This window comes from Geotrypetes seraphini, chromosome 3 (genome assembly GCF_902459505.1).
Source record: "Geotrypetes seraphini chromosome 3, aGeoSer1.1, whole genome shotgun sequence".
NCBI lineage: Eukaryota > Metazoa > Chordata > Amphibia > Gymnophiona > Dermophiidae > Geotrypetes > Geotrypetes seraphini.
Window position 1 is genome coordinate 304523543 of NC_047086.1, and position 144179 is coordinate 304667721.

The 144179-nt window shown below is 42.1% G+C and overlaps 1 protein-coding gene across 1 annotated transcript; it reads left to right on the forward strand.

The window, feature by feature from the left end:
- Positions 1-40580: 40580 nt before the first annotated feature.
- On the forward strand, positions 40581-41432 carry LOC117356510 (40S ribosomal protein S11-like). The gene is made up of 2 exons (XM_033935795.1): positions 40581-40699; positions 41171-41432. The coding sequence occupies exons 1-2, from the start codon at positions 40581-40583 to the stop codon at positions 41430-41432; spliced, it is 381 nt and encodes a 126-aa protein (XP_033791686.1).
- Positions 41433-144179: the final 102747 nt, after the last annotated feature.

Below are 144179 nucleotides of genomic sequence, written 5' to 3' on the forward strand. Positions count from 1 at the left end.
AGCAGTCCCAACTTTCTCTCTTTGACCTTTTATAAAGGCTAACTCAAGAACAGTAATCTTCTTCTCTCTGCTGAAAACACAAAGTATGTGTATTTCACTGACACAGACAGAATTGCATACCACATCAGTACAACCCTTTATTTCAAAAGTATGTCCATCAGAGTCCGAGCTTTTTCCTAATTCTGTTTTTCTCCAACAGTTTTGCTTTGCCTACAGAAACATTGTTGACTTGTTCCCACATGGATTTCAACTTTGCTTTAATCTTTTAAAAAATATATATGAATAAATCAATACAATGAAGTAACAAAAAAATACCAACACAATCTTTTTTTAAAAAAATCTTTATTGATTTTTAAACTAAAAACAGTGCCAAACAAATAAAGAACAGTAGGTATTACATACAATGCACTGTTATCTGTACAGGCAACTTATAAATCATTCAAGATTTTCATTTACATATTTTAAATAATAATACAATTTAACATAATAAATGATTTAAATAATTCTTAAAGTTACCTAAATGTCACCATCAGTATTTATTTATTTCCCTCCCCCCCCCCCATGGATGTGTATAGGTAATGAATAAAAGAAATATTATCATACCTCCATAAATTTAGTCAATGGGCTCCAAACTTTATTAAATACACCACTAAATCCCCTACATTCTGCGTTAATTCTTTCATATTTGTATGTAGTGCATACATTCACCCACCAAAAAGTGTAACTTAATCTGTCATGGTTTTACCAATTACTCGTGATCAATTGCATGGCTATACCCGTCATGATCATAAAAAGACGGCTCTTATATTTATCTAAAGTGGGTTTCATATGTAATATTGTTCCACATATTATAGCTTCATATGAGTCCAGAACAAGATTTATTTGTCTCCATATTGATTTCCAAAATATAAATATAAAAGGACAAAAATATAGCAGATGATCCAAAGTCCCTACATCTATTAGACTTAGAACTATCTATTTTATTTAATTGAACTGGGGTCCAAAAAATTCTTTGCAACAGAAATAACCATGTTTGTTTCATAGATGCTGACATTGGATATTTCAATCTCCAAGTCCAAATTCGTGGCCAATGAGACACAGAAATATACAATTTTATCTTGGTGCTCCAAATACCTCTAAGACTATTTTTTGGCTTCTTATTCAAAAATCCAGAAATCAATTTGTACCACTGGGCAGCCTGATGTCCTACTAGATCAGTTTGGTAGCAAAGGATCTGCAAGCTAAAATAATTTTTTAAAATTTTTCCATTCAGGGAACCCACTCTGAATAGCCTGCTTCAACTGCAACCATCTATATTGTTGAGATTTTAAAATTCCAAATGATTGTTGCAGTTGTGAAAAATCAAGCAGATTTCCTTTAGATGTAATATCATCTAATGTCCGAATACCTGCCTGCATCCAATTCTTCCAAGCAATCCCAGCACCGCCTTTTTGAATCTTGGAGTTTAACCATAAGGACTGCAAAGTAGATTTCATTATGGGAACATCTGTTAATTTATCAATAAATTTAATTGTTTTTCACGTGTCCAATAAAATCACATTGTCCTTAGCATAACTAGGCATTCTGATATTTAATATATGAGAAAGTCGTACCGGGGACATGATTTTCCAATCAAGATATAACCAATCTGGCTGATGTTCCAAGAGCTCAGAGAGGATCCAATACATACCTTGACGCATAATATAGGCTTGATGATACCTATAAAAATTGGGAAAATTTACCCCACCCTCCTCAATTGGCCTTTGTAGAGATACTAAAGCAATTCTTGTTTTTTCCCCAAGCCAAACAAATTTTGTCAGAATACCATTTAGCTTTTTATAGAAGGACCTTTGAAAATAAACTGGTAACATATCCATTTGGTAACAAATTACTGGCAAAATCATCATTTTGACTGTTTGAACTCTCCCCCACCAAGACAAATGTAAAGGGTTCCATTGCTCACACATTTCCATAACCTTTAATATTAAAGATTTTTCATTTATTTTCATCATTTCTTCCAATGTATTTTTAATCCAAATACCTAAATATTTAATACCATCTTCCTTCCAAATAAAAGGAAACTCATCAAATAATCCTTTTACACAATGTACATTTAATGGAAGAACTTCTGATTTACTCCAGTTTATTTTGTAACCCGAGAATTTCTCAAATCTATTAATCAGATCTAATAGATATTGGACGGTAGTTTCAGGATCTCTCAAATGAAGCAAAATATCATCTGCATAAGCAGAAACTTTATATTCCCGACCTGTATAGGGAATACCACGAATCTCCTCCGCTTGTTTAATAGCTAACAACAAAGGTTCCAAAACAATATCAAACAACAAAGGAAATAACGGACATCCCTGTCTAACTCCCCTTTCTAAGGAAACCCATTCTGAAAATGTATTATTGATATATAATCTAGCAGAAGGGGAGCTATACAAGGTTTGAATCATTTGTATAAATCCAGAACCAAAACCAAACCACTCCTTAGCCTGATACATAAAGGACTATTCCACTCAATCAAAAGCCTTCTCTGCGTCTAAGGATACAGAAAAGGCCGGATCATCTAAGCCTTTTGTAAAATTTAACATATGAAAGGCCAATCTAGTATTATTTGAAGAATGTCTATGAGCAACAAACCCTGTTTGGTGGATACCAATAATATAAGGGAGAGTCTTAGCCAAAAGTAAAGCTAATAATTTAGCTAATAATTTTCCATCTACATTAATCAAAGAAATTGACCTGTAATTAGAAACCAACAAGGGATCCTTATTTGGCTTGGGTAAAACAATAGTTAAAGATTCAGCCATAGTATCTTGTATACAACCATTATTCAGTTGATACTGATATAAATTTAGTAGATAAGGTAACAAAATATTTTGAAACCCTGTGTAAAATTATATCGTATATCCATCACTACCTGGAGCGGATCCAACTCTAAGAGACTTCAATGCAGAATGTATTTCTTTTTGTGAAATAGGTGCTTCAAGATTTCCCTTCACATGATCAGGAATTTTAGGCCCCTCAATCAACTTAAAAAATTCTAACCCTTCCTTCTCTTTAGCTGAATAATGCTCAGAAGAATGCAAGCTTGTATAAAATCTCAAAAATTGTTTTAATATATTATCAATTTGAGAATGAACTATCTTGTTTTCATCTATAATATTTACTTTACTTGTTTTTTTAGATAATTGGCCAGTAATCTTCCCGCTTTATTCGAAGTTCCATAATACAAAGCCTTATGAGATACCAACTGTTTTCTAGCCATCTGAGATGAAATTTTATTATACCTATTTTTTGCTTTGAAAAGGGCCTGATAAGTGTTGTACTCCCATCTTAACTTTAATTGAGTCTCCAATTCTTTAATATTTTGTTCTAAAATAAAAAAATTCATTATTTGTTTTCTAATATATGTCAAATATGAGATTATGTATCCTCTCATGGTAGCCTTAAAGGCATCCCATAATATTTCCATAGAGATTTCTTCCGATGTATTGAGCTGAAAAAATTCATTTGCTTTTGATTGAAATTCTTCCTTAAAGCTGGCATCTGCTAGCAATGCATTATTGAATCTCCATACAGGTCTATTATTCCTCTGTCCATCTATATCACAATCAATCCAGACACCCCCATGATCAGACAAAATAATTGGATCTATGGATGCCTTTTTTATCTGTTGAACTAAATTATCTGATACAAATATATAATCAATTCTGGAAAATGATTTATATACATGAGAACAAAAAGAAAATTTCCAATCATTGAAATGGAGAATCCTCCAAATATCTTTTAAACCACAAGAACTTATCAAATTATCTAATCCTAAAGACTTTAATATTTTACTAGGTTTTTTTTATCCAAAATCAGATCTATTACCGCATTAAAGTCCCCTGCTAATATTGTACTAGAGGGGAATGATGATAAAAGCAATTTTTGAAGTTTTTTGAAATATTCAGCCTGGTTCGAATTAGGTGCATATATATTAAACAGTAACAAGGTATCTTTCCCTGAGCTTATTTCCACTTGAATCCACCTTCCCAGAGGATCCATAGATAGCATGTTGAATGTTGCTAAACACTTTTTATGTACCAAAATTGTAACTCCAGCTTTTTTCCCTACAGCAGGGGCATAAAAACAGTATTTAACCCAATTACTTTCTAATTTTCTGGATTCTAACGCAGATAAATGGGTCTCTTGAATAAAATATATATCTGTCTCCTGCCATTTCAGGAAAGATAATGTTTTCTTTCTCTTTATAGGGTGATTGAGCCAATTGACATTTAATGAATATATTTTGAAAGACATTACAATATATTAGTTATAAGGTACCAACACAAGAAACTTAAATTAAACCATATCCACCCCAAATTAATATACCTAATATGCATCCATATTACCCCATTTTTAATCCCCAACCCCCCACCCATTCCCCACCCCCTATGCAATGCAATTTCTTGAAAATGCACATTATGACCAACGATCAGAAGCTCTCCCAGGAATTTAATCATATTATCTTTTAATTAATTTCCCTTAATAGTGTTAAAATAATTATAATACTAATATCAACACAATCATCATTTGTTTATAATATTATCATTAAACATATGAAATCTTTAATATGTTTATAAATAAACAATAAATCACCTTGAATCAATAAGTGATATTATATCACATCTATTCAAGCTCTCCAAATAATTTATCTTATTAACACCCTATTAATTTCTTCTAATAAACATTATCAATACCATTGGGCAACCTGATGTCTTATTTTTTAATAAATAAAATCTATCATTAAGCATACTAATTCCAATTAATTTACTTAAATTTATAAAATATAATAAATACATATTAGCATACAATTCATCATTCATAAGGAAGAGATTCTATTTGTATATCAACTTGTATCATTAATCAACTGCAATATATCAATACAATTAATCTATTATATACTAAACAATATACATTCTAATAATAATACTAATACTTTTATACTAGCTCAATTTTGGAAGATATACCTTAATCTAAATACACTCTCAAGTCATATTGACTGAGATAAAGTTATACCCTAATCTTAATACAATCTCATAACAACTATACTTACATAAGTTAATTAATCAATCAATCAAATATCTTATAGGAGGACCTTAATAGTTGATGAAACACACAAACCAAAAACTTCCATAATAACTTAAATTATACCCATGCTAGATTAACCCATTAAAATAAATTTTCATTTTAAAGATCATTCACTATACGTTTCATGTAAAATAACATTTACTTTCAAAAAAAATCCTGAATAAAACTATTAATCTGCTTGTCTATAATAAAACTGAATTAAGTAGGCATAACTATAATATATACCCCATATAATAACTTTAAAACATTTTAGAACATCACTTTAATCAAAAATTTTGCTTAATTAAATAGTTTAATCAAAATATAATCAATCATTTATTTACCCCAAAAATCTCATTTGTTATCTTAAAGACTAAAAATATTTCAATTATATTTCATTGTTGTTATCTTATAAATCCAAAATTAAGCTAATGAAATAACTTAAATAAATTAATATAATACATATCCTTATAATAAAACCATACATTTCTTAAAAGCCCAAAATCAAATGATTATATTGAACTAATTAGACCTTTAAATTTGTAAAGAACCATTCTTTTTACTTACAAATATTATAATGAATTAATCTACTAAGATTCTTATTAACTAATAATCCTTTTCATTATATCAATCTATATTAAGTCTTATCCAAACAATTAATGATCAATATATAAGACTTCTATAATAGAATGTAAAATATAATAAGAAATGTTTTAACTAGTATTATTCAATCTACCATAGAATAAATAAATATCAAATTAATATTTCTCAGCAAATTAACTATCATGTAATATTTAATGAACCATTTCTATAATAAAGATTGCCAAAACCATCTTTTGAATTAAACAAGCTCTATATAAGCCATATAATTCAATCCTTCTTCTTTGCAGATATATTTTCCCATATATGATGTCTGTTTTCATACAAATCTTCTTCAAAATACAATATATCAAACCAACGACTCCGCAGCACTTTCACATTCCATATTCTTTTTGATTCATACTTTGCTTCAATTCAAACAACTTTTCAAGTCAGATTTGTTTTCAAACTTTAGTATTTCGAACCATCTGCACTGAGCCTTTTCCTTTCTAATTTCCTTTTCAAACATCACTCCAAGCTATGGCTCACATCTATCAGGATCATATGCCTGACCTTTGCCAATCTTGTTAATTCAAGTTCCAATATTCCATTTATAACAAGTCTTTATCATTTCACAATCCAATTCATTTTCCATGTAATTTATCTAAACTTAGGAAAATCTTCTTAAAACCTATTACAATCTTTTTAAGCCATTGGCTCGCCTTGTTGAAAAATATAGTTTTTTAAATTTAATTGGGTCATCATATTGTATAGTCCAGTTTTCATGAGCCACCCTCATAATTGCCGGATAAAAAAGTCCATATTTTGCCCCCAAATTGTTGCAGTCGTGAAAAATCAAGCATTTTCCCATTACATATCACATCATCTAGTCTGCAACCAATGCTTCCAGAGGATCTTAGACTCGCCAATTTGAATCTTGGAGTTCAACCATAAGGACTAACACGTCGATTTTTCTACTGGAATCTCTGTTAAGTTATTAATAAATTTTAAGGTGATCCATGTGACAAATAAGGTACTATTTTCCTTGTAACTTCTGGGCAATTTGATACTCACTGTATGACATAATCTTAATGGACAACAAGTTGCCATTCTAAGTAAAGCTAATCAGGGAGATGTTCCCCCCCTCCCCCCACCACCACCACAATTGTTTTTTGTAAAGATACTAAAGCTATTCTGGCAGTTTTACCCAGCCAAATAAATTTAATAAGAATACTATTTAATTTCTTATAAAAGGAGCCTTGAAAATAAACTTGCAACATACTCATTTGGTAGCAAATTACAGACAAAATCATCATCTTGACAGTTTGAACTTTCCCCCACCAAGAAAGATGTAATAGGTTCCATTGTTCACACAATTCTGTGACCTTCAGCAATAAAGATTTTTCATTTACTCTCATTGTATCTTCCAGTGTTTTTTTTTATCCAAGTCCCTTAATATTTTATACCCTCTTCCTTCCAAAGGAAAGGGAATGAATCAAACTATCCTTTTACACAATGTACATTTAGCAGAAGAACCTCTGATTTACTCCAATTTATTTTATATCTAAAAAATTTTCCAAATCGGTCAATCAAATCTAGTAAATACAGAATGGTATATTCAGGTTTCTTCAAATGAAGCAAAATATCATCTGCATAAGCAGAGACCTTATATTCCCGACCTGCATAAGGAATACTTTGTATCTCCTTTGCCTGTTGAATAGCCAATAACAAGGGTTCCAGAACAATGTCAAAAAGCAAAGGGGATACTGGACACCTTTGTCTAACTCCCCTTTTCAGACGAAAACACTATGAAAAAGTATTATTAATATATAATTTGGTAGAAGGGGAACTATACAAGGTTTGAATCATTTGAATAAATCTGGATCTTACACCAAACCAATCCATTCCACACGATCAAAGGCATTCTCTGCATCTAAGGATACAGAGAAGGCTGGATCTTCCATGGCTTTTGTTAAGTTTAGCATGTGTAAAGCCAGTCTGGTGTTATTTGAAGAATGTCTTTGAGCAACGAAACACGTTTGGTGCATACTGATAATATAAGGGAGAGCCTTGGCTATGCGTAAAGCCAATAACTTAGCCAGAAGTTTTCCATCTATATTAATCAAAGAAATAGGCCTGTAATTTGAAACCAACATGGGATCTTTATTTGGCTTTGGAAAAACAATAGCTAAAGATTCTGCCATAGTACCTGAAATATAACCTTTATTTAGTTGTGACTGATATAAATTTAAAAGATGTAGTAATAATGTAATTTGGAATGATTTATAAAACTCCACAGTGAATCCATCACCACCTGTAGTCAATTTGGTTGCAATGCTGCCCATTTGGGGTTGTTCAGTTGTAGAGGTGCTGCTTCGGATGAGTGAAGAAGGTGTTGGTGATTCTAAACTTGTTCTCTTGGCAGAACTGCACAAGGCGGTCCCCAGCTTCATTCCTCTCCCCTAGGCCATGCCTTCTGACCACTCCAACTTCCTCTCCTTCTCCAACTTTGGCATTGAAGTTGCCCATAATGTAGGTGATGTCCTTTCTTGGGGATCTATTGAGTGTACTTTGAACCTGGGCATAGAAGTCCTCAATGTCCTGCTCTGATGCCTCTGCTGTTGGTGAATAGACTTGGATGATGGTCACATTCAGAGGTTTCCCTCTGATGCGGATGGACATGACCCTAACATTGATTTACTGGGGGCTCTGTACGTGCCTTGTGATCCTTTTGTTAGCCACAATGGCAACTCCTTTTCTCCTTTCTGTGTCATTGCCTGAGTAATAAATAGTGTAGTCATTTGAGCTGAAGTCCCCCAGATCCAGTCCTGTGCAGTTCACTGACTTCCACTAAGTCCACGCTCATTCTCACATTTATATGCCCATTACAAGCATAAATATTTAGAATAGTGGTATTTAGGCATGCTTGTATGCACATAAATGTGCAACTGTCAAAAATTTTGCAAATTTTTATATGTACCATCAAGCCTATATAATGCATCAGGGTATGTATTGGATCCTCCCTGAGCTCGTGGAAAATCTTCCAGACTAGTTATGGTTGGAATGGCAATTCCTGTCTCCATTGAGATTGTGTCACGTTTTGAGTATCAAGATGCCTAGGTTGTATAAGGACAATAGAATTTTAATGGACACTTGGAAGACATTAAAATTTATTACTAATTTAACAATATTCCAATTCATAAATCCACTTGTCAATCCCTTTGGTTGAACCCCAAGATTCAAATTGGTGGGTTTAAGGTTATCTGGAAGTTCTGGATGAAAGGGGGGCATACGTACTTTAGACGATGTAGTATCAGACGGAAAGCTGCTTGAATTTTCATGACTGCAACAAAAATTTGGTATTGCTAAAACTCAAAGTTATAGGTGGTTGTAGTTGAAGCAGGCCATTCAGGAAGGGTTCCCTTACTGGAAAAATCTTAAAAATCAGTATAGTTTGCCGTTCCTGTGCTTCCAGGTGGATTTCCTGGGTCATCAGGCCGCTCAATGGTATAAATTAATATCTGGATTTTTAAATAAGAAACCAAAAACTAGTCTTCATGACATTTGGAGCATTGAAATAAAGCTCCATATTACTGCATCTCAATGGCCACGAAACTCGACTTGGAGGATGAGATTTACGGTATCTGCATCTTTGAGACAAAAGAGTTTTTTTGTTACATAGAGCAGTTTGGACCCCAGTTCAGTTACAGAAATTAGATAGTTCTAAGTCTAATAGGTGTTGGCACTGTCATCTCGAACCTGGGACATTAGATCATTTATTATTTTATTGTCCCTTGATACTTCAATTTTGGAGATCCATTTAGGATCAGGTAAATAAAGTAATGGAAAATCCCTAGCCAAAGACCACATGATCTAAGCTAAGTATATGCTTAAAATTTTAAATTAAAAGTTAATATAAACAAAAGCAAAGAAAAATGAAATAGTCTCTTAAGATTTTGAAAAAGGGACCCGATGACGAGCTGATACGTAAAACTTAGAGCAATGAGATGTTATTGAGCTCTAAGTGGTGCCGCTGAGGATCCTATACAGAAATTATATATATAAGGGTTGCACAAAAAATAGTGGATAAGTTTTACCACTATTTTGATAACCAACTGTGTGAGTTCTGTACCCTTGTTAAAAATTATTATATATATAGTGCTTATTACGTGATTAACATGATATTTGTATAGCATTCTGTAAAAATTTGGCTTATTCTGTTTTCTTGATAGTAGAGGGGATATATGTGAAGGGGAGGTTTTGTTGATCCTTGCCTGTATTATTTGTATTTATAAAATGACAATTGTACAGAATATTGTTTCTTTTTATACTTTAATAAAATATGTTCAATATAAAATCATAACTATTTGAGGCTTGTGCAGATGGGATCAGATGGTTTGCGAGACTGAGCTCGTGGGGCGGGGCGGCAATGGTTTTTAAAAAAAATTTCAGTCTTAGTAGTTTTCCGGTCCACGAAATAATTATTTTATTTCTGCCGGTCCATAGGTGTAAAAAGGTTGAAGAACACTGCTATAGAACTCAGGCATTATGTTTATAAAATGGCAGTAAACAAAATAAAAACCCAACTATTTCCCAGCTGGTTGGCTTTCCTTCTGCTATTTGTGAATGGAGAAATTATCTGGTGACTGACTTTAATATTACCAATGATGAGTTGATATTCAAAGGGGAAGCAACAAACAAATCCCGGTATTCAAGGAAACCGGAGAGGTGGAGCAGCCGAACCAGCAAGTCCCAGGTTTATTAACATAAAAATAATAAATGATCAATGCAATGCACAGTCCGTATTTTTGGCAAATGTGTTTGCCTTCATCAGGGGTCCATTACTGAAAGCAACCACCCTTGGAAAAATGTGGACAAATGCATGAAGGTAGCCATCTTTTTTTCTCCAGCGGAGTTTTATTATACTCATTCTAGCTTCATATAATTGGACGTAATTGAAAGTTAAACGCCTAACTCGAAAAACATGATTCTATAAAAAATAGCTGCATAGTCCAAAGTGTCTACCTAAAAGCGGGCATGGTTAGGGGTGGATCGTGGGTGTGTTTTCGAGTTAGGCTCCTCTTTCTGAATTAGGCACCATTAAGTTTCAAGTTTTATTTTAGTTTGATGAATCGCTTATTTCATTTTACTAAGCGAGATACAACATTAATAAAAATATAAGCATAAGTTTAGACATACCATTTAAAATTTAAAATAGTAGGTTAGACAAATAGACTTACAGACCAATCAATACACAAGGTAAAAAGGAGCAGAACTACAATTCAGTGCTTTAAAGTACAGAGGAGAACCATATATGGAAAGAACAGGTGCAGGTATTTAGGCAAAAAAGACCCTGGCATGAACAGGGTAGGCCTAAAGCACACTTAGGCATTGCTAAGCATAATTCTATAAAGTGCACCCAACTTTTATAAAATCATGCTTAGCACCACACTAGCTGGCACCTAAATTTTAGGTGTACTATATAGAATTGGGCCCAGAGAAATAAAGAGAGAGAAAAATAATTTTATTTTTCTTTTTGCAAAAGCATTATGCCAAACTGTAATAATAATAAAAAAAAGTCAATGGATATAAAAATGGAATCCTATATCACCATTGTATTCTGGAATTCAATTATAAACCCTGCAGGACTCAAGGGAAAAATTGCAAGTGAAAACGTAGATATTGTATGTCAGAAACCTACTAAATGAACCAAATCAACTTGAGCCGTTATAAATATATTTCTTCAGCTTGCAATGCAGCTTGTTACAAATAAATAGTAAACCTTGTTTGTATTTATTGTCAATGCTGGCTTCATTCCTGCACTAAGCCTAAATTCTCCTTAAAAAAAAAAAAAAGTGTGAGGATTTTCTCAACCAGTGGATAATGCAACTTCAGGCACCTCATGAACAACCACAATAAAATATTAAGTGCATCAGCTTAGTGACATATTTATTCCCTTATAGTAGTCACCATTAGTAACATTAAAGCTTTATTTGAGAATGCCCTTTTGTTTTCCCTTCCTTTGGCTCTGATACCTTTAAAGACTTTCACTTAGAGCTAATATATGCCTCGTCACTTGATGATTAATTTGCATGTCGATAGGCAGTCAGTGTAGCATCTTGCAGATTAGGGACATTCCGCTGCACTCTAAAAGACACAAAGAACAAAAAGTGAATTTCAGTCTTGCCCTTCCTTTCCAGTCAGTGCATTCCCAGCCCATGTCTATTGATAAGCACTTGGAACAATACCAAAACACAGTGCAAGATCAATCCTGCTGTTTATTTCACTGAGCCGGAGGAACAAAGGGCAGAAGAAAAGACTTAAACCCAGCCGTATTAAAAGAGTGGGGATGAAGGATGAAAAATGTGCCTGATGGGCAGTTGCACAGAGTAAGCTCATTTAGAAAATAGGCAGCTCCAGCTGAGATAAAACCAACGATGATTTGTACTGTATCTTCAGGGGATAAAAGCACTTCTATCGGATACGATTGGAGGCAAACTTGAAACACTGCAGTAAAATGCTATGTTCCCTAGCAGGGAGAGAACAAAAATTCCCATAATTACTAAGGAGTGTTAAATATCTGATTGTGAGTGCCTTTTTTCTTTCCTCCCATGGTGAGATAATTCAACCTGGTCCTCTTTTTAACTTCACGGGGCACATCTAATAGAATATTCTGTTAGGCACTTTTGTATCAAATGTTGCTTGAATGTGTTTTACTATTGTAAATACTGATTATTGTAATCTGAGGGCTTATTAGTCTTTAAGTCTTTCTAAAACTATTTCAAATCATAGGACGCGTCAACCTCGTTGACTGAACAGGCAGGAGGTTGAGAGTCTGAGAGATGAAGTTCTTGTTCAAATGCAAATAACTTGGCAAACTCAGAATAATAGAAAAGAGCTAAAGGCCCTTCCTTACAAATGAAATATGTACAGATCATTTTGAAAAAAAGCATCTATTTATTTTTAATGCAAAGATCAATAGCAGGGAACAAAAAAGGCCATTGAGCCTCATAAACAAAACAGAGAAAGAAGATATCTATAATATTCTGCAAAGTATAGAAATGAAAATTACATATATAAAGGTTGAAATATTGCTGCGAGTAAGATGGTTCATATTTTCCTTTTAGAGCAGACTTGTCCAACCTATGGCCCTTTGGCCAGAACTTGAGCTTTTACCTGGCCCTCAGAAGCTCAGTGGGATTTCTTGAAACTGTGAAACCAACCTGATTCTGGCACCATTTGGCTCAAGCTTCCAGATAGCCGAGTCACACGGAGAAGCAGCATGGCACCAGAAGACTGGAGAGTGGCCAACGTAATGCCAATTTTTTAAAAGGGTTCAAGAGGTGATCCGGGAAGTTGTAGACCAATGAGTCTGACATCAGTGCCAGGTAAAATGGTACAGTCTACTATTTTAAAAAATAACATGAGATGTACAGCATCAGTGTCTATGAGACAAACACGATTTTCTTCTGTTGCATAGAAGTTTTTGGCCCCCTGTTAGATTACAAAAATTAGATAGTTCTAAGACAAATAGATGCTGGCACTGTCATTTTGATATAGGGACACTGGATCATCTGCTCTTCTTTTGTCCCTTGATACTTAAATTTTGGCGATCTATTTGGAATCAAATAAATAGAATACTGGAAGTTCCATTGGCATTGACATATGACATAGTGCTGTTTGGTACGTTATTGAGGGCCAAGAGGCCAATAATGCCATTTGACAATAGACTACTTCTCATCATGATGGGAGGTGTCATACAGCTTATTTTGAAAAATTGGAAAAATTGGGACAGGTTAAAGTAAACTATAGTTTTTGGTAGGAATCCTTGTGCCAAACTTATAAATTTGAACATATGAGTGCAATACAATTGAGACATTATAAGAAATTCTAGGAGGTTTGGGACCCATTGACAAAATTTTGTAAAGATTGATTATTAGTTTTAGCCTTTTGATATACAGGATGGGTGGGTGGGAGGGGGAATATGCCTTTAATTTATTATTTGATTGTAATTTGGTTTGTCTTGATCACTTATATTGTCTTTATACTGTATGAAAGGGGAGGAAGGGATATGTATTTATTATATCATTTGATGGTATTAAGTGCTGTTTATTTTGTACATGTTTTGATAATATGTTGCACTTGAAGTTAGTTTTTAAAATGAATAAAGATATGGAAAAAAACAACAACATGACAGAACATATACATAAGCATGTATTAATGAGACAAAATCAACATGGATTTAGTCAAAGGAAATCTCGCCTCACCAATCTACTACGTGTGTTTGAAGGGGTAAATAAACATGTGGAGAAAGGTGAGCAGGTCGATATTGTGTATCTGAATTTTCAAGAGGCATTTGACATCTAATAGATGCTGGCACTGTCATCTTGATATAGGGACAATGGATCATTTGATACTCAGTTTTTGGAGATCTATATGGGGACATATTACTATGATTCTAGAGACTGTGGTTCCGCTGTCATATGAAGCGTCAATATGTGGGACGTTGTTATCTCCTACATCTCCAGTAGACAGACATGATTAGAAGAATTGTGACCGATTAAATTTCACTTTTTGGTGGAATTCGTTATGCTTGTGTTATGGATACGAGAAAATGGTTTCTGAGCAAGGGAACAACAAATGGTTTAAACTGACTTGAGGTCCATTGACCAATTTTATTGATTCTAATTGAATGGTTTTTCCCTTTACTTCTGGTTATAATGTGCACATCCAGGGAAGGGGGGTGGGTGGGAGGGAGAAGGATAGTGTACAGGACTGGTTTATTAATGATTTGTAAGTACTATTGTATGGTTATCTTGAAAACATTGAAATCAGGGGGGGGGGGAGAGGGGTAAAAATTATTCTTATGTATTTTATTGACGGATGTAAGTGCTGATTTTCAAATAACTTGTATGAATTCTTGAATGCACTGTTTTTAGATTGAAAATGAATAAAATATTTATTTTATTATTTAAAAAGGCATTTGATAAAGTACCTCAAGAAAGACATCTGAGGAAATTTAAAAGCCATGGGATAGGAGGCAACAAACATAAGTTTAAAAAAAAAGAACTGGTCAAAAGACAGAAAACAGAGAGCAGGGTTAAATGGTCAATATTCTCAATGGAGAAAGGACCGCTTCTTTTTATCATTTTTATCAATGATCTAGAAACAGGAATAACTAGGGAGATAATTAAATTTGCTAATAACACAAAGGGGTCCTTTTATCAAGGCGCAGTAGGGGTTTAATGCGCAGAATACCACACGTTAAACTGCCTGCTGCGCTAGTCGCTAATGCCTCCATTGACGAGGTATTCGTTTTTTGGCTTGCCGCGGGGGTTAGCGCGTGATTAAGAAACATAGAAACATAGAAATAGATGGCAGATAAGGGCCACGGCCCATCTAGTCTACCCACCCCAATGACCCTCAATGAGGGCTAACCCCCGCGGCAAGCCAAAAAACGAATACCTCGTCAATGGAGGCGTTAGTGACTAAATGTCCGATGTGCTAACCCCGCTAGTGCGGCTTGATTAAAGGACCCCAAAGTTGTTCCAAGTTGTTATATTGCAAGAGGGCCTTGTGAGTCTAGGAGACTGGACATCAGAATGGCAGATGACATTTACCCAATCTTCTACGAAACTGCGTTAGCAGTTTCTAGTGCGGGGAGCCACACTGAATGGCCCACGCTGCTCCTGACGCTCATAGAGTTCCTATGAGCATTGGGAACTGCATGGCTCCCCATGCTAGAAATTGCTAGCACAGTTTTGAAGAAGAGGGGTTTAATGTAAGCAAGTGCAAAGTGATGCATGTAGGAAAGAGGAACCTGAACTATAGCGACGTGATGCAGGGTTCCACGTTAAGTGGCACTTCCCAGGAAAAAGGTCTAGGTGTCTTTGTTGAGGTTATTTTGTAACCCTCAGCTCAGCAAATATAATGCTAGGAATCATCAGGAAAGGAATGGGAAACAAAGATGAAAATGTTATAATGACTTTGTATCACGTTATAGTGCAACTGCACCTTGAATATTGTGTGCAATTCTGGTTGCCACATTTCAAAAAAGATATAGCAGAATTAGAAAAGGTACAGAGAAGAGCAATAAAAATGATAAAATGGATGGGAAAACTTCCCTATTAGTAAGGGCTAAAGTGGCTAGGAGAAGAGATGGCTCAAGGGAGATAAGATAGAGGTCTATAAAATAATGAGTGGAGTGGAACAGGTAGAAGTGAATTGCTTGTTTACTCTTTCCAAAAATACTAGGGCTAGGGGCAAGCAATGACGCTACTAAGTAGATTTAAAACAAACTAAAGAAAATGTGGTGACATCAGCTCAGCAGTGTTTAAAAAATGTTTGAATAATTTCCTAAAACAAAAATCCATAAGCCATTATTAAGATGGCTTAGGGAAATCCACTGCTTATTCCTAAGATAAGCAGCATAAAATGTGTTTTACTTTTTGGGATCTTGCCAGGTGCTTATGGCCTGGGTTGGCCACTGTTGGGAACAGGATACAGGGCTTGATGGATCTTCAGTCTTTCCCAGTATGGCAACTCATGTTCTAATCTCATTGAGCTTGTGCAGCTGGAGCCAGATGAGGGGAAAGAGACTGGGTGAAGGTTCTGTGGGTACATGAGAGAGAGAGACTGAGGGCTCCTTTTACTAGGCTGTGCTAGCGGTTTTAGCATGCGCTTAGCGTGCGCTGCATTGCCGCGCACGCTAGATGCTAGCACCAGCATTGAGCTGGCGTTAGTTCCTGGCACATGGGGGTTCATCACGCAGCAATGCAGCGCCCGCTAAAAACACTAGCGCACCTTAGTAAAAGGAGCCCTGGGTGTTCTCTGAGAATACATGAGTTTGTGATTCTCAAAAAGAGAGACTGAGTGCACATGCATGCACATGGTTTGGCCCTCCGAATGTTTCAAATATAAATGTGGTCCCCAATAGAAAAAGTTTGGACAAGCCTGTTTTAGAGCATCTTCATGGAAAACACACCCAAGATCTATCCATGATCCACTCTTGACCATGCTCTAGAGAAGTGGTATTCAAACCTGTCCTTCCCACTACTTGGGCATGGGGAATCAGTTACTTACCTTAAATTTGAGGTGAGCGATTTTCAGAAGCCATTAGCAGGTCCCTATTTGTCAGGGTATTGTGAGTGCCAGAAATTGACCAGCTCTTATCCAGATAAAGAGGGATCTACAATATTATCCCTTTATAGCAGTCTTTTTTTAATTATTTATTTTAACACATTCCAAATGTCACTGTACAATTCTACTTTTACAACATGGTTTCACCTGCATTAAACATCATTCAAATAGCCAATTTTGTTTTTTGTTTTTTTAATCTTAAACCGTCCATCCCCTTCCTCCAACTGAACACTAGACAAGTGCGCTTAGGCTCTGGTATTTAGGCTAAGAAAACCCTGGCATAGAGGGAACCATTGTAGGCACCTTCATGGAAAACAGCCCAAGATCTATCCATGATCCACTCTTGACCATGCTCACTTTCTGGTAGGCGCATACCCAAAATTGGTAAGCGCCTACCATCCAATTCATTTAACCTAATTATAAAGTGCTGATCACCAAATAATGGCACCCATTAAGCTTATTACATAATTAAGTTAAGCACCTAGATCAGCTAGGCGTGCCAGTCTAGGGGCTTAACTAGGCCTAACTGGAACTAAGTAGTTAGATGTGTAACTGCTTTTAGTCAGGATTCGGCAAACTATGTGCACAAAAGCAAAGTGTGCAACAGCAAAGGGATATAGGGTGTGGACAGATCACAGACATGGGCAGGTCCAGTTTGCTATTTGCTATTAAGCTTGATTTAGTATCGGTCACATGATGGTTTGTTCCCTGATTCCCCCAATGCTTTAAAGCTCTGCTGTGGTGCATCACCCGAGAGCGCTTGTTGGCATCAATTGCTGAGCCCATACAGTGTAGTGCACATGGGTGAGTTCTTGAATGCCGCCACAGTTTGGTTTTAGTTTAGGTTTATCTATGGAGTGTTCTTAGGGTAACCAGACGTCCAGATTTCCCAGGACATGCCCTCCTTTTGAGGACATGTCCGGGGATCCGGACGGCTTTTCAAAACCCGACACTTTGTCCGGGTTTTGAAAAGCTTTCCTCCGTGTAGGAGGGCATCCGCGCATGCATGGATAAGACATGATGACATCACATACACGTGCACATGTGTGTGATGTCATTGCATCGATGCATGTGCGAATGTCCTGCCCGACAAGAGAAGGCAGTGGGGGGCGGGATTGGAGGCGGAGCTTGGGGGCGTGACAGGGTGGTAACCTTAGGTGTTCTGCTGTCTGAGGTCTATGGGGAATTAGCAATTGTAAGTGTATGTTAGCAAAGTAATATTGGCTTTATTTAGTGAGCAATAATTCAAGGTGGTGTGAGGTGGATATTAGGTTAAACACAATGCTGTTTTTGTTATTTATGGCTTGTTTTTGTTTTTAACAGAGCATGTTACCCCTCTTAAAGACATCATTTAGACGAAACTCAGGTCTGGGTAGAGGGGATAATTTGAATGAATGAAAGAGTCTGATTTGAGCACATGATATGTTTCACTATGGAAGATGTTCTCCTGCTGTGCCGCTGTGATCAGTGATTATCATTTCAAGTTGGGGCCGTGGAGTGCCTTCAGCTTTTCAGATAAGTGCCGGTTCCAACTTTCTACCATTACAGAATTCATGCTTTGTGCACTTCATCCCAGCATTTAACTTTAGGCGAACTTTGAGAATTATCCCCTTCAATTATTATGCTGCAAACTTTGAAGCCTCATGGATAACAAATTAAGGAACAGGTGGGTAACAAAGTAAGCATGGCCAAGGGTGTGTTTAGGTAAACGAGGGGAACTTGTGCTCATTTTGTATATATATAAAAAAAATGACCCACAGAAAATGCATGGGCAGTTTGCAAAAGGAATATTTTCCATTTGAAATTGGTCAAAGTTGACAGGTAAAGGTGCTCACAGATATAGCATCAGTGGGGAAGGTTTGAGAATTCCCCCCAAGGAGAACAATTTTTAGTTTGGCCCTGTGGCTTGGTGGCAAGATGGTTGCAATTTTAAAAAATTAAAAATTGGAAGTTTTATACAATACAAAAACCTAGGTAGCAATGCTAAAAATAATGAAACGGTATACCAAATCATTGTTTTAATTCATGCGTTTATTTTTACACATCCTTCAAATATATAGATAATACATTGATCACATCAAAATAATAATAACAATAACAGTTTATATACCGCAGGAACGTGAAGTTCTATGCGGTTTACTTTGATTAAAAAGATGCTACAGATTGAGTGGAATTAACAAAGTTAAGAGTTAGTGATTAACAGTTCTAAAGATCAGTTGTTGTGGACCAAGATTGTATAAGTCAGTTACCTAAGTACTTCAGGAACAGATGTGTTTTTAGGTGTTTCCTGAATTCCCCATAAGTACCGTAGTAGGCATGAGCAGTTGTTCCAGATCTTTACCTCATAATGCTGTCTGATGTGAGAAAAGATGTTGATGATGTCTTTTAAATTTACAACCTCTAACCTGGAGAATCAAAGTTCGGATGTGAGCTTCTCTTATGCCTTTTGGGTGTGAAAGAGAAAAGATCTGTTATTTATTTAGGAGCTAAATCGTCTAGTACCTTAAAGCAAAAACAACAAAATTTGAATTTCACACGTGCCTCCATCGGCAGCCACTGTAGAAGTCGATAGAAAGGTGTTACATGATCGAACTTCTTCAATCCTGAGAATAATTTCATAATTTATGCTTAACTAACTTCATGCATGTATAATTTATCAATGACATGAGGACAAGAAGACAACTACTGTACATGTCTATCTGAAATATACAGAATACTGGACTTTACGCCCAAGTACCACACCAGGATTTACATCATATTTCAGCTGGTGTAAGTACTCGTGTCCAACCAGGAGTGCAACTTTTACGTGTTATTCTTTGAAAGGTACTCAGCTCAGAGCTTATCGCAGATTTTTCCCAGTGCCTACAATTGAGCGCTAATAACGAGTGGTGTAGTAAGGGGGATGATGGGGGGGTCCGCCCAGGGCACCATGTTGGTGGAGGCACTGACACCCCTCCGCCTCTCTGCCCCCGCCCCTTACCATTCCTCCCCTCCAAGAGCATGCCCCCTTCCCTTCCCTCTAGTTGAAGATGTTTGCGGCAGTCAAAAATGTGCTTTTCACGACTCCGTAGGCTCTCCCACTGATTCTACTTCTGGGAGCTGCGCATAGGAAGTGACATCACAGAAAGACCTTAGGCATTTTTAGATGCGATTCTCAAAGGAACTCAGGCATCTGCAGTGGAGGTCAGTAAAACCCTTGCCTATATTGCAGATGCCTACATTTTGTGGTAGGCGCCATTAGCCACAATTCTTTAAATGGTACCTACGCACGATTGACGCTCTGCTGGCACTGTTTTTGATGGCACAGGGTGGGGATGGTGCAGTGAGGCTGAAGCAGAATTAGGTGTGCCAGAAGAATGTATGGAAACCTGATTTAGAAATTATAAGCTGCTCTAGGACTGTGGTGGCAATTGGGAGGGCCTGAAGACCTTGGTGAAAAGGGAGGCTTGCTTCACACTAGAGAGTTGCGCGGGGACAGAAATCCCACCCTCCCCACCCATCCCCGCCAAAATCCCACCCGTCCCCACCCGTCCCCGTGAGGAATCCCACCCATCCCCACCCGTCCCCGCGAGGAATCCCTCCGTCCCCACCCATCCCCGTGAGGAATCCCCTCCGTCCCCACCCGTCCCCACGAGGAATCCCCTCCGTCCCCACCTGTCCCCGTGAGGAATCCCCTCCGTCCCCACCCTTCCTTATAAACTTCAGAAATAGTTATTTTATTTAATTATGCTACTGAATTAAAGGCTCTGATAGAGACCCATTTACAAATAAGCAAAGAGACTTTATTAATTTGGAAATATTAATTGGGAAGAATACATACTTTGTAAATGGGTTTCTACCAGAATCTCTAATGTAAATATAAAATATAAATACTCAGCTGATGAGAACCCCCAAGCTGTCAGCTGAGGACTTCCTTTGCCAAGCTTGGCAGGCAGCAGTAGCATCCCTGAGTCACAGATGCTGGCACCTCAGTGGCTCATGGATGCTGCCAGCGACTGCTGCGCTTGGTGGAGGGGAGTTCTGGCCATCTCTAGAGGAGGTCCTCTGCTGGCGGTACTTGGGGATCCCCACCAGTCACAGCAAGGGTCAGCAAGTACTTCAACACTGTAGAAATAAAACCAGAAATGCATTTCCTTTTCTTTTGAACACAAAACAAAGACATCTGCCATATATATTTCCCAAAGCTAACATATTTTAGTCAATAAATTCCGTTTTTTACCTTTGTTGTCTGGAGACTTATTTTTCCATAAAGTTGGTCCCAGTTTCTTTTTTCCACTTTCCCATCTTCTGTAAATTCTTATGTTGCTGTCCATTGGTTCCCCCTACCATGGTCCAGCATTTATCTCTTTCTCATCTTTCGTGCCTGCCCACCAGCCCCATGCCCAACATTTCTCCTTCTATCACCCCTCTCCAGCACCATGCCACATCTCTCCCTCCATTCCCTTCACCATTGTCCAACATTCCTCTCTCTTGCATCCCTTTCAATCTGTCCCATTGTTCCCTTGCCACATTTCTCACTCTCATTTTTTTCTTCCCTATCATATTCTGTACCTCCCTCCCTACGACCAAAAATTCTCCTCTTTTTCCATTTGACGTGTGTACACAACCATCTCTCTTTCCCACTCATTGACACACCCACACCCTATTCTCCCTTTCTATTCCCTCCCCCACCTCAGCATCTCTTTCCCTCCCTTCCTCTCTCCCCAGTTCATGACTTCTGTGTTCAAAAATGCACTCCCTTCCACCACTTCATTCGAGTCCAGATAACAGCAGGGGTTGGAGGCAGCCAGCAGCACGCCATATGTAGTCAACCCAGAAGTCTTCCCCCGAAGTCAGAGCTGACATCAGAGGAAAGGCTTTGCATCAGTCTGGCGGCGGCTGAGGTGTCAGGTGGGAGGGGGTAGATACTGGATGTAGGAGGTAAGAGGAGACAGACTGTAGATAGAAAGGGGTAAGGGATCAGACACACTGGATGAAAGGGGAAAGATAAGACAAGCTGGAATGCCTGGGGAGAGAGAAAAAGACAGATGATGGATGTAAAGAAAAGGAGAGGGAAGGAAGACATTGAATGGAAAGGAGGAGATGGGGAGGATATGGATGGAAGGGAGGAAAGAGAAAGATGAAGTAGACACTGAATAGAAAGGGGAGAAAGAGAAATGAAGCAGATGCTGGGCTGAAAGGGGGAAAATATGGGCAGATGCTGGATGGAAGGGGGAGAAAGAATGGTGGATGATGGATGTGATGACAGAGGGGGCAGAAAGGAGGAAGAGCGGAGATAGATCAGATGCTGGGTAGAAGCAGGAGACAGAGGGGCAGATGCTGGATGGAATGAGAGGGGAGGGGCAGATGCTGGATGAAAAGGGACCTCAGGTCATCATCAGAATGGCCGTGCAAGTCTATATGGGTCCAAATGGTGCCACACACTGCTAGACCCCCCCCCCAGTCCATTGTGCTTTCTAGTAGCCAGTATTGTGGTGCAGCCTGGTCCCTGCTAAGTTTTCTCCCCCTAGAATGGGACAGACTGTGCTTTTGTCGGCAGAGGCAGAGTGGTGAGCCTGCATGATGGCGCAAACAAGCCCGCCTCACCTCCCCTCCCCACCCCACAAGTGTCCTCCACCCAGAACAGGACCGAACCTGAGCCTTGACGCAATCCAGCCTACCAAGGCATCCCCTGCCGAGAACGGAACCAATTCTGCATTCCCGGCCTTTGTATGAGGGAGGTCTGGTGCCCCAGAGTAAGGAGACTTGCAGCCATAGAGCACGGGACTCCCACGGGGATGAAAGCAGGCCTACCTAAATTCTGGCGATGCAGGCACGCAGCTTACAAGTCCGGCGTCACGGCGGGAAACAGCCATGCTGAGCAGTGAGCTCAGCACGTACAAAGCTGAAAGCCTTGCTTGCTGATTGGTCCGGCGGCCCCGCCCCGCCGTGATGCCGGACCAATCAGCAAGCAAGACTTTCAGCTGTGTACGTGCTGAGCTCACTGCTCAGCATGGCTGTTTCCGCCGCAACACCGGACTTGTAAGCTGCATACCTGCATCACCAGAATTTAGGTAGGCCTGTTTTCATCCCCATGGGAGTCCCGTGGGTCAGGGGGGCGTCCCCGTGGGAGTCCCGTGGGCCAGGGGGGAAACCCACGGGATCCCTGCGGGACCTGCGGGATTCCCTCGATCCCCGTTCCCGTGCAGACCTCTACTTCACACAGCCTGCAAAGCCTGTGAAAGTCCTTAGAGGGAACTCATTGCTGGAGAGGAAAAGCAGTGGCAGAGAAAACATTTTTGTCTTTTTGTTGGGAAAAGTGTTGGGAAGAAGGACTGGCACCTGTAGTTCTCAGCTAGTGCTGGCAAGAATTGGTGCTAATAGAAGCCAGCTGCCCTAAGGAGGGAGTATTGGGCATTTGAGCTGAAAAGCGGGTTTGATTTTGGTTTATCTTTTCTTTGCTGACAAGGACTGTCCAGTCCTTGAACTTCAGCACAGACAGAGTGTACTGGACTTAAGGGGAAGGAACTGCATAATTGGTGCCTGTGAGAAACAACTGTCTGTTTTGGGGATTTTTTTTCTTTTGTCTTAATAAACCCGATGAAGTTTTGTTTGTAAGAAATCCAGTGTCCGGGTTTTCCTTACACCAGCCATATAAAAGGCGCACTGAAAATCTTACCTGCGGTCCGAGCCGGGGTTTCCCACTCACCTGGGGCCTGGTCTGGCCACAATAGTCAACCACTTACTTTTAGGAAGAGGATTTCAAAAAGTTCTATTATGCTTCACTCAGTAAGCTTCATATTGGGGGAACATGGAATTTTCAAATAATAGAGCCTTTTCAATCCAAAATTGGACTCATCTTATAAGTCATATAGTTTCAACACTAAAACAAAGAACAGGTAACAATGGGCAGACGAGTCTGATTCTCGTCTTCCACAACCTAGGTCAATTGGAGCTTGGAGTGGTATGGCAGCAGATTTTATAAATTTTTCCTGGGAGTCATGGACATCAACAAGAGTGATAACTGCAGGTTAGATTTAGCTCACATGATACGAGGTTCCAGATATATACGAAGTGAAACAATCCTGAGATAGTTGCAAATGTATGGATGATATTTAGAAATCTGTATGCTAAGGGAAATGAAAGAGGACTGGTATACTGCCTTTTTATGACTTTGGCAGTCAAAGCTGATGATGCTGGAGGATTAAGTGAGTTGCCTAGGGTCACAAGGAACAGCAATGGGATTTGATCTCACAACCTGTGTGCAGAGACAACAGCTCTACCAGTGAGCCACTCCTTCTCCTAACAGGCTGAACTTCAAAAAAGTATTGAAGACTCAGCTCTCTATGACTGTATTGTGCAATGTCTAGTAGGGAGTTGGTACACTGTATACTTTTTATTGCTTTGAAGAGATAATTATTCTGTGTTTTTTTAATGTCTAGTTTTGTAATCTGTTATTGTGCATGGTTGTTTGGAAACCACCTAGGTTTAGGAGGTCTGTATATATTTTTAAATAAATAAATAAATGTGTCTGGTGAGGCAAATTCATGCTTTGCTTTCGCATGCTGATTTCGGGCAGGTCATTGCAAGCAATGGTTCTCTCCTATCTTGACTACAAAATATTGTATACATACAGTAAAGTTCCCATAAAGGACCATGTCACTTAATATGTATTTTATTTATTTATTATTATGTAGAATTTGTTCACATCTTTTCTAGAAATATCTAACAAAAAGAGCAATTTAAATTAAATCGTTAAATTATAGAGTGTATGTTTGAGCAGATTAGATGGGCCATTTAGGACTTTATCTGCCGTCATTTACTATGTTACTATGTTAATAGATATTTCCCTGTCCCTGGAGGACTCACACTCTATTTTTTTACATGAAACAATGGAGGATTTGCCCAAGATCACAAGAAGCAGCAGTGGGATTTTTTGAACTGCAGATTCTTGATGCAGGTCATTTTGGCCAAAACACATATGTGTTGAGTCTCTATTTGAATGAATAAAGCACTTTAGCATCCAGAGGTCGCCTTCACTGTCTTTTTGGTTTCTCTGGTGTGAGAAGGTGATTTCTCCTGTTTTTGATATATTAGTTCCCTGAAGAAGCCTGGTTGGCAAAACAATATGGCCCTCTGGGATCCAACTCAGTTGTAACAATTTCTTCTTGCTAGAGAAATGAAATAATTACTGTTTACCTACAACAGATATTTGAGAAATAAATGTAATTTTGCCCTAGATATGTTTGATTGAATCTGGGTCTATTTTTTGGACTCATATTTCACTCAATTGTTTACCTATTATTTTCTTTTTTAAGTTTTAGTGTGGCACTTCATTGATGTGGGCTTGAAAGGAAATATTGAAATGATGTGTTTTTCCTTTATCTTATTGTAACAACTTCCTTTTTTCTTTATTCATTATGTTTGCAATGTAATGAATGAAAAATTTATTAAAAAAACAAAAAACAATATGGCCTTGTCGGGACTTAAGACGTCGAGACAGCTAGAATGGATGTATTAGAGTGGGCTTCATGAACTGAAACAATTGCCTGTTATCAATTACTGTTGCAGTGCAGGAGGGTCACATTGTTGAATATTGACCTAAACTTGCAGATATGTATTTCACAGTTACATAGTATGAACAAGAGTTGCCCTACTGAATCAAACCAACAGTGGCCAATCCAGAACACAAGTATCTGGCAATGTCCTGAAAGTAGCAAGATTCCATAATACCAATTCCAGGGATAAGAAGTGACTTCCCCAACCCATGTCTATGGCACCTGGGCCAATCAGGCCTTAGGATTAGTGGAGATGGGCAGACCCGCTATGCCTAAGGCCTGATTGGTCCAGGCTTCTAGAGCCTGGACCAATCAGGCCTTAGATTTAGTGGGGATGAGCCGGGGAAGGGGCGGGCCCGTCTCATTTCAACGAGGCGGTCCTGTCGGCTGGACGGCAGCAAGACCTGTCCAGCCGACCAACATTTAAAGGTTAGTTGGAGAAGGAGGTTAGTTGGGGGGGTCATCGTTAGCATGGGGGGTCCAGAGGGGGTCCGGCTTTCTGGCAGGAGGAGTTGGGGATCCTCCTGCCGGCGATTACCAGTTTGGGGGGGAGGAGGGTCCGGGGGGTTCCGGGGAGTTCCGGCAGGAGGAGTTGGGCATCCTCCTGCCGGCGATTATCAGTTTGGGGGGAGGGGTTCCGGCAGGAGGAGTTGGGCATCCTCCTGCCGGTGATGGGAGAGGCGGCTGCGGCCGCTATACTTATTGCAGCAGGGAGATCTCTTGCCGCGATAAGTATAGCGGCTGCGTCTACTTACAATGTAGACCAGCATTTTTCTGGCCTACATTTTAAGCGTCTCTTCCTCTACTAGGCTGCCTAGGTTCGCCTAAGGCCCGCCTAAGGCCCTTAGGCGAGCTTAGGCGTCTTGCGGGCCTCCCTAGGCTCCCGGAGGCGCCTTCAATATAGGCGGCCTGCCTGTGGAGCATTTTTTAAAAAAACGTGCATCCCGATTGGCTGATTAGACAGCTGTAGGATGCCTACAGCTGCCTAAAATCGGGACGCACTTTGTAGAATCAGGGCCATACTGTATATATAGACACCCCTGGATTCTATAAAGTTGGATGCCCAAATTTCTGACTAGCACTCAAATTTGAGTAAGCAAAATATAAACAAATGAAAGATCTCCAAAAGAAGAGGGTAGTCAGAACAAAAATATAGCTTTATATATAGTATACTTAAACCAAGATTTTTTTTTAAATGAATACATATATTAGAAATGAACAAAATGAACAGGAAGCAATTGATGTACAGTACCTGAAAATGTGTCGCTATGTATAAACACAGATGTTAAGGACCACCAAAAGTAGAACCATAACTTAATCAGGGATATACAGCAAAAGCAACAGATAACATTACAAAAAAGATGACAATGAGCCTGTGAATAGCAAAGGAAGGAAGAAAAAAGAGAGGAAAAGAAAAAGAGGAAAGGGAAAGAAAAGAAGAATAGGGAGAGAAGGAGGGAGGAGAGAGGGGAAGAAGGGGAGGATGACAGACAGGTAGAGAGAGGGTGGTGGAAGAGAAGTATGGAAAGACAGAAAAAATGCAGGAATAAAAACATAAAGTTAGCATGGGGAAAGGAAAAAACAAAAAAGAAGAAAAAGTGGACTAATGTGGATATCAACAAACAAAACTTGATTCAATTTGATTTGATTCTTATATTCCACGTAATGCCTACACACCTCAACACAGATTACAAATTCAAGAAGATAGAACAACCAGGAACAATTTAGAAATTAACTCAGCAATCATAATTCATTATCTAGTTGTACCCCCCCCCTCACGCCCCCTCCCTTTTATCAAGTTATGTCTAGAGGTTTTTAGTGCAGGCCGGCCAGGTAAGTGTTCCAACACTCATAGGAATTCTTTGAACCTCAGAACATTTACTGCGCTGGCCCACGCTAAAAGCCTCTAGTGCGGCTTGATAAAAGGGGCAGATAGTCTTATATCAAGATCCCTGGCACAGATATTCTTCAAAAAGAACAGAACAGATTTTACCATCTTTCGAAAAATTAGATACGTTAGCTTATATGTCTTATTTCTAATGCCAGAGTGTGCTGACTATAGCTTTACTGGACAGTTTATAGCTTCCCTGAACAATTTTTATCATAGATTCTCTCTGGCTTTGTACTGAAAGCAGGACTCCTCTGAATGGCCAAATACTATTGAACTCACTCTGAGTTATATTGGAAGTTGTATGAAGCTCCTATTCAGTTAACCCTTACTTCTGTAATCTTAGTGTTATCAGCCAGACTCTGTAGTTCTTGAACAACTTTCTTTAATAACAAGAAACAAAGAATAAACACTTACAGTTGATTACTTCAAGGCAGTTCAACTTTGTCACAGAATCTTCTTACTCTACTAGCCCCTCCTGTTCAAAAAGGGAGCTGGGAATGTGACTGGTGCCATTATTCATAGGTGCAGAATCCGGGCATAAGTGCAGCGATTTTCCACTTTTTTGTTCTGTATTTTTCCGATGGTGTCAATCACACAACAGTGCTGATCAGAGAATTGCACCTCAAGCACCTACATATAAGCAATTCATCCAAAGATAGGCACCAGAAATGTAGGCCTGAAAAACCCTAGCCTACATTTACGGTGCCTTTCTTTGTCCACAGCTTGCCATTAGCTGATTGCAGCAGGGAAATCCCCGTTCAGCTGAGTGGCATGACACCCCAAAACAGCAGCTTTAGGGAGTCCTACCCGCTCAGCTGAATGGGGATTCCCCTGCCATGATTAGCTGAACCAGCAGGGAGATCCCCAATTCCTTTCTCCATCCTTCCCACCCATCGATCTCCCCCAGCACCCCTCCAAAAGGTGCCACTTCCTGCCAAGCCCAATATCCTCCACACAACCCCAACATCCACACACATACCCCATATACCTTTGAATGGAAAATCGACAGGAAGGATGCCTGCTCCCTCCTGCCAGCAGGCCTTCCTCTTCAAAATGGCAGGCCTTCCCCTTCCAAGTGTACCCTGGGATGCACTGGTAGGAGGGCCTAAGACTCTGGTTGGTTCAGGCACCTAGGAAGGGCCTTAGGTCCCAATATGGCATATGTTTTTATATTCTTATGGTGGACACATGGGAACTGGGAGATAGAGAGGACATTTTGGACATACATTATATAAGAAGATGGAAGGAAGATAAGGGATACAGTGTGTAGGGGCATATGAAGATGAAAGGTACATGAATTGTTGAATACAGGGGCAAAGGAGATGGGGCACATAGATGGAGAGGAGATGAAGAACTGGTATGCTGCTCTGGAAGTGGAGGAGATGAGAGCATCCCAGGGAGAAGAAGGACCAAAGCTTGAAATCCCCAAAATCGCTAGATCCATGACTACTAGGAGACATAAGGTAGTGGTGGTTTGTGATTCTCTTTGGAGGGGTACAGAAGCATCCATTTGCAGACCAGACATGATGTCCTGGGAGATATGCTATCTGCCTGGTACCAAAATCCAAGATGTTATGGAGAAATTGCTAAGACTCATCAAACCTGATGACTATTAAGAACATAAGAACATAAGAACTGCCATCTCCGGATCAGACACATGATCCATCAAGTCCGGCGATCCGCACACGCGGAGGCCCAGTCAGGTATGCACCTGATGTAGTTTTAGTCACCCATATCCCTCTATGCCTCTCATAAGGAGATGTGCATCTAATTTGCCTTTGAATCCCAGTACAGTGGATTCCTTAATAACCTCCTTTGGGAGAGCATTCCAGGCGTCTATCACTCGCTGCGTAAAACAGTACTTCCTGACATTTGTCCTGGACTTGTCCCCCCTTAGCTTCAAACCATGTCCTCTTGTCCGTGTCGCGTTGGACAATGTAAATAATTTATTTTCCTGCTCTATTTTATCGATGCCTTTCAGCATTTTGAACGTCTCGATCATGTCCCCTCGCAGCCTCCTCTTCTCAAGGGAGAACAGTCCCAGTTTCTTGAGTCGTTCCTCATATTCCAAGTTCTCCATACCTCTTATTAACTTCGTTGCTCGTCTCTGCACCCTCTCCAACAGTTTTATGTCCTTCTTTAGGTTGGGAGACCAATGTTGGACGCAGTATTCCAAGTGTGGTCTGACCATTGCTCTATAAAGCGGCATTATGACTTTCTCCGATCTACTCGTGATTCCTTTCTTTATCATGCCTAACATTCTGTTTGCTTTCTTTGCCGCTGCCGCGCATTGTGCCGACGGCTTCAGGGTCCTATCTATCAGTACACCCAGGTCCTTTTCTTGTTCGCTCTTACCCAGAGTTGCGCCTGACATTCTATACTCGTATTCCTTATTCTTACTACCTAAATGCATTACTTTGCATTTCTCCACGTTGAACTTCATCTGCCATTGCTCTGCCCATTTCTCTAACTGATACAAGTCGCTCTGGAGTTCCTCGCTATCCTCCTGCGATCTGATTGCCCGGCATAGCTTTGTGTCGTCTGCAAACTTAATGATCTCACTGGATATTCCGTCTTCCAGGTCATTGATATAAATATTAAATAGGATTGGCCCAAGCACTGAGCCCTGGGGCACACCACTAGTCACTTTCTCCCAGTCTGAGAACTTCCCATTTATGCCCACTCTCTGCTTTCTGTTTTCCAACCATTTGCCTATCCACCTTTGTATATCTCCCTCTATTCCATGGCTTTGTAGTTTCCTGAGAAGCCTTTCATGTGGAACTTTGTCGAATGCTTTCTGGAAGTCCAAATATATTATGTCCACCGGCATTCCACTATCAATTTGCTTGTTCACGGTCTCGAAAAATTGAAGTAAATTCGTTTAAACATGATTTCCCTTTCCTGAACCCATGTTGACTGGGTTTCATCAAGTCGTGTGTATCTAGGTGCCGGACTATGCTATCCTTGATCAGTGCTTCAATCATCTTTCCAGGGACAGACGTAAGACTCACAGGTCTGTAGTTGCCCGGTTCCCCTCTCGATCCTTTTTTGAAAATTGGCGTGACATTCGCTATCTTCCAGTCCTCTGGTATCTGTCCAGTTCTGATTGTCAGATTGGCAAGTTTTTGCAATAGCTCTCCGATTTCAACCTTCAATTCCTTTAAAACTCTTGGGTGAATTCCATCCGGTCCAGGGGATTTGTCACTTTTAAGTTTGTCGATCTGGTAGTATATCTGGTCCAACTCCACTTCAACTGTGGTGAGGCTGTCTTCTATTACTCCACTAAACACTTTCACTGCTTCTGGTATTTTAGCGGTATCCTCCTCCGTATTATCCGATGTTGCTCATCCAAGTTGGCACTGATACTGCTAGATACCCCTGCAAATGTAACAAAAGTGAATTTGTGGCTCTGGGAGAGAAAGTAAAGCAGTCAGGTGTGCAGGTGGTATTCTCATCCATCCTCCCTGTCAAGGGCCTTTATCTGCCATCATGTTGGTTGATCATGTTGGCTGAACATGATAGCTAAACATGAAGGGAAACACAGAGATGGAGGAGAAATGTTGGACACGGTGGTATAGGAAAATGGAAAGGATATGATGAAAATTGGAAAGGCTAGCGAAAGTGTAGATTCTGGATACGGGAGGTAGCAATTGAGAGAGAGATGAGATGATGGACTCAGGGGCATATGGAAATGGAGGGCATATTCTGGATACAGGGAAGGGATAGTAAGAGAGCAATAAAAGGGAAGACATAAGTGGGGAAGTTTCAACATGGGCTAAGCTGAGACAAATTATTTTACCACAAATCTTGTTTTAGCCCAGGGTCTTATTGCATAAAATGGAGCCCTGTGATAAAATAGCATGACCTTTACAGCTGCTCAACAGAAGGTACAGTATAATATTTTTTTAAATGCTTTTTTTGACCAGGAAGGCTTAAGGGTGTGATTTTCCTTAATCCCATGTAGTTTATGTCCACCTCCATAATTAAACCACATTAAAACTGTAGCCTCCTTACTTAACTGGTGGCACTCACACGTAGATTTGTAAATTTATTTAAAATTTTATATACCGCATAAATACTACATGCGGTTTACAAAATTACATGCATACATATTAAAAATACTAAAACATGTTTCGACAGAACAAACACAATAAAACATTAACAGTCGCATTATTAAAACCTTTTTTCAAATTCATCCAACAAGATGGAAAGACAAAATCCCATATAAACATTTACAGGACAGTAAGGGGCTCATAGTAACATAGTAGATGATGGCAGATAAAGACCGCATGGTCCATCCAGTCTGCCCAACCTGATTCAATTTAAAAAAAATTTTATTTTATTTTATTTTTTTTAATTTTTCTTCTTAGCTATTTCTGGGCAAGAATCCAAAGCTTTACCCGGTACTGTGCTTGGGTTCAAACTGCCAAAATCTCTGTTAAGACTTACTCCAGCCCATCTACACCCTCCCAGCCATTGAAGCCCTCCCCTGCCCATCCTTCACTAAACGGCCATACACCGACACAGACCGTGCAAGTCTGCCCAGTAACTGGCCTAGTTCAATATTTAATATTATTTTCTGATTCTAAATCTTCTGTGTTCATCCCATGCTTCTTTGAACTCAGTCACAGTTTTACTCTCCACCACCTCTCTCGGGAGCGCATTCCAGGCATCCACTACCCTCTCCGTAAAGTAGAATTTCCTAACATTGCCCCTGAATCTACCACCCCTCAACCTCAAATTATGTCCTCTGGTTTTACCATTTTCCTTTCTCTGGAAAAGTTTTTGTTCTACGTTAATACCCTTCAAGTATTTGAACGTCTGAATCATATCTCCCCTGTCTCTCCTTTCCTCTAGGGTATACATATTCAGGGCTTCCAGTCTCTCCTCATACGTCTTCTAGTGCAAGCCTCCTATCATTTTCGTCGCCCTCCTCTGGACCGCCTCAAGTCTTCTTACGTCTTTCGCCAGATACGGTCTCCAAAACTGAACACAATACTCCAAGTGGGGCCTCACCAATGACCTGTACAGGGGCATCAACACCTTCTTCCTTCTACTGACTACGCCTCTCTTTATACAGCACAGCATCCTTCTGGCAGCAGCCACTGCCTTGTCACACTGTTTTTTCGCCTTTAGATCTTTGGACACTATCACCCCAAGGTCCCTCTCCCCGTCCGTGCATATCAGCTTCTCTCCTCCCAGCATATACAGTTCCTTCCTATTATTAATCCCCAAATGCATTACTCTGCATTTCTTTGCATTGAATTTTAGTTGCCAGGCATTAGACCATTCCTCTAACTTTTGCAGATCCTTTTTCATATTTTCCACTCCCTCTTCGGTGTCTACTCTGTTACAAATCTTGGTATCATCTGCAAAAAGGCACACTTTTCCTTCTAACTCTACAGCAATGTCACTCACATACATATTGAACAGGATTGGCCCCAGCACCGAACCCTGAGGGACTCCACTACTCACCTTTCCTTCCTTCGAGCGACTTCCATTAACCACCACCCTCTGGCGTCTGTCCGACAGCCAGTTTCTGACCCAGTTCACCACTTTGGGTCCTAACTTCAGCCCTTCAAGTTTGTTCAACAGCCTCCTATGAGGAACTGTATCAAAGGCTTTGCTGAAATCCAAGTAAATTACATCTAGCATATGTCCTCGATCCAGCTCTCTGGTCACCCAATCAAAAAATTCAATCAGGTTCGTTTGGCATGATTTACCTTTTGTAAAGCCATGTTGCCTCGGATCCTGTAACCCATTAGATTCAAGGAAGTACACTATCCTTTCTTTCAGCAACACTTCCATTATTTTTCCAACAACTGAAGTGAGGCTCACCGGCCTGTAGTTTCCTGCTTCATCCCTGTGACCACTTTTATGAATAGGGACCATATCCGCTCTCCTCCAATCCCCAGGAATCACTCCCGTCTCCAGAGATTTGTTGAACAAATCTTTAATAGGACTCGCCAGAACCTCTCTGAGCTCCCTTAGTATCCTGTGATGGATCCCGTCTGGTCCCATCGCTTTGTCCACCTTCAGTTTTTCAAGTTGCTCATAAACACCCTCCTCCGTGAACGGCGCAGAATCAACTCCATTTTCTCGTGTAACTTTGCCAGACAATCTCGGTCCTTCTCCAGGATTTTCTTCTGTGAACACAGAACAGAAGTATTTGTTTAGCACATTTGCTTTCTCCTCATCACTCTCCACATATTTGTTCCCAGCATCTTTTAGCCTAGCAATTCCATTTTTTATCTTCCTCCTTTCACTATTATATTTGAAAAAATTTTTATCTCCCTTTTTTACATTTTTAGCCCATAATTTTTAGCTCATAATCGGAAAAAAAAAAAAATGTCTAAAAAGTGCCCTAAATGGGTACTTGGATGATCAAAAAGCCTGATCGTCTAAGAACCCATAATCAAAGCTGGTTTTAGACGTATCTAAAACCAGCTTAGGCCTTTCCCCTGCCTTTAAATGCATAAAGCGAAAAGAGTTTTTAGAGGAGTGGAAAGGGCGGGAGGTGGGCCAACCTAGACATAGGCGTACAGCAGGTATAACCAAAAGTTTAGGCAGGTTGCCTAGTCGGCACTTATACGTTTTGAGTTAGAACAAGTCAAAACAGATATAAGTGCCGAAAAAAGGGCCGCTGAGCTGATGGCAGCTGGCGCGATCAGCTCAGCGGCCCAGCAACCTACCCACCCCCCACCGCAACCATCATGGCAGGAGAGATGCCACATCTCCCCTGCCACAATAGCAATACCACCAAGTGCCGCCAAACGTGGCACTTCAAATCGCCAAAGCGACAGGAGAGATGACCCATCTCTCCTGCTGCGATCCATCCCTCCCCCAATCCGATCGGGCCAGGAGAGATCTCAAGCCCTCCTGGCCCTGCCGATCTGTGACCCCCCCCCCCCCCTCCCCACTGATTATGATCGGGGCAAGAGGGAGCTCAAGCCCTCCTGGCCATGTGACCCCCCCCTACAAGATCGAGCAGGAGGGAGCCCAACCCATCCTGCCCAGGCGACCACCCTATCCCCCATGCCCTCTAAGATCCAGGCAGGAGGGATCCCAGGCCCTCCTGCCCCAACATAACCCCCCATAACCACCCCCCGAACCCCCGATCGGCCTGCTAAAAACCTCCCCCCACTGGCCGACCCGTGAGACCCTCCCGTCAACCCTATGACCCCTACCTCTGTCACCCCCGTACCTGAAAAATGTTGGACGGATGGACAGGTCCCAAGCCCGTCCATACGGCAAGCCAGCCATCCCTCAAATGGCTGGCCATAGGGCCTGATTGGCCCAGGCGGCTCAAACCCCGCCCACAGGTGGGGCCTGAGACACCTAGGCCAACTGGAATCAGCTCAGTAACCTTAGGCCCCTTCTGTGGATGGAAGAGAAAGTAAAACTGCTTCCAATCATCTTCCACTATCTGGCAAAATTGTAAGGATCCCCTTCAAACCTCGTCATTGCCCAGCGATGCATTTCCCAAGTGTATGACAACGAGCTACAGTTCTGACTTGCCTCTGTTTTCTTTGCTACTACCAAATGATCAATTTGCAGGATTTGTGTAGAAAAGTGTTCAGTTCTAAGCATGTAATTGATGTGGTTATTAAAATTGACAGCTTAATCCTGGCCAAAGTACGGGACCAAAGGCTGATGAAGGCGCTCTTGTCTGGACTAGTCCTTAGTTTGCAGTCTGAGGTTTCGTGGCTCAGCAAGGGGAAAGTATTGGAACATGTCCATGAATTCCTTCTAGAATTAAAAATATAGTTTAAAGAAAAAGCCAACACTCCCAGGAGTACACTGAACAGCAATGGCTCACTGATATGTCATTTCTTACTTGCCTCGTTTCTAAGGGAATCCTGAAAGTCAAAGGGAAGACAAAATTCTGGCACAGCTAACTGAATCAGTGAATGCATTCAAAACCATGATGAAATTCTAGAATGCTTGCATCAGGAAGGAGTTTTCATTTATTCTCCAGGCCTATGGAAGAAGCTAAAAGAAAATGCACTGTTCAACAGGGAAATGTAGGGTGAACAAGATAAAACAATTGCAAAAGACTGAGAAACGATGTACTGGGGCATTTTCAATATGCCATCTAAATCTCCAAAAACCTCCTGCAATTCAGGAAGGTGCTTAAAACCTACCTATTTGTTCAAGTTTTTTTTAAAGTGAATGCATAACAGGGGTTTGAATTAGGTTTGAACATGTAAATGGTTGGTTAAAGTGAAGAACGATGGTACTCAAGAACAGTTTGAATGCATTCATATTGTGACTATGCAGATAGACTATTGTAACTCTGTATTTCCTCTACTTACCCCCTCTTCTATTTAACTGCACTAGCAGTTTGTAGTGTAGAGAGCCGCGCTGAATGGCCCGTGCTGCTCCTGACACTCAAAGGAACTCTATGAGCGGCGGGAGCAGCAAGGGCCATTCAACGTGGCTCACTGCGCTAAAAACTGCTATCACAGTTTAATAAAAGAAGGGGTTAATGTATGTCTTTTTATTTTTGATTTTCTGTATGGAAACTTTTTACTTTGCAATTTTATTGTGTATGGAACCTTATAAGCCACCTTGGATAAAGGTAGAGTCTCTATGGGCCAAAATTCTGGGAACAAATGGAACAGAAACGAAGAAAGGCATCTACTACCGACCCCCAGGGCAGTCCGAAGAAACTGATGGAGAAATGACGGATGAGATTAAACGCAACTGCAAGGGAGGCAATGTACTTATCATGGGTGACTTCAATTATCTGGGGATAGACTGGAGCCTAGGCACATCCAGCTGCAGTAGGAAGACCAAGTTCCTGGATGCTGTAGGCGATTGCTTCCTGGGCACCGTTATAGGGGAAAATCCCTCCAGGGATTCAAGACAAAGTTAGACCTGCTGAACCAGAACGTACGCAGATAAGGCTAGACTCAGTAAGAGCAACGGGCTTTGACCTAAGGGCCGCCGCTAATGGGCACAATGGACCACTGGACTGACCCAGCAGCAGCAATTCTTATGTGCTTATGTTTTAATTAAATAAATAAATAAATCCAATATTTGACATCTAAGGAAAAATGTCCAAAAATCCAGTAAATGGCCATTTTCAAAAATGATAAAAATAGTAATTATATAAATACAATATCAATTGAACCAAAAAATGAAATACAAGACCAAATATTGTTCAGTTGATTATAGAAAAATCTTTTGTCTGAAAACTTTTTCTGTTATAGCAGATATTGCTTATCTTGGGGTGAAAGGACCTCAGACTGGTTCCAATTGTATCTAAATCAGCTGAAACAGCTGTTCAGCTGAAGGAAACCTCAGTATAATCATTGGTCCATTTTCAAAAATGTCCAACTTTTTATTTTGAAAATGGACATGATTGGATAGACATTTTTGAGCTCAGTGCATTTATCTTAGAGCATTAAAAAAAAAAAAAGGGTCTAAGGAAAAGCGCACCAAAACAAGCCATTAAGCCATGCACGGGAAATGGGCCAGCATTCTTAATAAACTGGCCACACAGATATCCCAGCAAAGCAATGGGACTTCACATAAAAGGTATCAGGTGCACATCTCACCATTACCCCCTTACATTTTATGAGGAACCCTCCAAAACCCACTGTACCCAACCGTATACCACAGCAATAGTCCTTATGCCTGTAGGTGTCACCTATATGTAGGTACAGTATGTTTTTGTTAGATTTTAGAGTGCTCCACCACAAGTGTTCTAGTTAGAGCAAAATATGGGCCTCTGCACTGACTAAATGGACACAGCAGAGACGACCAACAAGCTGGAATCGCTATGGGTTAAAATATCGGGATGGAAAAGGCCTGAAATAAAGATGGGCCTATACTATCGTCCACCCGGGCAAACCGGAGATATCGATGAAGAAATGGAAGCCGAGATGAAGCGAGAATGCAAAAATGGTAACACGGTTATTATGGGAGACTTCAACTACCCCGGGATAGGCTGGAGTCTTGGAAGCTCAAAATGTGCTAGGGAGACAGAATTCCTGGAGGCTATACAAGATTGTTTCATGGAGCAGCTTGTTAAAGAACCAACGAGAGGAAATGCCACTCTGGATCTAATCCTAAATGGGTTAAGGGGACCTGCAAAGGAAGTAGAGGTAGTGGGACCAATGGGAAACAGCGATCATAACATGATCAAGTTCAAGGTTGAGGTAGGAATACCGAAAGGAAAGAGAACCATAGCGACAACTTTCAACTTCAGGAAAGGAAACTACGAAGCAATGAGGGAAATGGTAAGGAAGAAACTTAGGAACACTTCCAAAAAATGGCAAACGGTAGAACATGCCTGGTCTTTTCTCAAAAACACAGTGAGCGAGGCACAAAATCTGTATATCCCCAGATTCAGAAAGGGGTGCAAAAAGAGTCGAACAAAAGACCCAACGTGGATAACTAAAATAGTGAAGGAAGTGATAGGCAATAAGAAAAATTAATTCAGGAAATGGAAAAAGGACAAAACTGAGGGGAACTGGAAAGAGCACAGGAAGTATCAAAAAGAATGTCACCGAGTGGTTCGAAAAGCCAAAAGAGAGTATGAAGAGAGGCTAGCCAGGGAAGCACAAAATTTCAAACCGTTCTTTAGATATGTTAAAGGGAAGCAACCGGCTAGGGAGGAGGTGGGACCGCTGGATGATGGAGACAGGAAGGGAGTGGTGAAGGAGGAGAAAGAAGTGGCAGAAAGACTTAACATGTTCTTTTTGTCTATATTCACAAACGAAGACACATCCAACATATCGGAACCTGAACAATTCTTCAATGGAAATCAAGCAGAAAAATTAACATCCATGGAAGTGAGCCTTGAAGATGTACGCAGGCAGATAGAAAAACAAAAAATTGACAAATCCCCGGGTCCGGACGGAATCCATCCAAGGGTTCTGAAGGAATTAAAGGAGGAGATAGCGGAACTACTGCAGCAAATTTGCAATCTATCCCTGAAAACAGGCATGCTCCTGGAGGACTGGAAGATAGCCAATGTTACGCCCATCTTTAAAAAGGGATCAAGAGGTGACCCGGGAAACTACAGACCGGTGAGTCTGACCTCAGTTCTGGGGAAAATGGTGGAAGCACTGATAAAAGAAAACATCGATGAACATTTTGAAAGAAACAAACTTCTGATAACCAGCCAACATGATTTCTGCAAAGGGAGATCGTGCCTAACGAACTTATTGCACTTCTTCAAAAATTGGTGCTGAAAATAATCAGTGCTGGACAGTATTCTATAAAGGGCATTCTAGAATAGGTTCCCTTTATAGAATAGGGCCTAGCCATGCTCAAATTTGGGTATGAGAATTTACACCGACTGAAATAGGAATAAATCCCGATACGCAAGTTGGTCATGGATCTGCACTATTGAATAACACTGTGTGCATCTTCAAGGAATACCTCTGACCTGCCCATGTCTCTCCATCATTATGCTCCATTTGCAGATCCATGTAGAAACAGACACTATTCTATAAATGGATACATACGTGTATTTTCACACAGATCTACCATTTCTGCCCCTTTTTGGAACCTTGCATCCATTCGAACATTTTTCAGTGATGGAAATTTGACACAAGCCCTTGTATCACTCTATGGTACGTCCACACCTTGAATACTGTGTGCAGTTCTGGTCACCATATCTCACAAAAACATATGGCGGAATTAGAAAAGGTACAGAGAAGGGCGACAAAAATGATAAAAATAATGAGTGGACTGTAAAGGATAGATGGGAATAGCTTTTTCACTCTTTCCAAAAATACTAGGACTAGGGAACATACAATGAAGCTACTACATAAGTAATAGATTTAAAACAAACTGGAGAAAATATTTATTCACACAACATGTAATTAAACTGTGGAATTCGTTGCCAGATAATGTGGTAAAATCAGTTAGCTTAGCAGGGTTTAAAAAAGGGTTGGATAATTTCCTGAAAGAGAAGTCCATAGGCCATTATTGAAATGGCATGGGGAAATCCACTGCTTATTACTAGGATGAGCAGCATAAAATCTGTTTTTCTACTTGGGATCTAGCAAGGTATTTGGAACCTGGGTTGGCCATTGTTGGAAACCGGATACTGGGCTTGTTGGACCTTTGGTCTGTCCCTGTATGGCAATTCTTATGTTCTTATTCAGCACCATATGATATAGAATTCCCCCATATGTCCTCAGGTTGTGCAAGGATATTTTATAAAGGCACATAAGTGTCTATGCTGTCTTTCTAAAACAGCCCTATCAGCCTTTCACTACCCTCCACAAGAACAGGATTGCAAAATTTGTAAACAAGTGTGGTGGATCGACCCAACTAGCCTCCTGTTTTTCCATGTTAATGCAATATTCTTATATCAGTATCTGATGGCTGTAATATTGTGTTCTGCTCAGGTTCATAAAATAAACCTTGTCTAAAATCATTTATTTTTTTCTTATACCTCAGGCAACATTATGGGCTGTAAGAACACTTCTCTAACCCCTGACAATTACTTGCTCAGACAGAGCAAGACTTCAAAACTCAGCTTGGAGACATTTTAGTTGAATTGGAATTAAAAAAGGCCCTCAGCTCAATTGAACGTTGATGCTTCTTTAATATATTTATATGCCCTAGACTCCAACAAGAGGGAAAGAAAGCAAAACCCCGGGGCATCAGTAGCCTTCTTAGAGAGCGAGAAGCCTGGCAAAAGGAAAAGTTTAACCGAGTCAATTCGACCCAGGAGATGTGTGCCTCCAGTAGATGAATAGCTGTAAAATATCAATTTGCCTGAATATCTCTTATCATTTAAAGGGATATTTTGGCTGCTAATGGGTATTTTGTAAAATTCGGCGTTTGCAGTTGATACAGAACACGGCTATTAGGCTCATACATAACATTGGAAAATTTGACCATATGACTCCATACCTTAAGGTTGCTCACTGGTTTTCACTCTCATATCGTATTACCTACAAGATTCTCCTGCTTATATTTAAATCCCTTAGTTCGAGGGAGCCAGCATACCTCTTTATTTACCTTGTGCCATATAAGCTCTCCAGAATTCAGAGAAAATGGTAGATGTTAAAGACCACATAATGTGGGTCTACCCCGACTGGTCAGTATCTCATGCTCTCAATCACTGCACATTTGAAACATTTAGAAACTGAAAAAAGATCAAAACTGTATACCAGCATTCAATAATCTGTGATATGCTATGTATTACATGTTATAAGTACGAGATTGAGAGCATGTGTTTGGCTGACAGTATCTTTGTGATAGCATAGGAATATGAGTAGGTCAGGGGTATTTATTTTAGATGCACGCAGTATTATAGATTATAGGAGATCTTTCTTAGCAAGATGGCGGATATCCACACAGAACACTCAGACCTGAAGCAGCTGACCACCTTCCAGAATAAGAAGCACATTTTATTGAGCGAGGGCAGAAAAAAACTGCCGCCCTACTATAAGAACATCGGCTAGGGTTTCTCAGAACTTGCTTGCCATTCCTTCCCTAAGGCACATTAACACTCTGTGCTCTAACATTTTCTCGGTTACTGCCCCTTCACTCTGGAATTCCACTCCAAATTATTTAAAAGAGACATCCCAAAATTATTTCAAATTAAAAGCCAAATTAAAAGCCTTCTTATCAATGACACCTTCAGACTATAACCGTCCTTTTAAGTACGTTTTAATGACTTTTTTCTTTTTTTTCTGTACTAATGCTCATTCTTCTCCCTCATTTCGTATTTTCCCTTTTTCATTCTTTCCTTTCAAGAATGTAGTTCCACCCCTTTCCCTATTGTTCCAGTTTGTCCAAGTCGTTTTATTTACCTCTGTACTAACTTGCTTGTAGCAATGTTATTGAACTTGTATTTTTTGTCATGCCCTTTTAATTGATGTACACTGCCTAGAAGCCTAATTAGGCAGTATAACAAAATTTTTAATAAACTTGATTTCAAGACGCCATACGAGGATATCGAGAGCACCTACATTGTCATTTACAGGGACTATTTGCATTACATTCGCAAGTACAACTGGTTTGAGAAACGCTACATGTCTGTGCATCTCCCCCTCCCCCGCCTCAGAGATGTCCAGATTGGTGACATCATTACAGTTGGCGAGTGCCATCCACTATGCAAAACAGTTTGTTTCAGTGTCCCGAAGGTGATGAAGGTTGCTGGCACCAAGAAACAGTTCCAGGAATTTTAATGGTGAGGAGGAGGAAGATGTAGTTTTCAAGCTAAATAAATGTAGAGAAACCTAAGAAAAAAAAGATTGTAGGAGATCTGCACCTCATTTAGGCATGAGAATTTATACCAGGTTTCAGTTGGTATAAATCCTTGTGCCCAATTTTGGGTACAGATCCTGGTGCTAAGTGCTATTCTATAAATAGCCCCAATTCAGAGTGCCATTTCTAAAATAGCACTTAATGCTCATTTCTTTCAGCACTCTAATTTGGATGCCATTTATTGAGTATCGAGGTTGATTTTAACTCCTAACCACTCGCTTGTAAAGCACCCATGCTTGAAAAACTCCCTAACTCCCTATCTGTCCTGTTTGTAAACTCTACAGAGCAGAGACTATCTCTTGAATGTTTTAATGTACAGCACTGTGTACACCTAACAGCGCTATAGAAATGATTAGTAGTAGTAGAATCTGGCCCTATGGGCCAGATTCTATATATGGCACCCAAAAATTCAGTGCCGGCTAGAACAGTGTTCAGTACAATTCTGTAATAGATACATGCCCCATATAGAATCAAGCTAAGCACCAGTGCACATCACAACTTTTAGGAGCACCCATTTAGGCCAAGGAAAACCAGGTCTAAATCCTTGCATGTAACTTGTCCCTGCCTCAGGCATATTCTGTAACAGTGGACACCGCTGTGCTTATCCACGTGGGAACAAATGATGTGAGCGGGCGGAAGTATGACAGGGAAGAGATGAAGGGTCAGTTCCGCTCACTCGGAAGAAAACTGAAGATCAGGGAGGTGAAGGTGGCCTTCTCTGAAATCCTCCCTGTACCAAGAGCAGATGGAAAGAGACAAGGGGAATTGCAAGCAATCAACGCCTGGATGAGACGATGGTGCGAAGACGAAGGCTTCGACTTCGTGCGAAACTGGACGGCGTTCTGGGGAAAAAGCAAGTACTACAGAAGGGATGGACTACACCTCAACAAGGAAGGAGCAAGAGTTTTGGCAGGCAACATGAAGAAAGCAATAGAGAAGGCTTTAAACTGAAGGACAGGGGAAAGCCGACAGTCGACCACCGGTCGATGGTATGGACAACAGGATGCCCCGACGTAGGAACAAAGGACTACTACTCATACATAAGAGAGGTCGACCTCACAGCCAACAAAGGAGAACAAGCAGGAAGGGACAACTCAGACACAGGAGGGGAAGACCACACAGCAAACATGGAAGATAACACAGGAGCAGTAAAGGATACCGTAAATAAAACTGTAAGGACAGCCAAGAGTAGAAGGTCCAAAAAGGTAACACGAAGGGAACTTAGATGCATATATACAAATGCTAGAAGTATAGGAAACAAAATGGGAGAACTAGAGATGATAGCAAGACATGAGAACATGGATATCATTGGCATAACAGAAACATGGTGGAATGAAGAAAACAAATGGGACACAGTACTACAGGGATACAAACTATATAGAAGGGATCGAGAAGGGCAGAAAGGTGGAGGTATTGCCCTATATGTTAAGGAAGAAATAGATTCTGTTGAAATGATTACAACAGACAGGAAAGAGAAGCTGGAGTCCCTCTGGATCAAAATTCCTGGTCAAAATGGCGCAGATACAAAAATTGGCCTTTACTATCGTCCCCCAGGACAGGCGGTAGACACTGACTCAGAAATGATGGAGGAAATCAAACAAGTATGCAGGACAGGCAATGTAGTTATATTGGGAGACTTCAATCTCCCAGGAATAGACTGGAAACTAGGAGCCTCCAACTGCGGCAAGGAGGCCAAGTTCCTGGAGGTGCTAGGGGATTGCTTCCTGGAGCAAATGGTAAAAGAGCCGACAAGAGGCGACGCCATCTTGGACTTAGTCTTAAATGGTCTCAAGGGACCGATAACAGAAGTAGAAGTCAGGGCTCCATTGGGAACGAGTGATCACAATGTAATCAACTTTAAACTGGACATCGGGAAAAGGAAACATGCCAAAACCTTAACCACCACCTTAAACTTTAAAAAGGGTAAATACGATTGCTTGAGAGCCATGGTAACAAAACGACTCGAGAAGATGGTGGACAAACTTGAAACAGTAGATCAGGCATGGTGCCTATTGAAAAATACTATTGCAGAAGCACAAGATCTCTACATTCCGAGGATTTCTAAAGATCGGAGAACTAAAGGCAAAGGAGAACCGGCATGGCTTACCATACAGGTGAAGGAAGCCATAAAAGAAAAGAAGGACTCTTTCAAAATATGGAAATGCACGAAGACAACCGAAGCCTGGAACAAACATAAAGATGAGCAGAAGAAATGTCACAAAGCGGTGAGGGATGCAAAACAGGACTATGAGGAAAAAATAGCCCGGGAGGCCAAAAACTTCAAGCCCTTTTTTAGATACGTGAAGGGGAAAAAACCTGCAAAAGAGGCAGTGGGACCCCTGGACGACAAGGGAATAAAAGGGTACATCAAGGAAGATAAACAAATCGCAGACAAACTAAATTCCTTCTTTGCCTCCGTCTTTACGAAGGAGGACACCTCAACAATACCTGAAGCGGAGAAACTGTTTACAAGGAGAAATAGAGGACAGCCTCACCACAGTTGAAGTGAACTTGGATCAGATATACTACCAGATCGACAAACTTAAAAGTGACAAATCCCCTGGACCGGATGAAATTCACCCGAGAGTCTTGAAGGAATTGAAGGTTGAAATCGGAGAGTTATTGCAAAAACTTGTAAACCTGTCAATCAGAACTGGACAGATACCAGACGACTGGAAGAAAGCAAACGTCACACCAATTTTCAAAAAAGGATCGAGAGGAGAACCGGGCAACTATAGACCTGTGAGTCTTACGTCTGTCCCCGGCAAGATGATTGAATCACTGATCAAGGATAGCATAGTTCAGCACTTGGACACACACGACTTGATGAAACCCAGTCAACATGGATTCAGGAAAGGGAAATCGTGTTTGACGAATTTACTCCAATTCTTTGAGACCGTGAACGAGCAAATTGATAGTGGAAAGCCGGTGGACATAATTTCCAAATTTGGATTTCCAGAAAGCGTTCGACAAAGTTCCAGGAAACTACTTCTCAGGAAACTACAAAGCCATGGCATAGAGGGAGATATACAAAGATGGATAGGCAAATGGCTGGAAAACCGAAAGCAGAGAGTGGGCATAAATGGGAAGTTCTCTGACTGGGAGAAAGTGACTAGTGGTGTACCCCAGGGCTCGGTACTTGGGCCGATCCTTTTTAATATTTATATCAATGACTTGGAAAACGGAACATCCAGTGAGATCATCAAGTTTGCAGACGACACAAAACTCTGCCGGGCAATCAGATCGCAGGAGGATAGTGAGGAACTCCAGAGCGATTTGTGTCGGTTAGAAAAATGGGCGGAGAAATGGCAAATGAGGTTCAACGTGGAGAAATGCAAGGTAATGCATTAGGCAGTAAAAATAAGGAATACGAGTACAAAATGACAGGTGCAACTCTGGGAAAAAGTGAACAAGAAAGAGACCTGGGTGTACTGATAGATAGGACCCTGAAGCCGTCGGCACAATGCGCGGCAGCGGCAAAGAAGGCAAATAGAATGTTGGGCATGATAAAGAAAGGAATCTCGAGTAGATCGGAGAAAGTAATAATGCCGCTTTATAGGGCAATGGTCAGACCTCACTTGGAATACTGCGTCCAACATTGGTCTCCCTACCTAAAGAAGGATATAAAACTGCTGGAGAGGGTGCAGAGACGAGCAACTAAACTAGTGAAGGGTATGGAGAAACTGGTATATGAGGATCGACTTAAAACACTGGGATTGTTCTCCCTTGAGAAAAGGAGACTGCGGGGGGATATGATCGAGACCTTCAAAATACTGAAAGGAATCGACAAAATAGAGCAGAGAAGATTATTTACATTGTCCAATTTGACACGGACAAGAGGACATGAAATGAAGCTAAGGGGGGACAAGTTCAGGACTAATGTCAGGAAGTTCTGCTTCACACAGAGAGTGGTGGACATCTGGAATACTCTCCCAGGGGAGATTATTGCGGAATCGACAGTCCCAGGCTTCAAAAGCAAACTAGATGCATATCTCCTTGAGAAAGGCATATAAAGATATGGTGGCTATAAAATAAACCAGGTGTATACCTGGCGGGGCCTCCGCGTGTGCGGATCGCCGGACTTGATGGACCGAAGGTCTGATCTGAAGATGGCGCTTCTTATGTTCTTATGTTCTTATGTACATAAATTCTTGGACAACATGTTGGCATTAAATGCAACAAAATCATCTGTGATGTTCTTCCCATGGAAAAGGGAATTAAAAGGAAAATTTTCACCTCAGATACTTCTAAACAATATTCCTCTCCAACAAGTGAATACAATAAAAATATCGGGAGTAACACTGGACCAAGAATTCATTTATCATAACCAAATTAGTTCTGTAGTCAAAAATTGCTTCAATAAATTACGTCTCATCAGATCACTAACTAAAGTTCTTAAACACTCTTATTCATTCACTAATCATTTCTAGGTTAGATTACTGCAACACTTTATACCACGGTATAACCAATAAAGAAATAAGATTACAGATAATACAAAATACAGCAATAAAAATTATTACGAATTCAAAAAAATATGATCATGTTACACCACTCTTACAAGCTGCACACTGGTTACCTATTACACATAGAATAACGTAAAATAATATTACTAACATTTAAAATTCAACAATCGCATATGCCGATATTCTTGGACCGACTCTTAATACCTTACTCTTCATTTAGGACACTCAGATCAACACAACAAAATTTACTAACTATTCCTTCTTTGGAAATAATTGGGACCAGAAGAGCAACCATCTTTTCAGTATTAGCTCCCCAGCAGTTGAACAATTTGCCAATTTACTTACGTGGCGAACCATCCTTAGATAAATTTAAGCGCGCCTTAAAAGGTTTCCTTTATAAAGATGCATTCAACATATAGATAGAATAATTAATTAAACGAATAGGTCATCTCATTTAAACATTTAAACATTTCCTAAAATCTTTTTTCTATAAAGAGGCTAATATCACATAGTCTGTTCAATAAAACTAAATCTATACAAACTATTAAAATATCTTCATCTTATTCATTTTATACCTTCCTCAAGTGATCCCATCCTTTGTGTTCTTACCTCAAATGTTCCCCTTTTTTATAAATTGTAGTCCCTTCCATCATCCATTTGTACCAGTTTGTATCAGTTTGTAATAGAACAAAAATGATATGTATGTATTGTCTTATTTTATTTTGTCCACCCTGTTTTCTTTTATATAATGGATACATGTTATACGCATTGAAATATATGACATTGCATAAAAATCAAACACTATTAAACTTGAAACTTGAACTTGATCTGCCCATGCTCCTTTCCTGGCCATTCCCTCTTTTCAGATTCAGACACTAGGGGCTAGATTCACTAAGCAAACTGTTCCTGTACCGATGGGTTTGCGACCCGATTTCCCTCCAACCCGTGTACTGATACGATTCTGATCCGTACATGCAAATGAGGGGAAATAGCATGCAAAGTAGGCAGGGCCGCGATTCACAAAAAAAAAAAAAAAAAAAAAAGAGGGATACGACTGGGCTGACCAATCCAAAATAAGTGACAGCTTAGAACCAGTCGCTCAGGTCCTTTCCAACTGCCCTGCCTTCAGCCCTGATCTGCTGCCTGCCCCGATCTCCTGCTCTCAGCCCCGATCTCCTGCCTGCGCCAATCTCCTGCTCTCGCCCCGAATCTCTCCTGCTGCCCCGACTCTTCTGCCCTTCCCCACAGTGCAAGCCAATGGTTTTAACCAGCAAGCTTAAAGCAAACGGACACGGATCGAATGGTAAGTGAATCTAGCCCTAGAACTGGTGCATAACACTTTATAGAATACGCCTAACAAGTATGAGGTGTTAATTGTCAATTATCAGCTCCAATTAAGCTTATTAAATAATTAAGTTGTGGGTGCAAATCATCAGTACACACCCATTTGTGCATACAGCATAAGGCACCATATACAAAATTTGGGGGTATGTGTGTATCTCACACAGCACACATTTTACAATTAAGTGTACATATAGTTGGAGTATGAGTGGAACTCACACCTTCATGCGTAACAATAGAATAATTTACATATGCATCAACAAATTTTAGGCACACACATTTAAGCCAGATCTATGGTTGGTATAAGTACTTAAGCCCAACTTATAGGCACCAAGAAGAGAATGATGTGGAGCCATGAAACTTACATGTTACTCCACACTTCTTTGACACTTTTCGTTTCAATGAGGCAAATGCATCTAGTAAATGGACACAAGTATAGGGAAACCAAATCATTGTGACATCACCAATGAGGTTGGCTCATAGTCATTGGTGGAATGAGGCATTATGACATCACAATACATTGGGCCGCTGAAAAGTTGTCAGCTCAACCAAGAAGAGAATGATGTGGAGCCATGAAACTTACAAGTTATTTCACACTTTTCTTAACACTTTTGGTTTCATTTTCTCTTGTTGAAATGAAAAGTGTCAAGAAAGTGTGGAATAACTTGTAGGTTTCATGGCTCCACATCATTTTCTTCTTGAGCTGAGAACTTTTCAGCAGCCCCTCGAATAAGAACATAAGAATTGCCGCTGCTGGGTCAGACCAGTGGTCCATCGTGCCCAGCAGTCCACTCACACGGCAGCCCTTAGGTCAAAGACCAGTGCCCTAACTGAGACTAGCCTTACTTGCATACGTTCCGGTTCATTAGGAACTTGTCTAACTTTGTCTTGAATCCCTGGAGGGTGTTTTCCCCTATAACAGCCTCTGGAAGAGCGTTCCAGTTTTCCACCACTCTCTGGGTGAAGAAGAACTTCCTTACATTTGTACGGAATCTATCCCCTTTTAACTTTAGAGCGTGCCTTCTCGTTCTCCCTACCTTGGAGAGGGTGAACAACCTGTCTTTATCTACTAAGTCTATTCCCTTCATTATGTTGAATGTTTCGATCATGTCCCCTCTCGGTCTCCTCTTTTCAAGGGAAAAGAGGCCCAGTTACTCTAATCTCTCACTGTATGACAATTCCTCCAGCCCCTTAACCATTTTAGTCGCTCTTCTCTGGACCCTTCTGAATAGTACCATGTCCTTCTTCATGTACGGCGACCAGTGCTGGACACAGTGGCATGATAACCTTGTCTGATCTGTTCGTGATCCCCTTCTTATTCATTCCAAGAATTCTGTTCGCCCTTTTCGCTGCCTCCGCACATTGCGCGGACATCTTCATCGACTTGTCGACCAGTACTCCCAAGTCTCTTTCCTGGTTACACTAGTATTCTATAAAGAAAAGCAGGTGAATATGTTCCTTTATAGAATAGGCTCCTATCAAGCTCTCAGCTATAGAATTACCCTCATCCTGTGCCCACCTCCCAAATTGGAAAGAGATATGAGATTTGCATAAGAGCGGGGCTAGAGTCAGAGTGGGGTGGGGCTAGGGCAGTATGGGGCAGAACAGGGCAGGGCCAAGTGTCCTCTTTTTTTAAAGAGGAAATCTGGTAACCTTACCGACACCACCCCTCAACTGATCAGTTTCACTATGGCCAGATAGAACCAATATTCAGTGGCACTGTCAGGTTAGGTGCCACTACAGGTTGATGGCAGCCAGCTGAGGCAGGGTTTAATGAGGCAGGAGCCTCTTTCTGTGAATATATGTGATGACGTTTGAAACGAACAGGATCCATTTCTTGGTCCCGAAATCGTCCTGCAAACATTCTATCATCTATTACAAACGTCTGGAGGCAATTCCCCTTAGAAAGAAAGATACACATACAGAGTTCTAAAGGGATAGCCTGTTTTATTATTAGTCTGCATTCATTTATATATCCTTGAACATGGGTCAGTGGTAATCATCACAGGAAAAGGGGGATGGACAAGAGAGGGGAGGGGGTGTGTGAGCAGGATATGTACATGGCAGGGGGGTTTGAGCCTGTATTGTCTTAAAGATGAAACTTCATTAACATGATTAAATGACCTCTTCCCAAACCATCGAGAGAGTAAACACAAACATTCTGCATCTGATTACCTCCAGCACAGGCAGGAACAAAAGACATAAAATATGTGTGTCCTTTTTAAATGTGTCCTTTCATAGACAGAGACAGAAAACCTATCCTTTCCTTTCAATCCCCTCTTACGTCATGAAAATGACATCATAAATGCACAGCATGAGCGTGGAGGGAGAGATATTCTAGATATGTCTCTTGAGGAGGGGTTTTAGGGGCTGTAATATGAGTCAAACAGCGCAGGAACAGTCTAAAATTACATAAGCAACAAGAGTGCAGATAATAATAAAGATTATAACAATAAGAAGGTCTTTCACCCACCCCTGCATCCAAATAAAATACAGATCCCAAGGATTAGATAAACCAGAATTACGTTTAATGGCCATAGTAACCTTACCCGTGGGACCTGCATTGTCAGGAATAAAGGTGCAACAGGATAATTAATCCAATCAACATTCTTATTGATAATAATAAGGGACTCAAACCTAGCCTTAACCTGGTCTCGGGCCTTGAATTCATCTGGGACCCCTCTTGGGACCCCTATCTCATCTATGTATAGCTAAAGCGCACTGGCCTATCTACTGGCTGAGTAGTTTAACACGGAGCCGGAGGTCTCCACAGAGCCAGTAAATATCACCTAAAGCAAAATCTAATGCGGCATCAGTGAAGCATACCTATAATTTCCAAAAAGGAATACTAGGCTGTAGTTAAATTTCCAGTATGCCTCGGACAATAGTTTCTGATTAATACATTAACACATTTTAGCTAATCATGATTTAATCAGGACTACTTGAAACCGTCTTCCTGCCCTCAGGGTCTATCTGCATCCCCATGCCAGAGTCAGATTGATACAATTTCCCATAGGCCTTGAGTGACACCAGCTATGCCAACCAAAATGTTGAACGCCTGCAACAGCTATGCTGACATCTTCCATATTCTTTGAAATGAAAGCAAACTTGTGGTACCCTTAGCCAGCTTGCCTCGCTTATGCCTTGCCAATCTCTAACAGTATATCATAGCTGTCCTCCAAGCTATGAAGATGAACAGTTCCCATTATGAGTTCAAACCTCTGTCTTAGGTTGCATAGGTCGTATCTATATCTTACCCGTCGTTGAGCGAATGAACGGTGCATAAGGGATGCAGGAAACTTTCTCAGGAGGCTCAGGCAAAAAGGTACAAAGATGTCATAAGAGAGTATGTAAGTATGGGATATGGGATAATATTATCTCTGACCCTGGTAATGGTAATGCAATAGGCCATGCCAAATTGAAACCAAATTAGAACCAAATTAGCAAGTGTCAGAGAAGATACTGGAAATTCATGTATAACTGCCTTACAAGCTAAAAGGAACCTTGTGAGAAAAGAAATGTACACGTGTTTCATTCTACAGCAAAGGAGAATCATAGCAAAATTTGTAGAATAGTTAAGATAGGGTGAATTAAAACATTAAATACATGGTCTGCAGTGGGCGAATACTCAAAGAAAAGTTCCCAAACTTGAGACATGAGCATCTCGGAGCAAATTTTGTGCAATCTGTTCATTTTCAAAAGTGATAGTATGATTCACTTCTTTGGAGGTTTTCTTAAGTTGTTCAATAAAGTTCAGCAGCTTATGAAATGTCTCATTGCCCATACCAAGAGGTAGTAGATGTACAGCATATGAAATAAAGTCTGGAATGTCCGTAGAATAGGTTAAATAGGTGGAATTGTACAGCAAAGCGTTCTTAGGAAGGTGGCTATATCCGATGAACAGGAAACATTGTGTAAAAGTCTTTGCAGTCAGGGTACAGGAAGATGAATTACAGTCTCTTTAAACTGGTGAGATGCACGCTTGGGATGAAATGTGCACAGGATCTGTGTTCACCCTTGAGATGAAATGATGTCTGTGCATACAGGGAGGGATTTGAAAAGAGTCCCGATATCATTCAGCAGCTGTACTTCAGTGTGATCCAAATAAGAGATAGAAAACGGGAGAGAAACCATGTTGCCTGTACTGAATGTAGAGAGAGAGACCAGGTTGCCTGTACTGAATGTGGCAACATGTGACAATATTAATGCATTTACTTGTTATAGTTATGGCAAAAGAGAGACAATATTCAAGTACTTAAGGTTCTTAATCAGACATTTCAAAAAGATATGTTTTTGTGTGCTGCATATAACTATTATGGCAATTCAGAGAGACCATAATTCTGTACTGAATGTATTAAAAAAATTATGTCAGAAATGTGTACTGAATGGTTCATATCTAGTGAGCACCATAGAATAAACACTGTATAGATATAGAATAAAACCTTTTCTTAAAATATATAACCCCTAACTAAGCTACATTTAGCTTATGCAAGTTATAGGGAAAAAAGAACATTGCGCATTTGGGCTAGTAAAAAGTGGGAAAAGAGCTAGCTCTAGAAATGGCCAATATTATGTATCCTGGGGTACCCCTCAAACCAAAACAAGTAGACAAAACACAGACCACATGGCACAGACAAAACACAAAACACATAGCTCTAGGCTTCAAACTATTCTTCCATCGGTCAAGTGTTCAGAGCTGAACTTATCTCTGGAAATAAACACATTGTTATAGAAAAACAAAACAGAGATGAACACATGAGTAAAGTATATGGACAAATAATGCATAGCATAACCATCTCATATTTAGAAAAGCTAATGTCTCTTTGGATCGTCTTTATCTCTGCAGTGACAAAGAGGATCCCTGGAAAACACCAGAAATATCCTAGTGCCAAAACTGGGATGGGCATGCATATATCCGAACCGCTGCTAAGAAAAAGAAAAGAAAAACACATTTTAATTTTGCAACATCCTAATTTCAGCTAAAACAATAGGAAGGAATATTTTTCCATTCACAAATGTGCCAGCTGTGGCTTTCCAGATTTTATCTTTAATGGTCCTGTTCATGCGTTCGACAATACCGGAACTCTGTGGGTGATATGGGAGATGAAATTTCCACTCAGTGTGGAGTGCGATAGCTAAATCTTTGCATACTCTGGCAGTGAAAGCAGGACCATTATCTGAGTTGATGTGTGTGGGACATCCCCACCTAGGGATGATTTTCGCAAAGTAAAATGTTCACCATAGTCTGAGCAGTTTCATTTGTAGTGGGAAAAAACTTCAGGTTATCGGAAGAACATGTCAACAATATCAAGGGCAGCTGGTATACAGGGTTTCCCCTCTTTGCACCAAAGTCCGTCCGAAGGGCGCTTTGGGCACCAGCCAGATGGGCATTGATTAAGCCAGTGACCAGGGTCTCCGCAATTAAAACATCCAGTACTTCTAGATGGATTATTACCATCTCAATCGGAGACAGGGGCCCCCCGCTACGAAACCCGTGACCCCCTCTTCCGCGAGGAGTGGACAGACGCGGTCCCCAGGTAGGTAGCTGGCCCTGATAATGCAGGATTTCCCAAGGCTTAGAGATCTAAAAGCGTAGGAGAGTGTTGCGTAGTGGTTAGCGCTACAGCCTAAGGAACCTGAGGCTTGGGGGTTCAAATCCCGCACTGCTCCTTTTTCCAATCTGAAATTCTGCACAAGAACTAGTGGGCCATTCTGAAATCATTTGTTTGACCAGAATCTGCAAAGGAGAACGGAGGTTAGAAAGGAAAGTCTGAATAAGTAGGGAATCCATATTTGTATGGGCACTAAGACCTGCCTCTTGGGTCCAGGTTTCATTAAACCTCTTCCACACCTATCAAGCTCTGTCTGCAATCCTGATCGAATCACATTGGATTCCTGTTACTCATCGCATTACCTTTAAAATCCTGCTTTTAGTTTTTTTAAAACACTGTCTTTGAACGAACCCCAATTCATTAATAACTACTTATTCCCCATAATATATCACGTTCTTTAAGATCCATTAATCAAAAACTCTTAACAATTCCATTACTGAAAGTTATCGGAACTCGTCATCATGATATCTTCTCTGTAATGGCCCCACAATTATGGAACACCTTACCTCAGCATTTAAGAGAAGAAAATGACCTAAACCATTTTAAAAGCAATCTGAAGAGCTTCCTTTTTAAAGACGCCTTTAATTTATTTATTCTCCATTCCTATTGTTTTCACCATTCATGTCTTCTTTTGTGCTTTATTAATACAATTGTAGTTCTGCCCTTTTTTCCTTATGTATCTGTTAGTTTGTATGTCAATATGTCAAACTCATGTAATTTACTATAAATAAGCTTATGTGTACACCTTGTTTTTATTTGTAAATTGCTTAGCAAATTAAATTAAGCTATTCAATAAGTTAAAAATAAACTTGAACTTGAATCTCACAAATTTCCATTTTTTTTTTTTTTGCTCTATCTGTAAAACTGATTCTGGCCTCTGTATTAATTAAAGTTAATTTATCCTGACCTTCTTTGGTAGTATTAACATTGGGGCAGCCGCAAGTGCCCAAAATCAAAGGTGCCACATACCTCAAGCTGAATTCAGAGTCTGACTTCTTTCCCTTATCCTGTGTCTCCAAAAATGAGTCCACAGGAAAGTGATAGGAGTCCAGCAGGGCTGTGAAGGTTTGAGTGACCTTGGTATTTAGATACAGAAAGTCAGGACATCCCTATGCACTAACACTGTTTTTTTTTTCTGGCTGTCAAATCACTTTTTACTCTTTCCAATTCTATCTGCATTGTATCTTGATCCTGTTGCAATGCATTATATAAAGGCATCATTAAGAAATAAAGATAACATCTCCAAATTACTCAAAATACTGCCATTAAAATCATTTCAACTTAAAAGCTCGAAAATTTGATCATGTCACACCACTTTTGATTAACTCCCATTGGCTTCCCATAGATCATCGATTTACTTATAAAATAATGTTACTGATACATAAAACCATAGCTTCCGGTCTACCTGATTTCATCAACAGGTTATTAATCCCCCACAACCTCCATCGCACATTACGTTCTTCTTATCAAAAACCTGTTATCCATTCCCTCTTTAAGACACATTGGCACCATGCATACTAATATCTTTTCTGTGATACCGTCTGGAACTCAGCACCAAACTATATAAGAGAAAGTTCATCACTTGATAAATTTAAAACTAGCTTGAAGGCCTTTCTTTTTAAAGACGCATTTGAAGTATAATAGTCCTTTTAAGGACTGTAATGGGACTTTGCTCCTTGCTTTTCTTATTCATTTTAATCTTTTCTACAAAGTGCTAGATTATTTTTTGTTTGTTTGTTTCCTCCCTTTTGTTTTGATCCTTCTCTCTTTTTTTTCATTATAATTAGTTTTGTTTTTAAATATATGCCTTTCTGACTGTCTGTTTTAATAATTACACAAATGTATTTCTACCCTTTTTCATTTTGTTTCGGTAAGTTCCCCAAACAAACCTGAAACCTACTTACAGGGAGCTCTTCTACGTTTAAAAGTTTTAGAAACCATATTCGTTCTGTCCACTGAATATACATTAACATTTTATAACATTTCCAATATTCTTTTATCATTCTTAAAAACTTATTTCAGACAATTTATCTATGTATCAAACAAGCTGCTGAAAAGTTCTCAGCCAGCCTACAAACAGTGCTGAAAACTAGTCAGCCTGCTTGTCACTACAACAAAGGAGAAGGAGGGGCTGCCCTCCCCCTCTTCCCGCCAAAGACTGCCACAGAATCAGAATCAGATCTCCGACTCCAACTCAACCACTTCACCCATACCACACATCCACAACCTGGTTCACTCACATTCAATTCATATTAAGCCCTACAGGGTTCACCACTTTCACCTACCCTATTCAACATTTACATATCCTCTCTAGGACACCCACTGCAAAACCAAACCTGATCTAGTACTTATATGCAGACGACATCTCCATCCTAATCCCAGTGAATAGCATAACAAATGAAACCTCAAAATACATTACTCATATAATGACCGAAATAGAACATTGGACAAGCAACTTCAAACTGAAACTTAACACAGAAAAAAAACAAAAATCTTCCTTGCAAGCCCAACGGATAAAATTGCCAATTCAACGCTACATATAAAAGACCATGATTACCCAATTACCAACACAATAAAAATATTGGGAGTCACATTGGACACACACACCTCATTATGATTGAACACACAAATATTGTGGCAACAAAATGTTTCACGATGTTATGGAGATTAAAGACCATCAAAAAATACTTCGACCCACTATCGTTTAGATTACTAGTGCAATCACTAGTGCTTTCTACCCTGGACTATTGTAATATCGTTTATTTGGGTATCATTCAGAACTCAGCTGTCCGCTTGATATATGGATTAAAAAAGAATGACCATGTCATCTCCCACCACAAACCACTGCGCTGGCTGTCAGTCGAGGCAAGAATATTATTCAAGTTCTCCTGCATATGTTTCAAGCTAGTTTGGGGACTAGCACCTATGTATCTACAAACCCACTTTGCACTCCACAACCCAACAAGACAAACCAGAAACAGCTATCTTTTTTGCATACCCAAGCATAACTAATTGTAAATACAAAACCTTTCTGGACAGAACCTTCATGCTCCAAGCAAATAAACAACAACATTGGCTAGACAGTCACATTAATAAAGCCGAACTGACCTACAATGCCTTTAGAAAACTCATAAAAACTACCCTATTCAACAGATACATCACCTAAACAGAACCTCACCAAGTACTCTTTCTTTTCACAATGCTCTCTGAAATCCTAATTCTTGCTGTTTCTGAATCTCTAAACAAACTGTACATTGTAATTTTTTCCCTTTTTTCAGGAAAGCTGCGATTTTTCTTTACAGGTCCGCTCCGAAATTCTTAGCAAACATATATTTTGTAATTTTGATTCCTAATAGTCTCTGTTCTCTGTCCTAATAGTCTCTGTACTCTGTACTCCCTCCACATATTGTAAATCGCTGAATGTTCAGCTCTCTTAAATGTAAACCGCCTAGAAGTCGCAAGATTGTGGCGGTATAGAAGAATAAAGTTATTACCATTATTATTATTATTACTGAAGCGAACAAAGTCTCATCTGTCTAGGAGGTGGAGAATCCTAAGTGCCTTTATGACCCATTAGAAAAACAATATCACAATGCAGGAATTTTTTCAATAAAAAAAAAACAATATAACAATGCAGAAATTTTCGCTTACCTTACCTTATAAGCGAGGTACATTAATAATATACAATATAATCTTATACTCTATAAAATCTTATCTAAGCGATAGAAGAGAAAAGCGCATGCAAAGAATGGCACAGATGACAGAATGCGCAGACGTTTCTCCACAATAGAGACTTTCCAAAAGTCTTCACTTAATTTCATTCTTCCTGAAAGAATGGCAGCTGCTTATTTTCGCGGCGGGAATTTACCGAAAACTCCACATTAATATTTGTCCTTGCCAAAAGAACAGTAACCGCGGCGGGTTTACCAAAAACCCTACAATAAATATAGGGTTGGAACATGACTCCAATACCTGTGAGTATTAAAGAACAGAATTCAAAATTCAGAAATACTCACAAAATATTGGTAATGTCAAGTCCATCCCGGACGTAGCCCCCAAATTGAAACGAACAGGATCCATTTCTTGGTCCCGAAATCGTCCTGCAAACATTCTATCATCTATTACAGACGTCTGGAGGCAATTCCCCTTAGAAAGAAAGATACACATACAGAGTTCTAAAGGGATAGCCTGTTTTATTATTAGTCTGCATTCATTTATATATCCTTGAACATGGGTCAGTGGTAACCATCACAGGAAAAGGGGGATGGACAAGAGAGGGGAGGGGGTGTGTGAGCAGGATATGTACATGGCAGGGGGGTTTGAGCCTGTATTGTCTTAAAGATGAAACTTCATTAACATGATTAAATGACCTCTTCCCAAACCATCGAGAGAGTAAACACAAACATTCTGCATCTGATTACCTCCAGCACAGGCAGGAACAAAAGACATAAAATATGTGTGTCCTTTTTAAATGTGTCCTTTCATAGACAGAGACAGAAAACCTATCCTTTCCTTTCAACGTTAACCCTCTGCTGGCCTAGCTGCTAACTTCATTTATTGGTGCCCCCTTCTCTTCCTCTGAAGAGCAATACAGCTGCACTCATTGTAGTCTCCGATCAAGCAAAGGTTTGAACTTCTGAAAGCCAGTTTTGCTTACTAGATCACAGCAAAGTCTTCCTTGACCTTGCTTCAGCAAACGTTCACAAAGTGCTGTGTGCTACATGATACTCATCCTTTGTGTCTCTCATTTTCTTTCCTAAGTAATGGGTAGCTGTGGAAGAAGGAAAGAAGAACACAGAGCAGGAAGCTAAAGAGGGAAAAGGATTTGCAGCATTCAAGAACCTAAGACAATACCAGGTGGACTTTACATACTTCCTAGGCACAATGACATCAGAGAGAACGTCGATGCGGGCATCAAACTCATGCCAGGGAAGTAAAAAAGGTACAGGGAAAGCAAGGGGCATGTGCATGCGGCAAGGAGATGAGCGGGGGAGCAGAGAGAAGGAGAGGTGCTATGCCCGTAGTGGACCGCCCCCTTGTCCCTCCTCCCCCCTCCTTTCTATGCCACTAATGTTAGTTATGTCTGCATTGTTGTCCTACTGTGGCAATGCTTTCTCCTTCTCTTTTCCAAGACCTTTTCCATGAATATTGCTCCTCGGTACATTAGAAAGAAGCAAAAAGGGCTTCATTTCATATCATTCCTACTTTCAAGGATATTTTAATAAGGGATAGGCCTCAGCTGGTGGAACACCCTAGAAAAGTGAAGTGACATATAAGAGAATAATACAAAGTTGTAGTTAGCCATTATGAGAGTAAGTCTGTAAAGAGGTTGCCAACATTTAGGCACCATGAATATGCAGAAAGAACCAGAATGTTGATATATACACCATCCCTGGATTCTATATTGAAGGTGCCAACATTTATAGGGTTACCATATTTCTTCCTGCAAAAAGAGGACACGTATTTCTCACCATGCTCTATTCCAGCCCTACCCCCACATGAACATCTTCTCCTCTCCTTCCTGAGCTCAAGACTGCGTCTGGAGGGTCTTCAAGCATGCACAAACACGAACCGATGATATCAAATACATGGACGAATGTGACTTGATGATGTCATATGCATGCTCAGACAAGGCTCAGAGCCTCTAAACCTGAACAAACTATCAACTTTTTGAAAAACCACCTAGGCATCCAGATAGTCCTCTAAAAAGAGAACATGTCCAGGTAAATCCGAACATATGGTAACCCTAAACATTTCGGCACAAGGAGAATGCATAAAGAACTAGAATGTTGATATACAATGGTGCTTCAAAAAGTTTCCGCACTTTCATATCTTTGCAGGAAATGGTTGGGGCAGGAGAAGTGGTAAGAGGCATGCTGCAGAATGTCATGTGACTAGTCTGTCAGGCAACAGGGTGATTATGTGAAAAAATGATGTAATTTGCTTTTGAGTTACTTCATAAGCAGTGTTTAAAAAAAAAAATAAAAGTGTGGAAACCTTTTGAAGATCCCTCATATAGACCATCCCTGGATTCTATAATGAGGGTGCCAACATTTAAGCCCCAGGAATATGCAGAAAGGACCAGAATGCGCTTCCAGAGGGAGTAATAGGGCAGAGTACAGTACAGGGGTTTAAGAAAGGATTGGACAATTTCCTGCTGGAAAAGGGGATAGAGGGGTATAAATAGAGGATTACTGCACAGGTCCTGGACCTGTTGGGCCGCCGCGTGAGCGGACTGCTGGGCATGATGGACCTCAGGTCTGACCCAGCAGAGGCATTGCTTATGTTCTTATGTTCTTATGTTGGTACATATGTCATATATGTGCACATATGTACATAAGCACAAATATTCTGTCTTCAGACTATTCTATAAACTAGTAACTAAATGTGATGCCATTAATTTTAAGAATAAGTACCCTTCTATCACCAATCTTCTTCACAGTTCTAAGGCTTCAACAGTACCTACCCCTCATTCAACCCTCCTCATCTTGTCTGACCACATCTTTCCTTCATTGTTGACATCATGCCTCTCCTACTCTTCTTTGTACTCTCCTCCTTTTGCTCACTGCTGGGTACATCAATCCCAATCTTGGCCCTCTTAATCAAGTCTCACCCTACCCATGTAGATTACACCACAACATCTCCAATCTTATTTCCATTCCTTTCATCTCTCCCTCTTCTCTTTTTCATGTGCCCTGTGGAATGCCACTCTGTCTCCAAGTTTGTATATGTCCATGACCTTTTTATCTCCCATTCTTTCTATCCGCTTGCACTGAGACCTGGCTATGTGCTGAAGATTTTGTTTTAGCTGCTGCCCTAAATAATGGAGGTTATCTTTCTCCAATACTCCTCACACAGTTGGTCATGGAGGAGGGGTTGAGCTGTTACTCTCACCTTCCTGTAGATTTAAACTTCTCCTATCTCAGTCTTACTGATTTTCCTCCTTCAAAGTCCATGTTGTCCATCTATTTCCTACCCTACCTCTCTGAATAGCAGTCATTTATTGACCCCCTGACAAATCCCTATCTTACTTTCTCACTGACCTTGACTCTTGGTTCTCCATCTTTCTTGAATTTTTCTCTCCTTCCCTCATCTTTGAGGATTTTAACATTTATGCTGATGATACCTCTGACTCCTACACCTCAAAGTTTCTTGAAAGGAGGAATATGTAGAAGCTGATACAGATAAGGATAAGAACATAAGAAATGGCTTCGCCGGATCAGACCCTAGGTCCATCCAGTCCGGCGATCCGCACTCGCGGAGGCCAAGCCAGGTGTTCCCTGTTGAGAAACCTTGTTTACTCGTATCTCTTGATGTGATTTGCGAGAAGGTGTGCATCCAACTTGCCCTTGAATCCCAGAATGGTGGTCTCCATCACGACCTCCTCCGGGAGTGCATTCCAAGCGTCCACCACTCGTTGTATGAAACAGAATTTCCTGATATTTGTCCTGGGCCTGGTGCCCTTCAGCTTCAGTCCATGACCTCTTGTCCGAGTCACATTGGACAATGTGAATAACGATGTTTCTTGCTCTATTTTGTCGAATCCTTTTAGTATTTTAAAAGTCTCTATCATGTCCCCTCGCAGTCGTCTCTTCTCGAGGGTGAACAATCCCAGTTTTCCGAGGCGTTCTTTGTAGCTCAAGTTCTTGATACCTTTAACTAGCTTCGTGGCTCGTCTTTGCACTTTCTCCAGCAGGGTTATATCCATCTTTAGGTAGGGAGACCAGTGTTGGACACAGTATTCCAAGTGTGGTCTGACCATTGCTCTGTAAAGCGGCTTTATGATGTCCTCCGATCTACTCGTGATTCCCTTCTTTATCATGCCCAACATCCTGTTTGCTTTCTTTGCTGCCACTGCGCATTGTGCTGATGGCTTCAGGGTCCTGTCTATCAGTACCCCCAGGTCCCTTTCTTGATCGCTCTTGCCCAATGTTACACCTAACATTTTATATTCATGTTCCTTGTTTTTCTTACCCAGGTGCATCACTTTGCATTTTTCTATGTTAAACTTCATCTGCCATTTTTCTGCCCATTTCTCTAGCTGGTTCAAATCTCTCTGGAGTTCTTCTCAGTCCTTTTGTGACCCAACTGCCCTACATAGTTTTGTGTCGTCTGCAAACTTGATTAAATTACTTGTTGTTTCTTCTTCCAGGTCGTTTATGAAGATATTGAACAAGATGGGCCCAAGCACCAAACCCTGGGGTACACCGCTCGTCACCTTTTCCCAGTCCGAGAACTTCCCATTTATGCCCACCCTCTGCAATCTGTTTTCCAGCCATTTGACTATCCATCTTAGTATATCTCCTTCTATTCCATGGCTTTGTAGTTTCTTCAGAAGCCTTGCGTGTGGAACCTTGTCGAACGCTTTCTGGAAGTCCAAGTATATTATATCCACTGGTTCACCGTTATCGATTTATGTGTTCACCTCCTCAAAAAATTGAAGTAAGTTTGTCAAACATGACTTCCCCTTCCTGAAGCCATGCTGACTAGCTCTCATCAGGTTGTGGTTTTCCAGGTGTTGCACTATGCTATCCTTTATTAGTGCTTCAACCATCTTCCCAGGTACCGACGTAAGACTCACAGGTCTATAGTTGCCCGGTTCTCCTCTCGATCCTTTTTTGAAGATTGGAATGACATTCGCTATCTTCCAGTCGTCTGGTATTTGCCCGGTTCTAATTGACAAGTTAGCTAGGGATTGTAAAAGTTCTCCGATTTCTACCTTAAGTTCCTTTAGCACTCTCGGGTGAATTCCATCTGGTCCAGGGGATTTGTCACTTTTTAGTTTGTCGATCTGATAGTATATCATGTCCAAATCTACATTCACTGTGGTGAGGCTATCCTCAATTTCTCCTTTGAATGTTCTCCCTGTTTCTGGCATTGATGCAGTGTCCTCCTTGGTAAAGACAGACGCAAAGAATGAGTTTAGCCTATCCGCAATCTGTTTGTCTTCCTTGATGCACCCTTTTCTTCCTTGGTCGTCGAGAGGGCCCACTGCCTCCTTAGCTGTTTTTTTCCCTTTTATGTATCTAAAAAAGGGCTTGAAGTTTGGCTTCTTGCGCTATCTTTTCCTCATATGCTTTTTTAGCGTCTCTTACTGCCTTATGACACTTCTTCTGGTTGACTTTGTGACTGTTCCAGGCCTCCGTTGTGTGTTCACATTTCCATTTTTTAAACGAGTTCCTCTTATCCCTTACTGCATCCTTCACCTCTTTAGTTAGCCAAGCTGGTTCTCCTTTGTTTTTATTTTTCCTTCCTTTGGATATCTGCGGAATGTAGAGATTCTGTGCTTCGGTGATGGTATTTTTTAGTAGGGACCATGCTTGATCGACCGTTCTGATTTTGGCTGTCTTTTCCTTGAGCCGTTTTTTAATCATGACGCTCATGCTGTCGTATTTGCCTTTTCTGAAGTTAAAGGTTGTGGTTTGAGTCTTGGTTCGTTTCTCCTTCCCGATGCCAATTTTAAAATTGATCATGCTGTGATCACTCGTCCCCAACGGGACTGTGACCTCTACATTTGTTGTCCTTCCAGTTATGCCATTTAGGACCAAGTCCCTCTTGTTCTGTGTTCACAGCTGAAGTGCCAGGAGTAGGACTGCAGAAGAGAAATGCAAATAGAGATGGAGGTGTGGTAGACCCTGACTGATTTTCAGAGTATTGTATTCATGAGGAGCTAGCTACACTAAAAGTGGACAAAACAATAGGGCTGGATGGTGTACATCCGAGGATGCTGAAGGAAGTTCTGGTGGCTCCACGGACTGACCTTTCCAATTCTTCTCTAGAGTTAGGAGTGGTCCCAAAGGATTGGAGAAGGGCGGATGTTCTTCTTCACAACAATGGAAGTAAGGAAGAAGTAGGGAATTAAAGGCTGGTAAGTTTAACTTCTTGGTAAGTAAATTAATAGAAATACTTTTAAAACAGAAAATAATTGAGTTTCTAGAATCCAGTGGATTCCAGGACCCGAGGCATCAATTTCTTTGACTGGTTAACCAAAGAATTGGATTGAGGGAGTGTACTAGATATGGTGTATTTAGATTTTAACAAAGCCTTCGACAGTGTTCCACACAGGTATCTAATAAATAAGCTGAATGCCCTCAGTATGGGCCCAAAAGTGACGGACTGGGTCTGGAACTGGTTGAGTGGAAGGCGATAGAGAGCATAGCAAAACTTGAAGAATGGTCTGAAATTTGGCAGCTAAGATTTAATGCTAAGAAATGCAAGGTCATGCAATTGGGTTGCAAAACCCGAGGGAATGGTACAGTATAAGGGGTGAAGATTTAAGGTGGCCAAACATGTTGAAAAGGCAATGGTGAAAGCTAGAAGGATGTTAGGGTGCAGAGGGAGAGGTATGGCCAGTAGGAAAAAGGAGGTATTGATGCCACTATATAAGACTCTGGTGAGACCTCATTTAGAATATTTTGTGCAATTCTGGAGACCGCACCTTCAAAAAGATATAAACAGGATGCAGTTGATTCACAGGAAGGCTACTAAAATGGTTGTGTTCTTCATCCTAAGACATATGGGACAGACAAAGATCTCAATCTGTATACTTTGGAGGAAAGGCAAGAGAGGAGAGATATGATAAAGATGTTTAAGTACCTATGTGGCATAAATGTGCATGAAGCAAGTCTCTCATTTGAAAGGAGGCAAAGGATGAAGTTAAGAGGAGTAATCTAAGGAAATACATAAGAACATAAGAACATAAGAAGCGCCATCTCCGGATCAGACCTTCGGTCCATCAAGTCCGGCGATCCGCACACGCGGAGGCCCTGCTAGGTATTCACCTGGCTTATTTTATAGCCAACCATATCTTTATATGCCTCTCTCAAGGAGATATGCATCTAGTTTGCTTTTGAAGCCTAGGACTGTCGATTCCGCAATAATCTCCCCTGGGAGAGTATTCCAGATGTCAACCACTCTCTGTGTGAAGCAGAACTTCCTGACATTAGTCCTGAACTTGCCCCCCCTTAGCTTCATTTCATGTCCTCTTGTCCGTGTCAAATTGGACATTGTAAATAATCTTCTCTGCTCTATTTTGTCAATTCCTTTCAGTATTTTGAAGGTCTCGATCATATCCCCACGCAGTCTCCTTTTCTCAAGGGAGAACAATCCCAGTGTTTTAAGTCGATCCTCATATTCCAGTTTCTCCATACCCTTCACTAGTTTAGTTGCTCGTCTCTGCACCCTCTCCAGCAGTTTTATATCCTTATTTAGGTAGGGAGACCAATGTTGGACGCAGTATTCCAAGTGGGGTCTGACCATTGCCCTATAAAGCGGCATTATAACTTTCTCCGATCTACTCGAGATTCCTTTCTTTATCATGCCCAACATTCTATTTGCCTTATTTGCCGCTGCCGCGCATTGTGCCGACGGCTTCAGGGTCCTATCTATTAGTACACCCAGATCCCTTTCTTGTTCACTTTTCCCCAGAGTTGCACCTGACATTCTGTACTCGTATTCCTTATTTTTACTGCCTAAATGCATTACCTTGCATTTCTCCACGTTGAACTTCATCTGCCATTTCTCCGCCCATTTTTCTAACCGACACAAATCGCTCTGGAGTTCCTCACTGTCCTCCTGCGATCTGATTGCCCGGCAGAGTTTTGTGTCGTCTGCAAACTTGATGATCTCACTGGATGTTCCATTTTCCAGGTCATTGATATAAATATTAAAAAGGATCGGCCCAAGTACCGAGCCCTGGGGCACACCACTAGTCACTCTCTCCCAGTCGGAGAACTTCCCATTTATGCCCACTCTCTGCTTTCGGTTTTCCAGCCATTTGCCTATCCATCTTTGTATATCTCCCTCTATGCCATGGCTTTGTAGCTTCCTGAGAAGTCTTTCGTGTGGAACTTTGTCAAATGCTTTCTGGAAGTCCAAGTATATTATGTCCACCGGCTTTCCACTATCAATTTGCTTGTTCACGGTCTCAAAGAATTGGAGTAAATTCGTCAGACACGATTTCCCTTTCCTGAATCCATGTTGACTGGGTTTCATCAAGTCGTGTGTGTCCAAGTGCTGAACTATGCTATCCTTGATCAGTGATTCAATCATCTTGCCAGGGACAGACGTAAGACTCACAGGTCTATAGTTGCCCGGTTCTCCTCTCGATCCTTTTTTGAAAATTGGCGTGACGTTCGCTTTCCTCCAGTCGTCTGGTATCTGACCAGTTCTGATTGACAGGTTTGCAAGTTTTTGCAATAACTCTCCAATTTCAATCTTCAATTCCTTCAAGACTCTCGGGTGAATTTCATCCGGTCCAGGGGATTTGTCACTTTTAAGTTTGTCGATCTGGTAGTATATCTGATCTAAGTTCACTTCGACTGTGGTGAGGCTGTCCTCTATTTCTCCTGTAAACAGTTTCTCCTCTTCAGGTATTGTTGAGGTGTCCTCCTTCGTAAAGACGGACGCAAAGAAGGAATTTAGTTTGTCTGCGATTTGTTTATCTTCCTTGATGTACCCTTTTCTTCCCTTGTCGTCCAGGGGTCCCACTGCCTCTTTTGCAGGTTTTTTCCCTTTCACGTATCTAAAGAAGGGCTTGAAGTTTTTGGCCTCCCGGGCTATTTTTTCCTCATAGTCCTGTTTTGCTTCCCTCACCGCCTTGTGACATTTCTTCTGTTCATCTTTATGTTTGTTCCAGGCTTCGGTTGTCTTCGTGCATTTCCATTTTTTGAAAGAGTCCTTTTTTACCTTTATGGCTTCCTTCACCTGTATGGTGAGCCATGCCGGTTCTCCTTTGCCTTTAGTTCTCCGATCTTTGGAAATCCTCGGAATGTAGAGATCTTGTGGTTCTGCAATAGTATTTTTCAATAGGCACCATGCCTGATCTACTGTTTCAAGTTTGTCCACCATCTTCTCGAGTCGTTTTGTTACCATGGCTCTCATGCAATCGTATTTACCCTTTTTAAAGTTTAAGGTGGTGGTTAAGGTTTTGACATGTTTCCCTTTCCCGATGTCAAGTTTAAAGTTGATTACATTGTGATCACTCGTTCCCAGTGGAACCATGACTTCTACTTCTGTTATCGGTCCAGTGAGACCATTTAGGACCAAGTCCAAGGTGGCGTCGCCTCTTGTTGGCTCTTTTACCATTTGCTCCAGGAAGCAATCCCCTAGCACCTCCAGGAACTTGGCCTCCTTGCCGCAGTTGGAGGCTCCTAGTTTCCAGTCTATTCCTGGGAAATTGAAGTCTCCCAATATAACTACATTGCCTGTCTTGCATACTTGTTTGATTTCCTCCATCATTTCTGAGTCAGTGACTTCCGCCTGTCCTGGGGGACGATAGTAAAGGCCAATTTTTATATCTGCGCCATTGCGACCAGGAATTTTGATCCAGAGGGACTCCAGCTTCTCTTTCCTGTCTGTTGTAATCATTCCAACAGAATCTTTTTTATCTTTTTTACAAAAAGGGTGGTGGATGCATGGAATAGTCTCCCTGCAGGGGTAGTGGATACAAAGACTTTGTCTGAATTCAAGAAAGTATGGCACATTAATGAGGGCTGATAGTCCAATATCTTCCCATAATAATAAACTTTTCTTTATTATGACCGGAGTTGCCATACAACTTATTTTGAAGAACTGGAAAAACTGGGACCATTTAAATTATAATTTCTGGTGGGAATCTTTATGCCACATTTTTAAAATGGAATGTAAGATTGCTATACAGCAGAGACATTATAGGAAATTTAAGGATGTTTGGAAGCCATTGACAAAATTCTGTAAGGAGTGATTATGGATTTTGCCCTTTGAACATACATGTCCAGGGTGGGTGGGGAAATACTTTTAATTTAATTATGGTTGCGTGCAATTGTTGGGTATATAGAATTTTCACATCCAGGGAAAGGGTGGGAGGGAGTAGGATATTATATTGGGATTGTTTTCTTGATTATATTGGAATAAGAGGGGGGGGAGTGAAAATATTAGATTATATAATTTATTGAAAGTTGTTAGTGCTATTTTTTTTAAATATATTCTGTAATGTATTCATGTATGCACTATTTTAAGTTTCAAAATGAATAAAGAATTATAAAAACAAAAGAAAGAAAGTATGGGATAGGCATATGAGTTCTCATAGGGAGAAGAGGAGTTAGTGAATGTTGTGAATGGGCAGACTGGATGGGCCATTTAGCCTTTATTTGCAGTCATGTTTCTATGATAAAATGTTTGCTTTGTAATCATTGTTTCTTTAAGTAAGTATGACTACAGGGGCTTTCCCCATTGGTTTCTGTGGTACCAGAAGGAACAAATGTTGGAGAGAATATGACCATGAATGCTGCATGTTTTTTTCAGTGTGAGTGGTCATTTGTTATTTATTGCTCTTAATTTGCACTGGCATCAAAACCTGCGCTTACTCTATGGTTTCTTTATATGAAAGTAAAAGTTATAGATTTTAACAGAGCAACTTTGCATTTCTGAAAAGGCACAAGGAAGTTTATCTATACTATAATCATCATGTTAATGCATTCAATAGCTTGGAGCCAGCCCATCCTCAAATGCTTCATTTTATACTCATTAGCAGACAAATTGCCACTGTTTGGCCTCCCTCACAGTCTCTGCTCGAGCTCCGAATCACAATATTTGATATGCTTGGCCTTTCTGAATAAATACTAGGCATGGTTTCCTTTCCAGCTTTACACTGGTGAACTGACTCCAATATTACCACACTGATCCTCTGGCTTGACTTTATAAAATCCACCGTTTTTGAATGGTAGTTTATAAACCATATTTTAAAAATCTCTCAATAAGACCATGCATAGGATATATATTGTACAGAGATATTGAAAGTACAGTATATGAATGGCTGAAAACCATGGAACTATGACCCAGTGCTTTATGAAACTCTGTAGGCAAGCTGTTATTCCACTAGAATAAAACTCAGTCAGAACCTTTAGCTTAATTACCCGACTTTGGGGTATATTTAATAAGTCTTGCTAATGGTTTTCTATTAATATATGTTAATGATGAAAAATGTATGCTATCATGAGGGACCATATGATGGCATAGTTGGAACAGGATATCACTGTAATGCATGTTAATGCATGCCAGAGCACCAACTTTTAATGCAGAAGCAGTGAACAACACCTTTGGAGCAACAGTTAAAATTCCATGGTAAAAATCATGCATTCGTATTAATGCATATTATGATAACATGACATGACATAAGAATAGCTATACTAGGTCATCTAGCCTAGTTTCTTGTTTCTAATAGTGGCCAAGCCAAGTTACAAGTACCTAACAGAAACCCAAATAGTAGCAATATTCTGTGCTACTCATACAGGGCAAACAAAGAAACAATAAAGGGGAAAGACAAGTCCACAGCACAAGAAGAGAAAAAGAAAACAGTGGATAAAGGCTGTATGAATATAAAGTTCCCATTAAAAACAAAGCTCACTGTGTTGTTTCATGTAAGATCATAAATGGACCCTACACAGTTTGTGTTTCAGCCCTGGGCCTTCCTTAGGAGTCCTCATAGAATAGAGAAAAAAATCATACGGTTGACGTGTAAAGTGATAGAGAGATATGGAATAACAGAAGTATAATATTTTGTGGTGGTCACTTAAAAGAGTGGTTGCAATTTAATGTGATAAACATTGTAAGGTTGTGGTATTATATGACAGAGACACTAAAAATTGATGAACAGTGATAGACAAGCATAAGCGTCTAAAGAAGACTGAATGGTGATTATCATCATGCTTAGATCCACATTAAGATCCATATGATATTAACTATGAGCATACCTTTTGACTAAGATTTTAAGGCAAATATGGGCTCCTTTTACTAAGCTGCAGTAGCATTTTTAGCGTGCGCTGCAGATTAGTGCACGCTAACCCCGCGCTACGTGGACAAACTAACGCCAGCTCAATGGAGGCATTAGCATCAAGTGTGCTTGGCATTGCAGCGCGCGCTAAGCATGCGCTAAAACCGCTACCGCAGCTTAGTTAAAGGAGCCCTATATGTGCTATTTGTATAGTTACCAGAAAAAGAAATATACAATATTATAGAGATGAAAAATGCTACGTTCCATACAGAGACAGAGGGAGAATGAATTCCAGAGAATTTCTACCCCACAAACCATGGTAGAAGAGATACTAGTAATCAACCTTTCATCAGCCGCATTGACATCCATGCAGTCTGAGGTACTAGAAAAAGGCCTTCCATTTGTTCCCTCGTATCTCTAAGATCCTAAGAATTCATTTATATAATTGTAAAAGAAACCTCCAGATTTGCCATTTCTTCTCTAAATCTAATTCATCTAATTTGGATCAATCCATCAGGAAGAGGAACTCCAAATAGATTCCATCCAGTCCTGATGGCCCTCTTATCTCCTCATTTTGTGAACGTGTCTTCTGAGAAATCGCTATGCTAAAACAGAAGAAAAGAAAACCATCATATTATAATCCCACCATGGAGGAATTCATAGCTGTCAAATTACTGTCAGATAATCAAGAAATAGTCATAAAACCAGTTGATAAAGGAGGTGGAATTGTCATAATGGATTACAAAAAAAATACATATCTGAAATAGAATGACAACTTATGAATAAGAATTTTTATGTAGCTCTAAATGAGGACCTACGGAATCTTTGAAAAAAAAGACATCATCGAAACCATTGAAGCTGCCTATACTCTTGGATTCTTAACTTCAAATGAGAAGAGAGATCTTATTGTAGAACATCCAGTGATTCCAACAATCTACCAAAGATATATAAATCACGTACAGACCTTCTGGTCAGACTTATCATCTCAGGCAATGGTTCTGTCCTTGGGCCATTCTCCAATTTTTTTGACTATTTCTTACATCCTTTAATTTCCAAGATTCCATTATATGTACGAGATTTGGAAGACATGATTACCACTCTGGACAAATTCAACAGGGACCTTAGGGATATATATTTAGTCATGTTGGATATAGAAACCTATTCAGTATACAAACATCCCCCAACTTGAAGCCCTTTCCATTATTGCTAAAACATTAGAGAACAGAAATGCCATATTCCCAATGGTTTATACAGAATCATCCATCTCTTATAGAACTTAGGCCCCCTTTTATCAAGCCGAGTTAGGGTTTTTTAAAATCACCAGCTAATGTGGTAAAATCTCCGACACTCATAGAATTCCAACACTCATGGTGTCGGAGCTTTTACCGCAGCAGCCGGCAATAACAAAACCCTAATGTGGCTTGATAAAAAGGGGCCCTAGACTTTATAAAACATAGATAGATGTTATCTTTATCCATTGCAAGGGAGATATTGCACGCTTAGAAGCATTTTATAATTAGCTAAACACTAGGGCTGTTAATTTAAAATTTAAGATGCAATACAATGCAGAAGTCATTCCTTTCCTCGATATTCTTATAAGGAAGGGTGACTACAGTTTCATCACGTCTATTTATATAAAGCCTACAGATAAGAACAGCTACAAGCTTCCATAATAAGCATTTGAAGGATAACTTGCCATATAGCCAGCTCCTGAGACTATGCCATCTATGCTCAGAGTCTGTTGATTTTGAGCAACAATTATGACCTTCAAGGTGCATTGATGAGAGATTTTGTAAATCAAAGCTTCATTGCCATGAAGACATATTACTGACCGGACATAACCTGAAAATCTCTCCAGACTTCATCTGTACACTTAATGTTTCACATATCTCTCATGACATTCAAAGGATCATCAAGAAGCATTAGCACATCCTAGAAATCCACAACTTGTTTTTAAGAACAAGAAACGATAGCTCATGAAATGTGGGAAAAATCTAAGAAATAAACTGGCTCCTTCTGCCCTTCCATTAAGATCTGCTAAAAATATCCAACATCTTGGACACTCTCTGTGGCAAGTGTTCAGTTTGCCGGCGTTCACTAATAATAATAATAATAGCTTTATTTATATCCCGTCATACCTATTCAGTTCAAGAAGATATACAGTAGTGGATAAGTACAAAGTGGATACTGTGAGAGCAGGTATCGATACAGTTGAGGGACAGGGGAGGAGAGGGGAATGGGCAGGAGAAGTGGAATGTGAAGAGAGACGGGGGAGGAGGAGTGCTAAGTGAGAGATAGGGGTTTAGAAGATCAGACAAACTTAATGCTGTCGGTGTTCAATCATCCTGGCACTGGTAAGACATAATTTACAATTTTCTAGTGATTGCATTACAAGTCATGTAATCTATCAGGCTCAAAATAAAAAAACAGACGTCCAAAAAGCATCCTAAATCAGCACTTGGACATCCTAATCACCAGGATGTCCAAGTGCCAATAATCAAAACCATCTTTCTGTATATCTAGTGATGTGTTCCAGTCTCTATACATCCGGAGCACGAGATGGACATGGTGGAGGTGTGTTATGGGCAGGCTTTAGGCATTTTCAAGGGTGGATTAGACATGGAAATCTTACAGCAATATAATCAAACATTTTGCAAGCCATCATGGATGGAACATATACGTTTAGAACTAGACATGTTTTAGAAGGGTCTAAGTGCCACAAAGGTGCCCAAATTGACCAGATGACTACTGCATGCATCAAGGTAAGCCACCCCCACACTCCTCCAGTGCTCACAGTCTCCCTTCTACCACATAAAAATGAGAACAAAAATGTACATACCTGGTTCTAAAACAGCAGCATCTAGTATGGGGAAGCCTAGTAGAGCTGCACATAGGTGTCTTAAGTAGCTTGGTGGGTGGGCTAATGAACGATTGAGAGGAAAACCCTGGCCCATAAGACATTCTAACCAATACATCTATGGTAGAACATGTGAGCCCACCCAAACCCTACTCTACTGCCATATAGGTGCCACCTGCAGCCATAGGTGCTACTGGGGTGGTACACAAGAGGGTATAGTAGGTTTTGTGGGCATTGGGGGGGGCTCACCATAAATTATAAGGGGGTTATTGTAAGATATACATGTGAAGTTCACAGCAGTTCCCTGTAAGGTGTCTCATTGCTCTATCGGGCTGTCTTATATGGCCAGTCCAATACTATGCTGGTTCTGCCCACACCCAAATGGTCAGGATTAGGACGTTTTCAACTTGGATGTTTTTCTGATCAAAAATGGGATATAAAGTTAGATGTTCTGGTGGCCTAGACGTCCCGGTGGCCAAGATGTTTAAGTAGACAATTTAAAAAAAAAAAAAAAATTGTATTTGGACATCCAGCAGTTTGCCATTTAAAAATGGCCATTTTTATACCTTCAACTTTGGATGTTCAGTTGGACTTCAGTTGAACGTTCAAGTTGGACTTAGACATTTTTTTTTTTTTTCAAAAATGCCCCTCCACATCATTATGTGCTCATGCAATTTACTATATGTTGGCAAAACAAAGAGGATGGTATGCACACGTATAATAGAATATCAAAGCTGTGTCTCCAGACAAGTTAAATCAGTATCTCTAGTAAACACTGGATTGAGAAACAACATACAGTAGAAGACATCTGCTTTTTCATATATAAAACCATTCAACAATGATGGAGAGGAGGTGATCTTGCTCAACTGCTTTTCCATCCAGAACAGAGAACTATCTGTGAGATGAACACTTTACATCCCTGTAGTTTAAATTGGGATTCAGATTTTTCACCCTGTCTATAGCTTTTCAACCTGTCATGATATGGTTTGCAAAGTGCACCAATATAATATAGATTTTTCTTATGCAGAATAGTCTTGAACGATCTGTAATAGCTGCATACTTTCATATTCACAGCTGAACAGAGGTTTCCCATGCTCATATAATTACATTATGAATAATTATTATATGGCTTATAGGCAAGAGAGAAATCCTGATGGATCGAAAAGGGAAGGAAATGCAAGAAAGTAACAAGCTGAAAACTCAAGTGTATGTACACGAATGCAAGGAGTCTAAGGAATAAGATCGGGGAATTGGAAGTTATGGCACAAAAAGATAACCTTGACATTATCGGCATCAGGAAACATGGTGGAACTATGAAAATGTCTAGGACACTCTGCTACCAGGATTCAAAGCTATACCGCAGATACAGAGTAGGTCAAAAAGGTTGGGGTATTGCCCTATACATCAAACAGAGAATTGAATCTACCGGAGAGAACATGTCGGAAACAAAAAATAAAGTAAAGTCTCTATGGGTCAAAATTCCGGGAACAAATGGAACGGAACAAAGATCGGCATCTACTAACAACCCTCAGGGCAGTCCGAAGAAATTGATGGAGATATGACGGATGATATTAAACGCAACTGCAAGGGAGGCAACATAGTTATTATGGGTGACTTCAATTATCCGGGGATAGACTGGAACTAGGCACCTCAGACTGCAGTAGGGAGACCAAGTTCCTGGATGCTGTAGGCGATTGCTTCCTGGAACAACTTGTCAAGGAAAATACGAGAGGAAATACAATTCTGGACTTAATTCTAAATGGACTATGAGGACCAACACAAGGTGTAGAAGTAGAAGGGATGCTGGAAAGCAGTGATCACAATATGATCCGCTTCAACCTAGACACAGGATCAAAACATTGATCCAGAACAACAGCCACGGCACTGAACTTCCAAAAAGGGATGAGACTCACGGTGAGGAAGAAGATTAAGAAGAGGATAAGCAGTGTAAAAATGCTAGAGCAAGCATGGTCCCTTTTTAAGGACACAGTCACCAAGGCACAAACTCTGCAATGAGAGGGCATAGGATGAAGTTAAGAGGTGATAGGCTCCGAAGTAATCTAAAGAAATACTTTTTAACAGAAGGGTGGTAGATGCGTGGAACAGTCTCCTGGAAGTGGTGGTGGAGACAGAGACTGTGTCTGAATTCAAGAGGGCCTGGGATAGGCACATGGGATCTCTCGGAGAGAGAAAGAGATAATGGTTACTGCGGATGGGCAGACTAGATGGGCCATTTGGCCTTTATCTGCCAAAGTTTCTATGTTTCATGTTTCTATGTTTCTAACCAGGTAATCAGGATGCATTTTTCGGGAAAAAAATAAGGTAGGCCCCCTCACCTTAGGCACTGCAGGGAGGCACCTAGAAGTTCACCCAAGGATGGGCATGGTTTCGCCCAGAAGTGGCCTTAAATGAACTTAAGCAGCCCTAGGCGTCTCCCTAGGGCCACAAGAGGCACCTGAAATGTAAGCTAGCAAAATTCTGGCCTACATTTCAAATAGATACGGCCACTAAACTGATTGCAGCAAGGAAATATCCCTGCCACAATCAGTTGAGCGGCTGTGGCAGGAAACCCCTAAACCCCACTGTAAGTCAGCTGACAGGAGGGATGCCCAATCCCTCCCACCATCATCCCCAAACCCCCCTCTTCAGATGGTGGGCCTTCCCCTTCCCAATATATCCTGGGATGCACCTTGGAGAGACCTAAGGCCCTGATTGGTCCATGCGCCTAGGAGGGGCATTAGGTACCTGGGCCAACAGGAGTCTTAGGCCTCCTTCCCAGTGCATTCTGTGCGTGTGTAGTTGTACTTTTATCAATATTTGTGGAAGTGTGTGGTGCAGTAGTTAGAGCTACAGCCTTGCCACTCTGAGGTTGTGGGTTCGAATCCTGCACTGCTCCTTGTGATCTTGGGCAAGTCACTTAATCCCCATTGCCCCAGGTATATTAAATAGAGTGGGATCACACTGGGAAAGTTAGGGAATAATGCTTGAGCACCTGAATAATTTGTAATCTGCATAGAATTGTAGGATATGCAGAATATAATTTAAAAAAAATAGAAGTTACAAAAAAAAAAAAAACCAAAACAACACTTTAGTCTTAAAATGTTTATTTGTAATGCCTTAGGCCAATTAAAATTGCATAAAATCATCCTTCTGCTTTGAGTGGGGAGTTGCAGGGAAGAAAATTAAGACTGCGGGGAAAAGTGAGGGTACAGGGGATGAAAAATGTCCGGTTTTGAAAAGCTACCAGCTAGGAGTGACGTTGAAACGGCATCTGTGCATGCGCGGATGCAACACGGTGATGTCACGCACATGCGTGCATGCGTGTGACATCATCGCGTCACACCAGCGCATGTGCAGATGCCCTCCCGACAAGTGAACAGGTCGAGGAGTCGGGCCTGGGGGCATAACTGTGTGGGCCTCGGGGCATACCCATGGATCCAGATTTTAGTTCTGGAAAATTTGGTAACCCTACCTGGAGGCACCCCAACCAGTCAGGTTTTCAGGATATCCATAATGAATATTCATGAGAGAGATTTCCAGGCAATGCATGCAAATCTCTCTCATGAATATTTATTGTGGATATTCTGAAAACCTGACTGGCTGGGGTACCCACAAGATTTGATTTGGGGACCACTGCAGTATGCCATTTAAGTGACTAATTATAGAATAGTGCTTAGGCACACTACTTACCCACATGAATGGCAAGATTCTATATATTTAAGTTTGCAGAATGTGCTTAAATTTAGACAATTTGTTACAGAATGAGAGGGTTAAATTGTGCATAGCAACCCCCTCCCCCCCCCTTTATGAAACCATGTTAGCATTTTTTATTGCCGGCCATGGCGGTATAAGCTCCAACGCTCATAGAAATCCCCCCCAGCTGCTATTTACTGGGGTGGTTTTTTGGGTTTTTTCCTGTTCTTACAATTGTTTCTTATCACTGTAACTAGTATATGACAGAATAGTTTTCCTTATTGACTTACCCAGTTTCCTTTTGTAAATGATGCTGCAAAGAAACTCTGCATTGCAGTACTTTCCTGTACAAGAAGAATACGTTATATTTATCCCACATGGCCACTTTCAATGGAAAAAAGTCAGGGATTTTTCTTTAAAAATAATGTTGTCTCTAAACCTGTCTAATTCTGATGCACTTAAAGGTAAAATCACATTAAACAGAAGACTTTATAACTATAATATATGTCTGGCTGTCTTTCTTTCTTACTTTCTGTGTCTCTCCCTGCCCCTGTCTCTCTTCCTTTCTTTCTGTCTTTCTCCCTCCCGCTGTCTGTCCTTCTTTCTTTCTGGTTCTCTCTCTGGCACCATGTCTGTCTTTCTTTCTTTTTGTCTCTCTCCCTGCCTGCTGTCTTTCTGTGTGTCTGTCTTTCATTCTAATGCGCTGCCTGCCTGCCTGTCTTTATGTCTCTCCATGGCCTCCTTCTGTCTCCCCTCCCCCAAAGCAAACCAAGATTGCTCCCAGGCCCCCTTTCCCTCTCCGTCCCCTCCACTTCCCTGTGCAGCAGCAGCAGCATTTCCCTCCCACACACACACACACACTACCCTGTACAGCAGCAGCATTTCCTGCCCTTCCTTGTTCAGCAGCAGCATTTCCCCCCCCCTACACACACACACACACTACCCTGTGCAGCAGCAGCATTTCCAGGCCTTCCCTGTGCAGAAGCAGCATTTTCCCCACACACACACACACTTCCCTGTGTAGTAGCAGCATTTCCCGGCCTTCCCTGTGCAGCAGCAGCATTTCCCGGTCCTCCCTGTACAGAGGCAGCATTTCACACACACACACACACACACACACACACACACACACACACACACACACACACACACACACACACACTTCCCTGTGCAGCAGCAGCATATCCCCCCCCACACACACACACACACTACCCTGTGCAGCAGCAGCAGCATTTCCCGGCCTTCCCTGTGCAGAAGCAGCATTTCCCCCCCCCACACACACACACACACTTCCCTGTGTAGTAGCAGCATTTCCCACCCTTCCCTGTGCAGCAGCAGCATTTCCCGGCCTTCCCTGTGCAGCAGCAGCATTTCCCGGTCCTCCCTGTACAGAGGCAGCATTTCACACACACACACACACACACTTCCCTGTGCAGCAGCAGCATTTCCCCCCCCCCACACACACACACACACTACCCTGTGCAGCAGCAGCAGCATTTCCCGGCCTTCCCTGTGCAGAAGCAGCACTTCCCCCAAACACACACACACTTCCCTGTGTGGCAGCATCATTTCCCACCCTTCCCTGTGCAGCAGAAGCATTTCCCAGCTTTCCCTGTGCAGCAGCAGCATTTCCCGGTCTTCCCTGTACAGAGGCAGCATTTCCCCCACAAACACACACACTTCCCTATGCAGCAGCAGCATTTCCCGGCCTTTCCTGTGCAGCAGCAGCATTTCCCAGCCTTCCCTGTGCAGCAGCAGCATTTCCGCTGTCCCCTTCCCAGCCACCGTGTTTAAATTCAGTGAAAAGCGCTGCACCGCGCTACCGCTGGTTTCGGCGTCTTCTATCCACTGCGGCCAACCCTAGTGGAAACAGGAAGTAGTCAGAGAGGGTGGGCCGCAGTGGACAGAAGACGGCGAGGCCAGCGTTAGCACGGAGCAGTGCTTTTCTCTGATTTTAAACACGGGTGAGCCGGCGAGAAGGAGGAGGCTTTGGAGGTGGTGGTTTTGGCGGTGAGTGAGGGCGGGAGGGGGGAGTCGCCGGCTGTTCTGTGTTTCTCCGCTTTGTCTGGCCACCGCATACGCACTCCTGCTGGCCATGGACCTACTGATCACAGATCAGAGATCACGGAAGCACGCAGGTAAGTGCACATGCACGGCTAGGGTTATATTATATAGGATTTAGGAACAGTGAAAGGGGGTCTGAGTTAGATTCTTATTAAAATACTTAAAATGTTAAGACCTTTTCTTCCACCTAGTTAAGGGGCTCTGGCACTAGTGTGGGGCTTTCCTGTGTGCTGAGGCCACTTTTAGAATGGCTATAAAATATCCACATTTCCCATTTTCTCTATTAATGGCTACATACGAATTTCACCCTTGGCATGTGGCCAGTGGTACAGTAAGGGTGGGAGGCATTTGGGGTGGTGGCACCCCTCTGCACCCCCCTGCATCTTCCTCTCCACGCCCCTGCTCCTTCCATGCCCTCCACTCCTTCCCACCCACCCCCACCCCCACTCCACAGTCGTGCTTTCCGTCCCCCCCGTAGCTCTAAATCTTCACCAGTGTGAGTGGCTTCTGCAGCGTTGTTCCTTGCGCAAGTGTTGGATTTCCCTCTGATGTCACTTCCAGGCCCCGTGATCCAGAAGTGATTCAGAGGGGAACCAGGCTGGCGCAGGGATGATGTGAGCATGGCGCGGTGTGGTAGAGCAGAGAGGTGCCAGAGCCCCCAAAGATACGGTGTCCAGGGTGGTCTGCACCCCCACTTACTATGCCACTGCACATAGCCATTAGTGTGGGAGCACTTACCAACACCTATTTTCTAGGTGGTAAGGGCTTCTGGGCTAATCACATACTAATTGGGTTGGCACACACCAAGGTACCTGCACTGATTAGCGCAGAGCATGCCTACTCTCTGAGTCTAATCCCACAACATCTCTGCTGCTAAAAATTAAAAAGTATTTTTTAGCAAGTGGGAAGCATGTGCTGAGCCCAAAACTACTGTGGGATGCCTGAGTGCGCTCCACAGCACTGCTTTATAGCTTGTAGTAATAGTCTGTAGTAAGCACACATGCGTGTCGACGTCCACAGATGGACAAATGCCCTCCAGATGCAGCTCCGAGCTCAAGGAAGAAGAGACATGGTTCGCATGCAGGCGGTGTTGGGGGTGGAGAGGGTAGGGTTGGGGCAGAAGGGTCCAGAAAAGAATGGAAAGTGCACACTGACTGCCAAGGATTCTGCTTATTGAGCACCTCAATATTAGGAGTTATTTGTTGGGCTAATCTTTGTGTGGATCGCATTGAACAACCCCTGGCGCAAGTGGGCACATCAAAACATGGACCTTGTCGGTCCTTCAATAACCCCCCTTTTACAAACCCGCATTAGGCTTTTTTTATCGCCAGCCACGGCAGTATTAGCTCCAACGTTCATAGAATTTTTATGAGCGTTGGAGCTAATACAGCCATAGCTGGCAGTAAAAAAAAGCCTAACGTGGCTTCGTAAAGGGGGGGGGGGATTTCCTTTTTGTTTGCTCAAAACGCAAAAGAACCTTGTGCTTCTTTCCACTCACATCATTCTTGGCAACAGTCATTATAGTCAGATTCCTCAGTCTAGAAAAGTGATATAGACTTTAACCAGGCTAACTATGGTAGCTAAGTTTGACAGATAGTGTTCTGCCCTATGTTCTACTATCAAAACTACGTTCTGTTCACCGTTGCTGACTTGTATATCCCACCTGTTAAGTGTCTGAGATTGAAGGTATCAAGAACGAGCGTGTTTTCATGCATAGGCCCTCAAGAATGGTATGAGGTTCCCATGTATATACGCCAGCATGGAAATTTATGTATTTTTAAGCAATTATTGAAGAGACACTTGTTCTGTAAAATGAAATATGGGAACTAAGGGATCCTTTTATTAAGTCACGCTAGCGGGGTTAGCGCGCGTGACTTTTAATCACGTGCTAACCCCCGCGCTGGTCTAAAAACTACCGCCTGCTCAAGGGAGGTGGTAGCGGCTAGAACGGTCGGTGGTTTAACGTACGCTATTACATGCGTTAAACCACCTGCGCGGCTTGATAAAAGAACCCTAAGTCTATTATACTTGTCTGAGCGCTGGTCGCTGGTTAGTGTCTGTTTTAAGGATGCATTGTGCATGTATGTATGTCTTTTTAATACTGTGTATGTATTTACAGTGACCCACTGTGAATAAAGTGGGACACAAACAAATAAACTCATAAAAACTCATACTGGCAGATGTTAGCGAAGATTGGGACCATCAACATAAGACAGACTGGTGCTTTGAGTAAATAAGAGCAGTGTTGGCATCATGCAATTCCTTCCTCTACCTCCACTGCTAATGTCCCAACCTCCTTTTCCAATCCCCCCCCCCCCCCAAAAAAAAAAAGTAAGCAAACCCTATTTCCCTCTCCTCTCAATTCTCACTCCATCTTCTCAGGTCCCCTCAAATGTCTACTTGAAGCCAAGCAGGAGAAAGATATAAACTTACATCCTCGTACTTTGGCATATTGCATTGCTACTTAGAATTATTTATCATAGAGTTAAATGGATGATATCACTGCACCTCCCCCCCAAAAAAAAAAAAAATCACAGCAATGTTATTCTATCCCTTTTTTGTTCATACTTCCATATACACCTTATTTTAAGAAAGCCTTGGCCATCTGTTCCTCTAATTGCAAGAAAAACATTTTACAGAGAATTAAAATGCGAAGGATCTCAATGCATGTAGCTTTGAATTTAAAACATTCTGGTTTATATTTTGCTTAAGAAAATATTTCAATGACATTGTTTCCAAGAGGCCCCAGGAATATCAATATAGATATTTGTGTGTGTGTCATATAATATGTATTAAACTAAATTAGAATCAATTTTATTTCTCTACAAAAATTATAAAAAAATTAAGTTTAATTTACAAGAAAATAGAAACAGTTAAAACTTTACATCTAGAAATAAAAAAAATACATGGCTTATTGATTTTTCTTTGTTTATGTTTGATAATCTTAGAGATGAGATACTGTTAGCTTGTCTCTCTTGAGACTGTTCTTGCACATATTTTTAACATACAACAATAGCTTTGCTGTTCTGTTTAACTCTTTCTGAAGTGCTTTTCAGTTGTCAGGCACTGGTCAAGACACTCAGTAGCAAGAACCTTCCTGCTATCACTGTGGCAGAATATTGGGGCTAGTGGATTCAAGCCGGGCCAAGGTCAAAAGCCAAAAGATTAGAAAGAGTCAGGCACAAAGACTATAATCCAGGAATGCTGGTGCAAGTGAAAGAATAAATTGAGGGTCCAGTAAAAATTCAAAAATAACTGCAGGAACAAGCCAGAAGAGAGCTTCAGGAAACAAATCCACATAGTTTGTTGCACAAGCAGGGAGCTATGGATGCAAAGGGGTTTAGATAGACCAGCTATTAAGAGGTGGTCCCTGTTGGGTCAGTGGGTGGAGCTTAACAGCCTTCAGAGAAGATACATTTACCAGGATCCTCTGCTGCTTGCACATGGAATTGTGACTCACTAGTAACAACTCTGCTGCATGCTCCATGGACTGAGAGTTCATGACAAGATCACCCCACCCACCCCCCTCCCATGGCTGTCCCAAGGTGACTCATGAGACCCATGGAGTAGATTTTTTAGGATATATAGAATGGAAATGTTCCACAAGTTCTGTAATATCCCCATCTTGGGCTAGTTTCCAGGCATGCTTATCAGAGATGTACCCAAAGGTGGCCCCATATTCTGTTAGAACCAAAGATTTCTTTGGAGATATAAAGAAAACTATGCTTGAAAGTGAAGACGGGGAAAAGGGGGGGAGGAGCTTAGACAAGATGGTTGCCTGAGGCATCCACAATGCTGTCATGCTGTTGAAGGAGATTGATGATGAAAAAAAGATAATCAAAGACCTGTGTTTTTCCATCTTAACCCAGGTCTGGAGCTGTATTACCTGGCCTAATGGATCGTTTTGTGGATCATGAACTAGGTCAGGGGCAGGCAATTCCAGTCCTCGAGAGCCAGAGCCAGGTCAGGTTTTCAGGATATCCACAATAAATATGCATGAGATAGATTTGCATCTCAAGGAGGCATGCATGCAAATCCATCTCATGCATATTCATTGTGGATATCCTGAAAACCTGACCTGGCTCCGGCTCTCGAGGACCGGAATTGCCTACCCCTGGACTGGGTATCTCGAGGAAAGGGCCTCTGCAGCAGGAAGAAGTCAAGTGGAGGATCTCCAGGTCTCATTCAAGGTGGTTAGTTTCTCTCTAGATGATCAAAGTCCGCTCAATCAACTGCAGCTCCTTTCTGCATCATCATTGACACTGGGAGATGAGCACGAGAGTGCTCTGCCTCTGAGCAGTGAGGGGAAGAGTAAATCCACAGTAATAACAGAGCAACTTCGAACATCTTTGGATTCATATAACATAGCATCGAATTTCTAGACCGCATGACCATAGAGTTCAATGCGGTTTACAAAAAAATTACATAATAACAAAGGAATAAATCAGTATGAATCTAATCAATCTAGTGTTTTTCTAAACAGATAAGTCTTCAATTGTTTTCTGAAATGTAGGTAAGAACGAGATGTAAATAGCAGCTGACGGAAGTCTTTATCGTGAAATGCTCCCTGAAATGATAGAGTATGATTGTGGTACTTCTTACTTTTACACCAGTGAGTGGTTCAACACGGTGGGACGAAGGAAGACTGGATCTTACTGAAATCCCTTTAACTTTGAACACTGTGAGTATTGAGAACTTTGGTTCACAAGTGGCTCTGACCCCAATAAAAGACCATCTGTGATTAACTTGGATACAATTTGGGAGGCTATTGCAGCTTTGCAGGTCTCCCTGGGTACTCAAATCCAACAAATATCTTCCCACCGTAACGGAATGTTATCTGAATTGGCGTGGAGGGGCATTTTTGATAATATGTCTAAGTCCGACTTTGGACATTTCCAACAAGACATCCAATAGCTGGGGCAAGGAAACATCTATTTTTGAAACCGCTAAACAGCTAGATTTTTTTTGTTTGAAAATGACATAGAATGGAACTCGTGATATAAGCAAAAGGAAGATGACATCAGAATTGTGCTGTTCAGTTATTAGCTGGGGCTTATCAATATGTTCATATATTACCATTTCTGCCTGAGTTACACTGGTTGCCCATTTTGAAGAGAGTCAAGTTAAAAATTTCAACATTCATCTATCATGCTTTGGGTGGTAATGTGATCCAACGTTTTAATTCAGTTCCAAAAATCTATAAGCCAATGTGTTCTCTGAGGTCTGAGAATGTGAGGCCATCAATCAACTTGGATACCGTGAATCTAAGAAATGAAGTTTCTCTGTGACTGGTCCTGTTAGGTAAAACAGGCTGCCTCTGGAACTAAGGCTGCTGACCTGCCATTATATGTTTAGAAAAGAGTTAGAAGTTATGTTTTCTAATAGTTGTTATTGCTGTATAATTAATTGTAATTTAATGTTGTATAATCTATTCAATGACATGGATGGGTGGAATATTGATAGGTAAAAAAAGTCTAAGAGGAAATACTGAGAAAATAAAGGCCCCTTTTTATCAAGCTGCGGTAGAGTGTTTTACTGCGGGCCAACAAGATAGATGTCTAATGCTCATTCAATTCCTATGAGCGTCAAAACATTTACCTCACTGGCCCACAATAAAATGCTCTATCACAGCTTGATAAAAGGGAGCCAAAGTGTGCAAAGAAGAAGAAAACTTGACTGAGGGGGAAAGAAATATGGAATAAAGAAAAATAAATTAATAATGAAAGGCTAGAGACATGAAAATAAACCTAAATACATGGTACAAAAATAGAAACATAATGGAAGATAAGAATAGATAAAGAAATAAAGATCTGAAAATATTTTTGCTATCACCTTGTTGTAGCTCCAACTGAATAGGTGAGAAGGTTTGGATGGTGCAGCAGTCCAGGAGGAGGAAGGGGTAACAGAAAGAAAGAGTGGAATTTATATGCAAAAAAAATCCATTATAAAATTACCCTCCCAAAAATAATTTAAATGTAATTTAAATTTAAATAATTTAAATTTAAAGTGATGTAATCTTTTGCTAGATGTAAAGCTCCATTTTACATAGAATGTAGAAACTGGAAATGAAACATCAAAGTTAGAACCTGATCAGTTCAGGTGGCATTTTAGAAAAGGTTCTGCTGATGTAAAGCCTTTTCAAAAATACCTGCAGGAGTCTATGTGTATTTTAATGTAAGAAAAATCAATGGAGGTGTGGCAGTAATACCAGTAATAACCACTGACCCCTACTCGTCAGTGGTAGGACAAGGATATGTAGCTAATAACTTGGCAGCACTCCAGAAAAATAGAACACATATATTTAGCTGACCTGAGATCAGCTAAAGGATCACATGGTAATAACAGGAACATATTGGTTTAATTTACAAAAGCAATATATGACCAATACGTATATAACAGAAGAAAAGATTAGAATGAAGTTCCTAATACAGGCTGGCGAGGTAAATGCTCCGACACTCATAGGAATTCTACCACAGCTTTCTAAAAGCCAGCAACAAATAGGTAGAAGAGTAAATATATGAATTTATTTATTTAATTTGTTTTCTATCCCTTTTACCCCAAAGAGCTCAGAATGGGTTACAGGTTAACATATATAATATACAATTAGGTTACAATGTATCATAGTTACAGTACAAGTTTTTAATAAAGGTTTTTATCCTAAGTCACTACATAGTAAGGATCTAATACCAATATTCATAATATATAGTTTGTGGGTTGAATTTGCCATAGTTACATTTCAAGATGTTTCAATACAAGTTTAATCCTAACGTGACATATACCGAGGATCTAGTACCAATATACATTTCTTTCGATCCATCGGTCATGTTGAGAGAGTTAGGTGAAGAGGAATGTTTTTATTGCTTTCCTAAAGTTGAGGAGTCCTTCAAGGGATCTGATCTGTGGAGGCAGTCGATTCCAGTGGCTCGGTATGAAGTGGGAGTACGAACGTCATTTGGCGGTTTGCAGTTGAAGGGCACGACCAGGAGGCGTTTTGAGGTGTATTTCATCTTGGAAGCAGAGGGACTTGTTTGGCACTTACTGAGGACACAACGTTTGGATATGGACAGCCAGTGAGGCAACCATAAAGCCTTGGAGACAGGGTCCCAGGCATAGAGGTTTTTTAGTAGTCTGCTTGAGTACCTGAATAAATTCATGTAAACCACTATGAGCTCCCCTGGGAGAACGGTATAGAAAATTTAATAAATAGCCGCATTTTCTATATGTTGGAAATATTGTGTGTTCTTCGCTGTGAGACCGTTGAATAGAGCATTGTAGTAGTCCATGTGGGAGAGGACTAAGGCATAGAGTAGAAGGGTGAGTCAGATTCAGAAAAGTAGTTCCTTATTTTCTGGACCTGTCACAGGTAGTAAAATGAGGAAGATACCATCTGAGAGATATGGTTGGAAAGTGATAGATTGGCATCAAGGAGTATTCCTAGGCTGCACGCTTGGTCTTTTGTAGTTATTGTAGTTGAGTCCCAGCATAATGAGTGACAGGCATGGTTGCAGTGTTCTTTGTGGATCCAAAGGAGTTCCATTTTTGAGGCGTTTAGTTGCAATTAGTTGCCGGGCATCCAGATTTTGATTTCCAAGAGGCAGTTTAGGAGTTTTTCAATCTGGGCATCATGGTTTTCTCCTAGTAGTAGGAGTGAATCTGTATTTGATATTTTCAGGCTATGTCTAGGACAGGTCTAATGTAGAAATTGAATAATAGGGGCGATAGTAGAGCCCCTTGTGGAACACTGTATTTGATCAGTTTTGGTTTCGATAGCACATTATTGAGCAGTACGCTTTGGGATCTATTATTCAGGAAAGAGGCGAACCATCGTAATGCAGCATCTTGGATTCCAATTTCAGAGAGCTGTGTAATAAGGAGAGGATGGTCAATAGTGTCGAATGCTACACTGAGATCCAGCAGCACCAGTAGGACATCATTACCCTTATCCATGAGTTTCCAGCATTCAGCGATGATGTCCAGAAGAATGGTTTCAGTACTGTGGAATTTCCTGAATCCCAATTGGAAAGTAGATAGGGATCTTTCTATGTCATTGATGGAGTGTAGTTGATTTAGTACTATTTTTTCCAGGATCTTGGAGACGAAGGGCAGATTGAAGACAGGTTTAAAGTTGCTGGGCACATTTTGATTGAGTGTGGGTTTTAACAGGATCAGTCTGATGACTGATGACTTCCAGTTTGTTGGCACTAAGCCCATTTGTAGAGAGGTGTTGATAAGAGGAAGGATGGAGTCTACAAAATGTCTTTTACAGAGGTGTGACCAACAGGGGTCTAGGATGGAGCTAGAAGGGCGAATAGTGTCTAGTATTTTGGTGATGTCATCATGGGAGACAATCTTGAAGTGAGTTAGATTCCCAGTTGTAGTTTTAATTATCTTGTCTAAATCAAGGGGGATGATATCTGTAGCATGGTAGAGTTGAGGTGAGACCATATTTTGTCTACTTTGTCAGCGAAGTAGTCTGAGAGCATTTTGCTGTTGATTTCAATATTAAGGCATTGGTTAAAAAATGGTTTTTGATTTATTGGGGGTCTTTATTAGTTGTTGGGAGTAGTATATCTTTTTAGCCTCTAGGGTGGCTTTTTATATTCTTCATGCAGTTCCTTCCATTTGGATCTGTCACTGTTAAGCCTGGATTTGTACCATTTCCTTTCCACTTTCCTTAGTTCTCTTTTCTTGGTTCTTAAGTCTTCAGTAAGCCAGGGGGAGGAGTATTTGCAGGGATAGCATTTGATCTCATTGACTGGTGCTAGCCCTTCATATAGGGATTTTTACCTCAGTGTGCCAGTCCAGGGCAGCCTCGTCAACAGATTCAGAATTGGGTTTTAATGTTCCCACTAGGTTGGAAAAGCCTGTGGAGAGATCCTCTCTGACGTGATTTGGATATCTCTTGGATCACTGCCACAAGTTATTTTTAGATGCAAAGCAATCATGTCTGGACACATCCTTCTTTAAGATGCAAAGTATGGAGAGGTCTTTCTGCATGGTTCAGTGTAGTCTGTTGGCATCACAAAACCAGCATTACAGAAAGATACAGGCTAAATATCTGTGACACACTGAATACCATGGGGAAAAGGGGGGGGAGCCTAACCCACAGAGAAATTACAACATCTTAAATCTTCAATCATATCTCCCCTCAGCCGTCTCTATTCCAAGCTGAAGAGCCCTAGCCTTTTTAGTCTTTCCTCATACAAGAGGAGTTCCATCCCCTTTATTATCTTGTTCGCTCTTCTTTAAACCTTTTCTATTGCTGCTATATCATTCTTGAGATAAGAAGACTAGAATTGAACGCAGTACTCTAGGTGAGGTCGCATCATGGAGCGATACAGGGAATTATAACATTCTTAGTCTTGTTAACCATCTCTTTTTTAATAATTCCTAGTATATTGTTTGCTTTTTTGGCCACCACCGCACATTGGGCAGAAGATTTCATCGTATTGGCTACGATGACACCCAGATCCTTTTTTGGGGCACTAACCCTCAAAGTGGACCCTAGCATCTGGTAACTATGATTCGGGTTATTCTTACCAATGTGCACCACTTTGCATTTATCCACATTAAATTTCATCTGCCACTTGGATGCCCAGTCTTCCAATTTCCTAAGGTCTGCTGCAATTTTTCACAATCTGCATGCGTTTGAACAACTTGAACAGTTTAGTGTCATCTGCAAATTTAATCACCTCACTCATCGTTCCAACTTCCAGATCATTTATAAATAAGTTAAATAGCACCGGTCCCAGTACAGATCCCTACAACACTCCACTATTTACTCTCCTGCACTGAGAAAAATGACCATTTAACCCTTCCCTCTGTTTTCTAGCCGAGAACCAATTCCTAATTCACAACTGAACTTTGCCACCTATCCCATGACTCTTTTTTTTTCCTAAGGAGCCTCTCATTAGGAACTTTATCAAAAGCTTTCTGAAAATCTAGATACACTACATCAGCCAGCTCACCTTTATCCACATGTTTATTCATACCTTCAAAGAAGTGAAGCAAATTGGTGAGGGAAGATCTCCCTCGGCTGAACCCATGCTAACTGTGTCTCATTAAATCATGTTTGTCTATGTGTTCCACAATTTTATTTTTTATAATTGTTTCCACCATTTTGCCTGGCACCGAAGTGAGGCTTACTGGTCTGTAATTTCCTGGATCTACCCTGGAACCCTTTATAAAATCTGCGTAACATTAGCCACCCTCCAATCTTCAGGTACTACAGATGATTTTAGTGACAGGTTACAGATCACTAACAGCAGATCAGCAATTTCATATTTGAGTTGTTTTAGTACCCCGGGATGTATACCATCCAGTCTGGGTGATTTATCACTTTTTTTAACTTGTCAATTTGGCTCAATACATCTTCCAGATTCACTAAGATTTCTTTCAGTTCCTCTGCATCATCACCCTTGAAAACCATTCCCTGTTCAAATAGATCTCTTACATCTTCTTCCGTAAAGACCGAAGCAAATCATTCATTCATTCATTCTCTCCACTATGGCCTTATCCTCGCTGAGTGCTCCTTTTGTTCCTTGATTATCCAATGGTCCGACAGATTCCCTCACAGGTTTACTGCTTCTGATATACCTAAAAAAATTGTTATGAGTTTTTGCCTCTTTTGCAAGTTTCACTTCATATTCTTTCTTAGCTTTCTTTATCAATGCTTTGCATCTAACTTGCCAGTGCTTATGTCGCTCTTCTTATTTTCTTCATTTGGATCCTTTTTCCATTCTTTAAAGGATTTTTTTTTTTTTCTCTAATAGCCTCTTTCACTTCACCTTTTAACCAGGTTGGCTCTCATTTCCTCTTCTTTTCACCTTTGCTGATACGTGGAATACATCTGGTCTGGGCTTCCATGATGGTATTTTTAAATAACATCCACACCTGGTTTACAGTCTTAACCTTTGCAACTGATCCTCTTAGCTTTGTTTTAAACATTTTCCTCATTTTATCACAGTCACCCTTTCAAAAATTAAATGCCTCTACAGTAGATTTCTTTTGTGATGTCACTCCTGGTATCAGCTGAAATTTGATCACATTATGATCACTGTTTCCCAGTGGATGAAACACAGTTAACTCCTGTACTATGCCTTGCATCCCACTAAGGACCAAATCTAAAATAGCTCCCCCTCTTGTCAGTTCCCAGACTAGTTGCTCCAATAAGCAGTCATTTATGATGTCTAGGAATTTTACCTCCCTAGCACTCCCTGATGTAACATTTAACCAGTAAATGGTGGGGTAATTGAAATCACAATAATTCAAAAATAGGCTGATCCAAAAGAGAACATGCAATAATGTGCTCCTAGCAGATGCCCACACATCTAAAAGTGAAACCCAATATAGAAAACCAAAAGAAAAAAAGAAGTGGAGAAAAAACCCTCAGATATGCTTCATGGGTTTAAAAAAACTCCACTTCTTCATAGATGAACTACCGCCCCACAAGGTACAAAACTCAATCAAATTATGTCTCTTGAAACTGTTTAAATGAATAGTCAGCCAACTTGCACCAGGATGAAGCTCTTGAAGAAGGCACAATTATAATCCACCACTGCCAAGTATGTAAATTTAACCAAGGACTTATCTGTTCCCGGTGAAACGCCATCCCGGTTAAAGTGGATTCCATCCTTTTGAAACAAGATCCCCCTTTCCCAGAAGGTTGCCCAGTTCCTAACAAATCTAAATCCCTCATCCCTGCACCATCGTCTCAACCAGGCATTGAGACTTCGTAGCTCTGCCTGCCTCTTGAGTCCTGTGCGTGGAACTGGGAACATTTCTGAAAATGCTACCCTGGAGGATCTAGATTTCAGCTTTCTATCTAAGAGCCTAAAGTTGGCTTCCATAACCTCCCTCCCACATTTTCCTATGTAATTGGTACCTATGTGTACCAAGACAGCTGGCTGTTCCCCAGCACTATCTAAAATCCTATCTATGTGACGTGTGAGGTCCGTCACCTTCGCACCAGGCAGGCAAGTGACCAGGCAATCCTCACGCCCACCAGCCACCCAGCTATCTACATGCCTAATGATCAAATTACCAACTATAACAGCTATCCTAACCCTTCCCTCCTGGGCAGAAGCCCCTGGAGACACATCCTCGGTGCACGAGGATATTGCATTCCCTGGTAGGCAGGTCCTAGCTACAGGATTATTTCCTACTTCACCAGGGTGATGCTCTCCTTCTAGGAGACCTCTCTCCTCCTAGGCAGCACAGGGGCTACCAGACTGGAGGTGGGGCTTCTCTATGTACTTCTCTGTCTCCCTCAGCTCCTCCAGGTCTGTTATTCTAGCCTCAAGGAAATGTACTCGTTCTCTGAGAGCTAGGAACTCTTTGCAGTGAGCATACACATGTTTGCTGTAGTTGTCCATCTGTGCTGAAATGTAATTGAGCTGGCCTGGACAACCAATGAACAGATACAATAGTTTTCCATCTCAACTGTCATTCTGAGGCAGCACACCTGTTCCCAGCACAGATATTCCACACTGTAAGCATCAGCCAAACACAGTTTGGTTTACACTGATATTTCTGTACAGCAAACTCTCAGCATTGCCAAAATCCATAATAATTTTGCCAGCACTGTAGTCATTCATGCTTAAACACTCATTGACAGTTTGCCATTATGCCAACCATATGTAGGCAGTTAAATAAGATGGAGTCTTGGAACAATATTTGTTATAAGCAAAGTATTGCTAGCAGTATGTAGCTTGCTAATTAAGATGCTGTCCCCTTCCCCTTGAGTTGTATAGCATCCTCACTCATAGCATGTGATAATACAGTGATATACTGTACAATATTGATGTAAAGAATGCAAATATTATGAGCAATCTGTGGTATCACAATTCATGTGCTGTTTGTATATTTAAGCAAACAAAATATCAGGACTATATTCAAAAGGGCTTTTCTGGTTAGCAGGACCTATTAACCGGATAATTCCCAATACGGCCAATAGCTAGTGGCATTGTCCCGGTACTGCAGCAGAATAATTTCTCTAACCACTATGACACTAAAATATCTTGCCTCCACAGCAGCCACTGTTCATTTCCCCCCACCCCCATCCCCCTGTCTATACACAAGCATGCTCAAAACATGCAGCCAGACCTAATTCCCAAAGCTGGTCTCATTCTTCTTGAGATCAGCATTAGAGTCTGCCTATCCAAGCTACTTTCAGCACACACACACACATGAAAGCAGAGAGGGAAAGCAAATGGCAGGATGATCTCCTGCTGCACTCATCCTGTAAAGGTAAGAAAGAGGGTAGAAGGGACAAGGAGTGAGGGTCAAGGGGGCGGGGAAAGCATAAAATATCCACAGCCACAAACACCACCAACATGTACATCCTGTACCTCAATGATAGGAGAGAGTGCAAAAGTGATCGGAAAAGAGGACAGGAGAAAGATGCCTACACAAATCCTACATACCCATTGTTTTCACTGTGGATCATTGGGTCTCCCCATTTTTCTTTGTTGTGCCAAATATAGGACAATCAAGCCATTGTGACATTACTGATGAATTTGTCTCTTAGGCATTGATGGAACAAGGCTTTATAACATCACAATCTGAGCTCTAGAACAGTGGCCCCCAACCCTGTTCTGGAAGACCACCAGGCCAATCGGGTTTTCAGACTAGCCCTAATGAATATGAATGGAACAGATTTGCATGCCTGTCACTTCCATTTTATGCAAATCTCTCTCATGCATATTCATTAGGGCTAGCCTGAAAACCCTATTGGCCTGGTGGTCCTCCAGGACAGAATTGGGGACCACTGCTCTAGAATGTTGCTACTATTTGGGATCTGGGTTGGCCACTGTTGGAAACAGGATACTTCGGTCTGTCCCAGTATGGCAATTCTTATATTCATACGTTCATAGTCTTTTTACACAGGCATCCTTATCATATTTGGTGAAAAAGTATACAGCTAGTATTTCACTTAAGGGGAAATTCTATAAAAAGCGCCTAAAGTTAGGTACCCAACTTAATTAGTTAATTGGCTTCAATAATGAGCTTTAACAAACTCATAATTGAAAAAACTAGAAATTAATTGGGAGATAGGCGCCTATCTTCTTAGATGTGATTCTACAAAAGAAAGGCACCTATCGGCACCAAACATCAAAGTAGACATGTTTAGGGGAGGAGAAAGACTTAGGTGCCACTAAGCGCGATTCTCTAAAGGACTTAGGCACCTATAATGTAGGCCAGTGTCTCTCAAACATTTTTAACTCCGGCACACTAAATGGAGCAAATGTTTTTTTGTGGTATATTATAATTATAATGATAAAATTGAAAAATCATCAAAAATTTATGCCCCCATGTTAGCGGCTACCGCTGCAGTAACTGCCCCAAGGTCCATAGAGATTTAAAGGGCTTCAGGCCTTTTGCCGCACGGCAGTTGCTAGTGCAGCTTTGTAAAAGGGGTTGTAAATTTGAGCGTTATTTAAAGTTCTTTAAGCTATGTATGGGTAATTGTAACAAAGGTGAAACTAATGTAGCTGGAATAGAATTGCTAATCAATGGGATGAATGTGCTTGTTTTTGAGTGCAAATTAACTCAAAACGCAGCTCCATAGTCGACAAGCAAACATGCATTTCATCATCTACCATTTGCAGTTATTCTCTTTTTTGATTTAATTTCTGAAAATCCAAGTTCGCAAAGATAAGAAGGTCCAAACTGTAACAAAGTCTTGACTGCTTTGTTGCTCAAGTTAGGATAATTGCTGCATAAAAAATAAAAATAAAATGACCTGCCATTAGTTTTCATGGTCCAATCACGTCAAAGAATGATGCTTGTCTGGGCAGTTGTATCCTTGCGCACACAGACACTCATAACATTGACAAACTCTTGCATACACGACGTACATGTCATCTATTCTAGTGTAAACCTATGAAGGGAATTTTTAAAACTAACGTAAAATTCTGTAATCTTTCGGAGCACACCCAGAATCTCTTCAGGGCACACAACTGTGTCATGGCACACAGTTTGAGAGACACTGCTTTAAACAATGATTAACGATGCATTTCTATTACTGAGTATTTTGTTTAGAATTATTGTATTTTATTGTTTAATACTGTGAAATATATTGAATGTATTTGTGTTCTGGATTGACATGTTTTTATTTTTGTAAGCAGCCCACAGCCTTTCAGGAAAGGTAGTATAGAAAACTGAGAAATAAATAATTCAGTAAATAAATAATCATCCAGACAACTCCTTTTTACTTCTTTTTTAAATTTATTATTTATCAATTTTAAACATACAGTATCAAGAATTAATCTTGTACAGAAAAGAAAGTATTAGCTAAGAATAATCCTTTTGACTTCTTATATTGTACGTTCTATTCCATTATTTTATTGTCTCTATAATTCGCACCTGATATTTTCTTCTTCTCCTCAGTTCGAATTTAGCCATTCATGTACAAAACTCTGTATTGGAGTTTGGGATGAATCCACGTCTTTAAAATCCTGTTCTTGGTAAGGATAGAGCCAGGGGAGGAGTTAAGATGGCGGCAGCGTGAAGCTTGCGATTACACCAGCGGTCCGGGACAGTTTCTTTACTTACTTCGTGATGCCTCATTCTAAACGGAAGGGTAGCGTCCGAGCTGAGCCCTCTGTGGCCCGGATGTCTACCCCCGTTCAGCGTTCTATCCTGGACTTCGCTGCAGCTTCGTTTGGCCCCGTAACTCCAGGAGGTAGTCTCGGGCTCTCTCCGGCCGGAAGAGTGGCTGGGGATTTTGGGCAGGAGGTTTCTCTCTCCCCTCCGGAGCCTGCTCCGCCCCCGCACCCTGCTCAACTCGCGGCCCGAATGGAGGTTTCCTCTGCGGAAGTGAACGCTGGGGAGACCCCGTTTCAGGGGCTCGGAATCGCGAGAGTAGGAGGAGAGCAGGGGGAAGTGAGAGCCAGTATTGTTACTGGCTCTGAAACATCTAAATCGGAGGCGATTACCCTCGAGAAGATTTGGGATTCAGATCTTCACGTGACCTGACAACTCTTGTAACTACTGTGGACGCTTTGGGGAAATCCTTGGAGAAAACTAAAGATGAATTTTCAACGGAGATAAAAGAGGTTAAGGACAATGTGGTAAATATTCAAGCTATAACCAATAATTTGATAAAGGAAAGAATAATTTTGAGTAAAAAAATTGAGCAAATAGAAAATTACAATCGAAGACTGAATTTGCGTCTTTTGAACTTTCCGAAGGCCTTGGGAGTTACACCTATAGATATGTGGAAATGGTATTTAATTGAAGTATTAAAGTTTTCCCCTGAACATATACCTCCACTTAACAGAATTTACTATTTGCCGAAAAAGAAAATTGAAGGAACCAACCCAGGTGTAGAGGAACGTTTGACAACAGACGCTTTAAATGTTACTGAACTATTAGAAACTACACTTTCCGAATCTACAGAGAGAGCCACAATGTTCATATCTTTTGTTTTCGAACAAGATATGAATGCAATTATGCGTTTATATTTCCGAAATCCTCAACAAATGTTTCTTGGAAAGAAAGTATGGATTTTTCCAGACGTCACGAGAACAACGCAGGAGCGAAGAAAATTATTCTTAGCAATGAGAGTAGAGACTTTGACCCTTGGAGCGACATTCTTATTAGCATATCCATGCAAATGTTTCATTAAATACCAAGGTGTTAAATATGTCTACTATGCACCAGAACAGCTATGCACCTTTTAAAGAATCTTGCTACTCGGAATGTTTAAGAGTAGGAAGAAAAGAGGGGGTTAAAGACTGTTAAGCCTTTCAAGAATATAGTTATTACTTATGTTTGTTATCTCTTCTACCGTGTTTCCCCGATGATAAGGCAGGGCCATCAAATAAGACAGCCCCCCCTTTTTAGAAAAAATTGTAAAATAAGGCACCCCCCCCCCCCCCCGCAAATAAGCCACCCACCGATACCTGCGCTTTCCCGAATCGGGTGGTACGGTGGGTGACTCCGTGTGGTCCCTCCGTCTACCGCGGGGGTCGGCAACCCGCGGCTCTTTTCCACCTTTGCCGTGGCTCCGGTAGTGTGTCACGCAGGTGTGCATCTTACAAGTCCGGCGTCGCGGCGGGAAATAGCCATGCTGAGTGAGCTCAGCACGTACACAGATGAAAGCTTTGCTTGCTGATTGGTCCGGCGGCCGTGCCGCCAGACCAATCAGCAAGCAAGGCTTTCATCTGTGTAGTGCTGAGCTCACTGCTCAGCATGGCTATTTCCCGCCGCGACACCGGACTTATAAGATGCACGCCTGAAAAAGAAATCATCCTGGCCGGGGTTGGTGTCATGCTCCGGAGATCTACAGCCTTCCTATCTCCCTCTCCCTTCTACCTGCTTCCGGCCACATCCCCTGCTCCGCGGCTCTCTTCGGCAACTCAGCAGCAGCGATTGACACAAGCTTCTGACGTCGGGGCCTACCCTCTGCGAGTCCCGCTTGTTTCAACTTCCTTTTTCCACAAAGGCGGGACTCGTAGAGGGAAGGCCTCGATGTCGGTAGCTTGTCTTGATCACCGCTGCTGACAAGTTGCTGAAGAGAGCCGCGGAGCAGGGGGGTGTTGCCAGGTGCAGGTAGAAGGGAGAGGGCCAGATGCAGGACTCGTGGGTGAGGGAGCAGAAGAGAGAGAGAAAGGATAGAGATACAGAGGGGACATGAAAGGGTAAATAAGGCATCCCCCCAAAAATAAGCCCTAGAGCATATTTTGGCCTTCCAAAAAAAATAAGACAGTGTCTTACCATCGGGGAAACACGGTATATATTCATCTCCTCTCCCTCCAGAGTTAGTGGTCTAAGAAAGAATTAAATTTTCCTGATAGTAGAAATTGTGAGTTTATTTAATTTGTTTCTTTTCTGTTTTACTTGTACAAGAGGAATATTCTTGTGAATTATGTAAAATTTCAATAAATAAATAATAATAAAAAAATAAAATCCTGTTCTTGCTGCAGGTTTGTCAGGGCCACATAACAGTCATTTATTTATTTATGATAAATATATTAACAAAAATATAATTATATTTAAACAAAGAAGCTGTAGTTCATTTACTAGCTCTGGTTAGTCTGAAAACCTATGTTCTGTCCTTCATGGCCTATGGTTTAACACCTCTGCCCCTCACCCAAGAAAGCCTTCACAATCAGTTGTGGCTTTCCTTTCATGTCTTTGTGCTTTTTACTGTGACTTGGCTTTCATACTGTCCTCACACAACACTAAGGTCTTAGTGTTATAGCCAGTATTTTCTCAGTTGCGTTACATTTCTCAAGCCTCTTATCCACAGCGCAAGACAGCAGGCACGGCCTCAGAAACACAGCAGCGCATTTAGCTGCCCCCAATCTAGCAGACTGAGCCCAAATCTCCTTTCTAAAAGGAGTCAGTAATTTCCTTAAGTGGGTGCAACATTTTCATTTGGAATGAGTGCAAAGCGATGTTCACCTTGAGATTCCAGGAGATGACAACATGTAGGTGACAAGAAACATGACAGAGGCCAGCACTGCTCATCATTCCACAAAAATGGGAAAGGCCTCAGGGTACCCTGTAAAATGAGAAACTTTTTTTTTTCTTCTTTACCACTGATGTTTATTGATTTGTCCGGTTCATAGGGAGCATCCCTTAATGTTCTTCTTTCATGTTTCTGCTTTGTTGCATGGGTGCAGAAAAGATTATTGCAAATTGATCTGTCTTTCTTGGCTTTGTTGGGAATGAACTCCTAGAATGCCAGCTTCTCTGGCCTGTCATCTCGTGCTCAGTTTTCCAGTATATAATCAGCATAGCTAAACACTGAGGGCTGAGCTGATTAATTTCCAGCATGCTCGGCTGAGTCCATTGATGGGCTCCCTGTTTGATGATCTATGCAATAGACGGCCACTTTTGATTGTTTGACCCTTGCTCTTCGACCTCAAGCTGTCTGTTCTAACACCTGTTTAAGTTAAAAACACTCACACCTTCTGTTTAGACTGTATTCAAAAGAAATTATTACTCTACATGTTTAAACTGCAAAGCATATTCAATCACAATATTTGGGTGCCATCCATAAGCTAATCTACTCATTAATAGGGAATAGAATTTCAATAACAGGAAATATGTGTTTGGCTCATATTGTGTCTTTTATGGAAATTGGCATTTCTTCATTGATTGTTTTTAAAGCTTGCACAGTATTAACAGGAAAACCCTGCAAGGTCAATTGGCATAACGCTGCCATTTAATTTAAAATTTTATATTTTCTGTGGCATTATCTGTATGTGCTAGCACTGATGAATCCATGCATAACTTTAAACATTTAGGACCAGATTCTGTGATTGGCACCTACAAAAGATAGGCATGCCTACAAAAGTTAGGTGCGCATTGCATATCAATCACACTTAGGCGCCCATTATAAAATCGTGCTAGTGGCGCCTAACTTAAAACTTAGGGGGGCTCATAATCGAAACAGAAAAACGTCTAAAAACCGGACTAAATCGGCACTTGGACAATCAGTAATAATAAACGTCCAATTACCGATAATCGAACAGGGTTTCAGATGTTTTTTAAAACGACTTCTTTCCCAGTGCTGCTGAACGACAAGAGCTATAAGGGATGTTTTAGGAGGAGTGGTGAGGGCAGGATTTGGGCGGGATGTGGGCCGTCCTAGACTTAGACATACTGCATGTAGAACCGAAAGTTGTACAACACAGTCTAGACGGAACTTGGACTTTGTGACTTAGGCCATTTAAAGCACTGTTCTTCAACCACCGGTCCATGGACCAGTGCCGGTCCACAGGGCCAGCACGTGCATCAGGCCCAAAACAATGTTCTTCAACTGCTGGTCCGTGTTGCAATTGATGCGGCATTATCTTCAAACCAGCTCCCTTTTCCTAACTGATTCAGTGCACAAAGCCATGGGCAGTGGCTCCTACGGGCATCCTGCGCCTGAACCAGAAGCCTTCTCTCTGACGTTGCAACGTCAGAGGGAAGGCTTCCAGATGAGGCACGGGATATGGGGGGCGGGGTCTTGGGTGGAGATTGGGTAGAGATGGGCGGGGTCAGCCCACAACTTAGCCCAGTGTTCTTCCCGGTCCACGGACCGATGCCGGTCCACAGAATAATTATTTTATTTCTGCCGGTCCATAGGTGTAAAAAGGTTGAAAAACACTGATTTAAAGCATGGTCTAAGTCCCAAGAAGCTATCCAAAATGACCAGATTAGCACTGCAGACACAAAGTACAGACCCCCACACACTACCCCAGTGATCACCGCCCCCCCCCGCCCCCATAAAAATGATAATAACAACTTTAAATATCTGCCTACAGAACATCAACACCTGGCAGTTTGGCATAGGAAAGCCTAATAAAGCTGCAGAGAGGTGGCTTAAGTGGTCTTGGGGGTGGGTTAGTGAACCATGGAGAGGAGGAACCAGGACCATAAGCCACTCTAATTACTGCACTCATGGTGAAACGTGCACCCCCCAAAAAACCCCAAAATCTTTTTGTACTGCCATATAAGTGACACCTGCAGCCATAAGGTCTATTGAGGTCTATTGGGGTGGTAGATAGGTGGGTCTAGTAGATTCTGGGGTTTTTGGGGGGCTCACCATGACATATAAGGGAGTTGTAGTGAGATGATTATGTGACACCCTTTTTGTGAAGATCACAGCAGTGCCCTGTAAGGTACCCTACTATTTAAGTGCCATGTCTGTGTGTTCAGACCATCACTTTGCAGATCTCTCCCATGTCCAACAGGGTTTGTTCTAGGTGTTTTTGACTTGGATGAAAAGTTGGACAAAATGTGGTATACAGATGTACGACTTAGCGGCCTGGACGATCAGACGGCTGGACGTACAGTTAGATGATTTTTGAAAATAAAAATATTTTGGACGTATTTTTCAAAAATGATCTTTTTCCCGTGTCCAACTTAGGACAACTTGATACTTAGGCCAAAACAGACTTAGATGTTTCTTTTGATTATGCCCCTCCACGCGTCTGTAATGTAGGCCAGGGTTTTAAAGGCTTACATCATAAGCACTTAAGTCCTTTAGAGAATTGTGCCTAGCGGCTCCTAAGTCTTTCTCCACCCCTAAACATACCTACTTAGGTATTAGGCACCGATAGGCGCCAAGCAATAGGGGCCTATTTTTTTTTTTTTTTTGTAGAATCACACCTAAGAAGATAGGCACCTATCTCTCAATTCAATTTTATTTTTTTCAATTATGAGATGATAAAGGGGATGTAACGCCTCTCATATGAGGGAAGACTAAAGAGGTTACGGCTCTTCAGCTTGCAAAAGAGACAGCTGAGGGGAGATATGATTGAAGTCTACAACATCCTGAGTGGTGTAGAACGGGTACAAGTGGATCGAGTTTTTACTGCATAAAGAGTTACAAAGACTAGGGGACTCTCAATAAAGTTACAGAGTAACGCTTTTAAAACCAATAGGAGGAAACATTTTTCACTCAGAAAATAGCTAAGCTCTGGAATACGTTGCCAGAGTATGTGGTAAGAGTGGTTAATGCAGCTGGTTTTAAAAAAGGTTTGGACAAGTTCCTGGAGGAAAAGTCCATAGTCTGCTGTTGAGACAGACATAGGGGAAGCCACTGCTTGCCATAGATTAGTGGCATGGAATGCTGCTGCTATTTCGTTTTTTGCCAGGTACTTGTGAGTTGGATTGGCCTCTGTGAAGACAGGATACTGGGCTAGATGGACCATTGGTCTGACCCAGTAAGGCTATTCTTATACAGTCAAACCTCGATTTATGAGTGCACTGGTTTGCGAGTGTTTTGCAAGACGAGCAAAACATTCGCAAAATCGGCTCCTCAGAAACCAAGTTTAACTCGATTTACGAGCGCCACCCCCGCGATCCGGCATCCCCCCACTTACGTCCCCCCCCACCGCGATCTTATATCCTCCCCGAGCACCATAACAACATCCCTTACCCCGATTGGGCACCGGCACCAGCACCAATACACAGGACCTCTTCTGGGCTGGGCTGGTCGGTGTGTCAGAGATCCTCCCTTCTGGTCTCGCTTTCTCAGATTCAGAATCTCGGAGAGAGCGAGACCAGAAGGCCTTGAGCATGCGCAAATGCTCAAGGCCCAATCCAGCCCAGCACAGGCAAGAGGGAGGATCTTGGACGCATCGCCCAGCCCAGCCCAAAAGAGGGAGGATCTTCGGGCACCGGCACCAGCATGTCCTTTGCGTTGGTGCTGGTGCCAGTGCCCAATCGAGGTAAGGGATGTCATTTCGGTGCTTGGGGGGGGGAATATAGGATCGCGGGGGAGGGGGTGACGCAAGCGAGGGGGAGGATGCCGGTTCGCAGGGGGGGATGCCGGATCGCGGGGGGGGGGTATGGAGCAGCGTCGTGGCCTCAAGGGGGGGATGGAGCAGCGCCGGTAGTTTCAGGGGGGGAGGAGGAGGTGGAACGAATCAAAGCAAGTTTCCCTTACTTCCTATGGGGAAACTCTCTTTGATATACGAGCAATTTGGTTTACGAGCATACTTATGGAATGAAATATGCTCGTAAACCAAGGTTCCACTGTATTCTTAACTGGTGGATCTTAGTCTATGAGACAAAATCATTGATAGCAGCTGAGGGAAGAGATATAGGAGAAGGGAGGGAGCAGAGAGGTCACAGAGAAGGTAGAAGTAGAGGTGTAGGAGAGAGGGAGAGATGGAGAATAAAGACAAGACATTCTGGATAGTCAATATGCTTGATTTGAGGTTATAGGCAAAGATAAAAGAGGATGTGGAGGCACCTTTGTCAATATTTCATAGGAAGGGTAGGAGCAAACCAAAGAGGAGAAGTGGAAGATGGCCTGGTGAAAGGATTGGGTAGTACCTAGAGATAGAGAACATCTCTATTGCAGCAAGAGGCATACTTGTCCTCATAGAGTTGTAATTTAGGCAGCCAACTGGGAAGATGGAATAGTCATGCCCCTTGCTGGGAAATATTAATGCATTTCCTAGCAAGATAATACATATGTGTGCAAGAGGAAAAAGATATGAGAAGCCAGATTAAGTTCCCAGAGGTGGTTATTCTGGGTCTGTACTTCAAAGGGGTCAAGGACACCTTGTAATGACCCATCAATAATCTTGGAAATCTCTGGATTGATAAGTACAGCCAACCATCAGACAAGTATAGCTTCAGGAAGAACCATAAAGTCTCAATCATGTAAACAGCACCCTAAATTGTAATTTTCCTGGAAATGTCCAATTATCTTCTTTTGTAATCCGCCTAGAACTGCAAGGTACTGGTGGAATAGAAGTCACTAATGTAATGCAATGTAATGTAATGTAATGTAATGTATGTTTTAATAATCCAAGTTTCTTACAATTCATACTAATTCTTGTAACTACAAAGAGAAATTCTGCACAATTCCTCAAACTTCTTTTTTCAGTCACTCTCTTTCAGTAAGTGAGTTCCAACCTCAACCCCCCTCACTCTCAATCTTGTTATTTTTCCTATATGAGCTTTACAATTTTCATCTTCACCAAAATGAATCAATCTTAAATATAACTGTTCAAATCCACTGCAACTTCAAATGCAGTTTTCATATTACTTACAAACCAACAATTCAAATCATTTCCTCTCCTATTCTCCTTAGAATACTTTCCAATTATATATCAAATGTACTTTATGCTAATATGAAAGCATCTATTATTTCAGTAGCAGGTGTATTACCATGGAATAATCTGACAGGACCATTGAAGTTGCTTTCTGATATTCAGAAATTTAAGAGAGTATTGAAAACAACCTCGTTTGTGGAAGCTTTTACTTGACTGAGTTATGATACTAATTGTGAGTATTTCAGATGAATTTGTTTGTCTATTTGTATGTTTGTAATATGATGATTATGCTTGTATTTTGCAAACCGCTTAGGTTTAAACAGGTTAGAAATTTTAAAAATAATTTTCCCATATCTTATTCATAAACAGCAATCATACACAATAGAGCTTTCTCAGTACCATTTTATAACTCTCTTGAAATCTCAGAATTATCTTTAAAACACTTTCAATTCTTAGTCTCTCTTTCACTTACTCAAATGCTCCCACAACTAATTTAATTTGATCAAACTCTTCAACTTTCATCCTTACTTTTCCCTCAGAGCCTTCCCTATGCAGGTATGCATACCTCTCAAGCACAATTTCTCTGCCTCTCAGCTGTAAGGAGTCAATGCTCAAAGGATCACAGTAGGGTCCTTTTCTACCATGAAACTAATGCAAAAAGAAAAAAAAAATAGCTACAGCATGCTCAAACTCATGAGCATTCAAATAACTTCTGCATTAAAATCACAGCAGTAATCTACAGCTTAGTGCAAAATATCAAGAAGCCATAGCATGCACCAATCCCTTATCCCCAACCCAATACTTTTTCCAGCCCCCTAAAAAATACCCACAATGCCCGAATATGACTGACCCTACCTCCCAACCCAACCCCCCTTCCTCAAATTAAAAAAAAATGCCATGATTGTCTCCTCTCCTCCCCTCCCCCTGGTAGTCTAACAGAAGCCGGGCAAACCGGAGATTGCGATAAAGAAATGGATGCCGAGATGAAGCGAGAATGCAAAAGCAGTTACACAGTTGTTATAGGAGACTTCAACTATCCTGGGATAGACTGGAGTCTTGGAAGCTCAAGATGCGCTAGGGAGACAGAATTCCTGGAGGCTATACAAGATTGCTTCATGGAGCAGCTTGTTAGAGAACCGACGAGAGGAAATGCCACTCTGGATTTAATCCTAAATGGACTAAGGGGACCTGCAAAGGAAGTGGAAGTAGTGGGACCGTTGGGAAACAGCAATCATAATATGATCAAGTTCAAGTTTGAAGTAGGCATACCGAACGGAAAGAGAACATAGAAACATAGAAAGATGACGGCAGAAAAGGGCCACAGCCCATCAAGTCTGCCCACTCTATTGACCCACCCCATTAAGTCTGAATGCTAATGACCTAGTTCCTTAACTCGACCCTTGTAGGGATCCCACGTGAATGTCCCATTTATTCTTAAAGTCGAGCACGCTGGTGGCCTTGATCACCCGCACCGGAAGTCTGTTCCAGTGATCTACCACCCTTTCTGTGAAGAAATACTTCCTGGTGTCACCACTAAATTTCCCTCCTCTGAGTTTGAGCGGGTGCCCCCTTGTGACCGAGGGTCCCTTAGGAAAGAATATATCGTTTTCCATCTCAACACGACCCGTGACGTACTTAAATGTCTCAATCATGTCACCCCTTTCCCTGCGCTCCTCTAGGGTATAGAGCTACAGTTTGCCCAGTCTTTCTTCGTATGAGAGACCCTTGAGCCCCGCGACCATCCTAGTGGCCATCCTCTGGACCGACTCAGCTCGAAGCACATCTTTCCGGTAATGTGGCCTCCAGAATTGCACACAGTATTCCAGATGGGGTCTCACCATGGTTCTGTAGAGTGGCATTATGACTTCAGGTTTACGGCTGACGAAGCTTCTATTGATACATCCCATCATTTGCCTTGCCTTTGATGAGGCCTTCTCTACTTGTTTGGCAGCCTTCATGTCTGCACTGATGATTACCCCCAAGTCCCGTTCCTCTGAAGTCCTAGCTAGCGTTTCTCCATTCAAGGAGTATGTTCTGCATGGATTTCCTCTGCCGAGATGCATGACCTTACATTTTTTAGCGTTGAAGCCTAGCTGCCATGTCGAGGACCAGTTTTCTAACGTGATCAGATCTTGTGTCATACTATCCTGGAGGTTGCTTTCACTTACTATGTTACACAGTTTGGCATCGTCGGCGAACAGTGCTACTTTACCCTGAAGCCCCCGGGTCAAGTCCCCTATGAATATGTTGAAAAGGGATGGTCCCAGGACTGAGCCCTGCGGCACTCCACTAGTCACCTCCGATATCTCAGAGAGGGTGCCGTTGACCACCACCCTCTGAAGTCTTCCACTCAGCCAATCACTGACCCATGCAGTTAGTTTCTCACCCAAACCCATCGATTTCATCTTGTTTAATAGTCTACGGTGTCGAAAGCTTTACTGAAATCCAAGTACACTATGTCCAGAGACTCTCCCAAGTCTAGCTTTCCTGTCACCCAATCGAAGAAGCTTATAAGATTGGATTGGCATGACCTGCCTCTGGTGAATCCATGTTGACAGGGATCCCTTAGATTCCCTTCATCCATTATCGTGTCTAATTTACCTTTAAGTAGAGTTTCCATGAGTTTACACACTATGACAGACAGACACTATGACAGACAGACACTATGACAGACAGTGAGACTCACTGGTCTGTAATTCGCAGCCTCTGCTCTGCAACCCTTTTTGTGCAGAGGAACGACGTTAGCTGTTTTCCAGTCCAGGGGGACTCTCCCCGTACTTAGGGAGAGATTGAAGAACATGGCTAACAGTTCCGCCAGAACATCGCACAGCTCTCTGAGCACTCTTGGGTGCAAATTGTCCGGTCCCATGGCTTTGTTCACCTTGAGTCTTGAAAGTTCTCTGTAAACATCAGCTGGTGTGAACTCAAAATTCAGAAATGGGTCTTCCTTGCTTTCCTTTGCTTCCAGCCATGGCCCGTGCCCTGGCGCCTTGCAGGTAAAGACTGAACAGAAGTAATCGTTCAGTAGTTTGGCTTTTTCAGAATCTGTTTCCACATAATTCCCGTCTGGCGTTCTAAGGCGTACTATCCCGTCTGCGTTCTTTTTCCTGTCGCTAATGTACCTGAAGAAGGATTTGTCCCCTTTTTTAATGTTCTTCGCTAGAATTTCTTCCATTCGAAGTTTGGCCTCCCTAACTGCTGTTTTGACCGCTGCAGACTTTGTCCTGTATTCAATGTTTGCTTCTTTTTCCCCCGTGCGTTTGTACAAGAGAAATGCTCTTTTCTTATCCTTGACGAACCATAGCGACATCTTTCAACTTCAGGAAAGGAAACTATGAAGCAATGAGGGAAATGGTAAGGAAGAAGCTTAGGAACACTTCCAAAAAATGGCAAACAGTAGAACATGCCTGGTCTTTTTTCAAAGACACGGTGAGCGAGGCACAAAATCTGAACATCCCCAGATTCAGAAAGGGGAGCAAAAAGGGTCGAACAAAAGACCCAGTATGGATGACTAAAATAGTGAAGGAAGCGATAGGCAATAAGAAAAATTCATTCAGGAAATGGAAAAAGGACAAAACTGAAGGGAACCAGAAGGAGCACAGGAAGTATCAAAAAGAATGTCACCATGTGGTTCGAAAAGCCAAAAGAGAGTATGAAGAGAGGCTAGCCAGGGAGGCACGAAATTTCAAACCGTTCTTCAGATATGTTAAAGGGAAACAGCCAGCTAGGGAGGAGGTGGGACCGCTGGACGAAGGAGACAGGAAGGGAGCGGTGAAGGAGGGGAAAGAAGTCGCAGAAAGACTCAACATGTTCTTCTCGTCTGTATTTACAAACGAAGACACAACCAACATACCGGAACCTGAACAAATCTTCAATGGAAATCAAGCAGAAAAATTAACATCCATGGAAGTGAGCCTTGATGATGTACACAGGCAGATAGAAAAACTTAAAACTGACAAATCCCCGGGTCCGGACGGAATCCATCCCAGGGTTCTGAAGGAATTAAAGGAGGAGATAGCGGAACTACTGCAGCAAATTTGCAACCTATCCTTGAAAACAGGCATGATCCCAGAGGATTGGAAGATAGCCAATGTCACGCCCATCTTTAAAAAGGGATCAAGAGGTGACCCGGGAAACTACAGACCAGTGAGTTTGACCTCGGTTCCGGGGAAACTGGCGGAAGCACTGATTAAAGAACACATCGATGAACATTTGGAAAGAAACGAACTTTTGATAACAACCCAACATGGTTTCTGCAGGGGGAGATCGTGCCTAACGAACTTATTGCACTTCTTCGAAGGAATTAACAAACGGATGGACAGAGGAGACCCCATAGACATCATATACCTTGATTTCCAAAAAGCCTTTGACAAGGTGCCTCACGAACGTCTACTCCGGAAACTGAAGAACCATGGAGTGGACGGAAACGTACATAGATGGATCAGAAACTGGTTGGCGGGTAGGAAACAGAGGGTAGGGGTGAAGGGCCACTACTCGGACTGGATGAGGGTCACGAGTGGTGTTCCGCAGGGCTCAGTGCTCTGGCCGCTGCTATTTAATATATTCATAAATGATCTAGAAACAGACACGAAGTGTGAGATAATAAAATTTGCGGACGATACAAAACTATTTAGTGGAGCTGGGACTAAAGAGGAATGCGAAGAATTGCAAAGGGACTTGAACAAATTGGGGGAATGGGCGGCGAGATGGCAGATGAAGTTCAACGTTGAGAAATGTAAAGTATTGCATGTTGGAAACAGAAACCCGAGGTACAACTATACGATGGGAGGGATATTATTGAATGAGAGTAACCAAGAAAGGGACTTGGGGGTAATGGTGGACATGACAATGAAGCCGATGGCACAGTGCGCAACAGCAGCTAAGAAAGCAAATAGAATGCTAGGCATAATCAAGAAGGGTATTACAACAAGGACAAAATAAGTTATCCTGCCATTGTATCGGGCAATGGTGTGCCCGCATCTGGAATACTGCGTCCAATATTGGTCTCCGTACCTTAGGAAGGATATGGCGTTACTCGAGAGGGTTCAGAGGAGAGCGACACGCTTGATAAAAGGGATGGAAAACCTCTCATACACTGAGAGATTGGAGAAACTGGGTTTCTTTTCCCTGGAGAAGAGGAGGCTTAGAGGGGATATGATAGAGACTTATAAGATCATGAAGGGCATAGAGAGAGTAGAGAAGGACAGATTCTTCAAACTTTCGAAAAATAAAAGAACAAGAGGACACTTGGAAAAGTTGAAAGGGGACAGATTTAAAATGAATGCTAGGAAGTTCTTCTTTACCCAACGAGTGGTGGACACCTGGAATGCGCTTCCAGAGGGTGTAATAGGGCAAAGTACAGTACAGGGGTTTAAGAAAGAATTGGACAATTTCCTGCTGGAAAAGGGGATAGAGGGGTATAAATAGAGGATTACTGCACAGGTCCTGGACCTGTTGGGCCGCCGCGTGAGCGGACTGCTGGGCATGATGGACCTCAGGTCTGACCCAGCAGAGGCATTGCTTATGTTCTTATGTTCTTATGTTAAGCCCATCTCCTAACTTTATACCTCACAGGAGGAGTTTGTCCCTTAAATGATAGATAGGCCCCATTCATTGCATCCCAAGTTGCATCCATGAAGTAGGAAACCACCATTTTAAAGATGATGACACTCAGTGGCAGGAGCGAGTGGGCATTGTTCCTCCCTTGTACAAAGTATAGGGGTATGGTGGGTGGACTTTGATAGACCACCAGGATACTTGTTTGTGACTAAAGGGAAGGGGGCTGGGGAGACCATGCAACCACCAGTGTATTTTTTTTAGACTGAGGGGAGGGAAGGGGGCCAGGTGAGCTTGGGGCCGATGCTCATTTAGTGTTGGGTCAGGTTGGGTTTAGAGGGGGGCCATTAGACCACTAGGGCATTTTTATAAATAAGGGGAAGTGGAACCAGGTTGGGTCAGGTCAGGCTTAGCTGGTGGGGGAGGGGGTGAAGGAAGCAGTAAGAGACAGAGTATTAGGTTAGAGCAGGGGTGGGCAACTCCAGTCTTCAAGGGCCGGAATCCAGTCGGGTTTTCAGCATTTCCCTAATGAATATGCATGAGATATATTTGCATGCACTGCTTTCAATGCATATTCATTGGGGAAACGCTGAAAACCCGACTGGATTCCAGCCCTCGAGGACCGGAGTTGCCCACCCCTGGGTTATAGGGAGAAAAGAGGTGCTAGGCATCTGCTTCTCTCAATCAACCCTTCTATACTGCCCCAGATCTGGTTGCAATGTTGGTAATGATCACATTAGCATGCATTTAAATGTGGTCTGTCTTAATGTTTTCACTGCCCTCACTGGAAGCATGGAAGCCATGGAAACATCTGGCACACAATAATGTGCATGCAAACCCCATAACTGGTGACAGTTTTAAGCGTCAGCCCCTAAGTATGATGCAGATTCAAAAAACAAAACTGTTTGCCAAACTGGCAGAAGCCTTCTTCTGCTAAACCAGAGATGAGCTTGTACTTCCTTTTTTCTCAGGGTAAGCTCTATATACAAATGCAAACTACTATTTCCTATATACACATTAACTTAGGTTTGCAACAAAGAATCCTGTTATTCCTAGCCCCTGCTTATGGGTTTTGTTTCTGCCTTTTCAGGCAAATGTTCCAGGAACCAAGCTCAAACTGTCCCTGGCAAGGGAAAAAAAAGTTAACCATCAGTTACATTAAATTATCCATCCATTCGGTCATCTATATTTAACTGCAGAATCTATAGGACTTGTCAAACTTAGATTGACCCAGAATCAGTGCACAATTCTTGATTTCAGCTATCTATATTAAGTTCTTTGTTTATGGATAATACAATTTTTGGAAGCAAGTCTTATATGTATGTTGATTGGTTCAACTTGCTATCTAATAATATAGCTGATACAGGCATTTAATGGGTTAAGAACATTTTTCCCTTATCTCTCTCTTCCCCTTGCACCTGTACCTCACGCCTCTCCCACCACCATGTCCAATATTTCTCTCTTCCTCCTATGCCCCAAAATTCACCTCTTTTTTCATTTCTCCATGTGCACCATCTTTTTTTCCCTGTTACTTAGATATCCATGCCCAACAATTCTCCCTTTCTATTCCCTCTCCACCTCAGCATCTTTTCCCCTCACTCACTCCCTCCATTCTTCATCCTATGTCCCATGTTCATAATCCCCTCCCTCCATTATGTGTCCCAAATTCATGATCCCTCCCTCCTTTCTTCTTTCCTTCTATCCTTTGTCCAAACTTTGTGCTCACTCCCTTCCTTCTGTGTCCCAATGCGACCCTACTTCACCCTTCCTGTGCCAACGCACCCACTCTTCCTCCCTTCCTGTCCCAATGTGACCCTTCTCCCTTCCATTTCCCAATATAACCCTCATTGCCCTTCCCTCCATTCTGTGTCCCAAATTCATGCCTCACTCCCTCCCATGGGTGTTACCTCCTCTGGCCAATGCCTCATCCCAGCCGTACTTCTCTTCGCACAGCTGCGGTTCCTATATTCAGTCCATGGCTGACCCGGAATCCTTCCATCTGATGTCAGAGGGAAGGCTTCAGGGTCATCTGTGGGCTGCGTGCAGGAGCCACTACTCTCAGCTTTGCAAAGAGAAGTGCAGCTGGGAAGAGGCAGCCGGCTAGCAGAGGTTAGCACCCGCGGGAGGGAAGGAAGGAGGGAGGCAACAAATTTGGGATACAGAGCAGAGGGAAAGACAATGAGGGGCGTTTTGGGACATGGAAGGGAAGAGGAGGGTCATGTTTGTACAGGAAGGAAGAAAGGGGGGTGTTGGCACAGGAAGAGAGAGGCAGGACCCCAGTTTGTAAGAACAAGTCCAATGCGAATTGGATGTTTTTAACCTGGGGACTGCCTGTACATATTATGAGGACAGTATAGTTTGGTGTACATCTATTTGGGTTTGTGTCTTTTCTGGCTATGAGGTGTCTGCCTGTGTTTGCCTGGGCCTGATGTGTTTAAGTCTGTACCTGGTTTATGCACTTGTGCTAGGGTGTCTGGTATAGTAATGTAATGTAATTTATTTTTTATATACCGCTAAACTCCGTTAGGATTCTAAGCGGTTTACAGAAAAATAGACAATAGGGTGCATTAAAATTATTAGTAAAATAGGTACTTAGAAATTCCCTTACTGTCCCGAAGGCTCACAACCTAACTAAAGTACCTGGAAAAATGACAATTAGTAGAGTAATGAAGAAATAAAATAGAGAATAGATGAGAAAAATAAGAAAATAAACATTCTAATAAGATTACAATTGATCTAAAGGACTTTGAAAGGTTGAAAAAAGAGGGGAGATAAGAATAGATGCAGAGGGAGAACCGTTAAAGCAATAGAATTCTGGAGAAATTTAAATGAAATTTGAATGATAAAATAAAACAAAATAAGTGGTAAAACAATAAGTGAGATTAAAAAATATATCATAAACTAAAAAGAATTGAAAATAAAATCAAAACAGTCAAAACTGAAGTCCAGCTGGAACGGGCCCCCGAGCCGACCGTTGGTCCGATGGCCGGACTGCAGCCCTCCTCCGTTGGCTCTCCCCTGCTGGCATGGGGGAGGAGCGAAGACAGTGTCGGGTGCCCAGGTGGAACGGGCCCCCGAGCCGACCGTTGGTCTGATGGCCGGACTGCAGCCCTCCTCCGTCGGCTCTAGTAGAGTCAAACATGAGCATTGGACAAAAAAGATTGGCCTCTGAGGAAATATATGTTGGTTGGAGGACAAAATGTAATCAATGAACCCTTGGTAGCACGAGAGAGAATCATATTGCCACCACTACATATAAAGCTAGGCTTGATGAAACAATTTGTAAAGGCTTTGAATAAAAACGGTTCGTGCATTGAATACATGGTGCATATGTTACCTGGACTTACTATGGAAAAACTGAAGGCAGGAATTTTCGATGGTCCACAGATCACACAACTTATAAATGACCTACATTTCATAGCATCAGTGAAGTAAATTGAATCATGTGCCTGGTCTTCATTTGTTCTTTCTGTGAAAAACTTTCTTGGCAACAAGAAGGCAGACAACTACACACAATTAGTAGAGGATATGCTCTTTCATTTCAACAGGCTTGGCTGCAACACGAGTGTTAAAGTTCATTATCTGCACAGTCACTTAGGGCTCCTTTTACGAAGGTGCACTAGAGCCTTAACGTGCAGAATACCGCACGCTAAATTGCCGCGTGCGCTAGCCACTACCGCCTCCTTTTGAGCAGGCGATAGATTTTCAGCTAGCGCACTGTAACGCACACTAATCCGATGCATGCAATAAAACCGCTAGCGCACCTTCGTAAAAGGAGCCCTTAGATTGCTTTCCAGTGAACCTTGGTGACTTAAGCAAAGAGCAAGGTGAAAGATTTCACCAAGACATAAAAACAATGGAAGCCAGATACCAAGGAGGATGGGATGCACACACGATGGCAGACTATTGTTGGAATCTTATACGGGATTCTCCTTGCAGATCCCACTCTTGGAAGTCTTTCCAAAGGAGCTTCTTGTGTGTCAAAAGACTGAAAAGTTTGTATTATAAACTTGTGCTTTTGTTATGAAATAAGTAGATTTTCATGTTGTACCCTTTTAATTTTTAATATGTTTCCTTCCTGCTTAAAAAATATTAATTTAAACACTACATTAAAATATCCTGAATTTTTGATGGGCGAGCAGAGTGAAGAGTGGTATATGGCACATGTTCTGTATCTCAAAAACTAGAGTTGATAGGAGATAATTGGTGCCATTTTTTTAAATCAACAGGTCAAATATACTCAGAAATAGGTCTATTTGAGGCACCAAAATGAGTGTTGGCCAGTGTTATCTTTCTTTGGGGCCATTGAACATTGACCTATATATTAAAAAAAATGTAGGCCAAAAATAATGCACAAAGACATAAATCTCCAAATACATTTTGCTGCTACTTACAACAGTTATTCTTTCAATACAGATCCATATCCTATACTGTTTTAGCTATTGGCAAAAAAAAAAAAAAAACCAAACCAAAAAACAACAACCCTAGAATTCCTTCCTGGATGAACACATTTGCTATATTTTTTTTTTCAAACAGGATGTGTTGTTTTAATATCATTTGGCCAGCTCTTAACTTAGGGATCCTTTTTTCTAAGGCAAGCTAACCGTTTTAGCGCATGCTAAATGGTAAGGCACCATGTAATATAATGGGCACCTTAGCATTTAGCACATGCTAAATCAGTTAGCGCACCTAAGTAAAAGAACCCCTTAGTCCATATATTCAGCACCTCTATCCTTATAGATATTATTGCTGAATATATATGAATTGAGCAGCAGAATTAAAGGAAATGAAATCAACAGGTAAGTTTGAATGAAATGTCACATTTTAGTCATTCAAACCCAGCCCATAAATTCCATTGTGGGCACCATTGCCTTCAACATCAGCTATACCTGTATTTCACTATAACATGAAGCTTTTTCTATAAACCCATGCTTTATATGGAATAAGGTCTCTCTTTTGTTGGACCTTATGATAGATAGTAAGATTTACATTATTTGGTGTGGTTGAAGCTTGACTTCCCAGTTCTAGGTTAGTAATCTTTAACCAGCATCACCAAATAGTCTATAAAAGAAAGTATGGAATTGAATCATGTTAATTGCTAGGGTAGCCATTTCCATTATTTTGATGCCAGGGTTTCCATTCTTACAGTGTTTATAAAATTGTGCTTTTAAATATATGCTGATTGCTGTAGTTGATATGTCTTTGTGCTTGATCTTATATTAGTTCTGATGTATTCCACTTCAGTTAGCTTTTAGCAGTATTGGTAGATAATGAATTAACCCCACTTTTGCTAAGCCACGTTAGAGGTTTCTGCCGTGGCCCATAGCGCTAAATGCTCTGATGCTCATAGGAATTCTATGAGCATCAGAGCAGCGTAGGAGCATTTAGCGCTCCGGGCCATGGAAGAAACTGCTACCATGACTTAGGCCCTCTTTTACAAAGGTGCGCTAACTACTAACGCGTCCATAGGATAACATGCATGTGTTAGCGTTTAGCACATGATTAGCGCGTGCTAATATTTACTGCGCGCTAAAAAGCATAGCGCACCTTAATAAAAGAGGGGGTTAGTAAAAGGGGGGGGGGGTAAATGTCCACACTGGAACTATTCATTTAGTTAAGGCCTGCTATTCAACATGTTTAAATGAAATGGATAAACTATCAAATAAACAGCTGAATATTGTCTCTGTCTACATTTTAGAAACATAGAAACATAGAAGATGACGGCAGAAAAGGGCTACAGCCCATCAAGTCTGCCCACTCTGCTTACCCACCCCCTGTCTATGCAATAATGACCCAATTTTCTTATCTTGACCCTCGTAGGGATCCCACATGGGTATCCCATTTATTCTTAAAGTCTGGCACGCTGTCTGCCTCGATCACCTGCACTGGAAGCTTGTTCCAATAATCAACCACTCTCTCTGTGAAGAAATACTTTCTGGTGTTACCATGAAATTTTCTGCCCCTGAGTTTGAGCAGGTGCCCTCTTGTGGCCGAGGGTCCCTTGAGAAAGAAAATATCATCTTCCACTTCGACACGTCCCATGAGGTACTTAAATGTTTCGATCATGTCTCCCCTCTCCCTACATTCCTCGAGAGTGTAGAGCTGCACTTTGTTCAGTCTCTCTTCATACGAGAGACCCTTGAGCCCCGAGATCATCCTGGTGGCCGTCTGCTGAACCGATTCAATTCTGCGCACATCTTTACTGTAATGTGGCCTCCAGAATTGCACACAGTACTCCAGATGAGGTCTCACCATGGCCCTGTACAACGGCATTATGACTTCAGGCTTTCGGCTGACGAAACTTCTATTGATACAACCCAATATCTGCCTTGCCTTAGATGAAGCCTTCTCCACTTGATTGGCAGTTTTCATGTCTGCACTGATGATTACTCCTAAATCTCGTTCTGCTGAAGTCCTAGTTAAAGTTTCTCCGTTCAAGAAGTACGTCCTGCAGGGATTTCTGCTTCCGAGGTACATGACCTTAAATTTCTTAGCATTGAAGCCTAGCTGCCAGGTTGAGGAACCAACTTTCCAATGTAAGCAGGTCCTGCGCCATATAATTCTGTAAACTGCATTCACTTACTATATTACATAGTTTGGCGGCATCCAGCGCCTCCAAGGCAGAGGAAGGAGGAAGCTTCCTCCATCTTGTTCCTCCTTCCTCCACCCGACGCCACTCGAGCAGGAAGGATTTGCCCTGCCCTGCAGACTTTGCGAGCCTGCTTCTCTCCAGCCCATCCGAGGGCTGCTAAAGGCCAGCGTGACCCGGCCTCTCTCCAGCCCACTGCGGGCCGACGAAAGTTTCTCTTTTCCTCCGCATCCAGCGCCTCCAAGGCAGAGGAAGGAGGAAGCTTCCTCCATCTTGTTCCTCCTTCCTCCACCCGACGCCACCCGAGCAGAAGCGTGCGGACCTGCTTTTCACTAGGAACTTTGCCCCACAGCCCACCCAAGAGCTGCCGAAGCCCCTGCAAGATTGTACTAGCAAGCTCGGGCTCCTCTCTGCCTCACCCCACCGCCCTCCCCCCCCTGGCCTATCTAGGTCCACTGAAGGCCTCCAGACTCTCATCTCCCCTTACCCAACCCGGATTCTGCCCGTTGTCAAAATTTACCATTGTTTATACCCCTGTTTTCTGTACCATATTTTACTATTGTATTTGCTCCTGTTTTTGATGCCAAACTTTTACCAGTTTTTTGCTCAGTTCCTGCACCATACTGTACTCTCTGCCAAAGATTCTTTTACCAGTCTCTCACTTCAGTTGCCCCATTCCCCTAGCACAGGGGTCTGCAACCTTTAAGACATAAAGAGCCACTTGGACCCGTTTTCGAAAAGAAAAAAAAAAACTTGGAGCCGCAAAACCATTATAAAACAAATCTAACACTGCATATATTGTTTCTTATCTTAATGCTATATACAGGATCACTAAATTGAAAATAAAATCATTTTTCCTACCTTTGCTATTTGGTGATTTCATGAGTCTCTGGTTGCACTTTCTTCTTCTGACTGTGCATCCAATCTTTCTTCCTTTCTTCCAGCCTCCTGTATGTTTCCTCTCCTCCAGACCTCATTCTCTCCCCCAACTTTTTCTTTGTCTCCCTGTTCCCCCTTCTTTCTGTCTCCGTGCCGTCCCCCAAGCCACTCGGTTTGCTGCCACCGCAATCGGGGAACAGCCCCCAAGCCACCACCGTCCCAAGCTTTCCCTGCAGAAGTGTTGCGCTGACCAGCATTCCGCTCCCTGACGTCAATTCTGACATAGGAGAGGAAGTTCCGGGCCAACAAGGCATTTCTCCTCATTCCATCCAGCCTGAGCCCCATCTCTCCTTGATCCAGCATTTCCCTTCTGTGTCTGTCAGAATTACCATTCCACCTATTTTCCAGCATCACCCTTCTTTGTGTCCATCTCACCTATATCCCTATCTCATCATTTTTTCAGAATCTTCATTTGTCTCTGTCCTTGTCTTTACCCCATGTTCACCATTTGCCCTTTCAATGTCTTTATCTCCCCCCCCCCCCATTTTTTCAGCATTACTTCTATGTCTCTATTTCACCTCCTCTTCATGTCCCCTCTGTATCTCTATCCTTATTCAGTAGGTCCTGCTTACTCTTTCTCTTCTTTGTGTCACTATCTCCATTTTCAGCTTTCCCCCCTTTTCCTTTGTTACTGCACCCTGTAGCCAGAATCTTTCCACCCTCCCTCCACTCCGGCCCAGCCCAGTATGAAATATTTCATTTTGTTTCCTCCCCTCTCTCTTTCTCTCTCTCTTCTCCTCCCTCACCCACGAGTCCTGCATCTGGCCCTCTCCCTTCTACCTGCACCTGGCAACACCCCCCTGCTCCGCGGCTCTCTTCAGCAACTCGTCAGCAGCGGTGATCAAGACAAGCTGCTGACATCGAGGCCTTCCCTCTACGAGTCCCGCCTTTGTGAAAAAAGGAAGTTGAAACAAGCGGGACTCGCAGAGGGTAGGCCCCGACGTCAGAAGCTGCTGCTGAGTTGCCGAAGAGAGCCGCGGAGCAGGGGATGTGGCCGGAAGCAGGTAGAAGGGAGAGGGAGATAGGAAGGCTGTAGATCTCCGGAGCATGACACCGACCCCGGCCAGGATGATTTCTTTTTCAGGCGTCGCGGCGGGAAATAGCCATGCTGAGCAGTGAGCTCAGCACTACACAGATGAAAGCCTTGCTTGCTGATTGGTACGGCGGGGCGGGGCCGCCGGACCAATCAGCAAGCAAGGCTTTCATCTGTGTATGTGCTGAGCTCACTGCTCAGCATGGCTATTTCCCGCCGCGACGCCGGACTTGTAACTGCATGCCTGCGTGACACACTACCGGAGCCGCAGCAAAGGTGGAAAAGAGCCGCATGCGGCTCTGGAGCCGCAGGTTGCCGACCCCCGCCCTAGCACATCCTGAGCTACTTATATATCTTAACTGTGCAATCCCCCTATTACCCATTTATTGCCCCAAGTCTCTCCGCTCTAGGCACCACACGGAAAGCGCTTAGCCGCCAATTGTCCTCACTAGCCCCTTTAGTCCCCAAAAAAAAAAAAAAAAAAAAAAAGGCTCTCCTCCCCTCTCTCGGCCCCGTACTTAGTAAGCTCAATTCAAGTTCCCCTGCTCCTTACCCCACCATGAATCCATCCTTCTGGATCCTTCTCCTCCTACTCTGCTCACCCCTCTATCCTTCCCTCTGTCTGAAACCTCCCTCCCCCAACCTACTCGACCCCGCTAACACCAATACCATCTGCCCCGGACTCAGAATCCCCACACTGATACGCACCAGAAATTCCCCTCCCAAGAAAAACCCCCGAAAAGTCAACCAAGATTCCCTAAAGCCCCTACCCACTGCCAATCCTCTCAACACTGTCCCGGACTCTCTCACCCCAGTCCCGACACTTTATTGCAACGCCAGATCCGCGTGCAACAAGACCCAAATCTTGAAAGACCTTCTAGACGAGCTCGACCCTGGATTTCTGTGCATCACAGAAACATGGATCGCCAAAGACGACCTATTCACACAAAACGAACTCCTCCCCCACGGTTACCAAGGCCTCTTCTCCCCCAGACCCAATCGAAAAGGAGGTGGCCTGGCACTCCTCTACAAATCTTTCTTCAACGTCCAGCTCCTTGAGACGGGCACCCACCCTTCTCTAGAATATTTGCTTGCTTCAGTCAATGATGAACTCCGCACCCACCCATTGGGCATCCTACTACTATACCGGCCACCCACCCCTTGGGCAAAATCTTCAAATCTCGTCTATGAGACCATAACAAATGCCTTCCTTAAATTCCAAAGACTTCTGATTGTTGGTGATATCAATCTCCACCTCGACGACACAAATAACAATGATACATCCGAATTCAACAACTTCCTTACCTCTCTCGGCTTCCCCTCACCCACCCCATCCCAAACCCACGAAAAAGGGCATACTCTAGACTTCACCACCTTCATTGATCTTACCACCTTCAAAACCTCAACCGACGACACTCGCTGGGAACAAGTCCCTTGGTCAGACCACTTCTTAGGGACTACCTGTCTCCCCGTCTTCATGTCACATCTTGACCCCCCACCCCACTCCTCTCATTCCATAACCTACCGCAAAAAAACCTCGAGCAACCTATTCTGGTCCAAATTTCTCAACAAACTCTCCTCCAACCCTAGACCTATAGACCCCGAATCACATTGGCACAACTGGACCATCCTCTCAGAGTCCACCTACCATTCCCTTGCTCCATTAACCACCAAAACCATCTCCTATCCCCGAAAAGCCCCCTGGTATCTACCCCTTCACAGAGAATTGAAACAGAAGTGTCGCGCTTTGGAGCGCAAATGGAAAAAATCCAAATCCCCCTCTGATAGACAGACCTGGAGGGCTAATATTAAATTTTACAATTCAACATTAAAAAAAGCCAGGAAAAACTTCTTTGGAGACAAGATCTCCAGATCCAACAACCAGATCAGTGCGCTGTTCAACATCTGGCGCTCCCTAACTATAAAAAAAGACCCGTCTTTGCTTCCGCCATCTCTATCAGCCGAGGCCCTTGCAAATTTCTTTAATGAAAAGATTACCACCCTAAGATGCTCCTTCCCCCCCTCAGTCTCCTACAATTCCCTGACCTCTACTGTTCCCAACTCTACCTTACCGGTATCCATTCCTGCCGATAGATCCTGGACCACCTTCGAGCTTGTCTCCGAACCGCAAGTCTCCAAACTCTGCCTCAAACTAAAAACTTGCAAGTGCATTTTGGATCCTTTCCCCTCCTACCTATTCGAGAATATCCCTACACAGGCCATCGCTTCCCTTACCGAACTTATAAACTCCGCCCTAACATCAGGCCTTTTCTCCCCTGACATGGGACACATTTCACTGTCCCCTCTACTGAAAAAGGCCGACCTCGATCCCTCCATTCCATCAAATTACCGTCCTATAGCAAATATCCCTCTCCTAACCAAGCTATTAGAATCCATCATATCCACCCAACTCTCATCCTACCTAGAACGATTCTCTATCCTCCTACCCCACCAATTTGGCTTCAGACCCAACTTTAGCACCGAATCCCTCTTGGCCTCACTAATCTCTAAGGTGCAACAACTCCATTCTCGCAACAAATTTGCTGTTCTTCTTCAATTCGACCTCTCCGCAGCCTTCGATGTCGTTCACCACGACATCCTAATCTTCCAACTCTCCGAAATAGGCATAAGCTCCACAGTTCTGGATTGGTTCTCGAAATTCCTACGCTTCCGCTCCTACACCGTTAACACAAACGGTTCCTCATCCCCCGCCTGGAAGCCAAAATGTGGAGTCCCTCAAGGCTCACCCCTCCCCCCTATCCTTTTCAACATCTACATGTCCTCTCTGAAACTCCTTCATTTATCCCCACTAGAAACTCTCTACTCCTACGCCGATGACATCCTCATCCTCCTTGAAACCGACTCGAACCTCTCGAACCTCGCTGAGAACATTTCCACATGTATTACGAACCTCCAATCCTGGGCCCAATCTGTACAAATGAAACTGAATGAGTCCAAAACCAAACTACTTTGGCTCGGCCCAACCTTTGACCATTTACCCACCTCCATCCCTCTATCTTCCGGCCCCACTCTTCAGCTTGAGTTTTCAAGCAAAGTCCTTGGCATCATCCTAGATTCCTCTCTCTCCTTCAACGATCACCTCAACTCCCTAGTAAAAAAATGCTTCTTTAGCCTCCATATGTTGAGGAAAGTAAGATCCTGCTTTCATCATTCTCATTTCGCCATCCTCGTTCAATCCACCATCCTTTCTAGACTGGACTACTGCAACTCCATCTATATAAGCCTAACAAAGAAAAACCTCCATAGACTTCAGCTAATTCAAAACGCCGCGGCCAAGCTTATTTTCGCAAAAGGCAAGTTCGACCACGTTTCCCCACTCCTCTCCAAGCTTCACTGGCTCCCAGTTTACTCCAGAGTCCTCTATAAATGTGCCTGCATAGCCTTCAAGATTCTACACGGCGTCCTTCCTCCTGTTATCCCACTCTTCTGGAACTCCTCAAACCCGCTCTCGACTAGATCCTCCCAAAAACTGAAACTATCTTTCCCTTCTATAAAAGGTATATCCCGCGCAGGAAAACTTGGAACATCCCTCCCCTTTAGAACCACAGAACTCTGGAACAACCTTTCATCCCCGCTCAGAAATTCTAGCTCCTTCCAATCCTTCCGCAAACACTTGAAAACTTGGCTCTTTTCAAAAACCTAATCACCTCCCGTGCTCTAGTATCTTGTCCCCCTCTATCTCCTCAGTCCCTCTCCTATATCCCTTCCTTGTAGTTCCTTTCCTCTCAACCTCTGTAAACCGTGCCGAGCTCTGCGCACGCGGAGATGGTGCGGTATACAAACCTAAGGTTTAGTTTAGTTTAGTTTTAGTTTAGTGTTATTTTATCTTGAAGCCCTTGAGTCAGATCCCCTATGAATATGTTGAAAAGGAGTGGACCCAGGACCGAGCCCTGCGGCACTCCACTGGTCACCTCCGATGTTTTAGAGAGGGTACCATTAACCACCACCCTCTGAAGTCTGCCACTCAGCCAATCATTGACCCATGCAGTTAGTGTCTCTCCTAACCCCATCGATTCCATCTTGCTTAGCAGCCTGCGGTGTGGGACACTGTCAAAAGCTTTACTGAAGTCCAGGTACACGACGTCCAAAGACTCTCCCAAGTCCAACTTTCTTGTTACCCAGTCAAAGAAGCTGATGAGATTGGATTGGCAGGACCTACTCTTGGTGAATCCATGCTGACTGGGATCCCAAAGATTCCCTTCATTCAAGATCGTGCCCAATTTGCTTTTAATTAGTGTTTCCATGAGTTTGCACACTATTGATATGAGACTCACCGGTCTATAATTCTCAGCCTCTGCCCTGCAACCCTTTTTATGCAGAGGAATGACATTAGCTAATTTCAAGTCCAGGGGAACTTTCCCCTTACTTAGGGAGAGATTGAATAGCTCAGCCAACGGTTTCGCCAGGACATTGCTCAATTCTCTGAGCACTCTTGGGTGCAAATTGTCTGGTCCCATGGCTGTGTTCACCTTGAGTCTTGACAGTTCACTATAAACTTCACCTGGTGTGAACTCAAAATTCTGAAACAGGTCTTCTGTGCTTTGTGTTGCCTTCAATTGCGAACCGTGTCCCGGTGCCTCACAGGTGAAGACTGAGCAGAAGTTCGGATTTATCAGAATCTACTTCCACGTAACTTCTGTCCAGTCTTCTAAGGCGTACTATCCCGCCTGTGTTCCTTTTTCTGTCACTAATATACCTGAAGAAGGATTTGTCCCCCTTTTTAATGTTTTTTGCCAGAATTTCTTCCACTCGAAGTTTTGCCTCTCTAACTGCCATTTTGACCGCTGTAGACCTGGTCCTATATTCTACCTTTGCCTCTCTTTTCTCCGTGCGCTTGTAGGAGAGAAACGCTTTTTTCTTCTCCTTAATGAGGTGCGAGATCACCGCAGTGAACCATTGGGGTTTATTGTTTCTTTGTCATTTATTTACTGATTTTATGAAGCGGCTAGTTGCTTCATGTATGGTTGATTTCAGTGTTAACCACTTAGCTTCTACATCATCGGTCTCCACTTGGTCCTGCAGCGTCCGATGGACGAAATCTCCCATGTGTGCGAAGTCTGTGCCCCGGAAATTGAGTACCTTTGTTTTCGTGTTTGATCTAGGGAAGCCTTTCCTAAGGTTGAACCATACTATGTTGTGGTCGCTGGAGGCTAGCGTATCTCCTACTGAGACCTCTGAGATGCTTTCCCCGTTGGTGAGTACCAGGTCGAGGATCGCCTTTGGCCCTTCTAACCCATCCCACAATTATACAAATAATATCATGCCATTTAGTAATTGTCCGATATTATCCATACAATAAGGTACACAATGAATACCTGGCAGTCACCATATAACTCTTTTTTAAAATCAACTCAACTAAAAATTTTACCAAAGTACATTTTTCAGACTTTTGCTCAATAAAAAGAACTAAGACAAATTTCATCAGATTTGCCAGGTGTAGTCCATTGGTATTATTTACTATAAATGGATGAAATGTCAGCCTCCTAATTTACACATTTTTATAGCTGTGAAGTCATGAATTAAAATGGTAAACAAGACCCCATCTTAGACCTAGAAATTATGGTCTGAGTACACAATAAATTGAATAAAACACAGGCTATCTTTACTAAAAGTGGAGAAGTAGCCTAACATTAATGCAGCTCTCTGTGACCCTGGGCAAGTCACTTAGGGGCTGATTCTATAAAGGGCACCTAAAATTAAACACCTAATTTAATTAGCAAAATAACCTTAATAGCCTTAATACCGCATTTTTTTGCTCCATAAGACGTACCTGGCCATAAGACGCACCCTAGATTTAGAGAAGGAAAACAAGAAAAAAAAACATTCTGAACCAAATTTTCCCTGCCAGGCTCTGCATCTTGTCCTCCCACCCTGCCATGCTCTGTTTCCTGTCCCCCCTCTGGTGGTCTAGTGGTAGGCCGGGACAGGGGATAGGGTGGGCAGGGACAGGGCATATGTCAAGGCAGATGACTTTTTAAAATATGGAATGTCACTTCAGTAACAACTATAGAAAAATAGACAAATATAGTGCAAAATATAGACAGCAGATATAAATTCTCAAAACTGACACATTTTGATCACTAAATTGAAAATAAAATCATTTATCCTACCTTTGTTGTCTGGTTATGTTTTCCTTTCTTTCCTTCCTCAGGCCCTACAATTGTCCCTGTCTCCCTCCCTCCTTCCTATGTTCCCCTCACTGCCTTCCAGCCTCTGTCCTCTTCCGCCTCCCCCAAAGCCTGCCGGCCCACCCGCTGGATTTAATTACCTCCCGCTGTTGCCGCTGTGAGGACAGTTCAACAAACCAGCAGCGGCAGGGGGGTACTCCTGGCTCAGCAGTGGGTTAAACTCATCAGTGTGGCACCAATAGCAATGGCCTCGCTGTGGCCCGAGAGCGAGAGATGAATGAAGTGAATTGCTGAGAAAGACCAGGTGGGTGCAGCGATTGCACGCTGCCAGCCCAGAAGCCTTACCCCCGACGTCAATTCTGATGGAGGTAAGGCTTCTGGGCCAGCAGCGTGCAACGCTGAACCCGCCTGGCCTTTCCCTTCCTCTACTTGCGGCGGCAATGAGCGACCAGTAGCAGCAGTAGCGGCGGCAGATGAGGGACAGGCAGTGGTCTAAATAAGGTAATGGGGGGTTAGGTATTTGCTCTATAGGACGCACCCTTTTTTCCACTCACTTTGGGTGGGAGGGGACGTGCGTCTTATGGAACAAAAAATACGGTAATTGTGGAAAAAAATTATTTGGGCGATAGATGCCTATCTGATTCTATAAAAGACTAGTTTTATAGCCCGTTACATTAACGGGTGCTAGAATATATGTGTGTCTGTCTTTATTTCTTTCTCTCTCTGTCTCCTTAGCCGTTTTTTCCTGTCCATTCTCCCTTATTTTTACCTCCCCTGTGTCCACCACCACCCCTTCACTGCTCCCCTTATCCAGCAGCAGCCCTTCTCCCTTTGTTTTAACTCCCCCTTGTCCATCAGCACCTCTTCCTGCTCCCCCTGTCCAGCAGTACCTCTTACTGCTCCCCCTGTCCAGCAGTAAGCCTCCCTTCATTTTTCCCCCGTGTCCATCATCACCTCTTCCTGCTCCCTCTGTCCAGCAGTAGGCCTCCCTTCATTTCCCCCCCTGTCCATCAGCACCTCTTCCTGCTCCCCATGTCCAGCAGTAGGCCTCCCTTCATTTCCCCCCCCCATGTCCATCAGCACCTCTTCCTGCTCCCCCTGTCCAACAATAGGCCTCCATTCCTTTCCCCCACGTCCATCTTCACCTCTTCCTGCTCCCTCTGTCCAGCAGTAGGCCTCCCTTCATTTCCCCCCCCTGTCCATCAGCACCTCTTCCTGCTCCCCCTGTACAGCAGTAGGCCTCCCTTCATTTTTCCCCCTCTGTCCATCATCACCTCTTCCTGCTCCCTCTGTCCAGCAATAGGCCTCCCTTCATTTCCCCCCCCTGTCCATCAGCACCCCTTCCTGCTCGCCCTGTCCACGGGAGTTAGTACAGGGCCAGTGGCTGCCATTCTCCCCAGAGTCCTTGCGCCCCCCCCCCTTCCCTTCCCACAGACCTGACTACCTACCCGGCGATTCAAGCAGCGTGTGCAGCAGTGTTCACACGCTGCTTTGGGTCCTTCTACTGCCCTGATTTACTCTGGCACGTCCCTGATGACATCATCAGAGACGCAGCAGAGCAAATCAGGGAAGTAGAAGGGCCCGAAGCAGCATGTGAAGACTGGTGCACACGCTGCTTGAATCGCCAAGGTAGTCGGGTCCGTGGGAAGGGGGGTGTGCGGAAAAGGACATGGACTCCTGTGGTCTGTCGCGGAGGGTGGCCAGGCTCCATTTCAGCCGCAGGGAAGGCTCACTGCCCCAGCTCCTTACCCGTCCGCAGCCCGGGCCAGGCCTCCCGCGCTTTCTCAGCGGCCCAGCTCGCTCTGTTTTGTTTTGGTTTTTTTTTACTCCGCTTCCTTCATTCGCTGCTCTCAATGACGTAATAAGCGCGCATGCGCACTTGTCTTGCCACATCCCGACAGAAAAGGGATCAGGGAACACGCGAGGCAAGTGCGCATGCATGGCTAGCATTTTATTATTTAAGATAGGTGCCTATTGCATGGTGTTTAGTGGCATCTAATACCTACATGGACGTTTCTATGGGCGGAATGTGACTTAGGCACCACTGTGCATGATTCCACAAAAACTTAGGTGCCTAAAATGTAAGCCTTTTAAACCCTCGCCTACATTTACAGTAACTAAGTTTATACATAGGTGCCACTATTCACCATTCTGTAAAAGGCACCTGTGATTGACCTGCGGCCAGCGCTATTTTTCTATGTGCCTGCCAATTTAGGTACCATTTATAGAATCAGCCCCTTAACCTTCCATTGCCATAGGTACAAAATACTCATAAGTACTTGTATATAATATGTAATCTGCTTTGATTGTAACTAGAGAATGACACGGTGACAAAATTCATCACCGTTCCCGTCCCCGTGGATAACCGTGGGAAATAATCCCATGTCATTTTCTAGTGTCTATTTCAACCTCAGTCCTTCTACACCAGCATTCTTCAAAGCAAAGCTTGCGGGTCAGTGATTGTGCCCAATTATACTCTGATTCTTCCCTCTCTCCTTAAAGAATGACATGAAGATGGTTTCCCGCGGTTATCCGCGGGGACGGAAACAGTGATGAATTTTGTCACCGTGTCATTCTCTAATTGTAACCACAGAAATGCAGTATATCAAATCCTATTCCTATCCCCTAAAAGGCACTTCTATGTTACTGCATGTTAACACACATTAGTGCATGTTATTTAATGCAATAGGACCTATTTGCTAATAAGGCATATTAATGGCATTAATAAATACTAAATTGGTCAGTGCCTTAAAAAAATGGCACCAGCCGCAAATCAATTACACTTAGGCGCTGTTTACAGAATCACGGCTAGTAGTGCCTATATAAAAATTTATGTGCCTGAAATGTAGGTGAGGGTTCTAATGGCTTACATTTTGGGCACCTAAGTTTTTGGAGAATTGCGCATAGCAGTGCCTAACTCACACTCCGCCCACTTAAGTGTTAAGCACTACTAAGCAACATGCGATAAGTATGTATCTTTTATAGAATCAGATATCACATAAATTTTTTTTAGATAAGGGGTTTGCCCTCCCCCATGCAAATATTATACCCCTGGGCAGCAGGAGGTGCTAATCAAATGTGAAACTGCAGGTTCCATCATGCACTGGGCTATGGAACTCAGTGTTGAGGACTCACAGGAGAGAGGTATTTTTACACAGGCTGGGTTTATTCTCCAGAGGTCCCAAAGGGAGAGAGGATCTCTCAAGTTTTCCCTAGCGATAGGTGGATGGCAGGCCTTGGGAAAATAGACTGATGCATGCAGCAGTTTGGCAGAGGTAAGTCAAACTCATTCTATTTTGTGCAAGGCAAATGATGACAAGTAAGCATTTTCTATATTTTTGTGCTGACCTCTCTGGGTAAGCCTTCCAAACCAGGCTAGTCTACCACACAATTATTGAGGCTATTAAGGGTATTTTGTCAATTAAGTTTGGCGCCCTTTATAGATTTAGGGCTCCTTTTACAACGGTGCGTTAGGTCCTTAACGCGCGGAATAGCGTGCGCTAAATTGCTGCACGCGCTAGACCTTAACGCCAGCATTGAGCTGGCGTTATTCTAGAAGCGTACTGCACGGTTTAGCGTGCGGTAATTTTGTGCTAAAAACACTAGCGCATCTTAGTAAAAGGAGCCCTTAGCCCCTAATTCAGTAACATACTTTAGAAAATATAACCAAGTTGTCCTCTCAGAACTGATTATTCATTTAAGACCTAACACTTACAAGCTACTATTTTTTTATTGCGTTTAATTTTTGTAACAATGTTTTTTGAGAAAGGTAAGATTTAGGGAAGATGTCAAAGGACTGTAAAATAGACCACAGTCCTGTTTCTATCAAACTAAAGAGAAGCTCACTCAAAGTCAGATCCTGTGTACTGTTCAACCCTGGCAGACTTTCAATGCTTTTACATAGATAAGATTAGAATACCACCTAACTTATGGGCTTTTTAAATTGATGACTTATTTATTCTGAGCCATATTCTTGCAGTATTTTTGGATGGGTAAAATATTTAAAGAGAATGAAATTCTAGATTGACAACTGATTAGTATACAAGCCTGATTATATGCAAATCACCAGTTTCCATTGACTTAATTGTGATCAGAAGCAACATGTATAATTACCACATGTATTTAAGATACATTTATATTTAATTAGTGTGAATATTTTTATATTTATAGCACTTATGTTTTATGTATATTGTACTTTTGATAATGTACATTGAGGTATCAAAGCCTCACTAAACCAATTTCCTGTGTGGGTTCATGAGCTACCTAGGATTAATTTGCTGAATATTATAAACCTGTGAAAAAATTATTGTGCTTTTTATATGATTGCAGTGAATTAAAATCTTAATGAAGTTGAGTTCAGGTGCACTAAAATGTTTATCACATTTTATACTTACTGTAAATTTCTTCTTCCTCAATCTGCTTTCACAAAAATGAGCAAATACAGTACCTAGAAATAATCACAGATCCTATTTTCTTATGCTGAAATAGATACTTTCATTATTTTGCATTTTGTTCTCTCCCAGGTTATTGTATTGAGGGAGTGCTCCATAAAGATTTCATCACTCTATATAATGAATTTGTGAAGTACATGATAGAAGCATTGCACATGGGTGGCTTTTTCTAAAAACTCATTCCTTGTCAGGCATTCGCCCCAGTGTCAGACTTCACCACCCTTCTCCTCTTCCTGCACCGACTCCTCCTCAGAGCTGTTCTTTATTATAATCCCAGTGGTAGGCTTTCTCCACATTGCCTGGCAAATGTAGTGCACCTCTGTGAAGTGTGGGGTACCCCTGGTGAGATAGCATAGTATCTGGGACCACAACTTACTACAGTCCCATCATTGCTATGTACCTTTTAAAATGAAGCAGCGATATGTAGCTCATGCCAAGAAGTGGAAGAAGATGGTAGAAGACAACATAATAAAGGGGAGATATTTGTCATAGGTGCAGAACTTGGCAAAGGTGAATCCTCTGATAGTGCCTAGCTGTTTCCAGTCTATTATGATTTCATAAAACTATCTTGAGCTTTCCTACCTAAGTGCTAAAAAGATATAAATTTGTTCTTTCAGAAACATTTCAATCCCAAGCATCTAAGTGCTGGAATTTGCTACCTAATGTCACAGGTGGACCCTGTTCCTAGCGAGGAAGCCTTGCCAGAAGAGGGAAATGAGGTTAAAACCCTTGAAAGTATTCCTACATCTGCTAAGGAGAGTCCCAAAGCAGTTCCTAGGAATACCCACAAGCCAAGCCTTCCAGCAAGGAAACCTGCTCAAAGCCTGCCTAAAGCAGGCAGATCTGGTTTAGTTTTCTCTAAGTCCGTTGTAGGAAAACAGAATGAAAGACTCCATCTCCCAGCAGGCATAGGGTCAGAGAAAGGAAAGCGCAGGAATGGAATACTGACCAAATTATTATCCCAAACAGGCTCAAACTGGTTTAGGCCAGGTATGAAGTTCTCTGAGAGCAGGTTACCGCATCACACTTGCAGGGAGGACTAATCAGCTCCCTGTAGTGAAAGGAAAAGAAGTAGCTTTCCCAAAGGAGGGGAGACAAAGCCAGGGCCAGCCTCAGAGTGCACACAAGCCAGAGCCATTCAGCAGGCTGCCAGTCGCAAATTTCAAGCACAGAGAACCAAAAAGTCCACCTCATAGCAATAAGCCCAGGCGGATGTTGGTGAGACAGAGGCTATTGAGAAAGGTGATTCTGTGTTTGGGCAGAATAATGAGATGGCTGATGATGACCCTACTTGTGATATGGAGGAAGAGGAAACAGATTTGACCAGCAAGGAAGAGATGGAGATATGTTAAATCCTTTTTTCATGATAAAGGGAGCTGGGAGAAATTGGACTGTGCACTAAATCAATGTAAGGCTGAAATTTTGTTGAATCCTTCCAAACCACCAGGCAGCCATTTTTGTTAAGGGAAATGCAGGAGAGGATCCCTTTCTTGGGCTACTAAGTTTAATCCCAAGGGGAGTTGTGCCTGGCAAAAGAAAAGTTTGCAGTTTGGACAAGATTGATTTTCTTTACTGCTATTGAGGGCTTGGAACTGAAAATTGTTTTGTTTTTCTGAATGATGAAATGACACAAGGGGATACAAACCTGAAAATCCCATCTGGAAGTTTGTTTATGATTTATGAACAATAAATGATACAAAGAAACTGCACCATTGTTTTTGAAACTCTTTATTTATACCAATACCAAGCTACCAAAAAGAACCTCGCAAAACCGCTCGGCTGAGGTTTGTGTGCACTAGGTACGGCCACTAGCTGAGCCCAGCTTGGCCGCGACCAGTCACACTATATAAATGAGGAAGATTGCTCATTATGATCAATTTCATAGCTTATTTAAAACATTTCTATTTAGAGATATGTCGTTTTTAATAGTAAGATACTATGATGGCTGATCGATAAAACTGTTGATCCAGGATATTCCTAGCTCTTAGCATTGTAAACTGCATTGAGCTCAGAAAAGGGTGTTTGTGGATTATATGATATAAATGAAAGTGAAGTGCAGCCCATGGGGATGGTAATGGGGAAAGAACCCTGGGGATGTAGCAGCTTGATAGCTGAAGATACTGGGGGGTGGATAGATGCGGGACATCATCAAGTTTCAAGTTTTTATTAAAATTAGATGCTATCGCTTATGCAACTTCTAAGCGATTTACAGATAAAAACAGAAACAAATTAAAATAAAAAATGCCAGTAACAGTACAATTAAAATGATTAAAACAATTTAAGTAAATGGCGTAACATAAATTGGACAACAGGAACAGAACTAACATGATACAAAAGGGATTAGGGTAGAAATACAATCAGTATAGGACAGAGAACAAATAAGGAATGAACAAAAGGAAGGGAAATGCAGAGATCTGATTCTTTTAGAAGAAGAGCGTGAAACTTTAGCAGAAGAGCAGGAGTCTCCGAAGGGAGGAATTAAATATTATAGGCATCTTTAAAATAAGTGAGTTTTATGGAGACCTTTAAAACAATCTAAGTTATTTTCTTTTCTGACAGGGGTAGGAAGAGTGTTCCAAAACTGGGGGGTACAGGATAAATGGCACAGAAATTTTGACAAGGAATGATGCACACTGAGTGTGAATTCCATGTGGTACTGCAGTTAACTGGGCAGTGCTGCTCAATATTCCCAGAGACCCTGAGAGGGGGAGGGGGGTTGAAGTTGAGGAGGAGGCTGGGATAGGCACGTGGGATCTTTCTGAGAGCGAAAGAGATAATGATTACTGTGGATGGGCAGACTAGATGGGCCATTTGGTCTTTATCGACCATCATGTTTCTATGGTAGTAGATGCATGGAACAGTCTCCTGGAAGCACAGGCCATATTCAGTGCCAGGGTCTGCATATCTATGCAGAAAGAGAGGACCTCATAGAAAACAGTTCTAACTTTTGCCACTTAGCTATGCGGGTGCTGGCATTGAATATCAACTGGCACCTGCATAACTTCCAGGTTGCTGCCACTGCCATTCCTACCTCTGCTACAATCCCCTACACTGCCCCTGGTTCAAACCCCCTCCAATCATCCCTTCTGGCCACATTCCAATGCCATTGCATGATTGACAGGTGATTGGTGGCCATTTTAAGGCCATTCATGATTTTGGTTCAATAAATTTAGCCTGCATTTTTGTACATCTGTCTGCAGTTTTCTTTGTTTTGGCCATTTTAAGGCAGCCATCAATAATGGCGTCATTTACAGAATTCAGTTGTTTCCAGGAACCTTGAAACCTATACAGGCAATCCTTAACATTAACCTATAGCACATGGCTTATTGCCTTTTCAGTGAGAAACTAGCTTGTGTTGGGGAGGGGTGGGAAGGAGCACTGCTTATGTTGGGGGGAAAGTTGGGAGCTGGGAGTCTGTTAGAGGGGCTGGACTTGGGTAGACCAAGGCCAGAAGAGTTGATTGATGGGGATTTGAATCAGGGGCAGTGTAGGGGATTGTAGCAGATGTAGGAATGGCAGTGGCAGCAACCTGGAAGTTATGCAGGTAGGTGAAAGGTAAGTGCCAGAAATGTAGGCCAGGGTTTTAAAGGCCTACATTTCCAGCACCTACCTTTCACGAGAATTGTGCCTACGCAGGTACCTTATGATGCCTAACACCACTTCTGGTGTTAACCACATCTATAGTAGCTTTAGGTCCAATAAGGCACCTCCATAGGTGGGATAATGGCAGCCTTTTTAGAGGAGCCCTTAGGCACATCCATTTTTTTAATTGAGTATTAATTGGTTTTTAATCAACATAAACAATTAATGCACTAATTAAATCAAATTAAGATAAGTGGTGGTAGGGCGCCTGCACTGCCTAACTTTGGGTATCGTTTTTAGCATTGGGTCCTAAGGGCTTCTTTTACAAAGCTGCAGTAGTGATGCTGCTTTGGTGAATGCACTGAAGCCCATTCGGTTCCTATGAGCTTCAGTGTGTTTACTACAGCAGTATTGCTACCCGTGGTTTTGTAAAAGAGGCCCTAAATTATTTGCATGTGATATTCTGAGGTCTGTACTTGATTGATTTTTTATTTTCTTTATTTTCTGGCTTTGTTTTGTTACTTGAAAATGGACATCATCTATTTATGTTGTTTGGTTTAGCTTCACACTGAGAAAAGCACTAAGTCATGTGCTATTGCTTTGCTTTGTGTGTGATATTCTGTGGGCTGTTCTTGAAAGGTTTTGCTCACAATAAAAACAAATTCACTTCTTGCTTTATTTGTTGTGATTTTGTGAACTGAATAAGAACTAAAATTTTGGGAGAGCTAAATTATTTGCCATGAGTTTGTGAACTGAATAAGAACTGCAGGTTTTGGGACAGGACTGAATAAAAGCTAACATTTTCATCATTAAGGTCACGTGGTGATGGCGGATCAGTGAGGACGTGCTGTGGGATTTCTCCTGACATTTCAATCCATTTTCAGCTATTTTCATTGCTTTACACAGCGGGTATTACAAAATGTATTCATAGATACTCTCAGCAGTTGTGCCTCCCCAGCAAGACACAAAGAAAGTTATAAAGTCCATCAACTCTTCGCTTAGAATTGTGAATCGTGTAGAAAGGCAAGCCCATTTACTTTCTGAGTACAGAGGAAACTGAAAAGTTTCTGTAGTTACAGTTTCCTGATGACCCACCAGCAAGTCCTTCCTTGACAGAATAAGGAGATGACTATAAAGAATATCACTGCTTTTGCCAAAGATGATCTCCTGTCAGACACCAAAACAAAGGAGAAAGTCCAACTTTGTCTGCAGAAAAAACCAAGCAGGAGAAACAAACAAAACTGCAGACTGTGTACAAGATGCAGGCAAAAATTTATTGTACCAAAATTAAAATGCAAATAAGTAAAATAAAACCCTTTTACCAATCAAGGGACCCGACACAGTCCGTGTTTCGGACAAACCTTCGTCAGGTGTCTGCAGTTTTGTTTGTTTCTCTTGTCAGACACTACATGATCACTCCTGTTCAACTTTCATTTTTTCTTAAACATTTGTTTGGACTGTATCAAGGATTTTAAAGGCACCTTGCTGTTATCTACATTTCTTATATGGGTTGGTTTATTTTCAGTTTTGTAGAAATATTACTGACTAGGTGGGAGTGCCTCTCCTATTTTTGGTAAGTGGCGTACTGAGGGAGGCTGGCACCCAGCATCACCGTGCCATACGCCCCCCACTCATCCCCAGCATGCTGTACACCCCCACTCTCAGTGTATCTCTTGAAATGTTCGCCAGCATGATAGCATTTTCTATCTGCTGCTCGCGGCAGCCTTGGTTCCCTTCTGATATCACGTTCTGGTCTCGTGACCAGGAACTGATGTCAGAAGGGAGCTAAGGCCAGTGCAAGCAGCAAGTGGATGCGGGAGTCAGTAAGGAAGCCACTCAGCACTGAGTAGCAGCGCCAAAATCGCACGCCTGCTCGTACTTCTCAGCGGCCAAAGAAACTCACGGCAGCCAGTTAGCAGCAGGGCAGGAACTTGGAAAGTTTGCTCCTACCCGCTGCACCTCCACAGGGGATCGGCAGTAGAGGTATGAGGCTAGGATAGGGAGGGGGCAGGGGGCAGAGCCTTGCGGCAGCAGCAGCCTTCACTAATTTTGGAAGGGGGTGTATTGACGCAAATATAAACTGGGACCCCCATTTTTGGGCCAATTTTTGGGCCCAAAAATCCTGGCTTATATTTGAGTATATACAGTAATGATAATGGGACATTTGACATTTTCATTGCATGGGACGTGTTAAAGAAACTCATCCAATATGGGTTTATTTTAAGGAAGCAACAGCAAGGTGCCCTGCATGATCTTAAGACAGGTTTGGAGCATGCTGAATCAGGACTTAAGGCCAATCAGAATGAGGAATTGTAGGGGTGATTAGAATTTACCTCAAAGGTACCAAATCATAGGAGACAAACAAATGAGTACTTAGATGGTGAAATAGACTTTCCAAGTTTATTAATTATTTATTTACCACCTACCAATGGCGGTTGTCTAAGCAGTTTTACATTCAGGTACTCAAGGATTTTTCACTATCTATCCTAGCAGGCTCACATTCTACCTAGCATACCGGAGACAATGCAGGATTAAATGGCGTGCAGATCTACAGGAGATTTTCTCAGCGCATCTATGTGAAAGGGGAAAAAATAGATAAATTGCTAGTGGCTCAACTTAGAAGTTAATTAGCCCAAACCACTATTACACAAATAAGAGAGAAAACTGGCTCTCTGGTACATACTCCTCAGGAGACAGAAACTCATGGGAGTGGCTTTAGGGCTTTGGCCATTCGGAATCTTAGTTCTACAAACCAAGAAACAGTATCTGCAATGCCATTTTCCTCATGCAAGTACAATAAAACCTGAGGGGCTCATAATAAAAAAAAAATAAACGTCTAAAAAGTGGCCTAAATAGGTACTTGAACGATCAAAAAGCCTGATCGTCCCATAATCAAAGCTGGTTTTAGATGTATCTATAGATTTGGGTGATACATTGACTACATGGGTGGGGGACTGGCTTGGAGGTAGACTTCAGAGGGTGGTGGTGAATGGCACCCGCTCCGAAACGACAGAGGTGATCAGTGGAGTACCGCAGGGCTCAGTCTTGGGCCTGATCTTATTCAACATCTTCATAAGGGACTTGGCTGAGGGGCTTCAAGGTAAATTAATGTTATTCGCCGATGACGCCAAACTATGCAATATAGTAGGCAAGAGCACAACAGGGCCTGACATTAAATCAATGACCGACAGTATGACGCACGACCTTCTCCTACTGGAGCATTGGTCCAGGACCTGGCAACTAAGTTTCAATGCCAAAAAATGCAAGGTCATGCACCTTGGCAACAAAAATCCTTGCAAGACTTACACTCTTAATGGTGAGATCCTAGAGAGAACTGTAGCGGAACGGGACTTAGGGGTGATCATCAGTGAGGACATGAAGACTGCTAATCAAGTGGAGAAAGCTTCATCTAAAGCCAGACAAATCATAGGTTGCATATGCAGCAATTTTGCTAGCAGTAAGCCCGAAGTCATAATGCCATTATATAGGTCCATGGTGAGACCCCATCTGGAATACTGTGTACAATTCTGGAGGCCATATTACCACAAAGATGTGCTGAGACTTGAGTCGGTCCAGTGAATGGACACCCGGATGGTCTCAGGACTTAGGGATCTCCTGTATAAGGCTGAATAAATTGCAGCTCTACACACTAGAGGAACGCAGGGAGAGGGGAGACATGATCGAGATGTTCAAATACCTCACGCGGCGTATCAAGGTGGGGGAGGATATCTTGTTTTTCAAGGAACCCACGACAACACGAGGGCATCCGTGGAAAATCAGGGGAGGGAAATTGCATAGCGACACCAGGAAATACTTCTTCACCAAGAGGGTGGTGGATTGATGGAACGGTCTTCCGATACAGGTAATTGAGGCCAGCAGCGTGCCTGATTTTAAGACTAAATGGGATCAATACGTGGGATCTCTTCACAGAGAGAGGTAGGGGAGGGTCAATGGTGTGAGCAGACTGTATGGGCCTTGGCCCTTATCTGCCATCACTTTCTATGTTTCTATGTTTATCTAAAACCAGCTTAGGCCTTTCCCCTGCCTCTAAACCCATAGAACGAAAAGAGGTGTTTTTAGAGGAGGGGAAAGGGCGGGCGGTAGGCGGGAGGTGGGCCGACCTAGATCTAGGTGTGCAGCAGGTATAACCAAAACTTTAGGCAGGTTGCCTAGTCGGCACTTATACGTTTTGACTTAGACCAAGTCAAAACAGGTATAAGTGCCGAAAAGGGGCTGCTGAGCTGATCGCGGCTGCTGCGATCAGCTCAGCGGCCCCAGCAACCTGCCAACCCCTTACAGCAATGATCGCGGCAGGGTAGATGACTTATCTCCCCTGCTGCAATCCACCCTTCTCCCCCCCCCCAACAACGATCCAGTGGCATACCTAGCATATGTGACACCTGGGGCCCATCACTTTTTGACACCCCCATCTATATCAAAAATATGATTTTTAGTAACAATCCACATATCGCACGACAAGAGTGTACCTAGGAAAAGGCAGCATCTTAAACACTGCAGTGAGCACTAGAACACCAACACATACATTGTAAAACTATACAAGCCAGATTCCGCACAGTCAATTGATCCTGCAGTCAATGCCAACTGAAATCCATTTTTCAATTAGCTTTCAGAGGCCAAATCTTTCTTCAGAACAGTACAGTATACTGCTGTTATGCTGTCCTGAGGAAAGGGGTTTAGTCCAAAAAATTGCCTTATTTCCTATTTATAAACTTTTATCAATACAGTTACAATACTACTTGATTCTAAGTAAAGCAACAAAAAATCTTTCTACCTTTTGTCGTTTCTACTTTAATCATCTTCTCTTTGCTCTCTTCTTTCTATACTGTGCTTGCCCTCTCTCCCTTCCATGCCCCTTCCACCCAGCTTCTGCCCTCTCTCTCTACCCCTTCCATCTACTGCCCACACTCTCTCTGCCCCTTCCATCTACTGTCCAACCTCTCTCTCTTCCTTATGGTATCTTCCCTCTTTCTATTTCCCTTCAATAAACTGTATATCTGGGGTCCCTTCTCTCTTTTGCACATGATTCATTTTAGCTTCACCCCCCTCTCCATTTTTCTGTCTCCACCCCCTCCCCTATGCTTTGGCATCTCTCTCTTTCTCTTCTCCTTTCCTTCCTTCCTTCCTTCCCACTCCACACCATGGTGTGATATCTCTATCTCCTTCCCTTCCTTTCCCCCATGCCATGGCATCTTTTCCTTCCCCTCCATGGTCTGGTATCTCCTTTCCTTTTTTCCTTTCCCTCCCTCCCATGTACTTGGCATCTCTGGTTCCTCTCCCTTGTCTTCCTTCTCCATTCTTCCCTCTCTCTCCCCAATTGGGTACAGCTGCAGCAGCATTTCTCTCACCCCCTTCCCTGTGCAGCAGTAGCATTTCTCCCCCCTTCCCTGTGTAGCAGCAGCATTTCTCCCCCTTCCCCTGTGCAGCAGCAGCATTTCTCCCCCCTTGCCTGTGCAGCATTTCTTCCCCCCCCCCCACCTTCCCTGTGCAGCAACATCTCTTTCCTGCCCAGCATGTCTGGCCAGTTCCCCTACTCAAAGCAGCGGGCGTCTACACCTCACACGATCTACGGCTGGAACATCAGAGGGAACATCAGAGGGAACGCTTCCGACGCAGCCGCGGATTGCGTGAAGAGCCGACGCCGCAGCTTTGAGCAGGGGAGCCGGCCAGAAGTGAAACAACCGCCAGAGGGAGCACAAGCTGGGACGGACACCACTGTTTACAGCAGGGATGCCCACACTTTTTGGGCTTGCAAGCTACTTTTAAAATGACCAAGTCAAAATGATCTACCAACAATGAAATTTTAAAAACGCAAAGCACACTGTACGCAGAGAAAATGTTAATTATCATTTATATTCGGGGGCGTTTTCAAAGAGGTCAAGGCAGATGAGTCTATTCAATGTCACCTCAGTAACAACTATAGAAAAATAGACAAATACCCCGCCCTTTTTACTAAACCGCGATAGTAGTTATTAGTGCAGGGAGCTGTGCTGAATGCTCCGCACTGCTCTCAACGCTCTTAGGCTCCCTGCTCTAAAAAACGCTATTGCAGTTTAGTAAAAGGGGGCCATAGTGCAAAATATAGACAGCAGATATAAATTCTCAAAACGGACACATTTTGATCACTAAATTGAAAATAAAATCATTTTCCTACCTTTTTGTCTGGTGATTTCATGAGTCTCTGGTCCTTCTTTTGTAAAGCCAATATTTCTTTCTTTCTGCCTTTCTTTCTCCTCCTGCCACCCCACGCCCCCTTTTATTTCTGCTTTTCTTTCTGTCTCCCCCCTGGCCCCCTCTTTATTTCTGCCTTTCTTTCTCTCTCCCCCTGGCCCCCCTCTTTCTTTCTACCGTTCTTTCTCTCTCCCCCTGGCCCCCCTCTTTATTTCTGCCTTTCTTTCTCTCTCCCCCTGGCCCCCCTCTTTATTTCTGCCTTTCTTTCTCTCTCCCCCTGGCCTCCCTCTTTATTTCTGCCTTTCTTTCTCTCTCCCCCTATCCCCCACAAAGCCATCATGCCAATTTCTCCACTTCCCCAATTCTTTCCCTACCCCCACCCCCAAGCCAGCAGCTGATTTCTCCCTCCTCCTTCCCCAAGCCAGGCCTGGCGCGTACAAGTGCCGGGCCCACAAGACTTCACCTCCAGTGTCAGTTCTAACAGGGAGAAAGTTCCAGGCCAGCCAGACAGCAATTGACTTGCCCAGAACTTCCTCTCCGACGTTAGAATTGACGCCGGAGGTGGGGCCCTGCACTTTTTCCCCACCCACCAGCCCGACTCACCTTTTGCCTCCACTTACCACACAGTTGCCGGCCGGGTTAAGGAGTGACTCTGCGGGGGAGCCGGTGCTGGGATGTGGTGGTTAAATGGAGCAGCAACAGAATAGGGAGGGTGGCCGGCTGTGCACCCCCTTGGGGTGTGCACCCGGGGTGGACTGCCCCCCCCTCTTTGGTACACCACTGCAATGATCAGGGCAGGAGGACTTGGGCTCCCTCCTCCCGTGGCACCCCTATGTTCACCGACTGGATCTGGGCAAGAGGGAGCCCAAGCCCTCGTACCCTGGCGACTCCCCGAACTCCCGACTGGATCAGGGCAAGAGGGAGCGCAAGCCCTCCTGCCCTGGTGACTCCCCCGAATCCCTGACTGGATTGGGGCAGGAGGGGCCTCAGCCTACTGGGCCTATTCCAGTTGGCCCAGGAGCCTCAGACCCCACCTGTGGGTGGGGTTTGAGCCGCCTGGGCCAATCGAGCCCTAAGGCCAGCCATTCAACAGATGGCTGGCCTGCCGGACAGATGGGCTTGGCACCCGTCCATCCGGCCACCGAATTAAAGGTAGGGGGGATTGGGGGTGGGGTGGGGATCAAGGGGTGGGGCTTTAAGTGCCTGGGCCAATCAGGACCTTAGGCCCTTCCCCAGTGCATCCCACAATGCATCCAGAAAGGGCAGGCCCGCCATTCTAGTGAAGGCGGGCCATCTGGCTGGAGGCAGGAAGGATGCCTCTGGCCATCCATCTCAATAAGGTAGGGGGGTCTGGATGGGGGTGGGCTTGGGGAGGGTTTGGATGGGCTTGGGGGGTCCTGGAGAGCTACTTTTCAGGATGGGGATTCTGGCAGGAGGGACTGAGCATCCCTTCCTGACAACGATCTTTGGGGGGGGGGGGTTAGGAGGTTCCATCAGGAGGGATTGGGCATCCTTCCTGTTGCCAATGTTTGCGGGTGGAGTTGTGGGGTGTCCAACAGGAGGGACTGGGCATCCCACCTGCCAGCGATCATTATAGGGGGTGGGGGTTCTGGTGATAGGTATTGGGCATCCCTTCTGCTGGCAATCTTTGCGGTGATGGGAGGTTCCAGCAGGAGGGATTGGGCATCCCTCCTGCCAGTAGTCTTCGCAGGGGGGCAGGTTGCCGCAGCCGCTAAACTTATCACAGCAGGGAGATCCCCTGCCGTGATAAGCCCAGCAGCCATGTCTGCTTGAAATGTAGGCCAGCATTTTGCTGGCCTATATTTCAGGCACCTATCACAAGCTTAGGGAGGCGCCTAGGGACATCTAGTGCTGCCTAAGCTCGCCTAAGGCCACTTCTGGGTGAAACCATGCCCACGCCTAGCCTTAAGCGAGCTTAGACAGCCCTACGTGCCTCCCTTGGTTCACGGAGGCACCTACAATGTAGGCGGCCTGCCCAAGATGATTTTTTTTTTAACGTGTGCCCCGATTGGTTGTTAGATAGCAGTAGGCCGCCTAAAATCGGGATGCCGTTTATAGGATTTGACCCTATGTGCTTTGCACTTTTTGAGCAACCTGGAAAAGATTTTCTTTCTATCATTCCCTAAATCACCACCAAGTTTTTCAGAACCTCTTCTGACCAACATAAAACTCATTTAATAAGAGTTATTTAAAGCATTTTTCATTGCGAAGGAGGAGTCCTATGGCTTTATTTATTCACTCTTCCTTTAATCAAGCTGCGCTAGAGGTTTTTAGTGTGGGCCTGCGAGGTAAACGCTCTGACATTCCTAGGAATTCTGCGAGCGTTGGAGCATTTACCGCGCCAGCTCATGCTAAAAACCTCTAGCGCATCTTGATAAAAGGGGCCCTAAATTCTATTTCTTCCTTCAGCATTTCTGTTGTTGCGGCTAGAAAGTTAGCTCTGTAATTTATATGCCTCTTTCATTTCATTTTGCATCAAAACTGTATGAAAATTCAGCCAGCAGACCCTCTTTTTTTCCTCTCTACTTACTTTTTGTATCTCCTTATTTCAACCTCTATGGACTAGTGATACATTAGAGGAAGTATTAAGGAAAAATTGTGGCTTTTCCTCCTGTAGGTATAGATAGATTGATGATTGATGTGTATGGGTGTGTGTGTGTGTGTGTATGTACAGAGTGTGTGTGTGTATACATATATATATATATATATATATATATATACACACACACACACACACACACATGCTCCCACACCTCATTAAGCTAGCAGAACAATTTTCTTTCATTTTTTCTCCAGGGTGACTCTTGGAAGCATGAGTTTGTGGGTTGCTATTTCTCATTATAATTGTAAGTAGATAGAGGTCTGTATAATCTGACTGGTTCTACTGGGTGCTTGTAGATGTATGTGTGTAATCTCATTTTCTCATTTTCTCGGACAGCTGGTTAAAGGAGTATTTGTATGAAAAATGTTATGGCTGTAGGTGCTACACGGTGATGTGTATTGCAAAGCAAAGCATCCAGCTGAGTGCCTTCCAGCTTTTGCTCCTTACTCAAGAATGCTTTCATTAATGAAGAAGAATTAAAGGACTATTATCAGGTCAGCCAGTGGTTCAGGTGGCAAGTGTTGTGCACTGTCATTGAGAAGGTCCCATGTTCTCCCCCCCAAATCGTGTCTTTCTCTCCTCTGGTCAACTTGGGCCAAGCAGCAGTCAGAGCATTTGGGTGGGGAGGAAGTCATTGCTTAAATGTGAAATCGAGGGGTTGGAGCCAGGGTCCTAGTTCAGGACCCTCATTACAATGACCAGACTAGGTATAGCAGGGAGAGGTGAGAGAGGAAGGGGAAATATAAAAACCCATTGGATAGTTTCAAATGAAAGCTGGTGGTGGCAGATTCCAGCCCTGGCTCTAATTAATCTGGAAATACAATAGAGCAGAGGGAAACAGCCAGGTTAAAACAGCCAAGTAATATTACTATTGATAACCCCAATCTATCAACCAAATTGTTCAAGCTGCAATGTAATTTCAAGAAGTAGCAGGTAAGGGAGGAAGTATTATCTGTATCAACATCACAAGAGTAAGCAAATAACATTTACGAAATGATGAGTTTTCTGTGGATTTTATTAAATGGATTCAAGTAAGTACTTGAAAGGCAACCAAGTAACTCACCCCCCCTCCCCAAATTCAAAGACAAATGTATTTATAGCTCTCTGCAACTTCTCAAGATCTTTCTTTTTTCTTTTTTTTACAATGCTTCTGTTAAAATGTTACAGTTAGCACATGTTAATGTCCGAAATTAATGTGTTGTGACCGAGGTCTGCACATGAACTGTGTGAACAGTTAACATAGGCCTAGATTCATTAAGGGCACAGATTGGATCCAATCCGTGAGGGATCTGATCCGTGTCCGGGGGGCTGATTCATGAATCGCTCTAATGCAAATGAGGGCGATCGAAATCATGCCCCCAACCGACTGCCCGGATCGCTCTGTAGCGATCCCGACGCATGCACAGACCATGGTCTGCGCATGCTTAAAGAGCAGCAACATTTTAAAAAAAAAACTTTTTAAACTTTTTAGTGGGTCCAGTGAGCCCGTGGTTTTAACCCGCTTTAAACCCACGGGTTAAAACCACAGGCTCGCACTGCGGGGGAAGGCCGGGGCAGAGAGAGCAGGAGAGTCCAGGGCACAGAGCTGCAAAGTCAGGGCAGAGAGCAGGAGATGCAGTCGGAAAGCAGTGAATGACTGGTCCCCAGCAGTCGTTTGTTTGCTGATCGGCCAGCCCAGTCAGTGTTGCAGTTTTTGGTTAGTGTATCGCTGCCTGCCTACATTTGAATGCTGTTCCCCCTCATTTGCATGCGCAGATCAGAGGATGATCAGGACAGAGGTTAGTGAATCAGGTTGGAGGGAAATCAGGTCGCAAAGTGGTCGCAAACCAATTGGTACACGATCGGTTTGCGACCCCTTAGTGAATCTAGCTCGTAGAGACAGTACAGTTACCAGTGTTATAAAGAGGCAAACCTATATCTGTACCTCCAATTAAGCATTGTAAGGTGCACAGTAGGAGCCTCTCCCCTAGGTTGTATTATATAATATTGCAGTTACCGGCTATCAATATGCCAAATATTTAGGCATATAGTAAGATTTATGGAAGACTAATCAGTTACATAAACTAATATGTGCCTGTTTTAGTCAGATGCTAGGGAAAACTATAATCTCCTTACCCAAGATTCATTATTTTGCCAGTTTATACTAAGAATAGAGACCCAGGCTATGTGAAATACTTTATTAGAAATATAAAAATATAATTCATAAGCCAAAAGTAAATAATAAACTAATTATTTGTTCACAATGTCTCTGAACACATATATGAAACTCAGTACATAATTATCACACCACACATGCTAGATAAATGAGTAAAACTAATTCTTACACTCTAAACGGGCAGGAGAATTTGCTCACACTAGAGAAGGTATAGGATGGGGAGAGGGATACCACAAGCATGGCATGGTGTGGCAGAGCAGAGAGGTGCTGGTGCCCCCACCAACATGGCACCAGGGGCGATCCTAACCTCCCACCCCACTCTTACTACACCACTGCTCATCTATGTCCTGTCAATGCTTTGTAAGTTATATGAGTATTTGCAACAGCTCTTGGGTGTTATACTGGCAATTACATGCATAAGGGTATACATATATTCATATATACTAGTACTGTAATTCTTTATGTGCATATGTTCATACATGTAAGCAACTAGAATACAGAATTGCTCTTTAAGTGCACTGCATATAACATAGATGCCCTTAACAATACTTTACTGAGGTGGCAGTAACTACTCTGTGTTATTTACTGCAGTGCTTCTCAACCCAGTTCTCAGGGTAAACCCGTCGGGTTGGCAGTGCTGTTCCCTCTAATGCAGTGTATCGCAAACTGTGTGCCGCAGAAAGATTCTGGGTGTGCCATGAGGTGCCGGCGAGGAAGAATCTAGCTCTTAATTACCTCACCTTTTGAAAAATACTTATTTATTCATTTGTTAAATAATTATCTGTTCAGTAACTTTGTTTTCTTGGAGTTTTTCTCTCCTATTATGTATTTATCGAATTATTGTATTACTATTCTCTCTTCCTTCCTTCATCTATGTCTGTTATATAATAATAATAATAATAATAATAATAATTTTATTCTTATATACCACCATGCCCATCGAGTTCTAGGCGGTTCACAACAATTACATTAGGATCCGCATTGACATGCCGATTTACAAACAATGTATTGGATTTACAACACCTTCAGCCGAACATGGCTGAAGAAGCGAAAGTGGGAAGTAGAGCAGGAGGAAAGCGGTCAATAGAGGGGGGGAAGGGCCGAACGGGCCGATTTACCACAATTTATTGGATTTACAGCAACTTTAGCCGAACTTGGCTGATGAAGAAGGAGGAGAGTAAGTGAGCTGGAAGACAGCGATCAATAAAGGGGGGAAAGGGTCGGGCGTGTGGCCAGGTAATTCCGGAGGGGGGGCGTTACGGGGCTTGTTTGTTGAATAGATAAGTTTTGAGTGTTTTTCTGAAGTCGAGGTAAGTGGGAGCCTCGAGAATCATTTGGGCGATCCATGGGTTCGTCTTGGCTGCTTGGAAGGTGAAGGTTTTGTCTAGGAATCTTTTAAGATGACAGAGCTTAAGTGAGGGGTAGGCGAACAGTTGAATTCTGCAGGATTTCTTGTTGGTGCAGTAAAGGTTAAAGAGGGGATTGATGTATCTTGACAAGAGGCCATTTACCGATTTGTAGCAGAAGCATGCGAATTTGAAGAGCACTCTGGATTCGAAAGGCAGCCAGTGAAGTTGGTGGTAGAAAGGGGTGATATGTTCCCATTTCTTTAGGCCATAGATGAGGCGAACGGCGATGTTTTGGATCACTTTTAGTCTCCTGGTAGTTTTCTTCGTGGAGTTCAAGTAAATAATATTACAGTAGTCTAGAATGCTGAGAATGGCAGATTGCACTAGAAGGAGGAAGGAGTCATTGAAGTATTTTTTTATGGTTCGGAGTTTCCAGAGTACCGCGAAGCATTTTCTGACGCTGAGGTCGGTGTGAGATTCTAAGGATAAATGTCTGTTATATATGATGATAATTGTTTGTTCATTCCTTTCCATAGATACTGCAGATAGATTGTGAGTCCATTGGGATAAAGAGGGAAATTACTTAAAGTACCTGATTAGATTTTGGGGCTATTGTATAAGTTTTTAGTTTTTATTTGTTTTCCTGTAAACTGCTTCAAAGCCAGTGTGATGATTTAGAGATATATAAATTCTACATTAAATTAATTATTACAATAACAATTTAATTTTTTCTACTACTAGGGAACAATAATATTCTATAATTGTGATAATATGCTGAATAACTACAAGATAGAACGCGGCAGAAGGAGAGAAGTTGCGTTAAAGGGGGCGGATTGAAGTGCTGGAGACGAGAACCGGTAGCAAGCAACCTCAGATGTTTATGACCTCTTTTGAAGCAGAGGAGAGCAAACTTTATTTGAAAGAAAGGAAATTGAAGTATAACAATCAAAATGGATGAACAAGCTCTGTTAGGGCTGAACCCAAATGCAGATGCAGACTTCAGACAAAGGCAAGCATCCCTCCCCAAATACATGTAAAGTGTTAGTGGGGTCAAGGATTCCAGACCCGTGAGGTGTGTGAATAAGGCAACCTGAGAGACAAATCCCCGGAGGATCTTCAGGCTTGTGACAAGTAAAAATCTCCATATTCTAGCTGCAGTGAGAGCTGATGCAGGCAGCACCTTTCCTATTCTATAATCCCTTCCTGAGGAAGCACGTATATTGCGAAACTCGAGTCAAAGGGAGGAATTGTGTTTCTTGGCTTCCAGGAGCTATTTTAAAGAAAGCATGAGCACTTTATAACGCTGTGCTGCCTGTCACGTGACCATCCTGTGTGGCTTGCCACCAGAAAAGATAAGTTTTTACAGATAATAGTCACAAGATTATTTTGTTACAATGTATGGTGGTATAAGACATAAAATGGTGCTATGATGGTCTGATGGTAGCCGGTGTTTTGTTTTATACACTTAAACACTGAAGGTTGTGGGTCTGAGCACTATTTAAAAGAGTATTTTAATGAATGATATAAAATGTATAATATTGTGACACATTTATAATAACTATTTAATACCAGGGGCCAAAAGTACAGCTAAGATCTGGTTAGATAACGAAAGCACATAGGCAAATAGAAGCAGATTTAAATAGTAACCTTTTTGGAACATGCAGCATTTAATCTGTGTGAAGCACTGTTAAAATATCTCAAATTTGAATAGAGACAATGTTGCCTGAACACTAATTAGTTTATTACAGGAATAGCTGTGGTGATAAATGTTGTTTCATGCAACCTTTCTTAATAAACACGCAGTCACAACTGATTGTCTAACAAACCATCAATTTAAATGACCAAAAAAAAACAGAGAACACATAATAAGAGACAGATTTCTCAAATCAGATAAAGATGGGAACCAGATTATGTGTCTGTGGGTGATGGATTATAGCAATAATAAATTCAGTTTAGGACACCAGATCAATTTTTAATCAAGCCAAGAATTATTGTTGCAGAAAGATAAAATGACCCATGAGGAGAGGCCTTAATTTCCCACCAATCAAATTATAGCTTTTCTAAATAAGATGCAATGAGATCCATGGAATATCCAGGTTACACATTTCGCTTAATTGCCCATGTTTCTTGTCATGTAGTGATGACGCAGTGGTACAACGGACTTTGGAATTTTCCATGATGAAAAGATAATTAGGATTTTTTTTTTCCACAAGGCTGCAATGAAACCAACAGCAAGGACATGTCAACTCCTTTCACCAAGTCAAAGTCTCATAGGTATTTGTTCTTAAAATATACAGGACATGCCCTGCTAGGTAATAAACTGAAGTCATTAAGCTGAGTATGCTTCTGACAATAAAACAACTGCCATCTTGAAATCAAAAGAACACTGTAAAGGAGTTTAAGTGCCTGATTAAATGTAACCAGTGAGCTAGCACAGAGGTCTGCAGCTTTATAAGTGGGTTATTAAGCAATATGAAGCATGGATGTGTTGTTTTGTGGTGACACATCACTGCATCAAAAGTAGTGCCCACCCCCACCCCTACCTCCACCTCCCCCCACCCACCCACCCACACACACACACACACACACACGGTTTAAGAATCAAGCAAAAATGAATAAAAGACATATAAAAAAGTGTCATGCAGTTCACTCGTACTAGATTCAAATTTTGTACCTTTCTGTCTAAGCCTCTACTTTCATCCGACTTAGATGTACAATCATTTGTGCCAAGACACTGTGGAACGTTTGCTGATCTTAAA

Coding starts and splice junctions, on each gene's coding strand:
- LOC117356510 (XM_033935795.1), top strand. CDS start 40,581: ATGGCGGATATCCACACAGAACACTCAGACCTGAAGCAGCTGACCACC. Junction 40,700..41,170: donor CCCTACTATAAGAACATCGG/CTAGGGTTTCTC, acceptor AATTTTTAATAA/ACTTGATTTCAAGACGCCAT.